Source organism: Gavia stellata, chromosome 14, assembly GCF_030936135.1.
Source record: "Gavia stellata isolate bGavSte3 chromosome 14, bGavSte3.hap2, whole genome shotgun sequence".
Taxonomy (NCBI): domain Eukaryota; kingdom Metazoa; phylum Chordata; class Aves; order Gaviiformes; family Gaviidae; genus Gavia; species Gavia stellata.
Window position 1 is genome coordinate 2,417,082 of NC_082607.1, and position 141,955 is coordinate 2,559,036.

Here is a 141,955-nt window from a genome sequence, read left to right on the forward strand (position 1 = left end):
GCTCCTCGAAAGCCACGCAGCGGCAGGGCCCGAGGGGTGTTCTCGGCTCTCTGGAGCCCGTCCAGGGCGTCAGGTTTCAGAGCAGGGGCTGCCACGCCAGCTGCATGGGGAAGGAACATCACCACTGGGACAATTAGAAAGAAGAGCCATCCGTTTCTATTCAGGGGATTCAATTTTCTTTCTGCTTCATCAGATTAACACCAATGTAACTCCATTAACTACCAGGGAGTTGCTCTTGATCAGAAAATCAGACCCGTCGGATTTTCTGGCTTTTGCAGGCAGTCACTTCATTCAAGGGAGCGAAGGTGGATGTAGGATGTACCACAAAAGCCCTCCTTGTATGTGGTTTGGGGGGGGTTGTGGTTTCTTTTCTTTACCCCATTTCAAACACATAATTTACTCTTTTTTTTTTTTTAAATGCCAAGGACCTCACTCTGATTTTCATTTTCTGCGTGCTGACGGCAGCCATGCTTTTTCTCTCCCGTTCCTCCCCCTGTGCTGCTCCAGCACACTGCTGATGCTGGACACCAGAAGTCTAGAGGTGCTCCCCTCCATTTCAAACCACACTTTCCAGGACAGTGAGCAGTGTTTTTCTAAGCCTTTCATCGTTCTGACAAAGCAATAAGCAAACACTTGCCCGAGTTCTGTTGAAGATCCTGTAAGAACATGCATTATTGCGAGGAAGGGGAAGTCTTGATACTTTCTCTTAAACTTTAAAGGCATCCTGAAGTTACCTCAGCCCCGTGCTGCACTAGGAGCCTGCGCCAGAAATTGCATCATGAGTCATATTAATGCACCAAGCCTGGAAAGAATGATAAAACAAAAATCCTAGCGCAGAGCCTTGCTTTGTCCAATGATTGCTACTAAATAAAATCATTACAACGAACCTCCTTAGCAGTAAGACAAGTCTGAAACATTAACATGACCTCTCCAGTGCTGCACTAAAATTGGGTCATTGTTCACTGTCATCTCACTACATCAGCCCTGACTCTATAGCTGTACACTCCCAGTGTTTCTATTTGGGCAGGATAACGTGGCCCTAGACACCGATACCCACCCAAACTCTGGACACCACACCACCTTCCAGGCCTGGCACTGGTCACGTGAATGTCCAACAGTACTTAGCACAGAGGGACAAACCCCCGGACTGCGCTCACCTTGACACACAGGCTTTCTCTGCACGTGAGATTCAGGGATTTGTAGGGTTCCTGCTTAGCGGGTAACAGCATCGGTAGTGCTCACAGTCTGCTTGCTGAACAGGACATAAGGTTTGTCAAACTACCTCAAACGACAATGACTATCTAAAACATTATAACCAGCAGTATCGCCTCCTTTCACCAGCTTTCACCGCAAAATCAGAGTCAACAGTTGTACATGTATCTTGTTGAATAACTGATAAGCTATACGGGCATCTCACCATTGCAAGCTGTTGCCAACCCCACTTGAAATCATAGAACGGTTTGGGTTGGAAGGGACCTTCAAGATCATCTAGTCCAACCCCCTGCCACGGGCAGGGACCCCTTCCACCAGACCAGGTTGCTCAAAGCCCCGTCCAGCCTGGCCTTGAACACCTCCAGGGTTGGAAGTGTTGGATATGCCATCCACAACTTCTCTGGGCAACCTGTTCCAGTGCCTCACCACCCTCATGGTGAAGAATTTCTTCCTAGTATCTGATCCTAATCTACCGTCTTTCAGTTTAAAGCCATCACCCCTTGGCCTATCACTACCGGCCCTTGTAAAAAGTCCCTTCCCCTAGCTAAAGAAGTAGAAAGTCCCCTTCCCCAAAATCTCTTCCCCTAGCTAAAAAAATCATTATGCCACCTCAGAACCATCACTATCCTTAGACTCAGGAATCTGTTTGCCACGTTGCATCTTCTAAGGTCCATAATTGTTATGATTAATAATGATAATCAAACTCCTGCAGCCGATTTCGCCTGCCCAGCAATTCTACGAACCTTTCATAACCAGCAACAGAATAGGCAAACGTGTACGGCTCGGCCCAGAGCACTGCTGAACAGCCAGCCGAGGCTCTCGGTGAAGGTAGTTTCTCCACATACTCCCGCTGAACCTGAAAGCAGGTACACCCAACTGACCGGTCTCCAAAAAGGTTTTCTCCCTTTAAAACCTCTGCTTTTCGGTCAACCATAAACTAAGCAAAGCTTGCCGGCTGACATGGAGCTAGCCTTTGATTCAGCATCAGGACCAACAGATGAGGAGGGTTTGGCAGAAGGCAGGCAATCTATTTAGTTGTGCAACTCGCTCAATACCCCATTGCTCAGAAAAGTTATTAATTTGGGCAAGGAGGTTTGTCTGAAAAGTTCTTAAGCAATTTTCTGTACTTATTTGAAACAGGAATCTGATTATAACAATAGTTATAGAATTAAGAACAACTCTTGCCCTGGCACTAGAAGAGGAAGAAATAAACAAAACCAAACACTCAATTGTATGTTTCTGTATAACAACCTCCGCATTAAAATGGCGAAACATGACTTGACATACAGAATGACCTCAATTAATGTATGACAGGCTGATTATACTTGGCATATGGATGAGCCCTTTGCTAAGAAGAAAGTATCAACCATATTCATAGTGTCTGCTGTTACATAAATAACAATGCTCGAAACGCACAGTGACTAGAGGCTAAAGCCAAGAAGAAATGGTTCGATGGTACCAAGATTTGGAGAAGGAGCTCACCTTCCTTGCAGAACTGGATTTGCTATTTTAAGCCTTTTTAGAGAAACCACTGGGGGCAGGGGGAATATGCAAGCATAAAACATTTCATTCCAATATGCATTTTCTCCCTGAAGCAGTTCAGGCCCATTGGTATTTCTCATCCACTTCAAGCAGCGTTCAGTCAGACCCTCAAAATGATTTGTACCATGTGTCCAAAGCACGCTGCTGTGCTTGTCAGTGATCCTTCATTATCCAAAAGCAGGCTAAATTCAGTAAACAATATGTACGTGTACAAGTGTCAGGATGACATTTGAACTATTGTTGGATCGTCTTCAAACCGGGACATTCAGAATCTCCCTGGTTTTCCCCACATCTCACCACAGTTCCTCCAGGCAGGGGATTCCTCTCCTTCTCTCCATTGGTTTTCACGGCAGGAGAGACTAGTGAGTACACCCGAAAGTTACTGTGTCGGGCTGCGTTGGATTAAGGGAATATACTGCAAAGGAAAAGGCCCCTAAATACTCTCTCACCTTTACTGCTGAGGAAGATCTGGCTCAGTTAACCCCGATGCTTTTATAGAGTAGCTCTACAGGCTGAAAGGTGGTGCAGCAGGAATAAAAATCCCCGGTGCTTTAGGCCTTGAAAATTAAATCCACATTAAACATCATCTAGTAGCCAGCGCCCTGGGGTACTGATCCTGAAACACACATTTAATACAAGACAGTATGCGTTGAGATGCTGAGTTAAGAGTTTGGATACGAGATAAAATATGCAAGCTCTTGAAATGTCACATTTCTGGGCTGCAAAACAATTTAATGCAAAAGATAAGGTTTCTGCATTGCAGACATTTTTGTTCTTGTTAAATATATAATGTATGTGGTCATCAATGTGAAGAGACTTTATGTAAAAGGAGGCTTTCAGAGGAAAATTTGAAGCGTCCTTGATAAAAGTTGCATAGAATAGCTGTAGCAACGAAAATAAGGCTAGATAAAACCAATACCGAACCCCCATTTAACTACCGTCTAGTCTAGCTGTCATCTCCCAAAATAATGAAGCTTGGATTAACGGAAAGGACTTCTGTACACGTACATGTTATCATGCTAGGAGAAGCTAAGTGAGCCCAAGAAAACATTTTGTGAGTAATACACATTTAAAGAAGAAAACTATAAACAACAGTTACGGAAGTATGCGCTTTAACCAGGACCATGAGCGTTCCTACATGAACGGAAAACCATTTTGTACTACTAAGGGCTCGATGCAAACGTGGTAGCCTCTTAGCTTATTCAGTATTTCTAGGAGGAAGGAACCCCCTCTAAATCACAATCGGTTAACAGGCACATAAAAGGAAACCAGACGATACCCTTCAGAATTTATAATAACATCTATAATGCTGAAGGCGTATTGGACAACACCAAGTATCCCACCTTTCCTTGAGTAAGCACCAGCGTGGACGAGGCCAGCCTTCACCTGACGGCGCTGGCTGAAGTCCCCAGCTGGTGTAAGCCTGCACTGAAATCATCTACTCCCAGTTCAGCTGCTGGGGGGCTGGCCCATAAAGTCCCTTCTGTTTACACAGCTGAAGAAGACAGGGGCCCAAGCCCTCATCGTGCCACAGCCCAAAGCTTTCTAGCTGCACCGGTTCTCTCAGCCTGAAGCCCTGTGCTACTGCGAGTCTTCTGGAATTTGGTGCCTTTACAGTAGTACATTTGCAGCACAAGCAACAAACCACAATCAGCTTTTGAGGAGTCTTTTTTATTAAGATAAATCCAGCAAAATTCCTAACAGTGGGTACATACAACCAACCTGCCCTTTTAAAAGAAATGTTTGTATTTCATTTAAAAACATGATTACACTTTTATTTATTTCTTTTTTCAAAACTGACAAAATAAAATTACATTTGGGAAACAACAGATTTCCAGCTCTTAGGTTTTTCATGAAAATAGCTCACCTTCTTTATAAAAGCAACCCACAGAACCACTGGAATGTTTAACACGGTTATTTGTTTTGAGACCTCCCCACTTTAAGAAACCATACAACACATACAAGGGAAAAATTAAAATCTGAAGTCTGTAAGCATGACTTACACAAAAAGGGACACACTGACAGAAGTCAAAAGCTACCACCACTTATTCTTTCCATGTACCATACAAACTATTACAATCACAAAATTTAAAAACAATGATTTTTTTTCTTTGTTTTGTTTTGTTTGTTAGGGATTTAATTCCCAAGTAACCGAGATGAAGATGTTCCATAATTAAATTCATGCTAAAAAAACCTGCATTTATAAAATAGTTGATAAAAATATTCCTCTCTGTTAACAATACAGCATGGAGGTACGGATACCAAATGATGGAGATATAGGGCAGGGTTAACATTACTCGGACTTGGCTTCCTTATCATCAGATGCTTCAGCAGCTGGTGCCTATAAAAGTGTTTGGGAAGAACAGAAATATTATTCGTAATGCTAATCGGATTCCATTCTAACAAGCATCAAAGAGAGACCAGTTTGTTAGCGCAGACATGGACAACATTTTGTGTAGACAAGAATGCACAGCTACCGACAGAAAATATCAACACAACAACATGTCGGCTGATAATTCTAAAAATTAAGACACAAGTGAGTACTAATTGATGATCGAGTTAATTTTGGAATATTAAGTGCCTCCAAAGAGGCAGAAGTTTAGAACGTATTTCAGATTAGGATCAATCATATGCTAGGGAAAGTTCAAGTCCTCATCTCCATAAGTCACAGGGAAGCGTATGGATTACGCGTAAAACTGCGATACTTGTCTATTGTCCAGACTTCGGGGAAATTGGTTCTCACCTGTTTCCTGTAACAGTGTCTGCTATTACTTTTTAGGTCAACACACGAAAATTGCAAAGCTCCTATCAAAGATTCTTTGAAGTACATTAGCCCTGTATTAATTTTTAGGAAAGAAGCTCCTGAATTAGTTTTAAAAATGGAAGAATAAACGACCCATTAACTGGATAATGATACTCAAGACATGAAGAGAGATCACTGTAAATCAAAAGCAACAGAGAACACAACAGGCTAGTCTGTGCCTACAGGGGCAAAGGGAGCCCGTAGCAAACGTTGCGCTGCTACTATCAGCAAGCGACCTGCTAGGACAAGGCCATCAGGAGCTGACTGAAGCTTGCACCTAGTCCTAGCAAATGGCAGCTCTTAGGTAAGTAGCTGATATGGTAAGAACCTGTAAGAAAGAGGCTTGCAGATCAAGAAACAAGACCAAGTTTATTTTGCAGATCTCTCGTTGAATTGTTCTGAGGCGAAGAATTGTTTTAAAGAATTGTGTAAAACTTAAAACCAGATTTCTGGCACAGCACCAACCCGTGCTGAGCAGAAGAGGCAATCCAGCAGTTCAGAGAGGATACGCAAAGTCAGCTCAGGGTTGGATAGCAATCTTACTGAGCTCTATTGCTCCCCAAATATTCTGCGCTGTGCTTGTGACAACCCTGAGAGGGACACTACGATAGCACAGACCACCTGTGGAAGGGCTCTACCACACAGCAGGAATGAGTTTGAAGGAGAATGCTATTCTTTCAGGCTCTCCCTGGGAGCTGCCCTGTGCAGACACTGCGGCTGGTCTGTCTTTACAGGACGGCAGCGAAACACACCCCCTTCTGACAAGGAGGCCCAACCGTTAGCTCCTGCGGATGTATTACCAATACCTCTGTGTTTATTCCCACGTTTACTGTAGCTAAAGTACCTCATTAGTTTTGGTATCTCCGTTTTCAGAGTGGTTTTCCTCTTTAGCATCCTCTTGTTTAGTTTCATCTTTGCCTTTGGCTCCTTTCTTCCCTTTTGTTGCTGCCTTTTTGTCCTCCTTTTTATCATTTGCTGCCTTTTCTTTCTGTTAAGAAAACAGACGGTGATACGGTAAACGCCGATTTCCACCTCGTACATCTGTATACGCACAATTCTCAACTCTAAAACCGTCCACACAACCTGCGTCTACACACTGAACTTCCCATTGACAAAGATGAGATGAAAGTTTCTCAGGAGAAGTGTTTTCTTTCTATTCTGTCCTGAATGTGCTACTGGGAAGTGCGTAATATAAAAGCAGCCATGGCTGGGGTTAAAAGAATTCCTACTTTAAATAGGCATTCAATTAAATTAGCTAAAAAATGTTGGAGTTGAACTGGCCTGTACTTCTGCTGGGCTGCTGAAAGGCATACCACAGAACAAAAGGAACATGTACAACTAGTGGAAATACCAGAATACTTCAGATGTGCTATTAATGCCTATTTAGAAAACTGTAACAAAGCTGTAGTCAAAGGACTTTCCCCCTTCCCTGCCAGAAATATTCCTTACTATAATAAACCATTTGTGTGATTAACAAGCTGGGGGCTTAACAACATCACTTCAATAACAACGAGAACTTTGCATTTATTATTTAAGCGCTGTTTCTTATATGTGGATCAAGCTAAATCAAAACAAAACTTGATGCTACAACTTCTGTAGTAATAGTTTTCTATATGGCAAGGTCAGATCCCGACCCCGATACAGTAAAAAGCACGACTCTCATTAGTTTCACTTCGGAGGATCTGCCTCTCGCTGCCAATAAGTAACCGCACTAAGCAAACTAGCTTAGTTCCTTGCTTGATTAATCTAGTTCCAACAAAGGAACCATAAATATCTGCAAAACCACTACTCACAGGTAAGTGAAGATAAACAGATAATTACCAAATATATATATATCTCTAGTCAGAAGATAGAGTTGTCTCAGTGACTAGAAGTTACAAAAAGTGTACTTTCTTATTTCAACACCTCGCTTATTAGTGTACAAAATTAATTCACGTTAAAAATGAGCTGCTTGCTAAGGGTAAACTCAGATACAGAGTATAAGGGTCAAAGTCACTTGATGCTTCAATGATACTGATCGTTAAAAATTCACCAAAATTAACACCAAATCCTATAATAATGCAGAAAATATAAGTCAGGAGGTTAGTAGCACTTGAATGGGTGAGGGTCTCTTTCCTCTCTAAGCTCCCACTCCCCAGTCTGACCTTGCTGAGGGATTTCAGCCAACCTGGGAAACTCTACTACAATATGGTGTTAGCAGCCTCCTTCTCCCGGGGGGAGGGGGGGAGTGCGCCCACTCTCAAAAAGCCTCTCCTCCTCCCTGGGGGCTGACTTATCAGACACACGTAGCGGCTCTTTCCGAGAGAAGGAAGAGAGTCGCCAGAGGAGGAGAGAGAAAAGTATGCCTCCACTCACTCTTTTTCCCCCCCGTTGGCTGAACAGTCCTCCAACATTCAAGAGAGGCAGAAGAAAGATAAATATCACAGCAGTATCAGCACCCAAGTGTTCTGATACTGTTTGGCAGTAAGATTTAGAATTGCACTACTGCTATGGCACTGGTTTGTTCTCTGTCACTGGACCAGACCTCATCAGACCTTTGAAGCACATATAAGTAGTCCACTGTGAGGGGTTCCTCCAGCAGCACCAGTAAGCTCCAAACTCACGAGCACAGGCGTGTTAGTCACTTGCTCTTCCAATAAAAGCCGTAACGGATTTTTAGACTTGGGGTTGTTTGAAGAAGGGTAGCTTTTCCCTTACCCCATGAAAAAAAGACAACAAAGTATTAACTTCTGTTGTTACAAAAACCGTAAGTCTCCATGGCCCACTCTTTGCTGGTAAAGCCCCTCTTAAGAAAGCATTTGAGGAGAATCCACAAAAACTGGCTTCTATGGCCGGACTGACCAACCGGAGAGAAAGTGTCTCGCAGCACATAGCTGAGTGAGGATCCCAAGGTCTCTGCTCTGTTCTGCAAGATCTGTGGCTTCTGGGGACAAGCTAACGACTAACGACTCCACGACCCAGCGAGTCCAGGAAAAAAAATACCCAAGGAGATACTGTTATTTTTCCATTTCCAAGTTTCTTCCATGCTCTCAGCTAGTTCTGAGCTAATGCCACTGTATCAATTTTCCCAAATAATTTTTCTATACAGATGGCAACATCAGTTCAGCAATAAGGTCACGTGTTTTATAAAGTGTTTCACTTTTTTTCCCCAGCTGTATGTTTTTCAATACAGGTAAGTTCAAAAGGTGAAATCTATTCTGACACACAAAAAAACATTCAAAAGAACCGGATGGCTGCAAAGTTAAGCATTTGGGGGAAACAAGAATTAAAGATGCCTGCACAATTCTTATTACATCGCCCTTTGCACAGACATTGATCCAGCATTAGGAGCTCTAGAGAGCCAAAAATGCAACTCAAGTATCCTGGCTTCAAACCAGCACCTTAGAAGCAAGAGGACAAACGCTTTCCCAGTCTAACTGGGGGCAATGACCAGGGCACCACTCCCAGCAGAACTGCATGATCCCAGAAGGAGACCGCACTATACAGCTTGTGCAGTAAGGGACCAAACTAAGTTTTGACAGTCCTTAAGTCTTGAACGCTTATTTTCGCAACTTTTAGGATTCGGATAACGCAGCTTTTGTGTATAAACCCTGAGATGTTTCCATAAAAATAAAAATACCCACAACGTGCGTCATATGCGACTGCACTGACCTCTGCATGGGTCATCAGCAGAGGCTGAGCCCGGGACTTCTAGATCCCCCAGCCAGCTCTCTGCTGGTTGGGCTGGAAGAGCCACCACCAGCAGTAGGCTCTCCTCTTCCCGGGGGGAAGAGCCACGAGAGGGAAATGCAATCTGGAGCGTGCCAGCCGCTCGCACCACAGGAATGCAGAGCAGCAGGGTTCCTAGGTTCCCCTGCCGCTCCGGAATGGGATCTAGAAATCCAGCTGCACGACCAAGATGCAGATGTAAAAAACTTGCTCTTGTTTTTTTCCTCAAGCTGCAAAATCCTAATAGAATCTGTATATTTACAAATAGATCTAAAAAAAAAAAAGCACTGCAAACTGTGACCGCTGGGGAAGTTCGTGATAGGAAGGGGGTATCAAGAAATACCTCATGGATTGCAGAACTGTCCCCTTTTAAATTTCAAACTGTTGCTCCAAAGCACAAAGGAGCTTTAAATAGTTTCTTTTTTAACTACGCTGTCAGATATGCCAATATTTTTGACATTTCCAAAAATAACCAGCTTAAGGAAGCGGGTATGTAGAACTTTATCTCCAGCGATTAAAATTTGATAAACTGATAACTAACTGAAAAGAGTGCCTTTGAAGGTAAACACAGTAAAAAACTGTAATTAAAAGCATGATTTTCAATGCCTTCTCTAATTGAGTCTCTGATCTCTATTCAAAGCGTCGTTTTCCCAACAATGCATTATATGAAACTTCAGAACGGCCTTGCAAGGCAAGCAGTAAAGCTTCACCACAAATGATTTAAAAATCTGATCAGTTTACCACGTTCCTTCACTAGGAACTGGATAAAATTATCTTTACATCTTTCACGTTCTTTTAACTCACATAATTCAACTTAAATCTTTGAAGAAAATTGCTAAAAACCAAAATGGTTAGTTGTGGATGTTTTTTTTCCCCTTTTAAACACCTTAAGAAAGAAAAGTGTAACTTCAGTTCAAGAGATCTCGAACACTTACCTTAGGTGCTGCCTTTTTGGGCTTTGGCTCCGGTTTAGGCGGAGCAGGTTTCTGTACAAAACATACATAAGAATCAGAGTCAGATGAATGCTATAAATGTTTTAGCAATGTGTTGGTAACTTTTGAAAACTGTCTGCTTCATTCTGTACATTTACTTCATTATCCAAACCCGCATTTCCTCATCTATGTTACAGTGGTTATGGTACAGACGCTGACAGTAGTAGTAAGTGGCACATTACTGTGTCTGGGTGTTACCGTCTGCTGTGAAGGCAAGCGGCTGGCAAAAATGAAAGGTATTAACACTCGGACATAACTCTATGTATGAATACACATCTTAGCTTTCACTAAAATTAAGTACTTTCTTTTTTAAATAGCAACCGTTATCCACTTGGCATTTCCAAGATGGCTTAAAAAAGGGCTGGGTGCACAAAGTGTCGGTAGAAAAGGATGCCAAGAGCCTGTCTAAGGCTGTGACTTTGGGCTGAACCCTACCGCACGACCTAGATTTACACCCTCTAGGTCTCGGTTTACCCAACAGTTGGGCCCGCGAAATCAATGGGCAAAGTATAAGGAGAGAGCAGGTAATTTACGGAGCTGTGAGCAGGTATTTGTATGGAAAAGATCTACAGAGAACAAATGCATCTTGAAATCAGTATTCCTTGACTCTGGATACTCATGCGTCTAGGCTGAATGTTAACTAACACAGATGTTGTATCTCACGTGAAATGTCTGAAAGTAAGCCTGTAATGTGTTGATACTCAAGGGTTGGAAACATAGAATAGGATTTTTACCTTTAAATATTGCCATACTCTAACCATGCTTTTCCCAATACCGGTGGAAAAAACCCCAGTTACAGTTTCTCTGTAACTGTCCCCCAGAACTTAGCATCCCACGTGATGTAATATTAAAAGAGTAAATAAAGATACTTACAGCGGATAATCTAGCTGACCGTCTCTTTGGCTGCGTAAAGAAAGACATGTGACTAAAATTCAGAGAGCATATAAAGCAGTGCTTTCTCAGAACTGCAACCCAGAGTAACACGGCACATACGCCGCGTCATGAAGCCCGATACAAATTCTAGGATTTATGAAATTACGGGCACGATGGCGATGACTTCCCAGAAGCGCAGCTTTGTTCAATAGTTCTCACTCTATGCCGCCGCCCTTTTACCCCACTGAGGCAGTAAGTGATAAAGTTTCTTTACTTCCAGGAGTTGTGCCGTTAAGGCTCTGCCATCGAGCCCTTGTCTGCAAGGCTAAAGGGAACACGTTCCCATTGGAACCGACGGTCTCTGGCCTCAGCCCGGGACGCCTGGCGCCCACCTCAGGCGACAGGCCAAGGTATGGGCCTGGGCACCCCGAACCCAGGCGCAGGGCCCGAGCCTGCACCCACCCCCGGGGGCCTCGTAATTGACGTGGAGCACCACAGAAGTTCTTAGAGGAGTGGGGAATGGCACCGAAGAAGCAGCTCCTACCTCCTCCTTTGCCTCGCCTTCAGCTGGAGCCTGCAAGGAAAGCGAGAGACCGAGGTGAGAAGGCGGCGCCATCCCCGGCGCTCGGCTCGGAGCCCTGAGGGGAGCCCGGGGGCGGGCGGGGAACCCCCCCAACGCCACCCTCCAGAGCCCGCGGGGGTGAGCCGCATTCCCGGCTCCCTTCCCCGCTCCCCGGGCCGGGAGAGGGAGGGGAGGATCGATGGCGGACCCCCCCCCCCCCCGCCTTTCTCCCGCCGCCTCACGGACTACAACTCCCACAATGCCTCGGGGCGGCCGAGGCGACGTCACCGCGCCGAGGCGTCCCCGCGTTTAAAAAGTTCCCGCCAAATTACCTGCCACAACAAGGTCGTCGCCGGCTCCGCGCAAGGACAATGCCGGACACCCGGCCCCGCCGCGCCCGCGGGGCTTCGGCCCGGCCCCGACGCCCCCGGCCCCGCCGTCGGCGGGGCCGGGGGCGTCGGGGCCGGGCCGAAGCCCCGCGGGCGCGCCCAGCGGGTGTGGGGGGGCCCGGGGCGGGGGGGGGGTGGGGGGGGGCGGCCGCCTCCTCAGCCGCGGGGCAGCGCGGCCGCGCCGATCCCTGAGGGCCGAGCCGGCCCCCTGCCCCGGCGAGCGGCGGCGGGAGCCCCGGGCCGGCCTCGGTGCCGGCGGGTGGGGGCTGGCGGAGGAGGAGTTGGGGGGGGGGGGAGGCGGCGTGAGGAGGGGGGGGGGCCCCACCGAGCTAAAAGTTACTAATTATGGTGGTGGATCCCTTCCCCGCTTTCCTTCAAGGACAGTTTCAAATTCTGCGCCGCCTAATGGCTCCAAATTACCATTGCACAACCATCTGGTATGACAAGAAGTGGGAGAGGAGGAGGGAAAAAAAAAAAAAAAAAAAAAAAAAAAAGGAGAACAAAGGCAAACGCAGGAGAAAGAGGCACCGTTTAGCCCCAAATCCCCTCAGGGAATGGCCCCATCCGCCCCAAAACGCGCCCGCAGGGCCGGGGCCGCTCGGCCCCGGGGTTTTGGGCGCTGGGCGAGCGGCGGAGCCCGCCGTGCCTGGCGCTGCCTGCCTGCGTTCTCCACAGGGGCAGCAGCAGCACTATGGCTGTTTGTAATCCAGCATGGAGACACTGCTCAGCCTTCTCCTCGCAAACAAAACAGCCCGAAGTGAACTCGCAGGCTCCCCTGCCCGCCCCCAGCAGCCCCCCGCACACGCCCCAGCCCTCTCCCTCCGGTCGCGGCTCCGCTTTAGGACACAGACAAAAAATTAAAAACGCGAAAAACTCCACATAGACACACACGCGCGCGCGCAAAAATTTACGGGTAATCCTGCAAACGCCGCTTTAATCTCTCCCCTTCGCTCCCCATCTGTCTCCCCCTTTTTTGTTGTTTTTTTTTTTTGTACTTACCTTTCTTTTGGGCATAGTTGCACCTTAATAGTTGATTGCAAAATATATAGAGAGATATAAAAAATAAATGTAACCAGCAAAAAACTGTTTCAACCGTCCTGCAAAATTGCAAAAAAAAAAAAAAAAAGAAAAAAAAGAAAGATGTATAAGGGACCAAGAGTTAATTGCAGCAGAAACTGAACAAAAAAAAATCCCCCCCTCTTTATTGCAAACAGTAAAATACACCAACACGCAACCAAACTGCATGAATGGGGAGCGCGAGATGGGCCCAGCCGCCGAGTGACGGCCGCGGCGGCCAATGGGAGCGCGGGCAGCGGCGCGGGAGGCGGGGCGCGGGCGCGGGAGGCGGGGCGGCGGCCGTAGCGCGAGAGACGCTCGCAGACGGAGGGACGGCGGCTCTCTACGCTGTCTGCGCAGCGGAGCCGGCCTAAAGCGCGCGGTGAATACGGCGCCGCCGCCGCGGCGGGGAGGGCGCCGCCGGCAGCCCGAGCGCGGCCCGCGGCGGGCGGGGAGGTGAGGCGGAGCGGGGGCAGCCCGCGGCCCGCCGCCTCTCCCAGCGCCTCCGCGCACGCCGCCTCCTGCCCCGGCGACCGCAGATTCCACGCACACCCCCCCCCCCCTCCCCCGCCGCTGCTTCCCCGCGTTCCCCCCAGAGGCCGGGAAAGAAACTTCCCCGAAAGTTACCACAGGCCGCAGGACGACAACATGGCCGCCTCGGCGGCGGCTCCGCGCCTCCCGCCGCGCGGGGCTGCGGGGGCCGCCATGCCGCGGGGCGCTGCGGCCTGGCAGCCGAGGGCGGTCGGCGACAGAGGCCGGGGGGGGGGGGAGCTGGGCCGGCCGGCGGCGGCCGCCATCTCCCGCCTTTGTGGTACCTGTTGGAAGGGGCCGCCAAACCCCCCGGGTTACCTCAGCCAGCCGAGGGGGCTGCGGCCTTTGTGCGCCCCGGCCCCGCGGGGTAAAAATGGGGTGACCATAGGGTGTATCTGCCTCTGGGGCTGGGCGACAGCTGGGCAGGGGTTTTCGGGACCAGTTTTGGCTCTAAGTTGCCTTTTGGTCTGTTATGTCTCGGCTAAAGCACGTGAGATCTTTCCTGGAGCTGGGCCTATGAGTTTGAGGTAGGCCGTAAGGTAAAGTGTCAGACTTCTGCACGCATTAAGGGAAATTTGCTCTTGTTGCCATCATAACCACAATTTCCATCAGGGTTTCTGCCATCTATTTTGTACATTTCTTCGGGGAAAGCACAAGGCGTGTATTAATACCACCTTTAAAACCAAAGGGCTTTGCAACTAAGACTTAAAGCAGGAGCTGCTGCTCTGAGGTGTGGCTATTCCTGCCAAAAGCCGCTCTAATCTCTTTCTAAAAACCTACAATAAAGGAGATTCTGCAGTCTTCCTAGATAGCCTGTCTCAGCGCTCAACTGTCCTTAAAACCACAAAGTTCTCCCCAGCATCTAAACTGTACTTTGGTGGTGAATTTAAGTTTCTTTGCCCAGTGTCTTAGCAGATACAAAGAACAATTAATTAATAAGCATCAATCGACACTTAACATTTTAGATACTGTATCATTGCACATAACATTACTGTAGTCTCCCTTAAACTTCATTTTTCTAGACTAAACAAATTCTCGTAGGTCTCGTGATCTCATAGGCCGTATTTTCTAAACCTTTTATCATTCTTGGGCTGCTCCAGACTCTTCTCAACTTCGCATTCTTCCTTACATCTACACCCAACACTCAGGTCGATTAAGTAACCTATCTCAGCGTGGCACTTGCCGACTTTGCAACAGCATCACCATGTTGGTTCAGATTTCTTTTTCTGATCCCCCGTAATCCCCGGATCCCTTTCAGTGCTGCTGTCTGAACAGCTGTTCCCCCATTTCTCGACAAATTCACGGTGACTTTTTGATTTGTCGCTTTTTACGTTGCCTCATTCTCAAAGTGCTCGTACGTCGGTAGTTTTTAAATCTTCCCAGACTTGGGAGTTAAGCTGAGCAGTTTTCCATCCACGGGTCCACCTTTCTCGCCCTTCCTCCAGTCAATGTAGAACCATCAAACGCCATGATTTTTTTGTTGATACACACAAATTATTCAAACATGTCTGTGCCTGGCCTTCTAAATGCTGGGAGCGCGTTTTCCAGGCACTGCCGACCTCAGCGTAACCGCATAACCAAATGCAATTTAGTCTGTTCTTTCCTGCTGCTACCTGTTGCTGTCATCTTCCTCAAAGGGTCGGGTTTAGTAACTGGTGGCAATTCACTTTATTTGAAGGCTGAAGCAAAGAAGGCACAGCTCTTTTTGTGCCTGCCTTTATTTGTTCTCCTCTTCTGTCAGTAATAAGATTTTCTTTTGTTTTGCTCTTACTTCCAATCTGTATAAATAGAACGTTCCTGTATCAATGGGTTTCTTTCTTTCTCTCTCATTACCTGTTAACCATGCCACCTTCAAGTTCTCCTGTATTAATCAAGATTTTAAATAGCGTTTCCAATAGTTTTCTCCATCTTCTGGACTAAAAATTGTCAAAAACACATTTCAAGAGCTCTTGGTCTTCTTTCAAGGGTCTGTGTCCAATAGCAGCAGTTCTCCATTACCAGCAAGGTTTGTGCTTCAGTTGCCTTTGTCAGTTGCCTTGAAAGGTTTCGCCTGTCTCCCTGCAGTTATTGTTTCACTCTTTCTATATTCTGTGAGAAGTCTTTGTACATTTGTGGAAAAGAAACAGGAATTTGTTGAAGAGTCTGTCAACATCTTCTCCTGAACAACTTGCATTACAAGCAATTTGGTTGAAAGTTTGGATCAGAATGTGCACTGCAAATTAAGCACAGATTTAAAATTCACTACTAATTTTTGCATTATATTTGCTAGGCTGCCTTTTTCACCTTTGCATTTTTTCAAACATTTTGACTTTTTGAAGAATGTTCATTAAAACACTTAATAATCATTAGTTAGAAGATCACTTCCCTCTGAAGAGATAGGATAAACTGCTGTGAGATACTGTTATGCTGAAAGTATAAATGGCTGCTATGATGCAGACTTACAGAAAATTAGGTTGTAGCCTATGGACATTCTAAACACCCTTCCTTCAGGCCAAGTGGAAGGAGCAATTAAATATTCCTTTATGCAATAATAACTGGAAAGAACAGGAAGCCACCTAGCAATTCAACAGGGAGGTGGCCATGGCTGGTTGAATTTTCTTCTAAACCACAAAAGTAGCTGCGTGTTTATTCGTGACCAAACCCAAGCAGCAGGTAAAAGAAGTGTTGACGTGCATGGCCATGTGTCCTTGCTGTTCATCCTCGGTGTAAAAGCAAAGGAGGCCGTGGTTCCACCATCGTTAAAGCAGCAGCACGAATCCGATCCAGCCAGGGAGCAGACTCACTACGACATTAGCCACCCCACACATATGGAGCTCACAGTGGCTTTATGTCTGTACAGTAACTTTACATTGAGCGTGGAAAGACAAAACGGATTTGATGACACGTTAGAATGGCACGGACTGGTACACCTAATCTGGCACATAGGCTGCCGGTACAAAACTAACCAGTTACACCTTTTTGACGAATTAGGCCTAGGAGAATAAGTTTCTTCTGGAGCATTGGTTTGTAGCAACAAACCAGAAATTAATCTTTTTTGTGCTACTGTTTGCATGAGAAAACTTCATGCTAAAATTTGAATTCTGCTTCTATAAGCATAGGTATTCGAACCGGGTTATTGACTCCAGAGGTAAAAAACATCCAGTCTACAAACAGAAAGACAGGACTGTGTCAAAACAAAACTAACCAACACAGCCAGCATCTGAATAGTCAGTCTGAACACCCCACACTAAACTTAGAGCAATGCTCAAATGTTGAGTAATATTTAGAAAATTGGGAACTTACAAACAACCTAAGTGCCTGAAAATACTTTCAGACTGAAACTATCACAACTCAGTCCAGTTTTTGACCTTTAATCTATGCAAAATCAGGCAAGACTCAGTCAACTCGATTTTGATACCCCAGCGGTCTGACTCCTGGTTGCTCTGTGTCTATTGACCACTCGTCTCAGGGATCTACATCTCTCCAACATCCTCCAAGGTGCTGTTAACCACATCTTGCATGTTGGATGGTTTTCAAGATGTTTGCTGGTTGACAGTATCTCATGTAGATATTCCTGCTGTTGCCCAAGGCAAGAATGTCCTGCAGAGGAGGAGAGCCTGTTCCGGATGTCAGAGATCTGTCGTACTCAATGAATGTTCTCCTAGATCACCTTCTTGAACTGAAGCAGATCAAGATATTCCTGAATAAAGGCATAATACACCAAAGTCACTCTTGGGTAACTGACTTCTAGCCTTCCCCAAATAGGCGGTTAGATATATGTTGCTTTCTCATTCCTTTGTGCTGAAAATCATGTGAGTTTTGAACATTAGGAGATTTCTTTCCACCATGGGATCTCAGTAGTCTTGCAGCTCTCGCTGTCATGCTGTTCAGACCCAAGGCATTTTATTCCCCAATTCGTCTCTAATGCGTAAAGACTTGGTCTTACTGAAGGTACAGTGATTACGCCGTTCTTCAACACCACTATCTCTGGAATCAGAAGGGTGGATGAGACGCATCCGTGGGTGCTGACAGCGTGGCTGATGGCATGGCGAGGCTGCCCTCACTACCTTGCTGACGTCTGCCGTGACATCTTCTGTTAAACCAGAAGCAAGCATGATGTGGGCTCTGGTCACATTCGGCTCTCAACCTGGTTCATCTAACTATGCAACCGCCCCGTAATCACGAGTTCAGAGGCAAGGGAAATTAGGATTCTGTATGTGCTCTTAGTCGTGGCACATATGGCAAGTAATCGATGGTAATACGTATGTTGTTTTGTGGCAAAATATCACAAAGCACATTTTCATGTTATGTACCTGGCATTTAAGGTGTCCGTTGGCCTTATTTTAAATAGCTTTTGAGATGAGTGGATTATCGATTTATAGAAGATGTTTGTGATTGGTTAATTTATGGTTTGTCCTGGGTGGTTTTATGGTTTGTCCTGGGTAAAAATTGATTTATGTGTCAAACTCAGTACTGATTGCAATGAAACATTTAGTGCTTATTAACTTGGGAACATGAAGGTGTAAGTCTGTTGGTTGGTTTAGGATTCACATTGGGTCTATTTGTTCATCTTTACTTCAGTAAAACCTTTTGGCTTGGCTACAGCTTCCTACCTAGTCCCCGATAGTAAAGGGGATGACTGCAGGAACCAAAGTAAACACAGACTTTTATTAAACACGAAATACAGATAAGGAGAAATTTCAGTCCATTGCACTCAGACAAGCAGACTGTCAGCAGCAAGTTTTGTCTTTCAGTTATTTCTTCCAGTTTGGGTTCCTTAAAAGAAGATGTAATTTGGAAAAGCAGTCAAAACTAAGACTACTACTGAAATGAAGCCAGAAAAAGCACAAAAGAAAAACAAGTAGTTTCATCAGCTGATCAGTTGCCAGCACTGTCTTTTATTTGCCTTTTCCTCCACAATTCTCGCATGGCATGCGCCGCTGTACAGGTCTGAAACGCGTGATGACTGCCATTACAGTAACAATTGTCTCTCTTCAAAAATATGAAGTTATGTTAGTGCACGGGAGAAGAGAGAAGCAAGTTTGAAGAGCGGCCGGAGTCACGTGTGTGGGTGAAGTGTTGCCAGTTCCTGGCCTTGCATGAAGCATTGGACGGAGCCCTGTCCCCAAAACTGGGATACACCTTTATTGCGAGGTCGCATGGTGGCAAAAAATGCAAATGCCCTACTGGGGTGCGTAAATAATATAATCTGCAAACCAAGAAGAACTTCCAGGGAGCTACAGGCAGGGTTCATCTATCCAAAAGCAGATGTTTACATTTGAGTGAGTCGTCTGAACTCCCTCCACAGTTGGCAGAGGAAAGCAGGCACCTTTGGGGTCTGGTGCACTCCATTCTAGGAGAGATGTGCAATCTGGCATTATAAACCAGAAAATATGTTTCCTTACCTAACACAAGGCAGATTATTAACAGGTTTGGTGACTTCTCAACATAGAAATCAGTGGCAATGTCTACTGCCATTGTAACATTGGATTGATTCCATCGGCTGACTTAAGTAAGAGGTGATGAAAACAAGGGAGGCAGCAAGGGCAGAAAACACAACTGCAATGGGAAACATCCAATGTCTCGGTGTAGACCACGTAGGTGTTACGTCTGAGTGCCAATGGTTAGATGTTATTAATGACTTTTCATGGAGTAACTGGTCAGGGAAGCCAAGAAAGGAGAAGGAACTCTTGATTTGGTTGAGGGCAGAGAACAGGATCTAACTAATCAGTCTTTGAACCAGTGACCATTATGTACTTAAGAGTCACCGCTCTGATCAGAGCAACAAAAGCCAAAGAAATCCCCTGTTGTTCTTCATTTTGGAAAGGGGAACTCTGTAACAGCGAGAAGGCTTCTTGAAAAAAGCTGAAAGGGCTGGCTAAAAGAATAAACAGGTTTTATGCAGCATGGAGACTACGGAAAGACTTCACATTGGAAGCTCTGACCAAATGCCTATCACCTGTTGAAAAGGTGCATAGGAGGATCAAGCACAGGTAAAAATTCGACTAAAAAATCAAACACTGCTACAAGGCAGGTCATGGGAGGCTATCAGAAACAAGAAGGCATCCTTCAGAAAGTTTGATTTGTGTTTTAATGAGGAAAACAGAAAAGATTATAAAGAAGCAAAATGTAAAAATGGTTGTGTAAAAAACAGAGTTTGACACACAACTAGCCAAAAGACTTACAAAGCATAACAAGTCAATTTTTCAGTTTCGTCAGGAGCAGGAAGCCTGAAAGACGTTTTCTAGAACAAATCAGCTATTGAGATATAAAAGGAATATGTAGAAAAGACAGTATTGGAGCAGAAAACCCAAATGAGTTTTTTTGCATCTGCGTTTATTGTGGAGGAGGCTGGGGAAGTTCCCAGACAGGAACTCACAAGCTCGTCTGAGGATCTGTCTCGTGCTGAAGCCTCCGTAAGGGTTAGAAGAAATTGAGAAAGCAAATAATAACAAACTAACCATTGCCAGATGGTCCTCACCGCACCCACAGAAGTGTGTAAGCCTTCCTTTAAAACTGCTTCCACAAGCAGCCTTAGGAGAGGGCTGATGCCACCAGCTTTTAAAATCCATTCCCGGGGAGACTCGGCACTCGGGTTGTGACCAAGTAAGCAGGGCAAAGTTTTACAAAGCCATGCTACCTTCAGCGCTCTTTTTTTTAACAAGTCTTTCCAACAGCCATTTGAAGATGCCCAGAACACGAGGAGAGGGAAAGGAGAGAGCAAGCCTGGGAGTGGACCCTTTGACCAAAACCGTCTCGGTCCTAGGAAACCCCAAGCCCTCTTCAACTGTGAATGTACTGATGATCTCCAAGTATGGAAAATCTTCTCATCAAACAATGGCACGGCAGGCATCATGTACTGATTTGCAGCTCCACTTCCCCTTCTTTCAGCTTGCTCTGAGCTTACAGCAAGCACGAACTGCAGGTTTCTCGCTGGATGGGCTCCGGGAAGGCAGGATTTAGCATTCAGAGCAGAAAAATGTGTTCTGTGCAGCCCGGATCCTGAGTCGGCAGGAGCCAGGGACCAGGCAAGGGTGTTGGCAGGCTTCTGGATTGTATCTCCTGCCTTTCAGGGCAGCAGTCCTTTGTGAATGCCCAGTTGAACAAACTGGCCTAAAAAGGCATTACAAGTGAGTATTCCTGTTATTCTGGCTGAAATCCTGCTACCTGTAGCATTCCCTTCCATGCATTTCCCTCGAGTACTTCAGGGTAACTAAGGGCACTTCAGGAAGGTGCACAGGGCTTGTCAGAGCCAGGGATGGGCGGTGGCTCGGAGCCGGTAGGCCGGCCAGCCGGTCCGGAGCGCAAGGGAAAGGAGAGATTAAACGCTGAGTGTGAAGTTGGGCATGGCCAGCCCCTTTCTGGATGGAAGTTAGCAGAGGGACGTGGGAAGGTGTCAGGGGCAGGGAACGGTGACAATCCCCACTCCGGCTGCTGTACTGAGCCCTGTAACGCTGCTGTCAACAATCGTGTTGCAGCCTGGCCGGCTGTGCAGGCAGCAGCGGGGACCTGGAGCAGGATCTGGGCTCTGGCTGCTGATACCCAGCGCTGGCCGAGCAGGTGATCCTGGCAAGAGTGTAGCTTCTGCTGCGGTCTTGCTGCCAGTGCAAACGCATTGCCGGAGCAGAAATGCAGAACCTCCAGCCCTTGGGCCAGTTGGCACCTCTGGCTTCAGTTTAGTTGGTTTTTTTTTTATGCATAAGATGTACTCTGCCAAAAATATCTGAAAGGGCTGTCCGGTCTTTGTCTTGGATCAGGCTTGGTGGCAAACCTGCCCCGATCGGTTCTGGCAGATAGTGGGGTGCAAGAGGAGCAAACCCGTAAAGCAAAACAGTCGGTGCAGAGGACCCACACGACATAACGTTTCGCAGTTGCTGCAGTGCATGTGCGTGTAGTACCTGGAGTCATCCTCCAGCTTGATTTCATCCAAATGCCATCAAACGAGCCCGCCGCAAGGCTGCTGCACGCCGCCAGCACGTCACAGCACGGTACCTACCGCTGGGAGATTGACTTTGAGAGCGCGCTGCGGATCCCAACCACAGCACAAATGCGGAGGCAGCCCAGGAGTTACTTCAGGCAGCTTTAGCTCCATAAACGCTGAACTGTCAGAACAATATCACGTTATTAACAACATTAAAGTCACCCATTCTGCCTTTCTTTGCAAGGCAAGAATCAAACTGAAGGTTACATCTGCATCCCCTGCACACAGGCTGCTCCTCCAGCACCAGCCCTGCTCTTTCGCCCCAGGCCGAATCCAGCCTTGACAAAGGGGTCGGCAGACGCAGTGGGCACCGTTCGATGCCCCCGTAACCTGCAGTTCACCGCAGGCTTCCCAGCTGACCGACGGCCCCCCGCCCAGCCCTCCTCCTCCTCCTCCTCCTCCTGCTCCCCCCCAGGGGCCGGGGCCCCGCGCCGGCGGCGGCACCGCCGCCGCGCTCCAGCAGGGGGCGCGCCCCAGCAGCCCGCGGCGGGGCCGGGCGGGTGGTGCCGCCGCTTCCCTCCGGCGGCGGCCGAACGGGCGGGTTTCGAACTGCCCCCAGAGCTATGCGAGGCGGCTTTGGTGCCAGGGACGGTGCTTTCAGCCTTGCTGTGATCCTCCTCTTTCCCTTAAATAGTCTTAGCCATGATTCCGAGGGATGCGTTTGGTATGGCGCACACCCTGCACAAAGTGGCACCCGTTCATCCAGGAGTGGATGCTGGTTCATGTTGTGTTGTATGTCACACAGGTACACACCTGTATATCCCGAGGGATGTTAGCAGAACTCCGCTAGTTCCGTCGCAGAGGTAATCAACAGACGAAAAGCAGTAACGCCCGGTGCCCTGTTACGGGCAGCGTGGTTCACTTCCTCATGCACCAGCTGCCAGGTGTCTTGCACAATGATACACGAAAACAAGGAAACACGGCCTTGCTCCGTTTCCAAACGAGAAGGAGGAGGAGAAGCAGATCTCCCGGACTTCCCCACCCTCTCCCACGAGCATGTTGGAGCAGGGGAGTTTCCACCCACCATAGATCAGCAGTGCCCTGGCACAGGCTGTAGCAGGACATGGCTCTTGCAGAGCACGGGTGAAGGTAGAAGACATGCTCTGAGTCACCGTTTGCCTTCTAGCTTCAGTTATTGGCAAGCTCGGTAGGCCGGGATTGGAAATGAAGCATAGATTTCTTATTTCCTATCAAGAGCACTGAGCTGACGTCTTACCGATCACACGTTCCTCCATTTCAGGAGTTCAGACAGATCCGGATCATCTCTAGCAATACTGCAAGCACAGTCAGAGAATGAAACCTGGCACATTCTCATGTTACTTGCCAAATATTTGCAGCTGAATTCTGGATGTATTTCTCTCCGTGGTTATGAAGAAGCCGTGGAGCATGTGGAGCACATGTGCTTCCTGACCTTTTGTACCAGAGGGATTTTGCAGTTGATTAGTGTAATATCTTTCATTGTGAGATTTGTAAAATAGCTTAATTTGCCAGTACTCAGAAGCCCCCATCCTTGTCTGTGGTTTAAGAAAAAAGCGAGTAGATCTTTGCCACTACTGGCAACGTCTTTATCCGAAATCCCTGGATGACTCCGGGGTGGGCAAACCATTGGGCTCCCCATCGGGAGCACTCGCACTGCTGCCACTGAAGTCAGTGCCAGTGCTGCCACTGACTTAGTATGGCTGCTTCAAAACATACAAAATAATCTAAACCAAAATTCAACTGTTTAGCTTTCCTTCTAGCGAAAGAGGCAGTAATAAAAGATGCAGCCTGAAAAGATGGCCTTGTACAAACACACGCTACAGCAAGTGCACAAAGGAATCAAGGAGACAACAATCATCGCTAAATATTACACACATATTGTTTTGTTGGCTGCACCGGAACAGGAGGTTTTCCTCTTAGAGGCATAATATCAATTAGTTCATTTTGTTTGAGGTTTTGATCTACCTTGAGAAGGATAATTAAACACTTCACAACTGTTTAATAGTGAAAACAAAAATAATAGCATGGATTTTACATGAGTAGCCTGGGAATAGAAAACACTGCGCTTTTCTGCCAACAGAGTAGAAAATTTACTATTATGAGTCAAGAAAACCTAGTCGTTTCAATAATACCCAATTCATGTATTGCTCTTAACTTAATAAATCTTCTTTCATGAAGATAAAATGCCTTCTAAAGTGCACTTTTGAGGGTAATGATTATACCAGTTTTTTTAGTAGGCAGAAAGACAAGGTGCAGCCCACTCCGGAAGAATTTCAACTCCGAGGAGCTGAAGTGCATTACGAGGAGAGGAGAGCGGGCCAGAGAGCCAGCGGCCAGCCAGCAGAATGACAAGTGAGCCCAAAGTTCAAATAAAGCTATCTATCCCCTTCTCCACCTGCATTTTTTCATTCTTTCTGATAAGCTGTGGTTGCTACCTCTAGGGTTGCTTGCCATGGATCAGATTGCAGACTGGCAGATAGCGTGGTGCTTCGGAGGAAACGGGAATTATCAGCGCATTTCTCAAGCAGACGTGAAGGGGCTGTACAAACACATCTGAAGAAACATTCCCTGAAGAATTTTAATCTCCTGGACTTAACTCGGTTTGTTTTAAAGAGATTAAAAAGTACACCATTTATTTTTATTAAATTTTGAAATCCCCTGAACCAGGGAATTTTTGTTGTGTACCAATATCCTAAATAAATTTGGTTTACTGCTTTTGCAAAACATACATACATCTCATGACAGTCTCAAAGATTCAGATAAGTATCGTAAGTAATAGCAAAATTAGGCATGTCATCCTCAAAAGAGTTCTTTCCTTTACTATTGGCAACTTAATAAAACAAGTATATGTCACTTAATTAGATAAACGTTTTAATTCAACAGGTTTTTTAAAAAGTCATGTCTGTGGTTAGAAAAAACACATGGTCATTTGAAACAGGCAGGCTTATTTTGTTTGGAAAAATCATTTCAGAAATACCTCCCCCCCTTTTTGCCAAGAGCAGAACAAACATCTTTCTTTCATCTTAGCTTGTAGGTGGTGAAATTTCAGCTTGCTATGTTTACCACCGTAAGGATTTTCCATTTTCTGTGAAGCCGCTATCAGAATGTGTAATAAAATATGTATTTGGAGTAGGAGAGGCAAGTGGAGGACAGGTGCCGAATATAAATTTCCCTACGTAGCGTGTCACCATGACTATAATAATTAAGAACTCTTCGAGGTCTCATCCGGTGGTCCTAATTAATACAGATGATGAAATAGCATGCCGTGAATTGCAGTACGTGATGGCTGGCAGCGTCCCTTTGGGCCTCTTGCACAGCCCGCCCCAGTACCCTGCATTAACGGAGACGCGCAGGCGGTCCCTGGCCGTGGCACGGGCAAGAGCAGGCGAGGAAGGGAGGCAGAGGGGCCAGCTCAGGAGCGGGCAGACCCACGGTAGCGGGGCTGATAGGTGCTTCTTCGACGATTTATTTGTGTGGAAGAGACATTACAGTAACCACGGGAAGGCGAGGAACTCGGCCGGATGCCCAAGCAGTCCGTCTTTTGGCATGGGCCGACACGTCGCTCGGACAGTAATTTTGAGGCTGGAATAAATTTTAAAAGGAAATGCTTAATCCTCAGTATCATTGCCCAGTAACATCGACCCATCCCAAAGGTCTTCCGTCACCCCAAGTGACAAGCTAGGGTAACGGGAGGAAGCCGCAGGCTGGCTCCAGCCTCGCTGGGGTAGCGAGGTGCCCGCACGACGGGCCGGGCAGGGAATGGGGCAGCCCCTGCCCGAGCGAAGGGGTGGCGAGCTTCCCGCGTCCAGGGGAAGCTGCTGAAGGGCGGGGAGCGGCAACAGCGGAGCCGAGGGACGGCTCTGTCCTTCCCGGCCCGGCGGCCGTGAGGGGAGGCGGCCGTGAGGGGAGGGGACCGCTGCCACGGCGCTGCCGCCCGCCCCGGGCCCCGCCGCTCCTCACGCCCTTCCCTGAGGCGGCGGCCCCGCCCGCGCCCCCGCGCCGCCTCAGCGGGGCTTCCCCCCGCCATGGCGCGGGCGCCCCCTCCCCCGCACGTCTCGCGTGGTTCGTCGAGAACTCGCCTCGCCCCTTTCTTTCTTCCTTTTTTTTTTTTTTTTTTTTTAACCGTTTTTCCCTCTTCCGGGCCGGGCGGCGGTGACTGCTGGGCCGGCAGCCCAGTGAGCGCGGCGAGGCGGGGCGAGGCCTCCCGCCGCCTCCCTCCCGCCCTCCCGCCGCCGCCTCAGCCCCAGCCCGCGCCTCGCCGTGCTGCCCGCACACACCCACCCGGCCCGGCTCCGCGTCCCGCCGCCTCCGCTGCCAGCATGGTCATCAAGGTCTACATCGCCTCCTCCTCCGGCTCCACGGCGGTGAGCGGCGCTCCGGGAAAGTTGTACCGGGCGGGAGGGCGGGGGGCCGGGGCGGGTGCGGGCTCCCCTCGGGTCCCCTCGCCCGGCGGGCGGCGTGAGGAGAGGCTGGGGCAGCCGGGCTTCGCCGCCCTCTGCGGACCGAGAGAAGCGTCCGGCGCTTGCAGGGAGATCCGAGTGCTGCAGAGAAGAAAATGTCACTTCCTTCGCGGTTTCGCGGCTTGGTCGAGTTGTGCGTGCCGCTCCCGCAGCCGCGGCCGGGCCGGCTTTAGGTCCGAGTGGGGGGCACGCTTTCGCACCTCTCCTCCTGCGCTGGGAAGGCAAAGCCAACGATGTTTGGGGGTTTTTCTGCTGTTGTTCTTGAAGTTCATTTCTAAATGGTGTCACCCGTCATGTCAGTATTCGCTTGGGATGGGTTTGTTCCTCTTACATGGAATGATTAACGGTGGCAGGCGTGTGTGGCTACTGCCCGAGCAGCTGTGGTTTCTTGCCGTGTGGGAATACGGGGCTTCGCTTCTCATGGCCCCAGTGCGCTGTAAGGCAGAGCTCGGTCAGAAGACTATTTTTTCAAAAGGAAAATAAACGAACAAAAATACTGGGGGTTTGTGCTGAGGTTCAGATGTAGCTCAGAGCGGTAGTGTCCTCAAGATGGTCTGATTTCTGTTTGATCTGTGTGAAAGATGCGCAGAGCCTAAAATCCAGGGGATTTTGTCAGACTTAGTGTGAATGTGCTGGAGACTTAGAAAACGCCAGCTATTGCGGTTAATGATCAGTGACTTCTACTGCAAGTAGATAAAGAGACTGAGCTGTGGTTCTGTGATGACCTTTCTTGTCGCTGTTAGGCTGTGTACTTCAGGTGCAGGGTCCCAGACTTTCAGAGGACAGTGATGTACAGAAGATAAAAACCAAACCCTCACTGAATTCTTCTTCTCCGGTTCACTGATCTACAGCCTTCAGCAGATAAAATACCACGTTGGTAAGCTTTGCCGTTGATGGCTGTGATGCTGTAACCCCTCGCTTAGCTCTAATGAGAGAGGCTGAGCCCTGTAGTGACGGAGTGCAGATGGCACAGGAGCTTGGACCTTGGGTGTCCCTGCCGTCGCTCTCTTCCCGTGTCATTTTTGTTGATCTTGATATCGATGCTGACATGGACGTGCTGATGCTGATTGTGAAAAGCAGATGATTATCTGATGCCGATCTGGAGAGTGTCTTGAAATCCTGAGTAGTTCGTTCATAAGGGGGGTCCAAAGGGATTTCTGCTGGGTTTATACAAAATGATCATCTGGAAGGAAAGAAGCGGTCATTAGCAAATTGAAAAAGTAATTCTTTCTTTCTAATACAGCTGTTAATAGGTTTCAAGTTGACTGATTCAGTTGCTATAGATTTTTATCAGTGGCCTCTTAATGGCAGTTATTGATTTCTGTCTGTGTGGTGATACTAAGCTCCAGGGGTGCAACCCCTGATCTCAATCCTGACTATATTTTCCTGTTTTTAAATTAGGTTTTTAATTATTAGCTTGGTGGTTTCTGCAATGCTGTCTCGTGCTTGTGTGGATCGTACACATTACAAGGCTCAATTCTGACTTACCGCTGCCTTTTAGGTTCCTTTGTGCATCCTTGACTGTGGAATTTGAATATAGCGTTGGTGTAGTCTGTTTTTCTGGAATTTGAGCATAACACGCACATAATTGCCAGTTTTATGACGTGTGTGTGTATATATATATATGCCTGTGTCTAAAGCTAGTGCAGCTCAAGTAATCGTGTGGTAATGAGCAGGACTAGCACGTTCTCCGTTTACTGAGTACACCAAGGGTGTTTCTATTGGCAGGGATCAGCGAGTACCTCACTGGGTGGCTGTTTTCTTTCTAGTATAAGAATTTTAATCTATGTTTCAACCTAAAGTAAGATGGAGGGGCACCTATCTGGGGGGAAATGTGCTCGATGGGAATGAGTCGTTTTTGTGGGTCTTAAGCCGTTGGTGAGACAGTCTTTGCTTGGAGGACCAGAGAAGCCTTTCTGGGTGCTGAATTTGAAATAACCCACTCCGGGAATGGAAAATCCACATCAGAGGAGGTTGCTACAGAGAGATGGAACAGAGTCAAAGCTGTTTCCAGCAGAGTAATTGAACCGGCTAACATCAGCCCTGTAAGGGCTCTCACTCCGGCTAAGTTGGCTTTGTACTGTCAGTGACGCCTGGCACTGTGTTATTTCAGTTTTTAAAAGGCTAATTTGCTTGAGTAGAAATAAAACAGGAATAAACATAAAATATCCTCCTTCCTAGAAAATGACTGCCGCGATTTTGTAAGTTGGTGAAGCTTTTGTGAGGATCCAGAAAGCATCGTCTCCCACTGAAGGGAAAAGGGGTTGAGATTGCTTCACACCTCACAGCCTGGGGCTGTAAGTCTTGGAGGGTGCCCAAATTTTGTGGTCTTTTATTGGCAAAGACACACTTTGTTATGCAGTGTAATTTGCCACATCATAGTGTATAAAATGTTTCCCCAAGGCACTGTTCTCCATAAAGTTTATATTCAGTAGTATGTATCTGTGAGGAATAAATATCGTATGAAGCTCATGTCTAAGCAAAGGCATTTTACAAGTATGTTTCAAGGGATTTCTGGTGAAGTTCACTTAATTCCCGTGTATGTGTGTCATTCAGAGTCCGGGCATGGGCGTTACAGTGGAAAGTGTGGCTGCCGAGCTTCCCTTTGATGGGTTTTGCAGCATGAGGAGTTAGTGCTCAGTGTTATCTTTGGTGTGTTTCATTGGTTGCAAAGTCATTTGTACTCAGTCGTGGGGTTTGCTTTATGCTCTGTATGGTAAAGGTAAAGGTGACTTTGGTTTGGGGTGGTTCATTGCCGTGGTTCTCATAAGCAGAGATAACTGAATATACTGGAAGTTTATAATTAAGGACTCTGCCAAAATATGATGATTGCAGTCTTGGTCTGGCCTCCTATTTTAATTTCACCCCAGAAATCATAATGTAATAGTTACAGCACCAGTTTCCTGCTGTATTTGGAAGTTTTGTACGGAAAGATGCCCTTTCTCTTTAATCTTTCTCTGTGTGAATGTTGTACTGGTGAGTCGTGGGCTGGGGCAAGGACGCACGGGCGATTGTAATTATGAAGATGAGCTGTAGACACCAAACAAGGGAATATGTATGTGCAGCTTCTGTCCAGGAGCCTTTCTGCGTGACGTACAGTTGAAGTGAACAGTGTTACTTGGTATGAGACGGGGTTGGAGGCTGCGAACGTAAAATGACAGGCGCAAAAGCCCCATTCAGAACCACCCAAGCGTTGACTCGAGCAGGAACTGTGCAGGCTGTGAGAGTGATTTAACTGTAGACTTCTATTCAAATCCTTCAAGAGACGAAAGGAAGAGAGGCCAAAGAGTAATTAGACTTTTGCTCCTGGAAGAAAAAGGATACAAGGATGGTAGAAGCTGAAGTGTACAAGTCCAGTCTGTGATTTTCTCCATCAGTGTTTAGGTATTTTGTTGTTTTTTGGGCAAGAGATTGCCCCAGCTTTCCTACGGCACTAGAAGCACTTGTGTGCGTCTTCCTGAAGGCAGTTGGATTACCAGTTTTATTGATCTCATGTGGAAAGGAACCAGCTGCTTAAATTCTTCTCAGTCTTACCAGTGTGCATTTGTTGCCAACAACTGCACCGGTCTTGACGACGGACTTTGTCCGAGAAAATTGTGTTCATTCATCCGACTTCGCCTTGGAAGCTCCAGGAATATGGATGAAACCTGGAGGCTGTGGCTATGGAAGTGAAGTGCCAGCACTAGAGACGGGGGGGCTGAGCTCTCCCGCATGCTGCTGCCAGTGCCATGGGCTGTGGAAACTGCTTCATCGAATTCCTGGTGTCCAGACCGCTCCTCGGAGCCAGGCACTTCATGTCTGTGGTCTACAGCCCATGCTTCCATTTCTCCAGGCTCTTCCCCCTCGCTTGTTTTGATGGCTGCGTGGGTGGTTTTCCTTCCTTGCCTCCTACAGCGACTGCAGACAAGGCAAAAATAAGAGATGATCTCCAGAATTGGTTTCAGAGTCCCATGTTACATGCCAGACTCGCTGCTGTTTAGGGGTGGTTTTAGAGAGGAAAGGAAATTTTAGTTTATTTTTTCATACACAAAGTTAGGGATGGGGGCGGGTTTCATGTTTTTCTTGTATTGTTTTCTTGCTCGGGAAAGGATCTAAGTCTTCTCCTCCCCACCCACCAGGAAATGAAGAAGAAAGTGGCCCGTGGTCTGGAGAGCGAACATTTGCTCACTATCACTCTTTTCTTTTCCGCCACATAACCCACAGGAGCACTTTCTGGTGCTGCTGGGGATAAATAGCCAGTGGCAAGTGCTTTTTAGAGCATTACGGGTTGCTACTGAGGGAGGACAGCTTTGGAGAAGAGCGACTGGAAACCAGCAGTGTTGTGCGCAGCCACTGACTCAACAACTCAGGGCTTTGGGAGGGCTGGTGAAGCCGCTTCATCCTTCTGAAGCAGTCCCAGTGAAGTAATACATGGAGAGATGAAGGCTGTGCGAAAAAAAATTTGTATTTTGCATTTAAATCCCTCTAGGGCCTTTTTCCTCTGCTTATCGCAATAAATGCAGATCTTGCCATCCTAAGATAGAACAAGTAAAGTCTGCGTGCTGTTTCTGTGGTGCTTGGCTGCTTTGAGGCTTCTGAGCGGCTGGCTGCGCGAACACGCCGGCGGTGCAGGGCCGTAGCAGGAGGTGGCTCTGTGCTGCGCCTTGCTGAGGGCAAATGCAGCTACAGCAGGGTGGTTCTTTGCATCCAGCTTTTTTATCAGTGTGGCTAGTAAGCGTGCTTTGTTCTGCAGTTGCGCTCAAGGTTGCAAATGCGTTGTCAAAGCCCGGATGCATGTGGTCACGTTTGTCTTCCCGGAAGCCCCGAGCAGCGGTAGCAGACGTTCTGGAGCTGCTGATGAACTTCCTTCGGTCCGAATGGCGCCGCATATAACTGCAGTTAATATGAGAAGAAAATAATGATGCGAATCTTCTATAAATAGTCTTGTAGTACCATGCAAGTTTAGATAAAACCACCTATTATGGGGAAAATAAGCTGCATCTGTAGTTTTAAAAACAACCTCGCAAATGTATATATATTTTTGTGATACTTGGCTCCCGCAGTTTATATACTGTGGGTGAGAACTGACTTGTTAGTAGGCTTGGTATTGATTTTTAAACCCATCTCTTGTGTAAACATACTACGCATGAAGTACTTTTTTGGATACCCAGCATTAACCAAAACTTAATCTCGCTCAATCAGATGGTATGAATTGTTCTGAATCGGAGCTCTCAGGGTGGAAGACAAAATATGTAACGGGAATCTAGCGAGGCAGTTAGCTAGGATGCGTTCCATCTGCCTCATGGGTTGTTTTTTTTAAAGCCATTGTTCCAAACTCTAGATAAGTCAAATATTTTTCTTAAAGTATTACATTCAAATTTTTAATAGAGCCAGAGATTAAATTGACTGCAGTTGTTGCAATAGTTTTAATACATCAAAATAAAAAACAGTCTACTGTGCTTAAATAAAAACAGTTTTCCGACAGCATCAGAAAGATGGGAAATAATACTCCCCAGTTAAGGCTGGGAAGGGCTTTTTGCTGAGAATATCTGAATATTGTATACGCAGGTATGACAGTGTTTATTTTGAGATAGACATAATCCTCATGCACCATCTCATGCACTGCTTGGGAAGAAGAGGCTGACTTTGGGAGAAGCGGAATGCTGTCAGCTTGCGCCGGCTTTGCTTGAACCCTGAACCACAGCACTTCTCGAGATACGATCCGTACAGTGTCATGTCAGTGCTAAGCACTTGTGCTTTTTTAATGAATTTTTGTAAAGTTGAGCAAGGAACTTTTCTTGTCCTGAGGCATTAAAGTTACACTCAGAAAATTCCTGTAGAAGTCAGTGAATTGGCACGTGTGTAACGAGCAGAGGATGCCAAAAACAAGAGTCTCTGCAAGGTTATTCTTATTCCTCCCGGAAGAGGAGGAATTGGGGAGAGAGGAGACAAATGGAAGTAAACAAACATTGATAGATTTTGTCTGTTCAAGCTCAAAACAGAACTAAAATATTCCCCTATATGATAAAAAGAAGAGCTAAGGATGCGTCATTGTTGTAGCCAGAGATAGATGAGCTCTGCCTCACGTAGCTGTTCTTCGTGCTCCCCAGCCCTTGAGCTGCTGCCCTGGAACCACTGACCTTAGCTCCTGGCACTGATCAGTGATCTGGAAACCTGAACCAAATCCACAACTTCTGTCAACATTATGCTTTTCAGGAATGTTTCTACTCAAACATGAAAATACAGAGGTAACGACATTTGTTTAACTCCAGCCATATTCAGGGGAGACCTTCAGTTTATAATTAAAGTGCTTTTGTTTGTCAGATATTTAATCAAGCCTGTGAGAGTTTTATTTGTAACGCTTATCTACTGTTGTTTGTCCCAGAAAAAAGCCTCCGTCCAGGAGCACGTCCTTTGCGGGACAGCACCTCCAGCTGACTGTTAAGGCCTCTTTTCTGAAATTCGGAAGATAGTAAAGTGAGACCGAGGTTGAAGTCACCAGAAGAAAATGTGAAGGGCGAATATCAAACTGCAGACTGACTAAAGTTAATGCTGTCTGAGTACAGCTGATGTAGTCTTCGCATCCTGACTTACAACTTCTTCCTGTTGGATTTAGTTTCCCCTGTGAGAAGTGAATGTGGTGATTTGATTTCTTTAATTAGCTATCTGAAGTTTAGTTTTATTGGGGCTTTTTTTCCATGTGTCAATACTGCCTTGCTTTAAATTCTAAAGGCGCTTGAGCGTAAAATTTTAACTATTGCCTGTTGAGGGACTTACTGTTTGAACTGCTGTGGTGTCCGAGTGAGGAAAGGAGCCAAAGGCAGCAGTGGTTTAAAAAAGGATCTCAGGGAAATCTGGAAGCTACAAGCTATCTTCGTGTGCTGGACAAATTGATGTTGTTCTTTGTTAGACTCTTTCCCAGTGGACACGTGGACAGAGACGGGGCGGGGGGAAGAATCAAAACGCTGTCGGAGAAGAAAGCCATGCCTCACAGCTGAGTTACCTGCAGCAGCCACTGAACATACGAATAAGGGTAATCCCCTAATACTGAACCCCTGGACTTCCAGAATGTTTTGGACAAGCTTTGGCCAGGTTAAAAATCTTTTTTTCATAAAGAAACGAAGCTGCTGTGGGATAAGAGGAAAGGACTATTTTTTTGTCTTTTTGGCTTGTATAATTGATTACATATCAGTTATATAAAACGGATAACAATGAAGACTTTGGAATGTATAGGCAGCGTTTGCAATATGCAGAAGTTACGAGGAGAACCTACAGAGATCTGAGCTGTACACTGAGCAATCTGGAGAAAGCGGGAGGTGACGAGGCTGTTGGTGAAGTGAGGTTGCCCAGTGCGAGAGCAGCCTGCTGTACTTGTCTCGGGTGGGAAAGCGGGAAGAAACAATCGTCCTGTGCAAGAGAGAGATTTAAACTAACCACTACTGTTTAGCGAAGAGGTCTTGGAGCTGTAGTGGGTAATACTACAAAAATATCATATTAGTGGTCATAAAAAGCAAACAAAATGTCAGGAATTTTTAGGATGGGAGGGGGCAAAGGAAAAGAAAAACAATACTACTGTATAAATCTGAGGTGAGTCTTTACTCACTACCTTTACTAGACTGGAATTGTTGTCTTTAAATGATACAAAAAAGTGAGAAACGATACTAAGTAGGGTGAGGTGATCACTGTAGGAGGAACAACCAAACACCAAATAAGGTCGAATTCTGCAGCTGAGAAGGAAAGAGCTGAAGAAGTACGAAAAGCGATAAAATCGTGTCAGGCATGGGAGAACAAATAGGAGGTGATTATTCATAACTTTTCCTAGTGCAACAACTGGAGGAGAGCAAGTGAGACTAGCAGGTGCAGGTTCAGAATAAATGAAGTACTTTGTTGGACAGCATGTAGTTTAATGGAGAGATTCACTGCTAGAGAACATTGTGTATGGCAAAAATTGCATGGGCTCGGGAAGCAGTGAGACAAATTAAGAGGGAAAGTCTATTAAGGACTATTAAACATAATTACTACACCTCTGACTCAAAACTGCGGACTATTGCAGTCTGGGAAAGTATAATATGGTGTAGCCCTCTGCGCTCAATCTGTTGGCATGCTCTTCCCTGGGATCTGTGGCCAGTGGAGACAGGATATTGGGATAGAGAAGTGTGGGATGCAACCTGATAAAGCTGCTGTTGGATGAAGTTGGCTCTGCTCCCAAAATTATTTTAACAGTTTGCATTTAAAAATTTAAGAACATGTTGTCCAGGAAAAATTTTTGATGGAAGAGAATGTAAGTGTGTGTTTGGGACATGTTGGTTTGTTTTTAATTTGGTGGTTATTACAAACGCCTGCAATTGTAAAAGTATTAGAAGGCCCTGGATATTTAGGTGTAACTAGAAATTTCCTCTGAAATGTAAATGGATTCTGTATCTGTTTTATATTCAGACATACTAATGCGACTGAAATCTTACCTCTCTCTGCTTTGCAAACTCTGAGATGCTGTGAGAGACTGTAGATACGAGAGGAACTTTTAACTATATTTGTCCCCTGTATCTTAGAAACCAGAGGGGGAAAAAAAAAAGCCGAAGTTAATAATAATTCTTCTCTTGGTTTCCTTCTGAACAACTGCAGTTCAGCTCAGGAGCTGAGGACAAGGCTGTAAGAAATGTTGTATGAAGCTATTTGTTACGCAATAGCTGCTGGCAGGCTCAAAACTTTCTGTTGAGAGATAAACACTGAAATCTCAAGGTTTGGACATTGAGTAAGAATTTGCATAGGGAAGACTTGCCATTAGATCTTCTATTTTATATATAATGAAATGCACCGTGGGATCCAGATCAGGATTGGGGTGTTATTAAGTGGGGGAGCCAGCATGAAGCAAGCTCTGCCAGGTGAATTGCAGCCTCTCTGGCCAGCGTTTGAGTGGATGTTGTGCTCTGGTGTGGCTGGGGAAAGGTTTCCATTAATCAAAGCTGAAATGTCACTCTGTTTTCCTGGGCTCTTGGGCAGACAGGGAGATGTGAATGAGAGCTTGCAGGAGCGAACACGGCTGTTCTTCAGGCGTCTCATCGCCAGTCACAATCTCAGCATTTCTTATGTACGAAACGTCAGCATTGGTGATACGGACAGCAGGTGCTTCCAAAACCAACATGATTTTGCAGCGTGAACAGCAGATGCTGACATACATCATGTTTAGACCCAGGCAAGAAGATAGGTATATCAGAAGTCCCTCCTGCCTTAGGCATAGGTCAAAATAAACTCGCAAAGCCCAATGTGAACAGAAAACAGGCAGCCTCTGGGGAAAATAATAATAGTTTTCACATAAAACTACATTTTTATGACAGTAGTAGTTTCTAGGCAGGTTTAAACAGCACATCTGTATTCACCTCATGGGATCAACCTTTGGCTGTGCTAATGTCGCTGGGAGTTTTGCCATGGACTACAGCAGGACAAGATTTTACTTCTTAGGAAATACTTAACGCTGCTTATCCAGGATCATTCCTGTGCACATGTTGCAAATGTACTTGGCCAGAGCAGCAGCTGCAGAGCAACTGGCAGAATGGGAGAGCAGCAGAATAGCTCAGTGAATGAATTAAAACTATGTCCCAAAATTTTCTCAGTGGACATGGATAGAAATGAAGTTTGAGTGAAGCTGATTTATAGATAAAAGATGTAGGATTTTTTTTCCCCATGGCAGGAAATACAATATATGTGAGCAGAAATAAAAAGATAAAAAGGGGCAGGTTTGCAAACTTACTTGTTGGTGACCTGATAATCCTGATTAAGAACTGGAAATTCCTTTCCACCCTGTAATGCAGATAAGCAAGTCTCATGGTTCTGGTGGCTAAGTCCATGAAACCTTTGTACTTGAACAATCTTTTTCTAAATTTCTGTTTCCTTTCATCACATTGAAATGGACCAGGAGGTAGCTGTGAGAGCCTGTTTCACCCGCAGAAGCCTGTGGTTTGAGTTGTACATGCTGTGAAAAGATCAAAGTAGGTCCGTAAAGCTATATCAGGGAATGTTCCTTCCAGGAATTTACACCTGTATAAACTGAGGAGCAGCCGGACAGACAGCTATGTCTTCCACATAATGATTTGGGACCAAAATTAGCAGCTTGGAAGGCGTTAGGATAGCCATCACCTCACGCTGCCAGCCGTCGAGCATTAGGCTGAGACTGAAGAACATCAGGGGAATGAAGCTATTTTGGCTGCTCGCCCAGGCCTGGAGAACTCCATCCTACAGCAAGTAAACCGCTGGGGGACTTAATCTTTTAAAAAATAAAATGCAGTGTGTATTTGTCTTACTTTCTGATCGTGGTATGCAGATGCTAGCTTGCACGGAGGCAGAAGGAAGCTTTTGGTTTAATTAAAAAAAAAAAAAAAGGCAGATACCATGGTGACAAGAGTGATCTGAAAAACTTGGAAAAGACAGTGGAGGGTTGCAAAGTGGCCTCCAGGTCGTGGCTCTGTCAGTGGCCATGCTCTGTCGTGTCGAGGCGTGGGCAGCATCTGGATTAGTGCCCTTGGTCCGGGGTGGAAAGTGGCACTTCTCTTTGGGCTGCAGTGATGCAGTGGGTGAGAATAGCTTGTTGACGTGAAGGACCTTACTGTGTTGGAAAATGCTCCATTTTTTAAAATTCCTGTAAAGAGTGACTTCAGGACATCTCCTGAGAAGTCCTCTTGAGAGCAAACCCCCAGGCGTTGACCTTCCTGCCTACAGCAAGCAGAAGTTTCCAACTCCTATATTGCTTCAGCTACCAAAAGTATTAGAAACTGCGATGTGGCCAATTCTTGTGAGCTTTCTCTCCCCCTCTTAAAGACACAGTTTCTGAAGTTACAGTAGTTTGTCCAAGTCTGCACTAAAATAAAGAGGCAATCTGGGCTCCCCAGGATGATATGCACTTGAAATGTTACCCAGGCAAATTAACCGGTCAGAAAGCTGGTGCCGATACAGACTGTTGTGTGCGAAATCTTTCATCTCCGGGATGCTTTGGTGTGGCTGTACTGAACTGCTGTTCTATCTCAGTATAGCCTGACTCTTTTTGGAAAGAGGAGGAAAACTTGTATTTAATCCATAGTTTTTCTTTTAATCCCCTCTTCCTTTGTGTTGTGATATTTACGTATTTTAGTTCAGGAAAAAAATGCTTTCTTCTTTTGAAAAATTAATTTGCTTTAGTTTTAGAATAGCTGTCATTAAAAAGACTCTTTTGCTAAATAATGTCTGTGTTATACGAGTTCTTTGACAAATAGAAAGTAATACAGAACAGAAGCACCTGGATTTAGCATAGTATCCCTGAGGTCATATTATATTTCTTCTTAAAGTAGTTTTTTATTTAAATGCCTGGCAGTATAAAGGCAGTGAAACAACAATTAATGCTGTAAACTTTTAGTCTTGTCAGTTAATTTAGTCTCTCTGTGTGCTAAACCATACAGGAAATAAACCACCTTTTTATTGCAAACCACAGGAGCCTCGTGCAATACTTGTCTGTTCTTTTAACTCCTTTCCTAAGCAGAGTACATCTCTCGTCAGACAAAGAAAACAAAAAATGTTTTTCCCCTCTACTGTCTTTGCCATGCAGTGCTCCTCATCACCAGCATAAATACACAGAGTCTGAAAAATAATTACATTAGCAGCTGTTTCAATAAACCCCCCAAACTGTAGCCTTCTGCTGTCTGTAGTGTGTGTTGATCCAAGGCTATCTTCTCAGGCTGCTTCCCCAGAAAATATTAGCCAGGTGCTGTGCAGACCGTGGAGACACGAGTTTCAGGGTGGAACGAGGTGGGACCTGTGCTGTTTTAACTGACGTAACATGACAGCCGCCAGTTTTTGTAGGGTGTAGTTGCTGCCAACGTTGCATGGCCTACTACGACCTGACCTGGAGCCCTCTATGAAAATGAAGATAAAGGAGGAATAATTCTTCTCGCTTTCAGAGAGAGACTGGCTGAAAAAACCAGTCTCGGAACCTGACAACAGTGGTGAGGTCCAGACTTTCAGGACTAAAGACCCTTTTAAAGCTTCTAGAGCAACTACTCAGGTTTTCAGTGGCACCCTTAGTGGCTTTTCCCCCTGCTTTTCTCAGCCACATTGAGAACATTTGAATATCTAGGACTATGTCATGTTCCAGAGAATTTTCTGCGTCTCATATGATACTGAGCCTGATTATCTTGTTGGAGATAAATGCTGTGTGTTAAATTGTGTTACAGTCAGCGCGTAAAGCCTGTTTGTAAGACTGGCTGTGGTGTATTTGATAGTGTTTGTAGAAACAGCCAGAAATGATCCCTAACCCAAATAACAAAGTAAATAAGCAGTGATTTGAAAAAATAATTATTCTTGCCGACTAACAGCTTAGGAAAGGAAGCTCTGAGAGGTGAAGGGTGCACTTAGAATTATTAAAGGAGTCTGTGACAGAGCTGGCTTAGACTTAAGAACTTTTTCCTTCTACATAGCAAAAGCTCCCATTTTCCGAGACTGTTTTGTGCCTCAGATAAGAGAGTACAGCGAGATGCTGAGGCTGTAGAGACAGTGGCAGTACACTGAACAGTCGTGCTGGGAGAATAGGCTGTTGCTGGAGGCTGCCCTCTGCTCAGGTCCTCTCCAAGGTTGCCCATTGAGCATCCCAGGGCTGAAGGAGGCGGTGAGCAGAAACAACTTCGCCTTCAGTCATGGCTGGCACTGCCTGGAAAAGGGTACATGAAGTGGTGACAGAGAGCCCGTGTGCTGGCTGATGGGCGGGGAGCGGGTGGCTGTAAGGCTGCTCCCAGGTCCCGTGGCGGCGGGATGGCATCTCCTCCCTGCGCGGATGGACCAAATGCAGGACTTGGTACTGGCACTAACCCTCACGGCTTTGTTGGTGTACAAGTGGGAACGTTACACAAGGTTTCTTGAAGCTTGCAGTTCTCTACTGTTCTGCCTGAGTTGTGCCAGACAACTAACTCTGTGAACATCAGTGATGATTAATGAGGGAAAATTCAGAAGCTGTGACAACAGGGTTGTTGATAAATTTCTGCTTTCCTGCAACCATAAACCTTGCTCCGATAAGTGGAGTGGCTGGAGATGCTCTGGCCGATACACCACAAGTCCATTCCAGACCCTGGGGCAGTTTTTGTTAAGCAGGCGCTGGGGTTTGCGCTTCCTTCTCCCGGGTAGTCTTGGAAGCCTGGTGACCGCTGCAGGATAATGCAATGTGCGTTTGGTTCCTTTGTCTGCTTTTCCTGTCGCTCTCATGTTCATGATGTTCAGGAGTTATGTTAGTTTTGTACTGGTTTTTGGGAGGAGTGCATCTGTTTGTTTTTATTTAACCCTGTGCAGAGTTTGGATGCTGTGACTAGGTGCACGTTAGATGTCCAGGGAAATACAGCCTGCCAAGCTTCAAGTCTGCTGCAGAGAACAACTGTGCGTAATAAATGAGGAGTTCATATTCTGCTGCTGCTTATGCTTTGTTAACGGATAACTGAGATAATGGAGCCTGTATTCCTGCAGTAGGAAGCTGTCTCTCTGTTGGTTTTGGACCAGACGAGCAGTTTTCAGGCTTATGAAAGTCAAATGCCACAAAATTGACTTAGAAAATTGCCAAAGGTCAATTGTTTTGTGTTGTAATGGTGGTATTTTCCTTTTGATTATGACAGTTCTGGGTGCTGCAGTGGTTTGTGGATGGTGTCAGTGCACGTGGTTAAAGCTATGGCTTCGCAATACATCAACGTTTCTTTACATTCTCATCTAAAGCAAGATAAGGGGAGGCTTAGATCTGGAAGCTTGCTTTTGCACGATACATTTATTTTGGCTAACTTCAGTCATCTAGTCACAAAAGAAACTAGAAAAAATCCTGATATGTGAATATTTGCACTTGCAAATCCTTTCTGTTGCCGAATGAAGCAAAGGCCTGAGACAGGAATGGCCTGAGGCCGTGGTTTGATAATATGCTTTCAGTCGGTATTGCTGCTGGAAGAGGCAGTCCTGCATCCCCTGGCTCGTTTCCTTCCCTGCCCCATGCCTTTCCTTGTGATGGCAGAAGTACCCGCCTGTCAGCAGGGAGAGCTGGGTGGAGGCCCTCCAGAACCATACTGCTGTGCAACTGGAAGAGTTTCTCCGACTCAGACCTCCACGTAGCCACGCCACGGCATAGGCTGGTGCAAGAAGGGGCGAGTACATGCTCAGAGACAAGCCTTTGAAGTTCAAGGAGACAGTCTTCTTCTGTAACCCTCATCTACGCAGGCTGAATGTATACGGTCCCAGCAACGAGCCGTGCTTCCCCGACGGTCCCCCCTGGATAACCATCCCCAGACCTGGCGCTGGAGGAGGTGAGATCTGGGAGCAGCCTGGGCAGAGCCCCTGCGCAAGGACAGGCAGGCTTTTGATGCCTCAGGGGTCTGGGAGTCTGAGTTTCAAGCTGCTGCCAGCCAGTACCCAGAGACACCAGGCTGCTTCAAGTGCAAAGTTCATTTCTAATCAGAGCTGCTGGTGGGGCTGTTTGCAGAAATCACGTGAAGGGAGGGGAGGATCGTGCTGCTCTCACTCCTCCCGGGGCCACAGGGGCCTGAAGCCCAGCCTGAGCAGAGTTAAGCAGCAGTCAGGCATCCCCCTGTTTTAAATCAAGTGCAGATCCTTCCTTTTGAGAGAGGACAAGTGTCAGTCTGACACCTCCCCAGATCTGAAACACCTCGCCCAGCGTTCAGCAGTTGGAAGCTTCCTTTGCATTCACTGTTTTTCTGTGTTCAGGATGTTAGGTTGTCTACAAAAAGCACGCACTTACGGAGGTTTGGTGCCTCTTCTAGTAACAGCTCTGGTGCTGCCAGCACCTTCTTGCGACTTATTGGGTTTTAACTCCTCCCTTGCCCAACTGCTGGGGATCTTGTGTTTCATGTGCATGGGAATACAGAGTGTAAAAAGGCTTGCTGCCATCCCGTGAGCAAAAGTCTCTATTTTTTGGCTGATGAGGGAAAGAGATTTTAAATGTTAAAATCTTGCATTTAAATCCCTGAAAATGGAAGTTTTGGCTGTGTGGGGGTTGTTTTTGAAATCCAGACAAATAATCCTGTTGGGCATTGCTGTTGCTTTTCACATAACTTTAAAACAAAAACAAAAACAAAAAAAGGGAAAACCCCAAACAAAGAGCTAATCTCTTGATGTACAGAAGGGATCAGTGTTTGGAGAGGTGGACTATACAGAGATCCCTATTTTTTCCCCTTGGATTTAGAAACAGATCGCTTTTGAGTCGTGTAATGTATAGTGGTTCTTTTTCCCACAACAATTAATAATGTGATTTTCAGTGTAAGTCAGTGTGGTGAGCACAGTGCTTATAAGCAAAAAGCAAAGATGAGCACGTATGGAGTGAGTACCTTTGGTTATTTGAACCAGATCACAACTTTGGTTATTTGAACCAGATCACAATAGTAAATTAACTTTGTATCGGAGTTCTCAGTTTTAACCGTGTAGCTCCTTCCTCCAGGATGAACTCTGGATGTGTTTCCAGCTGAGGAACCACAGGTAACTAGGGAAAACCTTTCCTTAAGAAACGCCAAACACATGAGAGAAAGGCATGTTTACTGTAGGACAATGAGTTAATCCCTATTTGTGATAAAACCTTGAAATAATGTTTTGTATTACTTCTATGCTTCTAAACTTTTAATGGGCAATGGCTGCTATGGAGAAAAGCGTTGGCATCCTGACTTCTGCATAACTCTGATTTGGCAATAGTGACTCTTTTTAAACACTTTACAGAATTAATAAAGGCATCTAAAGCAGACAGTAGAGGGATGTTTAATTTTTTTTTTTTGGTGAGGAAACAGCTATCCAGACTAAAGGCATGTTGCATCTGATCTGCACAGCCATCCAGAACACTCTTGTGAGTTCTGTGCATACGGCTAGTAGGCTTGTGGCTGAGCTGGACTCTGGAGCAAAACAAGTAGGGTGCTGCCAATACGGTACATGAGCCTTGGCGGGCCAGGAAATGCTAAATGAGTGACTGAAAAAAAATTTTGGGGAGCAGCCAGTAAGGAGGAGAGTTAAAGGAGAATGTACAATGTCACCCTCCTTTTCCTTGCAGCCAAAGGAGAGGAAGATTTGCTTCTGAATTTGGTGGCTTCAGTAGGAAAAGAGGTGGGTTTTCAGCTGACAGAGAACCATTTTCATGCACTGGAACAAAATCTGAAGTTTATTAAATGGTACTTTTACACATTGTCTTCAGGTGTTGCTGATGATAAGATGTTCTGCATTAGAAACCTGGTAGCACCACAATAGTCCTTGACAAGCAGGTATAAAAGGATGAATGGATTCACCCCCCTACTCCCCCAGTGCTTGGATATTATTTGTTAAGAGCAGAATTTGACTTAAGCTGTTATAATACATTGATTCTTAAGGTGCCTTCATAGAAAGTAAACTTAAAACACATTAAAAAGTAATCAAGCCGTCATTAGGCAGTGCTGCTACTGCTGTTTGCCAGAAGCTGAGAAGATATAAATAAGGAAGTGTTGTTTGTCCTCATACTTGACTAATGGGTAAAGGAACCTGCTTTTGGCCAGTGCTGGAGGAAAGTAGCTAAACAGACATTCGATGCGATGCAGCAAGCAATTTCTAACCTATTTACGGCCTTTTAGCATCTTTTTAGAATTGGACTGTAGTAGTGCTTTGGTGGAATTGGCTGTATTGCATGTCTGACACAAAACTAGTGACATTCAGAAATCCTGTTGCAACCTTAAATTTGAATCCTGTGTACATTTAAATGACAGAATCAATGCCATTTGAGTCCAAATATTTTTGACTGTTGATATCATACAACACTAACAAAGGTGAACTTCTTACAGATTTGCTTCTGTCAGCTGCTCATGTGATTACACCCACAACATGTTTAAGGGGTTGCTTAACGTACTTCAGCCTCGAGTTTTGCTGCAGATGTCTACTTTTGTAGGTACCTAGTGACAAATACCCCAAATCACCACGTAGTGCCACTGTAAAGAGGCTTTGGAATCCTATTTCCGAGCGGCTGCTTTCCACAGCCATTGCACATGTGTTGCATTGTATTTACACCTCCGCCTGAAGTGGTGTGACACTGAGTACTCACCTGGATCTCCCCTGGGTGGGAAGCAGCGCTGTCCTGTGTGCATCCAGTGGTGATGGAAACCAGGCAGTAGTGGTATTCACCATTACCTTTCCTAAATGTGTGATCATACGTTACGTGGCACAAAAGTCCTTGCCTTGAGCACATGCAGTGTGTGCTGTCCCACCGTTCAGGGGTATACACACGTGCACAGTGCATGTACACACATACACAGTGCAAAGGCACCATCCAGACGGGTGCTGAGCACTGACCAAGACGAGGAAGGTGCAGGCAGCTTAACAGCCTTTCAGAAAGAATGAACCCACGTGGGTTACTTCAACTCTTGATGCTTTTTCACAGCATAAGCGAATGCATGAGATCCTGCATTTAGTGTTCTCCTGTGCTTCTGAACAGAATTAGGCTGAGATTAGTTTTCTAAATTAGTATCTTCCAAATGATGATTATATTACTTTATTCTTTCCTATGGAGCAACAGAGAAAAGGCTTCTTATTTTTTCTTAAGTAATTCCTTGAACTTCAATAGCAAGTCAGTGACATAGCGATCAGGAACCTGCTCAGCAGGCTGCTCTACTGGGCTGTACCAAACAGAGGAGCCAGGCCTGTGTTACTGACTGAACTTTCCAAAGCCGGCTGCGGGGACTAAAAGCCGAACTCCCACTGGGGATTTTATTCTCTTTGCAGTCTGTGACAAAGAGTAAATAAAAGTGAGTGGGAGCTGGGTCCATAAGGGCCTTGAGCTCCATTAAGAATCCTTATCCCCAGGACTTTAGTACATGGAGGTGACATTAACTTTTCATGTTTGGTTCTTCTGGTAGGAAAAAAACTTACTGAATGCACTAGGATCTTTTGACTTGGGTTTTGCTGGTGTGGGATTTAAGAAATTTTTAGGCCTTGGCTTATTGAATGAGTGCACTTACAATGGCATTATAATCCATAAGAGAAGCTTTTATTTTTGTTCTCATGAATCAGCTTTTCCATTTATGTAACTTTCTACAGTTTCTGGAGCAAGTTGTGGTCTTGTTTTGGGAAGTACAGACTTTGTCCTTTGTTCTAGCTATATTCTTGGCTTGTGCTGCAAAATTTGATCTGTGGTGTGGTACCTTATGCCTGGGTAATGCCCCATTGCGGGCAGGGCACGTGCTTCCAGATGTGATGCAACCTGCAGGTTAGGTTGCAAAAAGCTTTTGCTAGCCTGGCTTTTTCCCCCAACCCTGCTCTGAGCGGTGGTTTTGCGTCCTTTCACCCCAGAACTTCTTCCTTTTAAAAAGTGTCTTCCAGAACCACACATGAGGAATGGGAATGGGGTTGCTGCTCTCGCTGCGAGCTGCAGCCCATTCCCTCCTGCCCCGGGTCGCAGGCTGGCACGTGGTTCTAGTGCAGCCCCGAGTCGGTGTGTGCCTGGCGGTGAGAACCATGTCCACATAAACGACTTCTGAGCTATTGGAGGCAAACCACATCAAGAGGGGGCTGCTGTAGCAGCTCTGCAGGATACATGATGGTATGCCATGGGCTTTCCCAAAGGGCCCTGGAGGGAGAGAGTAAGTACATATGGAGCCCATCTGGACACTGCCTGATATCTGGGGGGGGGGGGGGAAAAGGCAGCACAAATACAGTGTGAGCTTTTCCAGCCTCCTGTGTTTGATTTAGGTCGCGTAAGTTCATGGTGGTTTTGCTGTGTTTGTCCTCAATCTCATTCCTTACAGGCCAGAAACCAAGCATTGGGAGAGAGAATGATGACATTACTACGTGTTGTGCTTGGCTTAAAATAGCCAGAACAAAGAAGTGGTTTGAGTTCTGTAATGGTAATTGCCCAGACCTAAAAATAGGTAGATGTTCTACCAGGCGGAGACAAGTAAGAGTGAGACACGAATCGCTGGGAGATGACACCTCAGAGACAGCCTGTAAAGCTCTGACCAAGCAGGTCGTTGCTGTAGGTGCCTTCAAGTTTCCCACCCTTTGACCACCATTTACAGCGGATGGTGGCCACCAGCACCACCGGAACTGGCACCTCTGAATTTTAAGCTAATATGGGGGAAAAAGAATCTGGTTTGTTCATAGGAATAAAAACAACAAAAACACTTCATACAAAAAACTGGCTCCTTGACTATTACAGTAAAAACAGAGAAAGCTCTGATGGAGGCCAGGACCAAGCCTGCTCGGAGGTGTTTTGTCTCTGAAGGGAGTCCTGCTGTAGTGTCCTGGGGGTGGAGAACAAGCTTAGGGGGCCGTCAGGAATCCGTGACATTTAAATGCATAGCCGAGCTGCTGTGCTGTTTAACTCTTACAAATTATGTTGTATGGGGAGACAAAATTATAAGCGTTTTGCAGCTAGTTTGCAAGTATTAGCTTCTGCATTAGCAACTCGCATGAGGAAGGCATTATCATTTTAGAAATTAGATGAGAAATGTAAAAAAACCCAAACCCACAAAACACCCAACTTCTTTTTTTTTAATTCTGTAAAGTGGCTGTGAATAGCCATAGTGTTAGCCAGCCACAGCAGCAGAGGTGGTCAAGTCCTAAAGTCACGGAGCGCAGCTCAGCCTGCAAGACGCCTTGCAGCAAGTTGATTTGTCTTGGCAGCAGCACAGCATTCCTTGTGCTGCCCAGCTCCCTCCAAAGAAAACCACTTTCTGGGTATTTTCACCTCAGCTGCAGTGAGTGAAAGGACAGCGCTGCTGGCTGCCACCGGCATTCGCTGAAGATTGCTTCTGCTGCACTTTTCCCATTCGCTGTTTAAATTTGAGCTTATCAATCATCATTTGAAGAACTGACGGTTACAAGTCTGGCTACAAACAGTAGCATCATCTGGGGATTTGAACTTTTTCACCTTTCTGCACAAAGCAGATATCCTCTGTGATTTAAAGAATTGCCCACCTAAAGATGAAACAGCTTCTTTAAAATCATCAGTGGCTTAAAACGCAACTGCTTTAAAGATGTAGCTGCTTTTCCTTATCTAGAACCCAGAAGGCTGGAATTGGAAATGGTAAAAAAAACCTTTTAAAGCTGGTTTTGCCTTTAAACTGAATTGAGAAGTGTGCAAGATCTAGATCCGCCATAAGGTGTTGCTTCTCTGTTGTCCTGGTGCTGGCTCTCGGCTGTGAGGTTGGGAGAGGCAGCTCAGGCCACGTGTTCAGCAGGAGCTGGATGCTATAAGCAATGATATAACCATGGCTGGGAACCTTATAGGAAATCTCTTTAAAGTTCTTTTAAATCCTCACATTTAATCACATCTTGGGGGGGGGGGGGGGGGGAGCTGTGTTTTTTCCCTGCATGGAGGTCAGGACTCGGGACCCACAGAAATGGTGGAGAATGCCCTATGCCGAGTGCCAGAACGGCAGAGCTACAACCACATTATTGGCATGGGGAAGTTTGTTGGGTGATCAAAACAGCAGCACTCAAACTGTAAACTTACTAAGAGTTCCAGTGGTCCATAAATAGATTTCCAAAACATGTCTATTGTCCAACAAAGGATTTATTTATAAACTGAAAAAATAACAAGACTTAAAAAAAAAAAAAAACAAAACCCCTCTTAGGCAGCAGTGCAAACTAGACTATTCTTTTGTATGTGTATGCCTGTGTATACCAAATAAGATAGGAACTTCTTTGAAGTACATTTCAATAAAGTATTTAAAACAACTGATCCTTGCAGCGAGGTAGTGCTAAGCGAGGCTGGCTGTAGGACAGCCAGTTTACAGCCCTGGCTGGAGCTCGGGATGGACTATCGCCTGCTTGCCGGACCAAGGTCCTGCAGCATCACCCCTGCCTCCTTTCTGTTTGTTGATTTCTTCCCCCCCCCCCCAAAGAGTAAAGGTTTGGAGGAGAAAAAAAATACTGAGTCTGACATGCTGCAGCATTTTCTGGAAAGTTTTCTGCCTGCTTTGGGGTTAAAGCTCCATTTTTGATGGGCTGTGATTTGTTGGAAAATGCCACCCACCTCGACTCTTGGCAGCTTTGACATGGTTTCTCTTCCATTCCTGATGTCATCCACTGATGTGAGTTAGAACTTAGAACAGTAAATTTAACTTCTGGTGTGTATTCAAGTGAGGGACAATACTTCCTCATAATTCTAAACTACTCATTTTCATAATGTTATTCTGTGCATGTGCTCTGTTGAAAGCTTAATACTTCATGACTGGCTTGTAACTGGAAAGGAAGGGAATCTTGATGCACAAGGGTATCTTAAAAAAAGAAAATCTGCTGGAAGCATCAGCCTCTAATGTTGCTTGTGCGGATTTTGTATGCAGAAGATTACAGTTTGGTGGTGAGACTTCACTTAACCACCAATAACTTGCCATAAAGCTATTCCTGTCTCTGGAACAGAGGCAGGGGGGTAAAGCCATCTGTGAGCAAAACTGGCTTTCACGAGGGCATTCTTGTTTCCCCAAGCAGGGCAGCAGTGAGCTCCAGCAGGATGCGGCCCTTCCTCTCAGCAGTACTGACTCCCCACCCCAACCCTTCTCCTTCTGTCCCTCTGTCTCCATCCCACCTCCACCCCTGGGATTTTGCCCCGTCTTCTTCCATCCGTTTTGCTCATTCCCATCTGCTCCTGCCTGCAGCCTCATTTCTTCCTTGCAGTTGTCTGTGCATCCCTGTCCGTGATTTCTCTGTCGTTCTTTTGTGTCTATCCACGAGTCCTTCTGCCCCACAAGTGCTGGTCCCCCAGCCTCGGGACCCAGCCGTAGCGGCATTGCTCTCGGCTCCCCGGCTCCTGCACTGACTGTACGCACGTTCCCAGCTCTCCGCTGGCGCTCTCTGCCCTGCAAAGTGTGTCAGGAGCACTCAGAATAAACAAGGATTTTTGTGTTTGCAAACTGCGGTTAGCTGCAGCTAACAGGCCAAAATAGCTTTAGACATGACAGTTGTTTGCGTAGGATGAGGTGCAGTATCTGGAAAGGCGCTGGCTGGTGTCCATGCCCGGTTAGGCAACTGGGAGAGGTTTTTCTGGGAAGCGACTGCTGCGTGTTGACAGGCGCATCCTGAAGAAAGGCTCCTCGCTCCTTCCCAAACATGGGCAGCAGGAACCATCTTCCAGGCTCTTGTCCTGAGGAGAGCATATGCCCTTTCGAGTAAGACAAAATACCCTGAAGCTGCAGCAGGCGTCTCTTGCTCTATTTAGGCACTTCCCTCCCAGTTGTGTTCCAGTGCCTGAGATTAATAGAAGTTTTCTAAATAAAATCCCATAAAACAATGTGATCTGGCAGCTCAGTGTCTGTTCTGCCCAGTGGTTGGTGCCATGTTTCTCCGGAGCATTTAATGCTCTTGTGTAAGTGTTTGTCACCATGGTTGGAAGACTTGTCTGAGGAGCTGGGAGGAAGACGTCGCCTCTTAATCTTCTAACTTGTTTTTTTTTCTTTGGCCAGAAAACTAGGGTTTCAGACTAATATTACTCATGCATCAACACCAGCTCCTGGCTTTTCTTTACAGTTCTTTAGAGAATTACGTCCTTTGACCACAGACTGAGAGCAGCGCAGAGACCAGACTGCTGTACTTGCCTTCCACATGGTGCCATTTCTAGCAGAAAAAATACATGTCCAGCTTTGCTAGCAGAGAGGGTTATCTGCTGCGATAGCCCTCCAGAGCTGCAGTCATGAACTTGGGATCCGGTTTTGCTACCTGTAGCTGAAAAGACAACCCAGAGACTGTCCTTGCTCCAGTAAGCTGGGAGAATGAGCAAAAATAGAGCAAAACAGGCAATGTGGCAGCATACAGCAAGGTGTTTTGCATACGTGTGTCTGAGAGGAAAACTGTATTTAAGTTCATCGTATGAAATAAGGGCAACATAGGGTAGCCAGAGGCATTTTCTTCATGTTGAAGAAGCGTCTTAATGGCTGAGATAGTCCAGCCCCGGCCGACTGGGTGCTGCATGAAAGGACTGCATATGCAGAGTCTGCCTGTGAAGGGGTTGCAGTGAGACTGAGCTGAGATGCTGTGAGGATGTGTGCATGGCTAGGAGGCAATCTGATAGTAAAAATGATTTAAAAAATAAAGAGACTTCTCAGGAGATCAAAATGCTGATTACTGTCAAACTTACAGCTCTTGTTTTACATGGCAGAGAGTACAGTTTAATAGTAGATTGGGAAAAAACTTGGTTTTCTTTTTTTTTTTTTCCTTAAAACTTCTGGGACACCTCAAAGTGTGTTCTTACTAAGCAGCAGATTTTGGACAAGTTAAGGACATGAGACTAATGAAAACTAGCTGGATCTGTAGATTACAAATGGTGGGAAATGGTAATTAAAATATAACTAGTTTGGGGAAAAAAATTTCCACTTATTCCCAGGTCAGTATGTTGCCTTAGATACTGACCACAGGCAGAGGAGTTTACAATTACAAAGACCTTTCCCTTATTTTAGTCCTACAGAATAGTTCATGAAGGAAGTGCTCGCTTTTTTTTTTTTTCCCCTCCAAGCTGTATGGCACAATGGAGAAAAACTTCTCCTGACTGCTCCCTCTTGGTGTGACCCCCGTTATTAAAGGCAAGCGAAGAAATCTCTTACCAGTAGATTCGAGTCTGCTGAGAAATGTTTTACTGTACAGCCTGTAACATGAATTATTTCCTCAGGGTGGTATTAACTTGTCCATTTTTATTTATTTTGAGCCGTGATGAAAATTGGGTAATGCCTAGCAATAGTGTTCTGTTTAAGGGTACAAAGGTACTTGCTAATCAAGTTCAGCAGCTCCACTGCTGCCATGTTAGGAGGAATTACGCTGGCTCTTGGAGCCCTGGGCAGGCGGCTTCCCTGCTGAAGGTGGGAGCACGTTTTTCCTCCGTCGGGAGAGCAGGGTTGGTCCCTTTGCACTACACCGCGCTAGGTGCCGAGGGAGATCTATCTATCCAGGTTTTTTAAAAACAAACCACCCCACCCAAGACCTAGTATAATCTGGACCGGTTCCCTGTCACGGGTTGTCGCGCAACCAGCAGCCATGGCTCCAAAGGAGCTGCTAAAGAACGAGCCAGCGGATGCTTTAAGACTGCCAGGGCATGGCAGTCTCCTCTTTGGAGACGCCAGGCTCTCCTCTCCCAAACCGCACCCTTCCAGGGCAGCACTTTTCCTAGAACACTAAAACCTGGCACCCTCCCTCCCGCTCCAGCTCCGTGCCCGGTGGGTGCGGGGCTGTGCGAGCCGGGGGCGCAGGCACCATATTTGGCTCTCGGCTGGCTGTGCCCTGACCTCGGCGCTGCTCGCCGGGAGCTGAGCTGCCTGTTTTCCCTTCGCCGTATATGGAGAGGCTGCTTGGGAAAGCTGTTGGCTGACCTGAATTAGAAGCAGTGCAACATCTGTATGAAGCGCTGCTTTTGTTGCACTGAGCTAATTAGGTTAAAGCCAGGCCTTGGACTGGTTTTGTAGTGAAGAGAATAATTTGAAGAGAACAAAATTCCCATTAAATCCCGTTCTTTATTGCTTGCCAGGATGCGCATGGTTGTAATTTCCTTTATGGTGGTAAAGTCATGCAGAAGAAGAATAGAGCATGAGCAGAAGATCTCTGTATTAGGAAGTCAATAATTCGTATATGACAGTAATAAAAACCACCTTTCCTGTGAAAAGCCAGCACAGTCTTTGATGCACAGATCCTGCTTTTCGCTTGGGTGCTGTGTGAGTATGTGGAGGACGGGCTGCATCAGGTGTGGGATCTCATCCAGCCTGTGCAGTCAGCCCCCCGAGACTTCTTGAGATGAGCAAGGACAGGGAATGCAGGGTTGCAGCTCTCCAGAGACCGTACCTGCTGCTGCTGAAACCCGCAGCAGAACAGAAGAGGGTTTTTTTTGTCCAAAGAAACACGAGCCAAAATTGCTTTGAGATCTTACTGTTAATGATGACTTTATGAGAGCTCTGTTGGGAAGTCCCCGCAGCGAGGTGCATAGATTGCGTGAGGATCTGTGCTTCCAGGGGCACGAAGGAAGTAGGTGGTACCTCAAATGTCCCTCCAGCAAACTTCACGGCACCTGAAAAAACAACATTCCCCCAAATTAATTGTAAGGCCTGGTCAACACAGCATCTGCAAGGGGACTGCTCGCACCTTTGCTTTTGATTGGAGACCCTTAAGGTTCACAGGACTCGCATGTGTATAGGGACAGTGAATTTAGACTTCAGCCTGTTCAGTTATATAGGAGCCAAGTCAAGGCTCAGGTATGACTCTTTAGGAGATATTTTTTTATTCTAAGAATTTTCTTACTGCTTCCATTTGCAACCTATTTTGCACCCCCTTGTTTCTGCATTGAACCCTGGAATTGCATAATGGGCAGCAGAAAAAATGGTTTGACTGATTTTGTTTGCTTTCTCTCCCCCTGCCCCCCCCCTTTTATGACAGATTAAAAAGCAGCAACAAGATGTGTTAGGTTTCTTGGAAGCCAACAAAATTGAATTTGAGGAAAAGGATATCGCCGCCAATGAGGAGAATCGGAAATGGATGCGCGAGAACGTCCCCGAAGACAGCCGGCCAGCAAGCGGGAACCCCCTGCCGCCCCGGCTCTTCAACGACAGCCGGTACCTCGGGGTAAGGGACAGCTCCAGGTCTCCATCTCTTCTCATCCCAGTCCTCTTACTCACTGCCATAGTCTGTGTGTGCTTTGCTGTTGTGATCAGCAAGGAAGGACATGGCCAGCTGTACGTTCAAGCGTGCAAACTGTGAAGGGCTTGGAAGGTGTTAAACATTTACCCCTCCCCTTGGGCTTTTAATAATAATTGATTCCTGAATATTCCTGTTCCGCCATAGAGGAGAGATTAAAATTTGGACCTCCTGATTCTCAGATCGTTGTGCCACTTACTGGAATGAGCCTGCCACCACCTTGCAGTGTATATGGTTTTCTTCCCTATGGGTTTTTTTCCCCTCTTACGGCTTTGAAAGTTTACGGGGTTTTTTTAATTCTCATGTTCACCACGATTGTGAACTAACACTTCACAGAAATCTGGCACTGTTGCACCAACCTTATGTTCTGTAGCAAGTTCAGAGATCTGTTCTGTCTATGTGTGGATCCCAGATCGCTCTGTGGTCTGTTCATCTTCCAAAATAAATGTTCATATGCAGTGACGTCTGCCATGATCATAGATCAGTTTTCTGATCCTTCTTGGGGTCAGTTCTTGTGTATTGCTTGCAAAATAAAGGCTGTTGTGGTCCACTTACTCCAATGCTTTGAACAGATTAAAACTCACGTTGCAAATACAATTCCTACTTGTAATTATATTAATGCTTGATCAAAAGTAAGTTGCCCTGCAGCATTTCTACTCAGCAGGCCATGCTTGAACGATTATTAGATTAACTGTTAATTTTATTTTTAAAACTTAGTATCTTCTGAAAAGAGCTCACGGTATGCATTCCTCTGGTGCTGTGTGTTGGTTTCTAAGTCATTTTGCAGTCTGGTTCTGACCTGCACAGTCTGTAAGCCTGAACGTGCCAGTTCTGGACCTTTATGAAGCAATTCTGTGGCTACCGAAAGAAATTATTCTCAGTGTGCCAGGAATTTTTCTTGTTTGTAATAAAAGCAGAACTTGAAACAATATCCACAGAGAGCTAATGTACCGCTTGGCTCTCAAAGTTTTACTGACTCTGGTTGTGGCATGGAAAAAAGTTGGTTTGGAGCGATGGATGTACTGATCGATAGTTGTCTGCAGCTGGAAGCTGGGAAAGGGCCAGTCACAGAAAGCTGAAAATCTCTGTTCAGTTATCCCTCTTCAAAAACAAACAAACAAACGAGGCAAATATTTTTGTACCAGTAGGAAGTCCAGTTGCAACAGTACCACCTTTCTCCCTTGGCATACCAGAGCTTTAGGGATGCAAGCAGATCACTGCACAGTTGTCCTTTGTTGGTGAAATGTTGCCAAACTTCTGCTGCATTGCTGCAGCTGTGCAGCAGAACAGGGCTTTACTACGCAGTGGTGTGGGACAGGAAGAGGAAAAGCTGTATGCACCTAGATCTGGATGCTTGCTTATCAGAGATGCTTCTCATGTAACCCCAACTGCAACCCATGACAGTTCTCTATACAGTAATTTTGGGGAGAGGGATATAGGTGCTTCAGACCAGTTCTTGCTATGGGCTTATTTCATCCCCAAAATTTTGGTTGATGTCACTTTGAACTTTTGAAGTTCGGTCAGTTTGTGTAGCTGGATTCAAGTTACTGCAATTTAGCTTTCAGGAAGGTAAAAGTTAGTTCAATGCCCACACGCTTGAACCTCTTTATGTCTTTATCTGATCCATCTCAAGCATGAACTTCCCTGTTTGTTTCATCTGATGCAGCATAACAGGCAGAGGAATGAGCAAATTCGCTTTTATTGGCCTGTGCATAGCAGAAAGGCTGTAACTGTAGGTGCTGTGCAAGTTGGCGTGAACCCTGCTCCTTAGTCACAGGCATTCCTTTCCTGGTAGATGCTACGAAGCAGACTGCCGGCCTACGCACTAGCAAGATAAACAACCCCTTTGTTATCAAGCAGCCCCAGTACTGTCAACAGAAGGGCTTCAGGGAGGATTTAACATAATCATACACATTTTTATCAAACTAGCACCCGAATGCTACATGTACAAATCGAACAATAATTTGACATCCCTGATCTCTAGGCAGCTTGAATCCTCTCTTCCCTGTACTTTCTTCTGTTCCAGCTGCAACAGCCTCGTCTTAGAGCTGCCCCTGCTCTGAACACGCTGCTATTTTCAAGCAGCATTTGCTATTTCTTAGGCTTTTGCCTACCAGAGAGACAAGCAAGCGAAGCAGTGTGCCCTTAATGGCAGCTCTCTCCCTGACTTCAGCCCGAGACTGAGCCTGCTCTGAGCTGCTGCCTTGCCTTGGGTTTCTCAGCCAGGACTCTTGCCTCAAAACATTCCCCAGTAAAGCTGGAGAAAGCTGGTACTGCTGCTTCAGTTAAAAAGGGAGAAAAGGGAAGTCGTAGGACACATACGTGCTGAGTTTGGAAATCAGAGTGAGGGAAGTATGTGGTAACTCGGACAACGGTGGACTTGCACAAACCTGGGTTCGTTTGGTCGGTGTTTGGCAACTGCTGTTGCTGAGCCACACTGTGGGCTTTTTGCTCGCTCCTTCCTAGCTTAGCAGACAACTGCATTCTGCCTCAAATATAAAAAAGGGCAGAGAAGGAAGCATTGATATTTCTTTTATTATTTCATTGGGTTTACCTTAATTTTCCTGGGAAGTGGTTGTGTGCATATTTAGAGCAATGGTAGTGCACTATGAGTACAATGAACGGTGCCACCCGATTTCCTTCGTTTGCGTAGACTAATCATTAATGGGAAACATGATGGGAAAGGATGTACTCTCAGTTTACAAGTTTAAATTTAACTTTTAACAGGTTTAAGAGTTATGTCCATGGTTGCAGTTACCATTACTAATCGGTAATTAGCAATGACATCTGGGGACATCAGCATTTCTGATGACAAGGTACGGGCTCAGCCCACTCCTGCAGGAGGGACATCCCCACCCGACCAGTGACAACAACCTTTCTTTGGAGGCTGTCCCTCTGGGAAAGGTGGAAGCACCTCGCGGCAGCAGCTTGTTGCTACAGATACTGAAATTACCAGCTTGTCACTTTGCAGGCAGTACAATTTCTATTATATCAGTGCTAACGATAAATATCTGAGGTGATGCTCTGAATTTTGCATTCGGATAGAGGAGACAGTTTACTCAGCGTGGGTTGGGTAACGCACCAGACTGAGCTGCAATTATTTCTGACGATTCATACTTCTGTTTTTTGTTTCCACGCCGCTCCCTGACTCCCATGGTGAAGGACTACGAAGCTTTCTTTGAAGCTCGAGAGAACAACGCGGTATATGCGTTTTTAGGCTTGACTGCGCCACCAGGTTCAAAGGTAGGTGTGTACATTTCTCACAGTAAACAACCTGTATTTTACTCCTTGTTTTTCTCTGCTTGTAGTAGGATCTTTTAGGTGTTCTATGGTTGCCCCAATCAACCTACCAGCTGTTCTGATACTCAGTCTCCAGAGACTAACTTTCAGGCTTCAACATCACAGCAACACGCTGTTGTTATGTGCTGGTTTATTTGGAGGATGCTGTGTTCACTGGAGGCATCTTCCTCCCCCTCCTTCTGCCAGAAAAACTCAGTGTTATGCTCTTTTGGTATCCTCACTGCAGAGCCACCCTGCTCTTTTTTAAGGTAATGGAAAAGTTTTTGTTGCTTTGGAAAGAGCTGGGTCAAGTTCTTCACTAGTAGTAATTGTCTCTTACCATTGGATGGTTTGGTTTTTTTTTTAATTGTACATGCTGGGAACAAGTAAAAGAGTAGTCAATATTTGCACTGAAAAATGCACAAGAAATCTAGATGAAAAAAATCATCACAAAACCAAATAATTCTTTCAATTCAATGAGAAAACTTAATTCATGGGAAGTTTGGATGATATTTTTGTACTAGAAAATACCTTGAAGCCAGAGTCACTGTTTTTGAAATAATGTGCTCTTGCTTCAGAGTAATTTTTTCCTCCAGCTTGTTATCTGAAGCCTTGTTTTCCTTTGCCAATTACAAACTGGGTTGCTGCTTTGCAGATGCAATGGGCTGGAATTCTCCTTTTGATTTTGATAGGATAGGACAAGCCTGCTTTATACGTTTCACTTGACAGCAGCAGGATCCTCCAGGTCACTTCCATCTTTCTTGTTCCAATGGATAAACATGCCGTTTCCTTTCAACTTTATTCATGTAAGAGTTGAAGGTCATGCTGTGCACATCACTAAGAGACCTAATTTTAAAGGTGGATGATGATCCATCAGTATTAAGCACAACCACAAGTTGTGGGTCAGATTGAAACAGTTTTGGGAGCCAAACTAATTTCTAGCGGTAGCTCCACTAATGTGAATGGTGTAGTGAGGAAAAACTGTCTTGTACAGAGAGTTGCAGAGAGCAAAACCTGTGGTATGTGCCCCAGCGTCATGCGTCGGCGGCGTCAGGAGGCCAGCTGTGTGCAGTGCGATAGTCATGTCAATCTTATTTAAGTTTCTTGGAACATCTGCACAGCACTGCACAAAGGAGTATGCAGGATGGAGCCAAGGAGCGAGAAGGCAGCCTTGAGACCACGGGACGTGGGAAGGCCTGTGCGTTTCCCCTCACGGCCGAGATCTGGGAAGTGCAGTGGTACTGGAGAGCAGTTGCTGCCATAATGAATCAGGTCATCTGTCTCTGTAACGTTTATGAACATCGCTGCTTACTTAACCTGCCAGATTGCAGAAGCAGTCTGCATGGCTATTAGTTGCTCTGATTCTGTCCTCACCTAAGGAAAAGGTGAGTTTTAAAAAGGAGAAACATAATGCAGTTGTACTCTGCTGAATTTTCACATTGCTTGCTGCAGCTTGGAGAGGTGTGTTTGAGCTGAGGAAGATAACCTTTGCATAAGTGACCTTGTACCCAGGGCATTCTGCTGTCGGTCTGACTTTCAGTATCCGTCCCACAATTACATGATGTCAAATCAAGCTGATGTGCCTGCTGCTGAGGAGGAGAAACTGATTTGTAGATGCTGGAATTGGCATTTACAGCATAGCTGCATGCAGCTTGGATATGATACTGTAGTTAATGACATTGTGTCTGCGTATGTTGCTACATAAAATGGACGGAGTGTGGGATCAACCTGTGTGCTGTTGCAAGAGAGGACCTTGACAGCAAACCTCCACTTTCCTGGGGCTGAGGGAAATACTAGGAATCCTCTCCAGCTTAGCACTGCATGTTTTGAAGAGAAGTACTTTGTCCTCCATTTTCTGGGAAAGAAGAAAAAAGAAACAAAAAAAGAGCTAGATGTCATCCTGTAGTGCCCACGACTGGTTAATGGAGTTGTTACAGAGCCAAGGGAACCATCTCCTCTTTGTTACCATTCAGAGAATCACTTGTCTTTTAGAGAATACCTAACATCCTTTCTTTTCCCCAGGCTTTGTAGACGTTATTAATCTTTCCTTCGTTCTTCACCTGCCTTTTCTGCCGTGAACTGATAGGGTGCCCTCGCATGAGCAGCGTGGCTGTGCTCTGACATCCCAGCTCCGCTCTTTGACCCATGACGTGTGGCCAGAGGAGCAGAGCGCAGTCCGGGAGTGCAGCAGACCTGAGCCAGCGGTCTGAGCAAGGCTGTTCCCACGCCCCTGAGTTAAAAGGCAGGACGGTGCAAGGCACTTGGGCAGAGAGCCAGGAAAACCAGAGTGATCTACCACGTCTAAGATAAGGCAGATATGCGTGGTACTTCCTGCCCTGCGGGCTGGGGTCACCCACGGTGTCCCCTCTCTTACAAGTCTTACAGGCTTCTTGGAAATTCCCTTCTTAGTCCTTTCTCCTGTTGTTTTTTTATCTGTTTGGCGTACTGGCTAATGTTAACAATGATATCGTTGAGTCTGTTATCTTCAGTATTTCTGCGCAGTCACCAAAGCAAACAAGTTTGTTACATGAAAGTTGAGTTTAGTAGAACTTTTTCCTTTAAAATAAACCACGCTGTCCACCCTGAAGTGCTGCAGTGAGAGCACTGTGACTGTTCATCTTTTTGTAGGCCGTGTTGCTGCTAACAGGTAATTAAATTAATCTTCAGTCAAAAGTATGCTTGCAGAAACCATCTTCAGAAAAGAATTCCTTTTGCATTTCTTCTATTGTCGTTCTGTTCCCATTTGTGACCACCTTACGATGGCTGAAAGAAGACTGAAAAATGCAGGCTGTTGTTTTTTAACGTTCCTTCTGAAGCATACTGAGGATTGTTAGAGGTTAGCTGGTATGTCTGCTGAAATGCTTCAGCTGTTCCTTCACCTCAGAAACTTCACAGGGATGTTTTCATGTAGCCGCAGGCTCCTCGAAGAGATGTGGGTTGGGAGCCCTGGGCATGGAGAGCCGGTGGTAGGCAGGAGCGGTTCCCAAGGAGCACGTCCCCGCTGACTCGCTTCCCCCTGCAGCGGGAGCTGGGATTACTCAGCAGTGCCAATGCCAGGATGGACCTGCTGCCAGCCCCGGGACGGAGCTCCCGTCTGGGTCTTCTGCTGGAGCAGCTCCGAGCTGCGTCTGACTAAGGACTCGCAGGCTGCTCCAATCACACTTCTAGCAGGCAAAAGCTAAATTAATTAAGAATTCTTTTTCCATTTAACCATAGTTCTACAAATAATTTTTGATCTCTAAATAGTTCTTGTGTCCTAACGTGAAATGAGGGATAACTCGTTATATCTGATATTCTTTTGTTTTAAACTTTTACAGTCAAAAGTGGCTGTGGGCACAGGTTGGAATATTCCTGCAGGTCCTACTTGAGCTAGCTCAGATTGGAGTTAAAGCCAGCACCGTACGGGACTTGGTTTATAATGTCATCGTAGGCAGTGGGGACTCTTCATGAGGTGGTTGAGCGCTGCTCAATTCTTAATCATGTATTGCTGCAATTTTTGTGATGTCGTATGTTGGTGCCTAACACAGGCATGTGTAAGTTGTCGCTTTTCATAACGTACTAATATGTGTAATTCTGTTCTGCTGTTTCAGGAAGCTGAAGCACTGGCAAAGCAGCAAGCATGAATTTCAACTGCCTTAAATGTTCTGTAAAGGGAATTTCCACAGCTTTTTATAAAATAGTACAATTGTCTCTGCTTCAAGAAATGTAGATGTGATTTCTAACCTTTGATTGGTGCTTGCAGCATTCACCGTACATAATACAAATTTGACCACAAGATGAAAATATGAACGTAAAGGTAGAGAGCACGGAGTGTGTTATTTCAAAGTTGGAAGCATAGGAAACCGAAGCAATTAGACATGAATGATTTTTCACGTAGTTCAAACTGTCTTAGCAATTCGTCCATTTTGTGTAAACTTCAAGAACCTGTTTTAGTACTAATAATACAGATGGGGTTATACCTAGAGATCCAACTATTTAACATAAGGAAAACAAGCAACAGCATCTAAAACCTTGTCAGATACTAACTGTAGTGCCTGAGTTGTCTCAAAAATGTTCCTGAATTACACAGTAATTTTTTTCAGTGTCTTTTCTGGTTTCAGATAAAATTGTAGGTGGAATTGTGTAGTATAGCCATTGTAGTCACTTTTGAAAGTTATGTTTGTTCTTTTGTAGAATGGATATTTAAGATTTGTATTGTAACACACTGTACAGATGATAAAAAAAAAATAATGCCATGTATTTCTCATTTAAGTGATCCGTGTGGGCTCTTTTGACAAAGAAAAAGGGATTTTGGGCAATGGACAGCCCTTCCATTGGCAAGTTTATCACACAGCTGCCCAAGCATGACTTGATTACACGTCTGTGTGCAAGATTCAGTGCACCGCAGTGAAGTATGCACTAGTTCCCAGGCAATGTTGCAAATAAGCCAAAACGGCCAGAAATGGCATTTCCTTACCTGTGTAAGGGTGAAAGCCTTTATATATTTCTCTACAAAAATACCAATTCACACTGCTTATAGCATTAGGCATCTTACTGCATGTTCAAGTAGTCATTAGATTCATACAGTATTTTTTCAAATGAGGAAATAAATGTTTGAATAGCAAGAACTATTGTAATTAAGCAAGACTTTTTTTTTTAAGGTTTAAAATTTTTCCCACTGTTACTGCCATATCATGAAGCTATTACAGGAATTTTCAATCTATTAAAGTGTCTTCTATTGGTGAATTTACCATGTGCAATATTAATCTGTCTGTTCTCCCACTGCTTATGAGATAGTCTGTATTTCTTGGCCATATTCTGCAAAAATACAAATAATTAAAAGTGCCCTGAAAGGTAAGAAACAGGTTTAAAAAGTGTGTGGGTAATTTAAAATGCGTTTTGCACCACATAATGTACTTATTCCCCAAAAGCATCCAAAGACAGTAAGAAAGAGAATTTGTCCTTGCCATAGTTAGAGGATTGTTCTAATAGCTCTGCATGCACACATCTTCATTTTCTTCAGGTTATGAGGACAGAGGAACGGGTGGCACAGATCAGCAAAAGGCTGCAGCGTATCATCGCCATGCGTTTATTTTACACCAATGCTGTAAAATGTGCGCAGTGCTTTTTCAGTACTTTCTGGAACAGCTTACAGTTCATAATTTTGAAGTCTGAAATTCGGAACAGGATGAAAGTAAAAACTTAGGTTTACAAAGATGTTCTGAAGTGCAGTCATTAAATACTTCCCTCACCAACGATTCTTTGGGGCTTTTGTTCCGTTTGCTACAACCGATGATTTTGTCAACATCTGTTGAAAGGGAATTGCAGCTACTTGCTTTGCTTGGAGAGCAGCTCTGCTTTTCAAGAGCTCATGGTGAAACTTCCACAGACATCCAGGCGAGCAGGATCTAGCATGGAGCCAAGTTAGTTATAATGACATTTCATTCGTGTTTTATCTTTTCTGATTTGGGAGCCTGGGCATCAGTCTGAAGCTTGTCCTTACAAAAGCAAGCGCAGTGTCAGCAGGCGTAGGGATAGATTAATGTTGCGTTACCTTCAAGATTAACACATGCATTTGTGCTTTGTCGTTAGCGGGCTTTATCAGTAATTACTGAACTTTGGTGACATTTATTTTTAAGATCTTTTGAGGATGGAAGTTAGGTTATGTTTTAAATCCAGTGTCCGATTTTTGTTGTTCACTATGATTTCCTCTTTCTGAACCAAGGTGATTTTTCTTTCTTAATACTGGCATCATCTTCCTCTGTGTCTGAACTAGTGCTCAGGTTTTTGAGAAAGCCTGTAAGAATACAGGAAGTCTTGTGAAGAAAGCGGAATTTGACACACAAGCCACTCTACTCATGCCAATTTGCTGTGTTTCCTGTGTAAGGAAAGTCTGGTGTTAAGTTTTGTGAATTACAGTCATTATTTTGGGGAAGCTGTAATTGAAAGTCGATGCCAAATTCTGTCAGTTCAGTGACCCAAAACATTCTGAAACGAGGTCAGTCTCTGACAGTCAAGAAAATTGCCAAGTTTAAGAACGCAAAGTCACTTCCCTCGCCCGGTCCCCCACCCTTGCCATATGGTAGCGTTCAAACTGTATCAGCATTCCGGAGAGCGCTCTGGGGAGACAGACTCAATTATTTCTTTGTCCGGGGAACAAGGCACCAACACAAACTGAAAAATACCGAAAATCTCTTTGTTGTGGGACTGCCTGTAGAACTTGCCTTCATTTTGATGCAGATACCTTGCGTGGATTTAGGAGTGCTAGGAATCTATTGCCTGTATGCTATTTTTCTGTTTCCCATACCTGTGTTAGATTAATGATGGGCGCAAGAACTGAATTTGTTAATGTCTTTATTTTTTTTTTTCCGCTGTAGAAGGCAGGCATTGAGGATTTAACCTGTATTTTAACCATTCCTGTATCATTCCAATAAAATTGTTTTAGAATCCTTTCTCACACAATGGACCTGTTTGCATGTTTTGTTCGTGGTTTGAAGCAGTCCCGTAAGTTGAAAGGAGGGGAGGTTCCAAATGAAAATACTGCTTTATTTTAAAAGTAGAGGATCTGTACAACAAAGTGAACATAATGCATCCGCTGCTGCCGTGCGTCAAGTCCGTTGGGTTGGATCTCTCACCTGTTACAGCTAATGGGTTTTAATTACTTAGGATACACCTACACAAAACAGTCTTTGGAGGTTTGGGGAGAGCACTGAATATGCTTCCTAATTAACCTGCTTTCCCACTCTTTCCCCAAGGCAGTTACAAATGGGAAGCGGACAGGGCGAATCAGCTTCACCCCGTGCCTGCAGAGCTTGCCAAACAGTCTCAGTTGCTTTTTTTGCAGTGCGTAATTAATTAGCTTTATGCTGCTCACAGCAGGGGAACTATGTTATTTAATATTTGTGTTGCCAGAGGGCGGTGTAGGATAAATTTTTCAACTGAAACTATTCATTTTTACCTTCTCTATTTGCCTGGTAGATCCAGCAGGTACATTCCTTTAAGCTTTACGTGCCGAAGTTTTGCGCCACCTAGAAGATCTTCTGTAGAGCTACAGAAGATGCGTTCTCAGCCCCAAAAACTGCCCTAAGATTTGCCCAAATCCTAGACTTCAGTTCACATGCTGTAAAGGAAACCAATAACTTAATCCTTTAGAGTGGTTTGCGAGAAGGCTGCTTGCTTGCTGTTTATAGGATCAACATTTTCTGTCTGAATGACTAAAGCACAACCGAGAGCCGTCAGTTACATTGCTGTCTTTTAATGGTGTTTATTGCTTGTCTCTCACACTTCCTCGCCCTTCTTTAGTGTCTTAAAAAATGGTCCATAATGTAAGATAAAAGGGCTTCTGATGCCATTTTGAATTATAATGAATCCCACTTCGTTTCCCTGTATATACGATTCACTTGTATAATCCAGAAAAATCTCTGGTTTTCTTGTTTGTTTATAAAAAGTCTTAAAAACCCAAATTGTTACTCATTAATGTAAAGCTCAATACAAATTGTTTTCAAAAATCTGCTTAAAAAGCAAACTGCACATGTGTGTATAGTGTCTACTTGCTGTTTCAGGTTACAACAGTGCACACTGTAATAATAAACTTTTCTACAATTAATGTGGGGTTTTATTAATGTCTCATTTAATAATCTGTACGTCATGGAAAATCCTGTAAAGCCTGGTTATATCATTCAGCTCATGTTGCACGTATTTCAAATACCAGAACTGTCTTGGAATACAAATTTGAGGTGTGCACAGTGGAGCTAGGCGCCTGCTAGTCCCTTACTGAAGAGACTTCATTGAGAGCCAGGTCAGGTTAACCTCACAGCGACAAAGTCCAGAGCGGGTTAACTTGAGGTACAGCAGCAGCCAGCAGAATTCAGGGAGTAAATGAGCGGCTCCTGAGCAGCTCCATTACTGGTAAGAGACTGTATATGCATATATGTACACTGTATACAAGATCTGTTCTGTGTCTTGGTTTTAATATGAGAAAAAGGCATTAGCTAGTCGTGTGCACTCAGGCCCACAAATTGAGAAACACAAGAAATAAGACTGACCAAGAGCAACGTAATTAAGTTTTTTTTCAAAGGACTAATTTAAATCCGTTAACGTAATAGGTTCAGACTGATCAGTAACCTGTGTTAAGAACTTTATTAGACCTCATCTCTCCTGTGTTTTCCCCATTATGGCAAGAGAATTTTAATAGCCAATTTGAAAAAACTGAGACAACTCATTACCTGGGAACAAGCCATTAAGGTTTCCTGAGTTTGTCTTTTCCTGACTCAGTGTTTTCCTCTTTTGCCAGTCTTGCTTTTTCAGGGTTTTTTTGTGATGTAAATACAAGAGTGGGAAAGCGTGTACGATAGTGCCTAGAGAGAGGCATTCTGTGACCACACCTCCCCAGCCTCTGATGTTGAGCTGATTCGAGGTGTAAGGGGAAAACAAAGGCATTTACTCATCGCTCATACCCACCTAGCCCATTCCAGATCTGAGTACTGGCACTGCGTTTCTTCCACGTTATTTTTTTTCCCCCTTTCTCACAGAGACCATGACAGCATCCTCACTTGTTCTGGACATGGATTACACTAGAAAAAAGCTGATGCGTGAAGCCCATAGATCAGGTAGCGCTACCAACACAAAATAACCCCACTGTACAAATAAATAATTACTAAATAATTATCTTTTAGTGAGTGTCCCACAGAAGTATTCTGTGATTTGTCCATATTATGTGATCTTGGTAGAATGTTGTAGATGAAAAGCTCATTATTAACGATTTTGAGAAGTTTTATTATTAACAATTTTGAACTGTATTGGGAAACTTTTGGGAAGTGCAAAAGGATTCTAAAAGTCAACGTAAGGTGATGAAGTAGATAATCGCTGTCTTACTACAGGAGGTGAGCGCTGTGTCATACCGAGTGTTCTGAGTATGCAAAATACATGTATTTAGTATGTTGCATTCAGGTAGTACCAAATTGGTCCTATATGCAGTAATTCCTCTCACAGGTCTGTCTGGTGAAGACATCTTCAGGAACTTGGAGACTTCTTCGTTTTCAGTTGTTTGGTATAACATCTCAAAATCCTTAAAAAAAAAGGAAACGAGCAACATCTGTAATATCCTGTCAGCTGCAGTGTAATTCCCAGCTGACTTCGATTCCTTTCCGAGACCTTTCCCAGCACGTAGGGCAAGTCATTTTCCGTTTATGCAAACAGAACCTGATCAGATCCACGGTTCCTAACCACGAACGTGGCATTAAATCCACATTAACTTTCGCGACGCCCTAACGCCAAGCCCAGGGCTGGGAAATCCCAGCCACGGCACGCGCGCTGCCCCCGGGCGCCGTTCAGTCCCGCTGCCCCCCGCTGAGGGCCGGTGTCGGGACCAGGCCGGGCCGGGAGGGGCCCGGCCCTTCCTCCGCCGAACCCACCGCCGCCGGGGCGGCATCGCGCGGGGGCCGCCCGCCCCCTCCGGCCCTCACTGACCGACACGCCCAGCAGCTCGTCCCAAGCGCGTTAACGGCCAACCCCCGGCGCCTGCGGCCTGCCTCGGCCCCGCCTGCCGTGCGGGCGGGCGGGAAGCAGCCGAGGGGCCGCCGCCCGGGCCGGGGGCTCGCCCCGACCCCCGCTTACCTGTCCGCGCCCGCTCACGCCGCTGTAACACACTAATGGCGCCCGCCGCCCCTCACCGGCCGCCGCCTCGTGCCGTTGCTGCGGCAACCAACCGCCACACAGCGACCGAGGCGAGCCTGACTCGCCTTCCCCATTGGCCGTTCCTCTTGTCAGTCACCGTGAAGGCCCGCCCCCTCTGGTGCTTGGGCCCGGCCGGCGGAGGCGGCTCTCGGGCTGCCCCGCTCTGCCTGAGGCGGCTCGGTGGCCGCGCACCCCGTCTAGCGCAGCCCTCCGGGTCCCTTCCTCCGCCTCCTCCCGGGGAGGGCCCGGCCGAGCCCAGGCCGCCCCCCTCCCCTCCCCTCCCCTCAGCGCTGGGGCTCGTCTCCGGGCGCCTGGGCCGGCTGCGCCGGTCCCGCCCGGCAGCTCCGGGCGCGGGGGGCTGCTGCGGGCGGCCGTTCTGGGCTGCGGGGTGGGCGCCGCTCCCACCCGGCCTCCGCGGCTGCCTTTGCTCCCCCGTGCCCTCCCCACCCCTCCTGGCCGCCGCTGGGCAGTGCAACGCGGCTCCGTTGTCTTTAAAAAGTACTTGGGCATCCCAGGCGGGCGAGAAAGCCGCAGAGGCCCGCAGCGGAGCGTGCCCCGGGGCCGGCGCGGGCCCTTCTCGGCAGCGGGGGGGGCGCGGGGCCGCCGGCGGGGAGCGGCTTTGGGCTCGAATGTCCCCGGGTCGCTCGGGAGGGAACGGGTGTTGGGGTGGGCGAGGAGCGGCTGTGTGAGGAGGTACTAGAAAAAGGCCAAGACGTTGGGGCTGTTAAAACGGTACTGATGGTTCAAGCGGAAAACGACAGTCTTGCGAGGTGTGTGCCAGAAAAAAGCCAGTTAACGCGGGCGGCTGCTCTTCCACCTGTGTAGGCACAGAAAACACACTCCGGGCTGAAACAAGGGACCTGGTCTACCTGTGCTGTAGTTCATGTAATGCGATAACTGCCTGTGGTAATACGCAGCGCTGGATTATGGATTTTTTCCCATATGTGAATGATACAGTCAAATTTGGTTTTCTTTATTAAACATTCTGCTTCAAGTTTAGCCTCGGGATTCAGACATACTTGCCTTGCTGACCGTTTCTCCTAACTGCAGGCTGTTTCCAGCTTCTGAAATAACTTTGGTTCTGTCTTGTTCTCACCTAATTTTTGTAAATATAAGGGGTTTTTCAGTAAGCTCTTCTTGATAGAAATATATTAACTTCCATGGCTATTGATGCATTTGACACCTGAGTACAGCTGAAATGAACGGTGACTTGTTTTTAATCACTCAAGACTAATTCCCTAACTTGATTTCTTCCCCTCTCTCTCTCCGTGTTACTGTTGTGTTTTGGTGGAACTGCTGCACAAACCCCCAGCTGCAGCTCCGTGAAGGAGGCGAGGTTTCCAACTACACGGAATTCGAGCCACCCTGTTTCCTCTGAGGTTTGGTCCCCTCCAAGGCTGGGGGCAGGAGTACTCTGCTGAAGTCACAGCCACGTCTACCGTGGCAGAAATTACTCGTGTAAGATGATTAAAAATAAGTTGCTTTAAACAGCCTTTAAATAGGACATGAGTTTTATAAGTTCAGTGGGAATAAAACCAGCTTTCGTTCTGCCTCCCTAAAAATGAAGTCTTGTGAAATAGGTGATGAGGAGGAAAGAGGTATAATTTTAAAGAGACTCTATTGGACCTATGTGGTCATAGTTACTTCAAACCTTACCTTAATTCATTTCTAAGGCACATCACTATTTTACTGCCAAAACATGTTGAATGATGGGTTGCAATCGATATGTTGCTGTAATGTTATCTTTACGCTCTAGTTTTATTTTACATTTGTGTCTCGCTCCTGTCATTACACTAAACGGTGTCTATTTAAGAGCTTTTGTCTAGTACTTGGATGAGATTTGGCTTCTGACTTTTTGTATTTTTTTTATCTTATGAGAAAAAGGAAACTTAGAAAAGTCGTCAACAGGAAACTCTCTTCAAACCGTCTATGGATAGGATCTAGCGCTGGGGGAGCGGTGCAGCTCAGCGCGTGAGCTCTCCTTCAACCTCTGTGAGAAGGAGATGCTAAAAACACTGTGGGGGCACCTCTGACATGCCATTGAGACAGAGGTAGTTTTTGAGCCCCGAGAAAGTGTCTTTGATCAGTGACAAACAAGGTGCTCCACAGCTGTCTGATGGCTGCTGCTTTCAAAGAGACAGCTTCTCATATTTGCGCTTTATAGACAAATGATATGTCGTCAAAATCTTGGTGAAATGAAGGCGTCAACTTCTTCCCCTCCAGGAGAAGGCCACAAGACTACAAATTTAGCTATTTGTTTCAAAAGGGGAAATGGTGTAAATAACATCGCCTCTGTAAGTCAGGTGGGTGATGGTAAAAAACTGAATTTCTGTCGATGGAAGTGTTTGGTGGAATTCAGTTTCAGTTTTGAACAGCCTGGTGAAGTACAGGCACCCTGATCCTTTAGTAGTCTTTGTTGGTTTTAAACGACATACTATGGCAGTTAGCAACTCATCAGCATTGCACTACGGTCACAAACATCTCAATTCATTTTTTTTAACATCCTCTTTTAGATCTGCTGTCACTTCGTATTCAAAAACCGCACACTTTTCCAGTGGGATCACTTCTGTTTTAAAAGGGAAAAAATGAGGAACTAAATCATGTGTATGTTGGGTTTTTTTCCACACAGACAGCAGTGGAGAAAGAGTATGTAAGAACCTATTCTCTTACAGCAGCTGTAGTAGAAGAGTTCTGGGCTATGTGATTATCCGCCCCTCTTACCCTACTACGACTGGTAAGTCTCGGCTTTTTGTGCTTTTTTTTTTGTTGTTCTCTTATGCTTCGTTCCAAAATGCAGGCACCATTTACTTTAGTTGAAAGAGCAATTTTGCCAAGATTACCATATTTTAGCTCTTACGTTAGCACTGTGAGCGTTTTCAAAGCAATACAGTAGCAGCATGTAAGGATCTGGGTACCTGCCTCCTGTTTTTCAGAAGCAAATGGGGCGGGCAGTACTCCAAATTCCATTGACGATCAGCAAGATTTAGGTTGCCGAGTACTCTTGTCTCTTTCGAAAATGACACTTGGTTTCCTAAGTCCCTTAAGTGCTTAAGAAAATGTTGTCCTGCTTTTTGCATGTGTAAATGATTCTGCAGATAAACAGTTATGCTGATGTAACCAGGAGAAGGCATGGTGTACTGCCGTTCTCTTCTGCTTTGCTCTCACTTGCAGGCACATTGCAATTCCAGTGTTACCTCCAGCTTCAGGGAGGGAACAGCGTGATTTAAGCTAAAATAAAGAATCCCGACAAAGAAAAAAGCAAATGGTTGTACTGTGGCGATGTGTAAATTTAGAAGGGAAGTCAAAATTTTCCGTCTCTCAAGTAATTAGAGTTTTAGAATAGCTTTCTGGAAGGAGTACTGGCGTTAAAAAAAGTGACCCAGCGTATCAGGTTTCATTGCAGAACGAGTAAGCCGGAGTATGTGGTTTGGTTGCTGAGCGTTAGAAGCAAATGAGCAGAGTGAGGAGGATCTTCTGGTTATATATCAACTATCATATTAAATTTGCAGAGGTTTCATTTGTGCAGAGAGCTATCTAGTGACTCGCATGGTGTTACTACTGATGTAAATTGGCAGCGCTGTGGAAAGTATTGAGCCTTAATTGTCCATGATAGAAGTAGAGTTTTTGCTGTATTTCAAACAGCATGCCAGGATGTCACGTTCTTGGAGAGATTTACTCTGTCCTCTTCAGTAAAACTGCCTCATCCCTTGCCTCTCCCCACTATTCCAAGCCATGAGTGTGCTGGAGGTCTGTGAAGGTACTTGAAATACGCAGAGATTAAAAAGTCATTTGAAGAACAGAGGGACTTTCTTGTGTTCATCTTTCCCATTCCTCCATAAGATGAGTGGCAATAATCTTTTCTTTAGTAAGTTTAGGTCAGACTTGGCTCTAAATGGAAAGATTCCCTTTGATTTTTAACAGTAGGTGAATTGAAAAGGAATGATAAGGAATCATTAAACGTAGTAGATTATTTTGAGGTGTATTGGCTAGCTTTTAATTATTCGTGTGCATTTAGTAACACTGTGGAGCCTATAGATGCACAAATATACTACTCACCACTTCACTCCTGGGGAAGACAAATTAACTATTTATATCTTTTAAAATCATCATTACCAGGGATTCTAAAAGCCTTTGTATATGTGAACTGCATTTTGGATGCGGTCCTGAAGAACTGTCAGCATCTTTTGAAGCTCCTTGGCACCTCACAGGAGGGCTCAGACCCATTCAAAATCAACCTCTAAGTCTGAATTTGATCTTAATTTCCTTCTTGTGTCACCCTTTTAGCTCTTAGAAATTGTTGTCTTTCAATGGAAAAAGTTGTTTTGCAGCTGATAGTAGTGATATAGGCAAGTAAAATAATTTTGCTGATATTTACAGCTCATAAGTATGATTTATCTCAACTAGCCACAAGAGATACCTAGGAACAGAAGAGATATTACACTGAAGAACACAGTTGATGCCCTTCCTGTATCTTCAGAATGATTTTTGTTGATATGGCATAAAGGTTAATATTGTAGAAAAGCACGCAGTTTACTAAAAGTAAATATTCTGGAGGAAAAAGACTGTCTGTGATTTTTCTTTATGAAAAGCGCATTGTTCATTTTTTATTATCAGTCCTCTTTGTCCAAATAAGTTTGAGGTACTTTGCCTGTCTTTCTTTCACTCACAGGACTACATGGGACTCTGGTGATTAGACTGTTACTCACTCTTGTCGTCATGTTGGCAGAAGGCATCTTAACTAGACTCATGTATAAGGAAAGCTGTCATCAAGATAAGCCTCGCAAATCTCATGCATCCAAAAAGGATAAAGAGGGAATCTGGAGACAGAAACTTGTAGACAACCCAAAAATCAAAAGCTTTGCTGATGGACATGAGAAGCAGGAGGAGGTTTCTGCCAAAAGCAGCAAAATGGAACAGAGGAGCAGTCCTCAGTGGAGATCCATAGAAGAGGTACCTGCAAAAGATCAGAAAACGCTTGTTAAAGGAACCGTATCACCGGCTTTACATATCCCCAAGAGAGAATGCAATACCGAACAGGTGGATTTGTATAGATCCTGGTCATGCAACAGCATTTATCAAAACTATCCTGACTTACACATTGGGGGAGACCGCGTGGGGGACCATGCGTGTGATTCAGGTTGTGTTTTGGACCATGTGTGGGATGACCTTCCCGATGGCCCTGTTTTACTGTCCATAGATATTCCTCTAGGTCAGTCCCCTCTCTGTGAGCATCCCAAAAAGCCAAGTATAAAGTCCCTGTCTGGAGATGAAGCTGGAGAAAGGAGTATCATGCTCTGTGAGGAGCCTCTTTCAAACTCCATGCTCAACAAGTACATGGAAACAAAAGTGGCAGAGCTCTATAAACAGTTTTTTGAAGAGAACTTGACCAGGTGTGGTTCCGTAACAAACCTCCTCACTTGCAGCTTGATAAGGAATAACCTGAATCAGATTAGCTTTCAGATATCCCAGGAGCAGAATATAGAAGCATCAAAAGCCAGAGAAGTGCTCTTGCACTCTTTAGCTTTGTTTAGTTTGCGCAGTGCTACCAACAGAAATAGCTCTGAATTTAGTACTCCAAACTTGCAAATCTCAAACCCAGCATGCCTGAAAAGGAGCTGCAGGATGCAGTTTACATCATGACTGATCTATTTAGCTGAAGAGATGAATATGATTCGGATATGAGTATTTCACTCTAAGGATTAGGTTGGGAAATGAAAATATTTACACACTACAGACTTTTTCAAATAAATATTTTAACACTTAAACCATACTTTGTCTTTGTTAGTAGAGGAAGTCAAGGTCACTGTTTTCTTTTTTTCTAGCACAGAATTTGAAATGAATTTCTCTCTAAAATGCTAGTCAACCATATTTTTATAACGTCTATGTCCTCCTCCTGAGACTCTGGCGGTATGAGTAATTGTACTCGTGTACCGTCAGATTAAGTCCTGCAAGAAGAATCAGTCAAGGCGTGTGCTGGTAAAACTTTGGTCTAGGAGTCTGATCCAGCCAGTAAGTAAAAGAGTCAACTTGTCTTCGCTGGACTTGTGGGTTAGGCCACATGGTTGAAGCCCAAGTTTTGGACATTCAGGTTCAGATTTTGCTCCTGCGAAGCTTGATCACAGTGGCTGAGAAAATATTTCTGTGGTTTGAAAATCTTGTCAGCAGATGGAGGTGTTCAGGACTCTGGATTATTTTGTATATATTATCATACACGGGGAAATATATCGACATGAATCAAGACACTGATAGTATTGCATATATATGTTTGTACTGCATAGATGGAATATGCTACAATGAAAATGTAGGTGACATAGTTGATCGAGATTGTAAAAGTATTTCATTTCTGTAAAAAATGTCTTCCATTTAAATAAACCCTTATCGCCTCAATGAAATCTGCTCATCTTTCTGTCAGTATGTTATTATTTTATGTTCCATTTGCGTTTTTAGTAAGTGGACACTGCCTTTATTTCCCTGGAAGTGATGCACCTGCAACCTCGGCAAGCTAAGACGACTGCAGCATTCCTGAACAGGTAGTGCAAGCTTTCTTCATCTTCGTTTGGAAATTTAAATGCAGATTTTGATAGGGAAATTTTGTTACTTAGCTTTCAAACCCATTTTCTTCCTTTTCTATCACTTCTTCTCAGTAGGTATTTCAACTGGAAATTAATCACTCTGTCACCACTGTAAAATGATAAATGAATTAGACTCTTGTCTGGTCTGCAGAAGTTTTCTTCTAGTAAGGAAACCTCTTTACTTGCACTATGACTGAGTACGGTTTGACACACCTGCAATTCTGGTTTGCAATCATGAAATCCAAAATCTAGCAACAAACTGTATTTATACAGTTGTAAGCTTCCAAAATGCACACTGATGTGCTGGTTAAATAATTTTATCCAGTTCCTGATGCCACTCAATGCATAGGGGTGGGATGAGTTATAATGCAGAGCCTCTCTTTGAAACTTGCTATGAAACAACTAACGTAAACCAAAACCTTCTTTGTCTTTGAGATGCGTCTTTTAAACTCTGATGCATAATGTGCTTTTCTAAAAATCTTTGTCAACCCTCTAAGAGAATACAAAGGATCTTGTGATCTCTAGGTAAAAATACATCAAATACAAATGTATTTGCATTTGTAAATCAAGGCCCTTGACATCTGATCAGTCCTTTGAAGAGATCAAAGTTATTTGTTGGGTTTTTTGCCCCCCCCCCCCTTTTAAAAAAAAATCCAGCATCTTTAGTTGTTGGGCTTTTTTTAAAATAATTTCTGAGCTGGCATTTATAACGAAATATCAGTAGGCTTGAATGAATGCCTCGGAACATTGAGAAGATCTGAGTTCACAAGGGATTCACCTTGAAGCTCTTAATTCAACTAATATAGCTTATTCATTCGTTGCACTTCCTGCAATAGAAACTATATGATGGGGCTTAGAGTTAAAATTGTGCCTGTTTTGGCCTGTACAGAGAAAGAAATTGGAAGAAAAAAGGTGTACTGGACCCTTAATAAGCTGGGTGTATGTAAAGGCTGCACCTTCATGGCATGGGGCTTCTTTCGGAGGAGGAGGAGGGGGATGAACTGCCGCTGTGTGTGTCCTTGTATGTGGTGTCAAACAGTCTGCTAAATATAGCAGTGTGCGTAATGGAAAGGGAACTGCAAAACTTCCCTGTATCTTAAGATTTTTAACCTTTTCAGATGCCTTGCAGTGTCTTGTAGGATTGGTGGAACTTAACTAAAGTGCATGGCTCAATGAATCTATGTACTTAATATCTAACAGGCATTCAGATGCCAGCAGGTGGGTTTAATACGGTATGTATATTGAAATTTGAGGTCAAAGCTCCAAAATAAAGCACAAAACAGATAGTTGGCTGACAAGGCCACTCAGTCTGATAGATGGTCTGAATGAGCCTGTCTAAGCATCGAGCCAATTCAGCATCCGAGCAGAGTGAATACCCCTGGTTTTGAGGTGTTTCCCAGCTTTTTACACACTTTGATCTTGGAGCTGTAGGAAGAACGGCACTCTGCTGCTCTTGAATTGCCTCAAAAGCTGGGCATTCGTTTCCCTCAGCTGCCCTTGAAAATCCTATTCCTGCTCTTTGTTTCTCATCCTGTATGCCCAACTTCCAATCTTCGATTTTTTGCAGGCAGTCTTCAATCTGAGGTAGACTCTTCCATGACTGCGTTGCGGTAGGATGGGTATTTTCAGATGGATGAAAGAAAAGAGAGATTGCTGGAGCTGGGTGACTGGCAGGATTGAGGAGAACCTGCTCCTGTGGGAAAAGTGATCTGGGTGGCCAAAGTAAGAACCTCTCTCTCCCTTGATTAAAATGACGGGCAAAGACAATTCCTGATGAGTATGTAGCAAACGGTTAAAAAAAATCACTCATAATGTCCAAGACCGAAGTGAACATCCTTGCCTGATCAAAAATTCCATTGACCTTAGTGGTGCAAGGAGTATAGGTCGTACTGAAACTAGTCCTTGTTTTCTAAGAGGAGGACAGGAAAGGAAGCTTTGCTTTTACTATGCATTGCCCTAATGCCACGTGTCTCTCATTAATCCCCTTCTCAGCATTCAAAATCAAGTCAGGAGTCCTTTGGAAGAAGCCAAATGACTTCATTAAATTCTGGAGGAGGCCAGAGTGGGCAGCACTCTAAAGTCTTCCTTGGTGCAGAGAATAAGTTAACTGAGGGTGAGAGGAAAAATATTCCGAAGGGCATCAGTAACCAAAGGGTTTGCCATTAACAGTGGAAAAAAAAAAGTGCTCTGCGGCATTTGTGCTGCCTTGCCCTAGCCTTTGATTTCCCCTGGGATGTATTTATAGTTCAAACCAAAGTTTTGAAAGAAGTTAATTGCACAAGGTTCTTCCTCAGGAAATGGGGGAGTCAGAGTTTAAAGCTGAGGTCCAGACTCTGGTCGTTTTTCTGTCCTTCCCAGCCCTGAGAAATGCATTAGAGGAGACCCGTTCTTCTCTCCTGCTAACCTCAGAGCCCCAGGTATTCAAGTCCGCTGCGGTTTCAACAGTGATGTTAGCAGAAGCTGCTGAGCATCAGCAGCTGCTGCAGTGGGAGAAGCCTGATGGACCTGCTTCTCCCATCACCATTAAAGAAATGGAGTGGCAGAAGAGAATATGGACGTTAATATTCTGTGTTTGGCAGAATCTGAGGTGACTGTGATGCCGTGTCCATCCCTTTTCAGGACTGGTTGCAGAGCCCATTTTTGAATTGTTTTTATCAAATATGTGGACAATTTTAGCTAGAATGAAAAGAAAACACAACAAGCAGCGTTATGAGAAAAGCTTCTTACCTGCAGCCTTTATTGTAACTAGAGCCTGCATTGCAACCTGATGGAGGCGAGGAGCGTGTTGCACGATTCACGATAGCAGCTATACTGAAACCAGCCGTGTTATGGATGCAGGATATGTCTAGCACCTGTAAGGGTAATGCATGACTTCATTGCAGACATGCTTTGGGGGGTTGTTTTTCTAATAGAAAAACATAAGACGACTTTGTTTTTTAGAATCTTAATAAACGAACAGTTTGGAGGAGGGAAAGGGAAAATGCATTTGCGGCTAATTTACGTAGCTGCTTAGCACAACCATGCATGTTTTAGCAGTGCAAATGAAGATGTAGATAAATGCACACTGTTGATGTAAAGCACCACAGACTATATTTTGTTACTGATGCTATGCAGTTTTGCCCATGGAGAAGTATCGCCTATGTACTTTTTTCCATCCAGCATTTGTTACTCTGGTTTAATCCAAAATTTAAATAACTTTTCAAAATTCAGTTCTCTTTGTAAGAAGAAAGATATCTGCGGTGTTGCTGCAGGATACATTTTAGGAGCAAAATCTGGTTATTTCTGGAAAGATGAGACAATTTATTCACTTAGATACTGGGTTTTAGTTCAGTTTTATTTTAATTGACATGTTTCAATCCATGACATGCTTTGGATTTATTTCTATCTGAAAGATACCAAGTCCCATTCTGAATTTAAGTAAGTAAAACTCCATCAACTGTGCTGGGCTGTGCCCATTTTCACTAGCAGGAAAAATAGCTCAGTGAACTCATATTGCATGGGGAAAATCACTTAAAAGGTGTGCTGCTTTTCCAGGCCACTGAAGGACAGCAGATGTATTTTCTTACAAACGAAAGCAGTGACATATTTTACAGGTCAGACACATCAGGCCAAATTCTGGCTGGCAGTTATGTTTGTCCATGTGCCAGAAAATCTGAAACTGAAGGAGAAATACTGTCAGGGGATTTTTGCTTTCATTTCCAGTTCTCATTCCGTGTTCCTACAGAGAAACGTTCCTTGGGTACTGGGGTAAGCTGGGCTCTCTTGTTAAATCTGCCCGATTAACTGAGACCTGTAGTTGGGATGGCACTCCCCAGCCCGCTCTCTGTTGTGGGTAATGGGAAATAAGCCCTTCTAGAAGGTGACTTCATTTTTCTGGTATCCATCAAGTGATGATATCTAGTAGTGGTTTCCTTAGTACTTTTTAGTTCAGGATTTCCAGAGGTTTGCAACCATTTTGCAAATAAATCTCGAAGTCCACCTCTCTTTGGAGGGAGGATTATTTCCCACAAAAAGGATGCCCAGGTGTGCAGCTTCCATCCGTTGATGGTCTTATATCGTGCAGGTTAAAATCTAGAAAGATGGTAATCCAGCTTTCTCTCCACTAGTTTATACACGAAATTGCAATTCTCTTTTTTTTTTTTTTGCTTCTGTTTTGGTCCTGTTTTACATATACGTTTCCAAAATGTAGCTCTTTGATTTTCATTAACCTCATTTCCTTTTTCTTTACCAGAAGAACCTCACCACTTAATTCCTGCCTGCATCTCCTTGGAGTTAATTTATTTGTGATAACCCCATCAATCTATTGGGAATATAAATTGCCTGTGCGGGTCAGCAGCCGCTCGGTAAATGAGTGCTCAGCTGCTAACAAGCTCTACCACCGCCACATACTACGTCCTGGCTGCCTGCGGGCTTCGAAGGGGAAATAAAAGTGTTTAGTATTGACCTGCGAATCCCAAGGGGCCAAAGACCTTCCTTCTCCTTCTGTCCTGTCCCAGGTAGGGAGGGCAGATGTTCCCCCTTCACCTGGTTGCTGTGCTCTGGGGAAGGCAGGATAATAGGAGGAATGTCGGATGCAGTGGAGCACGCCGCGGGGGGGGATTTGCGCATCAGTCAGCAGCTGGGCTGTCCGGAGCTGCATTACTGAAACGTGCCCAAAATATGCTGGGGCTCTTTCTGTGTCTACCAGGACTTCGTTTTGCTTGGGGTGCTTGTTTGGGGCTCTCCTTCAGGGGGAAAATACGGTACTGCTGTTACGGTCTCGTTAAATTGCCATTTCTTGGAAACTATCCGGCATCTTGTCACTTTTCCTGGGGCTTTTTTTGTTGATGTTTAAGTGCTGAAAGACGGGGGAGCAGGGGGCTGAGGGACCTCACCTGGTGCATGACGACTGCAGGAGACCAGGAGAGCTGTGTCTTTAAGTCCAACCGCAGAAGAAGCACTAAGACTCACAGGCGTTCTCTGCGTCTCAGTAACGCTGCTTCTCCTTGAGGGTAAGTGGAAACAGCATCTTTCCTAAATATAGCTCCAGTTATGTGAAATTGAAGTATGCGGCTCTGAACTCCTCTGTGAAACTCTGTTTGCTCCGTCCGTCAGCGGTGCTGGCAAGTTAGCCGACGCTGGCTTACGTGTTTATTTTGGCAGCGTCACTGCAGTTGAATCAACCCCGAAGAGTGCTGCTAGCTCTAATTTCTGCTAGTTACGTGGGACTGGAAACCCCAGCTTTGCTGCCAATGTGGAGTTTTATTCATCGAAGCTGAAGTTCTTCACTTTACATTAAGACACGTGGCACAGCTCTAACTCGCTTCTCGTGCTTTCGTGTTAGGCTTTTCTGCAAACTCTCGGGTCCTACCGTGCCCGGCTGTAGGAAGCCCCGCATCCGTTTCCCAAGTTCCAAGGCACAGCATATGCTTAGAGTTCCCTGGCATAGAAATGCAGCCACAGAATATTGCCGATGTGTAAGCTCTGACTGACTATTTAGGAGTCGTTGCCGCTCCTCAAAAAATTTCTCATTTTGTGCAAGAATATAATTTCTTAATATGCTGTGTTGCTGCTTTTTGTTCTCATTCCCCATCTGTAGTGACTACACACTTCTGCTTTCCAGTGCCAGATTTGTAAGATGTGGTGACCATTTACTTGCTCTGTCTGTCGCTCAACCCTATAAAGCTGGTGTTTCAATAATTAATTACTACCCTGAGGTGTAACCAAGTTAACAAAGAAGAGTGAGAGAAAACCCAGACTCATGCCTGCTCTCACTCTTTTTGTGTACAAAAACTATATTACTGCTTTGTTTCAAAAACTATATTACTGCTTTGTTTCAAAAACTATATTACTGCTTTGTTTCAAATGAATAACATTTGTGAACTTAATGGAACAGGGAACATAACTGCAAACTAATTTCCAAAAGATCTTGGCCTGAAGTTTTAAATTAACAGATTCTGTTCATTCTTATTCCTCTTTCCTGTGAGTTGAATTACAAAAAACTTTTCCTGGAACAGAAAACAAAAAATTTAATGTTGCATATGCAAAAATCGTGCCAGTTAGGCTGTAAAATAATATACCTGGATATTTGCACTGGTGGTGTTTGAATGCTCAGAAGGGAAGCCGACACAGCTCCATTTCCCTTTGCTGACTGTTCACCGCTCGAGCTCAGCTATTAAACACGAAGTACAGGTCGCTGGTCACAGACAACGCCATTGCATTGACATGGCTTTCGGAGAGGTTTGTCGAATATTTTTATCAAATATAACCTAGGAAGTAGCCACCTGCTTATGTTTATTGCACAAAAAGAAACCAAAGGCTGCCTTCAGCAGATAAAGGACTTCAGAGAAGGTAGACGTCTCCTAACGCTGCACCTCCAGCCTACCTTGGAGTACATTGCAGCGCGTGGGACCAGCGTGTGGGTGTCCCCAGAGAGCAGCGTGGTGCTCAGTAAGCCAAAGATGGGGACTGGTCACACTGAGTTGAAGTCCCTGAGTTAAAATATCCACAATATCACTAGTAAATACACAGTCTTCAGGAGGCAGGACGTGCTCACACCTCTGCCTGAGGTGAAGAAATACTGTGCTCATGCGCATCGGATCTACTACAACTTTATTACAAGACATTTACAGTCATAAGTTTTCACGCAGTTTGCCTGCTGTAATCGCTTATGCCGATTCCCAGGGTTCGTTTTTCCTCTTTGGCACTTGCTTTATTTTGGTATTACAGAACTATCACGGCCATGCACCAGGACAACAGTAATATTCAGCGTTTGGTTTGTCCAGGCTTGTGTGTTTTCCCAGTGGGTGGTTAGCAGTTTGGTCAGGGGACAGGAAGAGTTGAGTAAACTGACAGAAAATGGTGAATGAGAAGAATTTCTTCCATCCTCCCCCGCAGCTGAGGCTGCGTGTGAGCGTGAGGGAAAGCCCCGAGAGCTGCAATGGGGAGGAAGCAGCTGATATCCCTCGCCCTTCCCAGCAGACAGACCACAGCTGAGGAAAGGATGGAGCTTTGAAAAAACGTTGACGTGACCCATGGGCAGGACCCAGGCTCATCCTCCCCGGACAGGTTCCTGCAGGAGTTTCTTTCTTGCTCTGTGAAATAACTTCTAGTCCTGTTACGTGTAACGCTGAAGGCCAGAGCAGGAAAAATCTTCGGCTGTGCTCTCATGAGGAGGGCTTGAAGGGTCCTTGGAAGGCCTGTTGGCTTGGGCTCCTCATTAATGAGAAACAACTTCCATGTCATGGTTGACTCCTCCGGTTGGACTCAGCCTCTGGGTCTCTCAGACTGACCCACTGTACGGCACCGTGACCTGGAGATGTTCTGCACAGATTTAAGGACCTTGCTTTTTAGGTGATCAGATTAGTGATGAGTATTACAAGTATTATTTAATGGAAGAAATCTCATACCACCACTTGAATATGAATGTGTTTGCAATTGTGTGAATTCTGGATGTGTCTCTGGGAATGAAAAGTTTCAAGTTTAAATTGGAAAGATGGTTTTTAGATTACCAAAAAGGATGAGTATTGGTTCTTTTATTTGAGGCCACAGTTACAGGCTTCTCCAACTATAACGATGAAGAAAAATATTAAAGATAATTTATTTTATAATTATGTATATAAATATATTTACAATATATTTACTTAGCAATTGCTCCAAGTGCTGAAGCTGTTATTGACAGAAGCGGAATCTAGACAGAAGTCAGCACCAAAATGATTAAAGTGGTACTCAGCCTGGAATTGCCCTATAGGAATTCTTTAAGACCCTGTTAATTAGGCGGTTGTTAAATGTAAAGCTGTAGTGCCGTCAGTTTGCAAGTCTGCTGCCTGAATGCTGCCTGGCGGGGGGAATAACCAGGTCGCCGTGTCTGCAATGAGAGCGGTATGGAAACTATATGGAAGCCGTACGGAAAAAGAGTAGGTGCAAGGCAAGGAGAATATGGATCTTTTGGGTCTTCCTGATATTGATATGGGAGGGACTATTTTTGAACTCTCTCCATTTCGGCAAGGGATCAGTGACAAATCTGTGATTTTCGGGTTGGCGAAACGTTAAGCAACGAACCACAAAATTTGCATGAAGCGTTGTATACGTTCTCTGTGGCTTCCTGATGATGAGAGAGTGTGGGTACAGAGAATGTCTTTTGATTTATTCTTCTTTACTCATTTCTTATTGATACTGCATTTGCTCAGTGTAATTTTGTTCAAATTCTCATTAAAACCAGATTTTTGAATTAAGTCCCTGATGTTAAATTAAATATACATTCTTGCCTGGGCTCTGTGGGGTGCACGTGAGTTAAGCAGCACATCAATTCATCCAGCTCACTGCAACGCAGAGTTAGTTTCTCAATATATTCCGCCTGCGATACACTGAGAAAAACCCATGCTATGGCTTTGGATTTTATGGGGTTTTCCATTCCTGCTGTCCAGAATAGCTGCGAGCGCGACCCTTCCCAGCAAGGGAAGTGTGATGAGGGCCTTGGTCTTAATTTCAGTTCCGATTAAATCTTCTTGCTAAACTGCCTGTCTGCTTTACGTGTCTTCTGTGTTTCCTCGCAGGCTTGCATACGGATGGAAATATGTACTCTTCTGTCCCAGCTTCTTCAGAAAGAAGATTTTATGCGTAGTTTTCACTGGGCGTATGAATATGTAATGGAAAACACAGGCAATGAGGAGGAGAAGCTGAAAAATAAGGTGATTATGTGTGAAAATATGAGCAGTTTCCATTCTGATGGGGGGAAAAAGAGATTTTGCACATTCACAAATGAGAATGGCTTTCTCCTTCAAACTTTAGACAATGCATGCACACGAATGGCTGTTCTTCCCACTTTAGTGGGAGAAATCATATTTACATACCAAATGTAGATATCATTAACACTTATATTTTATTTTTTCGCAACGAGCTGATTAGATGGAGTGTACGGGCAACTTTTTAGGAGCTTTTCTATGTGTGTCCCACAGCTTTTGTCGGAGAGCTGTATCTGTTACAGCACAGAACCGGCTCAAATGGGGATGTATATCTAAATTTTTGCTTGGTGTGAGGGGTGGAGAGGGAACCAAACTGCCATCCTGGTTTAGCTTTTTTGGAGAGGCTCCTGGATATTAATTTGCTTGTGGAGTGGGATGCTTTTAACAAAATCTGTTGGCTGCTTTGTGCACAAAGGGAAGTTTTTTTAGGATAAGCAGAGAAAGGTTACACTTGGAAAAGGGGTGTGGGGGGGAAGGTGATAACACTAAAGCATCATCTGTGTGATCCCAATCATCAACTGGGTGATCTCTAAACAAAATTCATAGAATTCGGTGTGGCACGCTGGAGGGTTTCCCCAGAGGAAGCCAAGAGCTCCCGCAGGGATAATCCACCGCATTACTTCTGGGACGGCTGTGGTCAGAAGGTGAGTGTTCCCTGGGGGGAAAGAGGCAGAAATCATTTGTCTTCTGAGCACTATAGGAGGTGAAAAATTGATTGCTATGTCATGCCTATAGTATCAGGGTCAAAAAGTCTTGGAAGCGGGCGTAGGGTAGGTAAGGGGTTAGGATCTACTCTTGTTTTTGAAGAGAGGGGGATTTACAGAACTAGACTTGTCCCAGGTCTAGCAGAGGTGGTAACACAGTCGGAGTCAAAATAATTCTTGGAAAGAAGGTGCATTATGTTTGAAGGATGACTAGCGTAGGGGAAAGCATCCCCGCTGTGCTGCCGGGAGCCGTGGCTCGGTGGCCGCGGTGTTGGCTGGTGTTTGGGCGATGGGCGAATAGCTAGGAGGAACACGGAGGAGCGTTCGCAGTGCCTCCAGAGGTCCTGCGGAGTCTGCAAAGTTTGAAAGTTAACAGAGACAACCGTGGGCTATTTTCCAAAATCAAGTTAGCTATTTAGGGTGCTTGGACAATCAAAAGGCATTATCCTGTAAGAGAAAACGAAAAAACGTCCTGAGAATGGACACAACGTCTCTGCGTTTAAGTAATTTCTGGAAATATTGAACTTTCATAGTATAGAAATAGAAAAAGAAGCCTTAGCCTTTCTGAGGTCAGAAAGCACCACAAGTATTCATTTGAAAATCTCTTTATTCTTGCCATAGGTCACGAAACCGCAGGTAGAACTGCTGTGGCCAAAGGTAGCCCTGTCCCTGCCGGCAGCGGCTGGCCCGGGGGTTCGCACTCCCCTGGGGTGCTGTGGGCCTGGCATTTTCTTCTGTGAGATAAGAAGTATTTTCTTCCATGAAAGAAGAAATAATTCCCCCAGGGTTACCTGAATTGCACTGAAGAGTGGAAATCAGTGGGAGTCCCAGGGGTGGGAAATCCTGCAATCCCTTTGCAGTGAGAGGAAGACGGCTGATGAGTTTTGAGCCTGGCAAATTTTTTGAGAGGATTATACAGTGTGATTCTTTGCGCTGGGTATTTCTGGGAGGCCCCAGTCCAACATAAGATTTTCACGTGTTATTAACCATAAACTGTGACATTTTGAGTACTTATAGTTGAGTAAATACTTAAATGATTTCCTGATTTGAGACCCAAATAATATGGAAAGTCTTTGCGGTACTAAAAGGTGCATCACAATTTTTTTTTCTTTCCCCCTATATAAGGCATGAGCTTTTTCAAAGTTTTCTGTTATATCAGTGGTTGATAAATGAATTTCAGGAGGTGATGGAAATTGAGATTTATTTTTTCGTGAAATGATACATGCTTTCATAGCAAAAAAGAGGAGGCATAAGCTAGAGTATACTTGGAGGTAATTACGAATCAGGAAGGTAAGAGAAAAGATTTCACATCTTTCCTCTTGCTCTCAAAGTGAGTAAAGAACAATAATTTGTAACCATTGATTAAGGAGTTAAAACAATTTAACATAACATTTTCATTGCCGGAACCTGAATTCTGGTCACTGTTACCGTACCACACAATACTCTGGTCTTCTCATAGTCCTCTTCATTCCAGCAGGAGCAAGGTACCTGTCGATACAATTATGGGGATCAGAATCTAGCCCGGAAACAATGTGGGGAAGCACATTACAGTAGAAAAAAATGAAAGCATGTCAATAAACATATGGTCAAATGGTACTCGCATTAAGAAGCAGTTCAATAATATCAATAGCCATTGCAAGAGGAACAACACATATTCTGTTATCATAGAACTTTGGGAAAATGTTTTTTCTTTGGCTTTTAGTTCATTTATAACTACTGTGTAATGAACAGTGATACATATAAGAATTTAAGGGAAGGAGAAAGCTTATTGATATAGAACTTCAGGGTAAAACAATTCAAAACAGAAAAATGAGGTGTTTCAAAATCCTGAAAGCAAACTTGAAGGTTCTCACTGCAATGGCATACAATGTCCAAAATATCTGCAAAGAGCCTTTCGTTGTCCTTGCACAGGTCTAGGTGCAGCGAACCAGTAATCGGAGTGAGAAGGAAGACGGAGCTTTTAAGGAGCTGCTCGAAGCTTTGCAGGGTGAAAGCCAGTTTGCAGAGAGAGGCTGCGCTGACCCACCTGCATGGAGCTTGTTGCAGGGTTGCAACCATCATTACGGAAAGGAGCAGAGAAGAAAGCAAGCGAAACAGGCTCATTAAAAACTCTGCCCAGGGTACTGCCTCAGGCTTTTTCCCTCTCTGTTAACACTTTATATCTTTTTCTTAAGAACCACGGTGTGTTTTGCTCTGTTCAGACAGAGAGGTTTGGAGAGCAGTTAAGGTAGATAAGTATGATGCATGTCTTTCCACTTCAGCTGTTAACTGTTGCTTGCTCCTTAAGGCCCTGACTTTATAAGTTAACTTTATTTGAAAAATGGAGCATATTTTAATGTTGTCCTCTCTGTTGACCTTCCTCAATACTGTCCCAACTCGGCTGGGTTTTTTTTCTGGTTCCATTATCAAATAGATATTGATTCTATGCACAAAACCATTTTCCAGATAGTGCTATTGAACTCCACGCTGCAGGTCTTTTTTCTGCCCGAGAAGCAAACATTTCATTTTTGGCTTAAGGTAAATGTAAGGGAATATTAACTTTCTTGCCTTTTTCCTGAGAATAGCAAAAATCAAGATGGATTGTTTGGGGCGGGGGGGATGGCCATGCCACCAAACTGGAACAAGTCTTCAAACTCCCAAGTTCAGCACCAAATATTTCAGCAGAAGGAGGAAATATCACAGAATCATTAAGGTTGGGAAAGACCTGTAAGATCATCAAGTCCAACCATCAACTAACCCCACCATGCCCATTCAACCATGTCCCACAATGCCTCATCCACACGTTCCCTGAACACCTCCAGTGATGGTGACTGCACCACTTCCCTGGGCAGCTTATTCCAGTGTCTCACCACTCTCAGCGTGCCAAGCCATATGATGGCTTGGCACATGAGCCCGGCCTTGGAACTGCTTCCAAGGCTCTTAGCTCTGGCTGAGTAATTTCTTAATTACTTCTTAACTGCTGTTAAGAGCACTGTATTCTCCCTCCTTCAGAGTAACAAGGGATCCCCTCTCCGTGCCTCTTCCGTCCCTCCGCATCCCAGACCCAATGGAATTGAACTGTGGAACAAAGATGGAGGAAAAACTCGTGGGATTTCTCTCTTCCCAGTGTCTGTCCTGCAGTTCTGTTTATTTTTTTAAATATACAAAGGGAGAAGTGGCACCAAGTTTAAAAAGCTTAGTTTGCTGGAAGACTGCTCTAATGAGAGGAGTGTTGCTTTGCTTTAAAGTCAGCAAGCATGGTAAAGGCACACTATAAATTTAAATTAACCATGGTAAAGTAGAAAGAAGTCACTCCTAGAGTGTATCGCTGCATCTCTCCTGTCTCCCAAAGTTTATCTTCTTCCTGCTTTACAAATCAGATCAGAAACAGGGAGCTCACGTGGTACCGAGAAACCCAGGATCTCTGTCTGCGTGACGCTGGGTTCTGACTTTACAGCAGAAAAGTGGGACACCAGCTTGTTACTGGCAGCTCAATTTTGGTGTCATTTAGGCAGCTGAAGAGAAACAAATAGGCCATCGATCAGTCTAGCAACAGCCCAGGGCCTCCGTGTTTTAATTACACGTGTTCTTTGGACCAAATTCATCCCTGTTGAAACATCACCAACTTAAATAAAACTCCACCATGGAGGAATTTGGCCCAATATGGTTTTTTCATCTGTATTATTAATACATTTAACACTGTTTCAAGTAACTTTTTTTATTCTTCTGTCTCTTCAACTTTTCTAAGCAGGCTCACGCAGTTTTCGATGCCGTTTTCACGTAGTAAAGAGAGATGAAGACAACTTTTCCTGTTAGCCTTGTTATAGGAAGAAGCTTTAAGCAATGGTTGAAACTTACCCTTCCAGTACAGGTGACCTCCGCCCAGCACAACGCTGCAGCTCGGTATTTAGCGTAAGAAAGCTGAGTGCTTTGCTTGATTTACCAAATAGAAACTGTGATTATCAGCACTGTTGCTGCCATGTGTTCTCTCTGTGGGTACGGGAGAAATCTGGTGAAGTCCACTCTAAGATGGGGCCGTTTCGGGTAGGACCTGTTCCATCACAGGCTGGCTGCTCTAGCAGCAGTGAAGATTATTTTTTTTTTTTTCCCCCTCCAAGGAGGGTTTCTGAGACACTGGAAGCCAAAACATGTCAAGAGTTAGGACTAAAATGCAGCTTGCCTCTTTCTCAAGTGTGCATAGATGCGCAGTTGGTCTAAGGGCACAGGACGCGTTTCTTCAAGGAAGCATTTGCAAGAGGATCCTCCGCCTGTTTGGGCACGTGGTGCCAAAGGGTGCGATTCTCCCGCAGGGTCTCCCAGCTGGAAACTAATGGACCAGGGAGGAGAGTCGGTGTGAGGCGGAGCGGTTGCTCCTCTCTTTGCAGCAACCCATGCAACGAGGGCGAGCCGAGCTCCGCTGTCTCCAGCAGCGCTCCCAACCACTCGCCTGCCGCAGCAGGAGCCACCAGCCGGGAGCAGCCAGCAGCCAAATCCCAGCGGCAGACAGCTTCCAAGGCAAATGAAGGGGCAGAGGCCAGGGGGCAAAGCTGCAGCTGCTGTCCTAGCGGGGTCCTTGTTCTCCTCCATCCTCCAAGCCACCATGGTCAGAGCCCTGCAGGGCTCCCCGCCAATGCCGCTGCCGGAGGACGTGATCCCGGAGAACATCAGCTGGGCTGCTGAGGAAGCCCAGGGCAACAAATCATCAGAGCACACGTTTTTCTCTCTGGATTATCAGCATGTTCAGGTCCCCTTTGAAATCACACTCTGGATCATGCTTGCATCCTTGGCCAAAATAGGTAAGGCATCTTGAGAGGGTGAGGAAGGACGGGGCTCTCCATGGGGATGGTGCGGGCAGGGGTGGCCTTTGCTTCACCTCTTCTCCAATCTTGGAGCCCGAGATAACGTGCCAAGTCCTAAGGATTGCACATATTGTGTGCCAGACATACTGCGCGCGCACGGAAAATAACTACCCAGTTGCATTTCAGGTTGGAAATGATGGTTTTCCACCTAGAAGTTAACACCTGTGCGTGGTGTTGCTATTAGTAGGAAAACTGTATCAGGGTTTCCAGGAGTTTTATTTAACTGCAGTACACACCAAGGTGTGCATTCATCTCGACTGGCTTGCCAGCGACACTACGTGCAGGTTGTCTACTGCATTTTCGTCTTAAAATGAAGACTCCTTGGTCTTAAAAAAGGGTGCTGCGTCTGGCCGGCAGCAAGGAATAATTCAGTCCATGCGCAGGGTGTTATACGGCCTAAAATAAAATCTCTCTGCATCGAGGAGGTTATCTCTGTAATGACACCTAAGAAATTATATTTTGCATAACTTGGACCTATCTTTTATTTCCCCTGCAAAACTGGGCATAGAAAAGTGGAAATTATATATTCTTTTTTTTCTTCAGGAATTGTGATCACTTCTGTTAAATTACTGCTATAAAATTTGTTTTATAGCATTTTTTTCTTTTATTTTTTTCCTCAGAAGGGAGAAGTCTCAGATTCATTTGGATCAGAATTTCTTTCAGATGAAAATGGTCTTTTCGTTTTGCTATTCAGCATATTATATGATGAGATTGGAACTCTATTAACATGCATGAAGAAATAATAATGATCACAAATTTTTTTCTTATTATTCCTATTCCAGTTTGGTTTGTTTCAATTACTTTCTTTTTATAACTTACCTTGAGTACTTGTGGTGGTTGTCAGCATTTCTCTCCAACATTGGGCATTGCACAAGGCTGGCTTGACTGGACTTTTTTCGATGTTGCTTTTAGCTTTACATGTTAATGATTAAATAACATTAGAAGTGGCACCATTTATAATTAATGAGAATGTGGGGTTTTTTTTGATGTATGGAATCTGTATTGTGTTTAAAATTAGCAGTTGCTATTTACATTAGTGCTGAAGATGGATGCTAACTAGATTACATTGTAAATAATTCTAAATACTTTTTTATTTATGCAGATTATTTAGTTTTTCTATTTGCGTATTACCTAAAAATATGTCTTTAACTTTATGCTCTGATGAAGTGCAGTCTGAAACAACAGTAATTTTAGAAAGTTTGGTATTTTCAGTAATCTTTCAGATTTTCTAGCCCATCTCTGATTGAGCGACTTCACCTTAATTGTGTGCATTTATTACTACTACTCCAAAGTGCAGCCTGCTGAAGGTGGGATCACGGGGGGCTTCCTCACCCCAACGAGGAGCTGGTTGGTGCTTTTCAGCCAGTTTGGGCTGGTGAGATAATACATATTTATTTTTTTTAATCCATCCCTTTCCAGGGTTTCACCTATACAACAAGCTGCCTTCTGTCGTTCCCGAAAGCTGTTTATTGATATTTGTAGGACTCATCATGGGGGGAATCATCTACGGCTTAAATGACAAGTCACCACCTGTTATGGACAGCGACATCTTTTTCCTCTACCTGCTGCCACCCATCGTCCTTGACGCAGGGTACTTCATGCCCAGCCGTCCCTTTTTTGAGAACATCGGCACTATCCTCCTCTACGCAGTAGTGGGGACGATATGGAACGTGTTTGGGATCGGCTTTTCCCTGTACGGGATCTGCCAGGTGAAATCCTTTCACCTGCAGGACGTGTCGTTGCTCCACAACCTCCTGTTCGGCAGCCTGATCGCCGCCGTGGATCCCGTGGCGGTGTTAGCGGTCTTTGAAGAGATACACGTCAATGAAAAGCTACACATTTTGGTCTTCGGTGAATCGCTCCTGAATGACGCGGTGACGGTGGTAAGGACTAGCCTTTATTTTGAGTATTTAATGTTCAGAGGACAGATGGGCTGGTGCTGAGAGGTGGGATCTGCAGAGGGAAAAGGCATCAACAGCCTCTTCTAGCAGAGGACTCCTGGTCCGCTTCTCTGGCCTGAGGTCCTGAGACATGTTCAGGTGAACATCTCTTCGACTGTTAGGTCTGAAGACAGAAATGCACATGCCTGCCACAACACTCCCATGGTGGGAGCCGGACCTCCAGAGAAGGATGCTGATGCTGCACTGGCAGAAGTCCCAGCAGCATATTTTAATGTCATTGCTACGTATGGCCATGTCTGGTGAATATCTTGGTAACGGCTGTTTTTCCTCTTTCATTTTTCATCCAGGTGCTCTACAAGCTATTTCGATCTTTCTGTGAAATGCCAACCATCAAAAGTGTGGACGTTTTTGCTGGAATAGGAAAATTCTTTGTGGTTGGGCTAGGAGGAGTTTTAGTAGGTCTTACTTTTGGGATGACCGCTGCCTTTACCACGCGATTCACCAAGGATATCCGTGTCATCGAACCGCTCTTTGTCTTCCTGTACAGCTATCTTTCCTACCTCACCGCTGAAATGTTTCACCTTTCGGGGATTGTGGCGTAAGTATGTCCCAGCATCTCACCTGTCCAGGAAAGCTTTTTGGCTATATTTACTGAAAAGTATCAGAACAGTAAAAACCAAAAGTTTAAAAGTAAGTTCCAACTACTTTCCAAGTAGTTGGAAATCTCTCTATGGCAGCGAACAGCAAGTATAAAAGCTTGTAGAAGAGCTGAGAGGTGTAACCCTGTTCCACGCGTTACACAATTGCACATCAATGGTAAGAGCTGCAAGTCGCAAGTAATCCAGATGACTACTGCTGGGCAAGCTTCAGACGGTGATCGGTTTATGTAGGTTATTGAGGAATGTTTATTTGAGCTCCATATTTTTCATTTGGAAACCCTGAACGTGCAAGCAGTGAGATGTCTAGTGGGTTTGGCAGAGCCAGAACAGGCTTTCTTGGCATATTTTGTTATTTTCCATGTGTGGGCCAGTCAAAACCAACATTTGAAAAGCTGCGAGGAGTATTTAAGTAGCTCCTCGGAAAAGTTTGGTCTCAGGTTACAGCACATCTGTTCCAGCACCCTCCTAATCTGCACGCCCTACCTACCAGCTAGCTTTGGGTGATGGCCCCAAAGGCGTGCTGGGGCAGACCTTACGGTGACAGAGCAAAGCGAGTGATGGGGTGGGAGTCGTGTCCCTCAGAGCCGAAGCCTGGAAATATTCCTCCTGTTTGTGAGCGGAGGGCTCTAATGGAAACCTCTGCTTTGGAGATTCAGACTTACTGCTGGAACGAGTAAGCTCATGAGTTTGTCTGGCCTCCTGAGCGAGGGTATCATCCATCATCTCTCCATCTCCGGTAACGTTGGAAATCTGCTGACCAGTTTCAGCCAAAGTTGTCAGAGATCAAGGTTTCAAAGGTACTAAACCCAATCTGCTTGTGATTTACTACAGTGCAGTCAGTTCTACACGCTCTTCAACCTAAAAACCCCTTTTAGAGCACTGAAGGGTTTTCTCTGCGAAGCTCTTGTGCAACGAGGGTATAGCAGCATGGGGCAGACAAGGGCTGCCCGTCCTGCAGCTGAGTCCCACGCCGTATCGCGTACCACTTCGCATATTCCCGTGCAACTTACTGGATCAGCAAAGAGAAGCTGTTTGTTTCTGTAAATTCAGTCTTTCACAAATTGTAGTTTATAGATAATACATCTAGATATAGATATCTAGATATAGATAATACATAATATATTTCTTTTTACTGGGTAGGTCTTTCAATAAAATGAATAATTTTTGGCCAGATCCTTCAGTTTTGGGCTTACCTCGTTGTGCATTTCACTTGCAGAGCAGGTGCTGAGGGAAAAAAAAAAAAATAGATCTAATAATGGTGAAAGAAAGCTCACCTTGGAAAGCAGAGACAGATGAAAAACAGAGTGATTCAGCCCCTCTGGTTTCTGTGGGCTGGTATCTGTTACATTTGGTTCTCCTACCTAAACGAAGTCAGCTAGTGCTGAGGATCAAACCCAACTATTTAATATTTCCCTAAAGACTATAAAGTGCACTTAGACCACATTGATAGCTACAGTGTAAACAATGGTAAATCTGATAATAATGAAGATAAAAGGAAGAAAAAAAATAGTCAGGTACCAGCTAGACACAGGAGTATCTGGGAGATCTAATTTAAAACTAATGATACTCTTTTGGATATAAACCATTCCTATATCTTGCAGATTTTGTTTCCTCGAATGGTTAATAGGAGCAATATTCTAGCATTACTGAAAACAATTCTAGCTCTGGGAGTAGGTAAGAGAAAGCCTATTTATAGGAGCATAAGACAGAACAGTGAAATAAATATGCTGCATAATCATCATGGAGCAGAAAACATTCAATCCTAATGGTGTCTCCTTCTATCAATCACAATCTACTGTACCCATTATGGAACCCATTTTCTATTCTTTTGAATAATGCATTGCTTCTAAAGCAAAACAATTGCAAAGGCAGCTGATTCCTGCACTGCTGGTCTAATAATTGCTAAATTAGAAATGCCTCTTTTATATATCTTGATTTCAAACAATTCATTCATTTGTGACCAGGGAATACTGTATTATAAGAAGCAGACCTTGGCAGTTTGTTTCTTTGAAAAATAATTTGATTGCCAAAAATATCAATCCTCCATAGTCCAAAAAAAAAAAAAAATCTGTGAATGCAACCCAATCTGCTACACAGTTCTGCAAATGTTTTTTAGTTTGTTTTCTCTTTTTTCGGTTTTTTCCCCTTGCCCTAGTGGCAGTGTCCACCTTTGAAGCTGTGACGGAACAGGTCAAGTTTACTCCTTGTCTGTGAGTCTGGTGTGAATCCATATCCTTTTCCCAAGAGGTGTTCCCAAACCACGGCTCTGGAAGTCACTTGCCCATAAATACTTGTTGGATTTCTTGGTTCCTAGCTGGAACTATTTTATTCACTGTTTATTGAGGCAGAGACAGAAATAGAAGAATTTTTTTTTTTTTAGCTTGTGGTTCAATCCCTGTTACTCTTTCTGGCTCAGTGCTTTATGCAAAGTGGGTCAGTCTACAAAGGATAAATCAAAAAAGACCAGTTTCAGGATATTTTAAAGTATTGTTACATTTTCTTAGGAGATGGAAGATGTGAACTCAAACAGCATTAGATGAGAAAGGGATTTGATCTTGGTCTCATGCTGCTGGATAAAACGGGATCTCTTTCCACAGTAAGAGCATTGTGGCTTTTCTGAGTCTGACCTTTCATATCCTGTGCTTTTGCTACAAGTCCTCTCCCTGAAGTCCAGTTTTAATTTCAGACAAAACCAAATGTTTATTTCTCCTTGAAAAAAAGCATGGGGTTTTTTTTATGGCAACGAGGAAAAACAGTAACTTTTTTTTTTTAATGAAAGAGATAGAAATGTGTGTGTGTGTTGGGGTTTGTTTTTTTTTTTTTGTTGGAATGCAAAGCTCAGTAATCGGTAACTCACAGTGGGTGGAAACGCATATTTATTTGAAAAAGTATTTTTTTTTCTTCTGATTACTTATTTGTTGTCCCAACCAAATACCTGGTAAGTATTTTCCCATAATAGTGTTGCTGATTTTCTTAGTGCTTTAAGAAGAGCAGAAACGAATACAGCTGTTGTCCATTCCTTTGTCTTGTTCCAAGAGTAGGTGCAGAGTTGTGGCAGTGCAGAAGTGTTAGTGAGTCACTGATGAGCCAGAAGGAAAGTGGCCCTTACTCTGCTCTTGTTGGCAGCGGTGCAGATGAGGAGCAGCGACACAGTGGCTGACAGCGTCTTCCTGAAATAAAGAAATAGCTGTGGAGGAGAGAATCGGGGTCTTTGGTTTCACACAGGCTATAAAACCGCAGCTGGAGCACAGTCAGCTTTGCCCATCTGCAAACTGTCCTGTTGGCTGGGGCCAGGGGGCAACCCTGGGTGTTTTCCATCAAAGCCCAAGTAATGCAAAGAATCTCCCTTGTGAAATTCTGGGGTTAAATGGGATGGTTTTCACTGCAAAGCAGTAGTTGCATGGCTGTTTTCTGAATAGCTCTTAGCTGAGAGGTTACATTATGGTAATGTGCTGCGGAGGCCACCACCTATCTTAATGCCTATTTGCATCTATACGGGTCACTTCCCTGTCCTGGTCTCAGCTGGTGTTTAAAGTCAGTCTGCCAGGCCCAGGTGCACTTCTGCAAGCTGAGGATCTACTTCTCTGTGGGCCTGTCTGTGTGTGATATAATGTGAAGAGAGTTGCCGTGATGTCCCCTGTGAAAGGAATTTTTAATGCAATAAAACTCCATGTGGATGGCCTTACGAAATGCCAGTGGAAATCAGATCTTGGAAACGTAAAGCCGTTTTGCTATTGCCGGTACAATATTTAGAACACAATGTTTCTGTCCAGGTTAAAATATAAAAAAAGGAGCTTAGACTCTTTGAGCGCTCACTTGTTTTGACCTTCTAAGATTGCTGGCCTGAAAATGTATTGATCTGAAAAACTGATGAATTGGGCTAACCACGTGTACCCTGTAACTTGAAGAACCAATTATCCATGAAAAATTGCAAGGCAGAAGTTTTAATTGGTGCCGCACACTTCTGAAGTGACCTTGGATATGCGATACCTGAGGAGTTCAGATGCTCCGCCGATAGCAACAGCGTTTCTTGGCTCATTGTGCAGCCTTATGAGTGTGCCTGAGCATTTTATTGTCCCTTGGTTGCATGGAGCTGATGGCTTCAGCTGTGCCCAAATAACATACAGTGCAAGCCTGGTCAGGCTTAGAAATATACAGCATGAGGTACGTCCTACGCTTGAGTTTCTCCAGCTTCAGATTAGCTTTGGTCCCTTGGGTGAAGGAGTACAGCATTCGGGCTGCTCTTAAACTAGACTTATTCTGAGTCCTACAAGAATCTGCTGTGGTGACCAGGTATCAGCCAAGCTCACAGGAGTCCTATTTACATGTTTCTCATGCTGAGAAACAAGTCTCCCATTCTCTCAAATGTCTTTCTCTCATCTGGGCAAAATAGGTAACGGGGGCTCCTAAGCAAGGAACTCTTCAGCCCAGATGGTTAGAGTTTGGCAAAGTCAAAGAACTGAAAACAGTGTATTGTGACGGGAAGAGTTGGGTGTAGTTAATCGTAGGTTTTGCTGTGTGGCTATGATAAATGCAATAGATGGTGAGTTGTTTATCTGTTAAAAAACAGATTCAGGCAGTCTGGTCAACCTGTATAGTATCTTATTGTCCTGGTGGTCCTGCTGATGTAGGAAGCGAATCACTACCCAGTGAGATATCTGCAAACATCTAAGACTTGATGAAGCCTATTTTTTTATAAATGACAATGTGTCAATATTGTGTGCTGAAGTAGAAAACTTCCTGTTTCGTTTTCATTTTCTCAGCATCATCGCTTGTGCCATGGGCATGAAACGTTACGTGGAGGCCAACATTTCTCTGAAGTCTCACACCACAGTCAAATACTTCATGAAGATGTGGAGCAGTGTGAGTGATACCCTCATCTTCATCTTTCTTGGAGTTTCCACCATTGGAGAAAATCACGAGTGGAACTGGCCGTACATTTGCTTCACTGTCATTTTCTGTCTCGTTTGGAGAGCACTAGGTATGGTGCAATTATTATTTTTTTGTATTTATTATTTATCGGAGTGAAAAATGTGATTCCATTAAAGGAGAGAATGCTCCTGCCCCCACCATCATCCTTTCCTGCTCACTCCGTATGTGTCGTTATCCCAGATGGGAATGCAAGGACTGGAGTGGGACACCCCAGCCAGTGCTTCCCTCCTCCTCCATCACTCGCTCAATAGCAAGTTTTCCATTTCATTGCAATTTCCTAGTCTGTGCACTCACCATAGACAGCACTGGTGCTAAATAGAAACTCTCATGACATCTATTTTATCGATACCTCTGTCTTAGACCCTCCTTTGATTGCCATGATACCCTCTTCCATTTCTGTGTGTCTTGGTCCCTTGGTATCTTCACAGTAGGAGGAAGACTGTAAGTAGGTAGCTCGGGATCAGAGAGCCGTGCAAAACCATGGGGTCTCTGACTGCATATTCTGAATTGCAGAGATTTAAGGGATTTAATTCGTAACAAGTTTGTGTACAGCAGCATCCTTAAATGGGAAACTGGAGGAACCTTTGAACAGCTGTCCCTGGAGACGCTGTTCTACTTTACAGAAGACCATCTACGCAGCTTACTGCTGGGTAGATGAGAACTGGGACCTAAAATGTGAGGATGCTTCTGCTCCTACTCAAGAACTTCAGATAAGGACTGAGAATGACAGAATTGCACAGAATTAGGGAATTGCTGAGGTTGGCAGGGACCTCTCGAGATCATCTGGTCCAACACCCTGCGTAAGCAGGGTCAGCTGGGCAGGACTGTGTCCAGACGGCTTTTGATTATCTGCATGGACGGAGACTCTACGACCTCCCTGGGAAACCTATTGCAGCATTTGACCAACCTTGCAGTAAAAAAGTGACCAAGACTTAGTGATAACAAGAGGAAGAGAGCTATGCATGAAAATACTCTCCTGGTAACTGTGGCTAAAGATAATCTTCTTGAGATCAGTTACAACGAAAACCTGAGTCCTGGTCCCAGGATACTCTGGGCTCTCATTTTCATGCATTGTAAATGACCAGAAAAATAGATGCACTGTTTTACCATTGTCCCCAGTTGTATCTTGCGCTGATTTGGTGTTCAGAGAGGCCGATTCTCCATTGCCTCTTAGAGTGTGCTGTTACTGTCGCCTAAGTGAGTGCAGAGTGCCTACGTTCTCATTTATGGATGTCTTAATATATTAACTATATCTGCAAATATAGCAGAGCACCCATTTTGGCAAAGAATTTGAGAGCTAAAAAACATTCAACAGGATTTATGTTTGCAAACCACCGAGTCAAACAGAGTGAACTCAAATTTGATAGACACTTCAAGAAATTGCTTAAATAGGATAGGCCATGATTAGCAAGACATAGCAGAATGGGTTTTATTAGCTGTTAATACATGCCAAGTTTTGTTTTAATAACTGTGTGCCATAAATGCATTTGGAAACATGCTTATTAGTCGTGTGTACATTCAAATGTGTTATTATGATTAAGTGGTTTTCTCTTAAATTATTTGCTCAAATGAGAAGAAGTTCTGAGTTTGACTTTTTTTTAGTTCAAAAATTCTTCACTGCAAGATGTAAGGAACATAGTAACATTACAAAAGCACACCAAAAATCCTCTGGCTCTCTAAATACAGCTTTTCTGATTGCATTCTCAAATTATGCAGCACATTATTAGAGAAGGGCTCAGCGCTGCAGCCAGGGAAGAAAACCCTCTTTATAGTCAAAAATCCCCCTTGAATTAAATAAGAACACACAAACCAGGGCTGAAAATCATCTTGCATATCTGATCCTGAATAGAGTGTCCCTTTTCTGCAGCACCTTGCTGGAGAGCCGTAGGTGTGCCGGGGGGACGCGAGCCGGGCAGGGTGCTGCACGCAGGCGGGCTGGGAAACTGCTGCTGCGGAGGTGGTGGCTGAGAGGAGACCCTGACCAGCTCAGACCCATCCAGCAGCTCTGGACGTGCTCGAGGCACTGATCCAGAAATGGGAGGCACCCATGGAGTTTGCTCGCAGGAATCGGGGACTTTTGGGTCGACGGTGCTGGGGTTAGCGTGTAAGCTGTCCTCTAGTCCTTTATTGGACCCTCCCAGTGCTCTTCAATGAGGAGTGATTCTGCTGAAGTCTGGGGACTGGATTTACTTTGATATGAGAGACATCAACTAAAAAGTAAAATACATTAATTGCATGACAGCACTAGTGTTCTTCTGTTGCCCAAGCACTGGGGAGATTTCCTTCTGCTCTTTCTCAAGGTGTATCTCCAGAAGAAAACATATTCGGCTCAAAATGATTAATTGTATGTCATCTTTTAGAGCAAACTGGCCTTGAATTAGTTTAGGGAATGCTAATAATAATTTCTGAGGAAGGATTAAATTAAGACAAAGGCCAGGATATCAGCTCACGTAAATTTTGTTCCTGTGAGTCATTGGCACTGCCTGAGCTTTACAGTAGCTGCAGATGTGATCTGAGGTACGCTTTATTTTATTTTTAAGTTACAAAGAATCTTGAAACCGAAGCACAGCAGCAGCTCCACGGAGCTCCAGAGATGGGGAAGGTGTCGGAGGGTTCAGTTAATCGAGTTCCCCATTCCTGAACATCCCCAGCTTTTTGTTTTTCCTCAAACCAGTCTGATGTGCAATCAAAGTTCAGATATTTTTAGCTGTACGTGTGTGGGAAGATGTTCGATACGTATATTACACGTGCACTATCTTTGAAGTTGATTTCTTTTACAAACACCCTTTAGAAAAGCAATACTGATGTGGATCCAGCTAATTCCTAGCAAAAGTCAATGACAGTTTGTGCCATCAGTTCTCAAAACGGCCATTAATCTTCAGGAAATAAGACGTTTATCATATCCGTTGGTATTAAGATCACGGTGTACTGATTTAAGGCCTGACTTTTTGTACGTTTCTCCATCTGTTTATGTTTTTGCAAATGACTGTAAATTACATCAATTGCTGCATCACCTTACATAGTCTTAAATTCATACAGTATAATTCTTTGCGTGAAAGATTCGTGAAGAAACAGTATTAACGCAGAATATAGCTACTTATCCAAGCTGCTGCTTGGAAACTTTTGGAAATTGGAGAGTAACTTGTGGCTCAATTGTTGCCGATAGTTTGCCTCGAAAGCAGTTATAATCCAAGCAATTCAATCACCATTGTTATCACCAATTAGAATAAATCAATTAATATTTCAAATTTCGGAATCTGGCTCCATAACATACGAGTAAAGTTTCGTCTGGCACATGTCCATAGAATTGCCCTAAAAACTTCATTAACTATCATCAAAAGAAATGTGCTAATACATCCTATGCTGCCAGTAGTCACCGTTTGCTCAGTATTTAGCTGATGCTTAACACCGAGTCACCAGGTGAACGGTATGTTCTGGGGATCCGTGGTCATGGGAGCGGGATGACACGAAAACTCCCCTGTAGAGTTCAGAGTCCTTCTGAAGGAAACTTGGGTTTCCCAGCTGGACTGTGATAAGCACAAGGCTGAGTTAAAAAACAAAAGAATTTGCTACAAGATGAGCTACCTAAAATTTTATAGTCGTACAAACCCCCAGAACTGTGGCCAGTCAATGGTGTTCGTAATCCCCCAAATCAGAAATGTGTTGGGATTAATTTTTATCGGGACAAATCAAATGTGAACCTGTTGGACCAGACTGGAAGAAAAGCCCTTCTCCAGTGGCATGTTGGGAATACACCACCTTGGGCCCTGGCCAGTTCCTCGTGGTTGGTGTTTACCAGTTCAGTGATGTTTTACTGTAAAATATAGCATAAGATTATGAGTTTTATCTAATTGCCCTTTTTGTTTGATGTGCTCCCATCTTCTTTCCTGCTTTTCAGGGGTTCTTGTGCTGACTTTCTTTGTGAACAGATTTCACGTGAACACCATCACCAGCAAAGACCAATTCATTATAGCGTACGGGGGTCTCCGAGGAGCCATTTGTTTCTCTTTGGTTTTCTTGCTTCCTGACTTTCACAGAAAGAAGCTCTTCATTGCAGCAACAACTGTTGTCATCCTCTTCACCGTGTTCATACAGGTAAAAACAATCTCGGTGTCACCAGCAGATGTAAAGAATAAGCATGTTGGGGTTTTTTTCCAGACAAATAACCAGTACTAAACCATTACATGGACACAAGGATTTACCGGTCATTAAAACTTTCCCTCCATCGAGTGGTTAGGCTTATAAAAAATTTAAAATTATTACTGAAAGAGGCAGAAGGTGTGAGAATACGCCACACGTTTGTGAGGTCCACTAGCAGTTGTTGACTTGCAACATGTGCTGTAGCATTTTCCATGATAACACGTCCCATTTTCGATCTGGTCGATCCGTATTGGGGTAGCAGTGGAGAAAATTGTGAGGAATGATGCTGGCACAGGGCTCCTCTCTGAAGTAGAGCTTTTACGTGTTTTATGTGAGAGCAAAGCCAACGCAAATCAACCTCTACAACTAGTTTGCTGTTTGAGCAAGGTAAGCACCACTTGCTATTGTAGGCCTTGTCATGAAATGAAATGCTACCTGAGCCATGTGGTAATGAAGGTCAGTTTTCCTGATCCCACAGGTGAGAAGATGGAAGATACTGGAGACACTCCAAACCCTCTGAACATGGGCAGCAAGAATTTTAAGAGGTTTATGGTTTGGTCGTCTTGGTTTTGGTAGTTCACAAGTGGGACCATTTAAAGGGACCTAATTTTGAAGGAGTGACTTAACGTTTTCTGAGAGTGAGTTCTGTTTTATTGGGGCATCCAACAGCTGAAGCAACAACAGCCATTAGTTGTTTATCAAAATATTTTGTAAATACGTCCAAGATGTTTTCACACTCACGCAGCAAAGCAGCTGCAGTTATTTTATGATGATGCAGCAGGAAGGTGGTTGCTTTAACTCTTCCACTGGAAAAAAAAATTTGGGTGTGTTACTTGTTGTAAAAGCAAGGAACATCAGAAGTGAATAAAAAAGTCGCAGCACATTTGATTTATTTGCCTCTAATTTTTCTTTTATGACTGATCCCTAAGCCCTGTTGCTCCTGCTTTCTCTTTCTGCCCTAGCGATTCTTGGGTTGTTTCCTACCCGGTGGGAAAGCTTCCGCAAGTGAGCGCAACCTGCCCACATCGCGGGGTGGCTGTGGACATGTTGACCCCTGCTGCCAGGGTAGGAGAGGGAGGCAGGCCCTCACAGCACTGGTTGCTCTGAGGTACTTGGTTTATTGTTAAAAATGTACTATTTTTTTTTCTTTTTGAAGACTGATTTCTGCTGTGGGTGTTTTTGCAAAGCCCGATCCCATAGAAAAGCTGTAGGAGCATCTGCAGCTGGACCTCTCCTTACTAATACGCTTTTATTTTTCACGGATTCTTGACGAGCACCCCTCCAGGTGTTTGATGGCGAAAGGTTTTTCTCTCCCTTAGGCGCAGGCTGAGGTTGTAAGGAGTTATTGTGCTTCAGGGCGCAGCGAAGCCCTGCTCGGAGGAGCAGGCAGCAGCAGCAGCTCCTGGCTTTGCCGTGACATCTAGTGGTAAAAGCATTCCTGCAGCCTTCTGTGGAAGATTTTGGATGTGTCTCGCTCTTCTTCTCTGCCCAGCAGCAAGCCTGTAAGGGCGAGGCTCCTTTCCGGTTTTCTCTGAAACGCACCTTTTGGTTCACCTGGTAAATGCGGTCACGTTTGAAGGAGGATGTGGTGGGAAAATTGGGGTCGTCTGGTCCCAGTGTGAGCAAGGCTGATGTCTACCTGGTGTGCTCTGTCCCAAAAAGTTGAGACTGCGTCTCCATAGGGCTGAAGCGAGCGGGGTGGGGGTCTGGGAATGATGCTGCGCAGAAAAGCTCCCTGGGAGCGCCTCCGCTCAAGCGCGTGAGGTCCACGCAGAGCTGCTGACTCAGGGCTGCCCTCCTCCTGCCCTCGCGTGGAGGGTGCAGAGCAGCTGCTGGGGCTTTGGGAAACGGTGGGTCACGGTGGCAGCTGCCCCATGGCTGAGCATCACCCCACAAAAGCGAATTCCTTCCGCTTGGCCTCCCTGAACCCCTCAGGTGTGGGTGTTGGGCACGTCGGCAATGCGGAGGGTTGGGGTTGACTGTGCTTCCCCACCACCACCTAATCCACACCATGAGCTGAAAAAATGGCCAACAAGTGTGACGTGCCGATGGGCTTGGAGCGGAGTGCCGCAGGGCAGCTGGACCGGGAGCAGTTTTCAGGCTGAAAGGAGGGAGCAGGGGCCAGGGGTGGGGGGAGCATAGTTAGGTGGAGGTTGACAAGTTTTAAGATGCAAATGTGGGTCAGAAATTGAAAAGATGTGGTCACTAGGCACGTCCGCTCATGCAGAGACGCTCTTGAGTCTCAGACAAAGGTTGTTCTAAGGCAGCAGCTCCATTCTGCCAAGGCTTCGGAAAATCCTTCCCAGGACCGGGAAAAGGCCTTTTGTGTAACCTCAAAGCTCAACTGGTGATGTCATCTCCATGCGAAAGGGTGAGAGTTAAACAGGGTCCCCCATGGGTATGTGTCGGCGGGGTGACCCCTTGACCTTCAGCCATTCAGTGGGAACTTAGCATCTATAAAGACAGACTTTGCTCAGGCTCCAGATACCTGCAGTATTGTGTGGCTGAGGCCACCACCAGAATGGGGTTGGGGGGGGTAAACTTGCTTAAAAGCTGAACCAGAAGGATATTGCTGTAGCTCAGTACAGAAAACATAGGTAAAAATAACAGAAGCTGGTATTAGGGTGAACCTTCAGAAAGCTGGGTTTGCAAACATGTCCTGCAGCTTCTGAAGTCCGTGGCACTGCTAGCAGCCACATCGATGGAGGCAGGATTGGGGAGTGAATATCTTTCATATCCCAGCATCTTTCATGGTCCATGTCTCTTTGGGTGGAAAGAACAAGTGAAATGTAGGCTACAGAACAACTTCTGTGGATAGTGGACTGTTTTTTTGCTGTTGTTCTTCTTTTGTGCAGTAAGTTTTCTTTATATTCGCAGTGATTTCGATACAGACTTGGGGGGGTTCTGTGTGAAGATAGGACAAAAGCTAGGGGAGAGATGATTTGGGCCCTTTCAGGCTGGTGAAGGCCAGCAAGGCATCTTGTCGGAGCACAAACCCACTTCATTTTCTTGGAAATCCTGACCACGCTGTCTGAAAAGCCTTGTGCTACACAGACTAGCGACCAACATGTGAGCGGTTGGGCTTGTCCATACATGGGTCTATCAATGCATTACACAACCCAGGAAACTCGTCTGTTTTGGCCTTTTTAACTCAGTTGCATAAGGCTCTTCCCACAACAAGCCTGGTTAATAATTTTGAGAAGGTTGACTGAGCAATTGTCAAGTCCTCAGTGCTTCCAGGCAGGCCTGGATATGTGCCACATAGACCAGAAAGTCCTCCAAGGAGCTGTGGGCTTGTCTGGAATGTCACAAAAAGCCCTTATTGTTCTGCCTTTCAGTGTGGTTTAAGAATGAAATACCACGTTCTCCGTTTGAAGTTCACCCTCGCAGCCTATTGGCCTCTGACCTCTTCCATGAAATTGTTAGCAAATATAATAATTGTAATAATTGTGGAGAGTTTTTTTGTTTGTTTCTTTGCTGCCTACACTGACCCATTAGCTACTGGATTGCTGGCAGTAGAAAATCTTTGTGTGAGCCATGATAGAGCTATCAGCAGCGGGTGATGCACTTCGGATGGGTTATCGCCGGTGGGTGGAGGAGCATCACGGATGACCTACAGGTGTGTTGTGAAATGACACGTGGCCTGAAATGACACGTGGGATTCCCATAATGCTCCCAAGGTCAGGAAGGGCCAAAAGAATTCAGGTGTTTCTAAATTTGGGAGTCCTGGTCACAAAACTCAAAAATCCCACTTTAAAATGAAACCAGATGCAGCTGATTATCCAGTGAAGGCAAGAGACCAAATTATATAGTCTCTACTTAATTTTTGTAGTATCTGTTATTTCTGAATTTGTGAGTTTTATGTTGTTTATTCTGAATAGCGATGCTTTTTTTTATTGCTATTAGCTATTAAAATGACACATTAATTGTTTCTGCAATTAAAAATGTGTTCAAGTCTTCTCCGTGCCAGCATTTGTGACATTCAGAAGTCATAAACATCAACCACTCCATCATTTTTGCTGTAAACATGTCCTAGAAAAGTCATTTCATACCGAAGCCAGGCTAAGAAACGCACCACAGCAGCATTTTAGAAGTTCTCTCACGAGGCTTAAAGGACATTAAAACTCTTCCCTTGACCCTTCCCACCAGGTGGATACTTTGATTAGTAAACTTAGCCACTGGCTAGCCATCAAAGATGATTGGAGTAATGATCTGTGACACATAGTACGCAAAAAGTTAGCAGACAAATGCTGGCAGAGGCGGCGCGCTGTGAAGTCTCAGGGACTATCATCGTTTCAGGCATTTGAACTTTGAACGTTTCAAGCTCCTTTCCATCTGGTAGGCTACAAGCAATAACAAACCACAGGCTTGACCTTGAAGTTCTTGGATGACTTTCTGTGGTCTTTGAGATGCCAGATGAGGAAAGCAGAGCGTTTCTCCTCTCTGCCTACCCCCATCCTGAAGCCTGTATGTGAGCTCCTGTTGACACTAAGAACATGTGATGTGAAGAAAAGCTGATTTTTGTGTTTGTGGTTGTGCTGCAGGGAATGACCATCCGTCCTCTCGTTGACTTGTTGGCTGTCAAGAGGAAAAGAGAGAGTGCTCCCACAGTGGGAGAGCAGATCCATATTCGGGTAAGTGATGCATCCATCAACACACGGCCAGAGCTTTCCAGTGTGCTTTGCTGATAGCAATATGGTCCTTCTGAAATGTGGTGTGCCTCTAGGGGCCCTACAGAACTGCAGTTTTACCTGAATCCTCTGCAGATCAGTCCCTTTCCAGGTTTGAAGTCCTATGCAGCTTCCTAACCATGGGCTATTACTTGCATTGGAATAGCAGCCACCGACTCAGTTGGGCTGGTGTTGCATTAGGTGGGGCCCAAACACGACAGGAAAAGATAATCACTCGCCCAAAAGTTTATACTCAAACCTAACGCCAACTTTTCTGCTTCTCTGAAAAGAGTGAAAGAAAGAAAATGAGACTTGGTTGCTTTCAGGGTTGGGATCTTCCATGTGTTCACCAGTCACTTCACCGCCATCAGTTTGGATATTTTTGAAAACAAATTTGGAAGAGGGAGGGTAAGGAGAACACTGTAGTGGAAGGAACCGCTAAAGTCACCATAACCCAAAGGTGGAATTTGGCTCACCTTGCTCTTGCTGTCCAAACGCTGGCCTTTCTAGTTACGGAGGACTTCTCCAGAGAGTGGGTCAACTCCATGAGAACGCAAGGTACTCTGCACACCTAGCTGAGCCTTCGCATTGCTGGAGGGAAGCTTGGCTGGCTCCCACCGCGATGCTGCCGGTGCAGGGAGGAACAAATCAGAGAGGCTTTGCACCAGGTCTCCTTCAGTCCGAGGCTTGCAACCGGATAGGGAGCTGTGGCCTGGGATTTTTAATGCGGTGATACCGTGCATCCAGTGAAAAATAATGTTTCTGAATCTGATTGTTTATGCCCAGTTACATTTCTGTAGGTATGGCTCCTTCAGGAATATTTTTGTCTTCTTTTTGGGTAGCTAGAAATAAAGACACTAGGTCTGCGGACACTTACAAAAACTGTTTGCCATCCTCACAATTAGGTTGTATTACAGGGCTTTGTCTGAGGTTAACAGAACAGCTCAATAGGCTGAAGAGGCTTTTCCTGTCATGAACAGAGAATACTTTCTTCTTTTGTTAGCATGTGAATAGAAAATCATCTCTGGAAATGTGTTTATTAGGAAACGTGAGCTGAAAATGGCTGTGTACCAATTAAGTTAAGTAGCGAAGGTAACAATGCAGATAGTTGGAAACCAGGCACGCAGAAGCAGCTTTCCTCAGATTTATTTCTCCGTCCGGATAGTCGGGACACCCTTGCTCTCAAGAGTGATGATCAGAGGGGGGGTCATTTGTTGGTCCTCAGACCATACAGCAGCTAACAGCAATGTGAGGACTTGAAACCTGTACGAGGCTGCAGGGCTGAGCGAAGCGCTCTGAAACTTTTCTGTTTCTGACCCCACAAAAAATATATATTTTTTTGAAATTAGAGCTGGAGGGAGCTCCAGGGACATCGGTACCTGAGTGTGGAGGGGCATTGACCGTGGTAGAGCAGAGACCTCTCCCAGTTTAGAGATGCCAGTAGGAGGGAAAACAATTTGGGAAATTGCAGAGATTTAATTTCTATGTGGAAAAATCAACCTGTCCAGGATTTTTAATATAAATTTAAACAATAATAATGTTTTTGTATAAGGCACGATATGGCCAATGATTTCATTTAGCGGGAAGTGGGAAGGCAGTATTTATTATTCAAGTCGAAGCATCATTTGTATGTTATCTACATCTATATCCTGAAGATATTGATCTCCTGAGTCAAATTATCCTTAGAAACCTCAATATGAGCATTTCCTGCTTATCAAGGCCCAATAGGCAGGTCATGCAAGCCATCAGCCATCCTGTACGTAGCATAAAGAGCAGATCCATGTCCCTCAGCGATTATTCTTTGCTCGCACAGACCTGAAAGCAAGCAGCCAAACCGCTTATTGTACTCCAGAACCGAGGGATACGCGTGGATGCCCGGATGGGGAATTAGCCCGACATCCCCTCTTCTTGTTTACTGGCGCTGTGTACCGAGCTGAAAGCATCCCCCGTTTTGTCTGCTGGCTTTTGATGTTTGCTGAGTGAGTTCATCACGTATGCAATACATGCAACCGGTGTATAGCAAAATCCTCTCTTCTCTTTAGTTCTTGGATCATTTGCTGGCTGGCATTGAAGATATATCTGGACACTGGGGACAGTATTACTGGAAAGACAAGTAAGGATTTGCCAAAATACAACTGTGTACATGTGTAGAAAAAAATGAGGCTGGTTTCTATTCCCTAAGTTTCCGCTGTGGGCAGCTGAGCCTTGTTCATCCTTGTGGCACAAGGCAGGTGACAGAGGGGCAGCTTTTTCATGTCCAAGGTGAGCCCAGGCTCTCGGGGCGCTTCCCTGCTTGCAGGTCATGTATTGTACTTCACCCTAAAAAGACTCCTTTCTCCTCTCCTATTGTGTTTGTCCCTCCTTGTCCAAAGAAATCTGCTGGAAATGGAAGGGTGGTGCCAGCACAACACACAGCTCGTGTGGCTTCAGCCTGTCTCTGCCTGCAGCGGCGCTGCCCGTGCCCTCCTGCCTGTCCGGCCATGCGGGAGCTGAGGACCCCAACCCACTGTGCGCACAATTAACAGTACACAAACGAGCTTGCAGCACTTGGAGGGGCAACTGCTTGTTGTGACAAATTATAGAGGATCTCTACGGATTTCTGTAGCAAAGTGCTCAACTTTCATTAAGTTCTGGTAGATTGTACACATAGGAGATTTTTTTTTTTTAAATACAAATAACATAAAATATACTAATTGCAGTCTACCAGGTTTAATTCCTTGACTGCTCAGACACAGATACAGCTAACTTCATGGTAGGTGATAAATGCAGCTGGCAGGGATTTTCTTAGGAATGCCAGTGCTTGGAAGTGCCACTAGAGGGTATGGGAATTGCTGCTGCTGAGGAGTGGCCGGGCTCCTCGCTAACAGCCAAACTTGAGCGTAAGTATTTGATACCAGCTAGATCTTTCCCAAACGTTGTGCTGTGCTTGAGCAGAAAGCGAGAGGAAATGGCTCAAGAGGGAACCTGGAAGCCTTTAAATCTGTTGCATCCCTTGGGGCTAATGCATGTACTGGTAGCACGTACAGTAGAGTTCATGATAAATCTGTCACTTTGGGGAGTTTTTATTGTATTTGGGAAAGTTTTACTATTTTAGCTCATGCACTGTGGTGCAGAAATAATTAGGGACTGACCTCTTGGACCATTGATTTCTGGAAGGAAGGTAATGGAATATAGTGGAATATGGGGCAGTCATGAACCTGCTGGCTTGCTGAGGTCCACTGTGGTGCTGGGGGGTCGTGAGAGGAGGCTAAGCTTGTCTTGTTTTGTTCTCAAACAGATTAGAATATTTCAACAGCAAATACCTGCAGAAGATCTTACTTCGAGAATACGACCAGCCAAAATCGAGTATCGTGCTTCTCTATGAAAAGCTGGAGCGGAAACATGCCATTGAGCTGGCAGAAGCAGGACAGCTGGGACATACCCCATCTCACCCGTCCTTGCTGTAAGTGCTCCCCTGCAGTCATCCCCTCTCCGTCACTCCTCCCAAACCTCCCACCGGAGGCAACAGTTATGAAAAGCGTTTGCAAACTTCTCTGCCTCCTCTGCTCTTCCCTGCTGGGCTATCCTATGGGAAGGAGCAACATAGCTTGGATAAATGCAAAGTAAACACTATTTAAAGATCAGTAGGTGGGTATTGAAAATGATGGGGTGGATGAGCAATCTTCTGGTACTGATGAACACAGTTTCTGATCTTGTACGTGGAGGCTCACCTGTATCCCCCCCAGAGTTACACAGAAATGGTGCTCGGAGGAAGAGGCTCTTGCACCATTTTTTGACAGCTTTGCACTGTTACACGTACAAAAGGAACCAACGTCGAGAATGAGCGTTGGCTGAGACAGCAGAGTCAAATGTTTGCATGTCATCTCTCACAGGCGGTTCTGCTCTGCCACAGCTCCCCACAGCTCTTTTAGCTACCAGGGAGCACACGGATGGCACAGCTGGGATGCGAATACCAAATGCCCCTTCTGCAGTGAGCTCCGTCTGCGAGGGTTAGCTGTGGGTCGGGTCCGCTGGTGGTGGGCTCCGAAAGGGCTGCTGTGAATGCTGGGCTTTGGGGATGCACTGGTTGTGCATCTTCTGAAATAAGGTGTTCTGGTTTTCTTTGCAGCAACGATGACAGGACTGTCATAACAGACAAAAAATGGGAGGAGACTCTGAATCCGGATGTCCTGGAAAATATACAGGAAATATTGGCAAGGAACCTGTACCGAATAAGGAGAATGGTATAACTCTTCCCTCAATCTGTATTTTAGATGTCCAATAACAAAAGTTATCTCAGTTATCCTAACAGCCTGAGCAGATGTTATGAATATTTACATAATTACTAATGATGTCTCTTTGTGAGCAGAGAATAGTTGGCTGTGTGAAGCCAGATCCAGTTTCCAAGTCAGTGGCACATTTCTGTTTGCAGCGTGACAGCTTTTGAAAGGTTCACCCAGTCAGCCTATAATTTCATGAAGTATTTTAGGCATCAGTACCCAGAACCAGAAAGGAGAAAGGAGGAGCACATGGATCTTCAGGCATCAGGTTAGCAGATCCAGCAGCTGCAACAGCTCCTGGTTACCTGCAGGGCAGAGCAGAGATGGGGTTCTCCTCACGTTGCATTTTTTTCCCATAGAAGAGAGCACAGGCAGTGAGCTGCAAGTGAGAATTAATCTGCAGAGGTTTTCATGCCGCTCGGCAGTTTTGCCATGAAACTGGTACAACTGGTTAAAAGCCTAGAAACCAACTGCTGTTTACAGAATAACTCATGAATAATCTGTCTGAGGTTTTACACAGCACCTAGGACTGTGCCTTGTAATTGCTGTTCACATGGTGATATGTGGAGCCTTATCCTTAAAATCCACCTAAGCCTTTGTTTTATGGATTACGCACGAAATACTGAGTCCTTGGGGATGAGGCTGGTGTGGGCAGCTCAGCACAGAGGGATCAACCACCCCCTCCTGTCCCCTTGCTGAGCTGAGACAAGCAACGAGATAAGGCTGGGAGGAAACCTATAGAAATGGTGAAGGGGATGAAGATGAAGGCATACCTCCTGTTTGCACTTACTTCTGCCTAAATCCAGCCTCACCCCTTGTAGCAACAGAGTTATCCCAGCTCCCGCTGACGTTAGTGGGAGATTTAACTTGGGTTGGTTTACGGCTTTTGAAGCAGGATTTATGGTTCCTGTTGACTGCATGATTTATATGTGGAGGTGGGGGGCTGATTTAAAATATTGGAGGGCTGGGCAGAGGCACTGGAGTTGAAGACAACTCCAACAGTTGGTGTGTCACCTGGACTAATAGAGATGCATCTCAGTCTTGTCATTCAGTAATCACTTGGGCAATTTTGCATAAAGAAGCAGAGTTTGGAGTCCCATCTTCCTTCTTTGGCTCTTCCCCTCCATCCCCACCTCTCATGCTTGGGTGGAACAGTTTATTCCCATACCCAGGCAGGATGGTTACGGGGGGGGTGAAGGACCCTGGAAGACGCAGGCGCTAACGGAGGGATGCTGCTGCGGAGGGAGGGATGGTCCCACCTCCAGCAACGTCTCTCTGGTGCAACGTGCAGGGGCCAGCGTACAACAGGCACACCCTTCCCGGGGAGACCGAGCCCGTGGAGCATGCCAAGGAGATCCTGATCCTCCGGCACAAGAGCCTGCGGGTGGAAGTGAGCGGAGGCGACACGGACAGCTCCAGGAAGGAGGTGAGAGGGAGCGAGGAAGGCTTGGACCCGCAGAGGCCATGCACGGGACGCTTTCCCTGTGCGGGTATAACAAGCGCTAGGAGCAGTGCTGTTTATTGCTGGTGGTATTTCCTTTTAAAGGCAAATCCTGTTGTCTTTAAAAAAAAAAAAAAGCGTCTCTCAATCCTAAATTGCATTCCAAAGCATAGGAAATACCGAGGGAAAGAAAAACCCAACCCAACTCCTGACAAACAAATGAGCCATCTTGGGTGCAGCGCCGTTCAGTGCTTTGTGAACACAGGCTTCCATCCCTGCTAGGGAAGTTATTTACTGAGCAAATGTTATTAATTTGGCTTTGGTCTGTAAATTCAGAGGTCTGTTTTTTTCCATGTTTTCTTTTCTGGGAGATTTCATCCAAGGCGGGAATTTGGTACACCCATTGTCAGTGCTCCAGATGGACTGTAAATATTTGAAACTCTTTGGTGTCGTGTCCCCCCCCCCCTCCAATTCTTTTGAAAGGACAGAAGCATTATTGTGAGCTTTCCTATTTATTCTGGAGGTGAGTTTTTTGGTTTTAAAAGCAGCTACGGTTCTGGGCAAACTTGAAGATGGTAAAATAGAAGGAAGTGTTGCATACTGGGTTCCTAGGACAACCACTTTAAGTCCAAATTTACTGCTGGCACAGCTTCACATCGGTTCATGTCCTGAATTAGAGGAGGAACAAGGTAAATACAGTGTCTGTGGCTGGTGAAGACTTCTGTTGACGTCTTTGGAAATCAGTGGGAGAAGCTGGGCAAACGTTTCCCCGTGGGAAGACGAAATGGTCCAGGAATGGTGTGCAAGGAGCAGGCTTGGTCTTTTCAGTTCCTCCCATCTTCTGTAACTCTTACTCTAGAAGAAAAGCAATTAAGCCCCCCCCCCCCCATATTTTGCTCCCAAACCCCCACCTGTTTCTCCGAATCTTAGGTTTCGAGGGCTTGAGCTAGAGCGCTGTCCAAGTGCAGACTGTGGTCTCTAATCTGGGCAGCAGGACTCCATCACTGAAGAGAACAGAATGACCTTTTAAAAAGAAATAAATGATCTTTCTTTATTTAGATAGTAATTTTCCACGACAGCACAAGTCGTCGGGACCGCCGCACAATTTCTTCCACTCTGATTTCTTTGTTCAAATGCCAGTCATTGAAGAGCCCGCGGAGAATGGCAGTAATGCACCAAATGCTGCTGCTTCTCAGCCCTCCATTCACAGGAAGGTGTTCCGGCTCTTGCAAACAACTTAAAAGATTTAATTTGATCATTTACATGCTGATTGGTACTTACAATTCAAAATAGATAGGCAAGAACGTGGCATGTTCCTGTAGAACATTTGGTATAATTAAACTTCAAAAGAACAACATCAAACTAGGGCTGATTTTGAGCACGACTTACATACTTTAAGGCCACTTGATTGTTAACCCTTGTGCTCCTGCTTTCCCCTTCTCTGCTGCTCCCATTAGGTTCTGCAGTGCATTTGGTAGGAAGTGTAGCACCTTTGGGAAGACCGTTTCTCCTGTTGCTTTGAATGCTTACAGCTGGCCTTTCAGCAGACAGAATATTTTGGGGGGAATTGCAAAAGCAGTAGAATTCACTCTGTCCCTATACTGACTCATGGATAGTGGCTAATGCCCTATGGGGTTGGCGAATGCTCCGATGGATTATGCCAAATGCCATTTTGATGCTTAATACTGCTGTCTCATAGGAGTCATTTGTTGGTGCTAATTACACCTCTTTACAGCAGCTACCTTCGCTCTGTGCCAGTCTAAGTGAAGCAGATGTAAATACCGTGAGCTGATTCCAATGACATCTGTAAGGGTGACTCTAAGCCCAAGAAGCCTCCCTCTGCACCCAAAAGGAAAAATCAGGTGTGCTTGGTGTGATCAGCAGCTTACCTGCTAATGTTTTAGAATAGCTGCCTCATTTTACTGCAAATAGAAATAAGGCAGTACCCCAAAGTGATGGAGTAATGTTCTACAAGAGCCCTGGAATATTAACACGAGGTGGGAGGGTGGGTGAACGCTGTTACTTCATGCTGTAGGAGGACAGATTGCAGAATTTGTCAGCAGAAAGAAGGAACACTGTGTTAAAAAATAGATTTCAGCCCATTAAAAGCAGCTCAATATTTTAAATTTTGGGGAAAAAAATTAAGCCACTCAGATTTAGCTTCATGCCAAGTTGCCAAGCAAATGGCATTTTCCTGTTTAAAAAAAGATGAATGAAAAATATAGCTAGTTAGTGTTTGAGAGTTTCTAATTGTTGCGTACTCCATCTTTTGTAGTCCCAAAGGGAAGGGTTTGGCCTTCCAGGTTTTGAGTCAGCAAGAAAAAACTAGAGACGCTCATGCCACACGTTTTTCTATTCTGCATTTCACCACGAGATGGAAGCATTACAACTGTGTTTGCAAAGCCAACTGGAAATCAAGGAACTGTGAAACAAACTTCAAGCAAAGGGCCGCTGGAAACCCTCCGGTGCTGGTGAAACACCTGCACGTCTTCCATTGCCAGTCTATTTGCAACAAGTTTTGGCGATACATTCAATCAGTTAGGTGTTATGAGCTGAGTGAGTAATTAAAAAATCCCTTTGGTTCAGGAGAAACACTGCTTTTGCTGCTCGCTGGCTGTCTGCATATATATTTATTTTTTTTTTAGTGAAGTTGTTTAGTTCTTTGCTATTAACATATGAAGCTGTTGTAGCTCAGTTAGATTAATCTCATAATTTATTAGGTGCTGGTTGGTCTTTTCCCCCCGCGTCAGTCACCACAAAAATAAGGGGTGTATGGAAGAGCACTTTTCTATAGGTCTGTGGCTCCACCAGGCTGGGGAGGACCCAAGAGTGAAGTTCATCTCGCCTGATTGACAATCCATCTTCTTCTGCAGTCAGTGCGGGGAAACCGGTGCCCTCGCCAGGACAGGCACCGGTCCATGGCCAACACCCGGCTTCAGCCAGGATGGATCACCCCTTCTCTAACCTGGGTGGCTCTAGGTGCCTTAGGGGTCTGCTGCACTTTAGGGGTCTACTATTTGCTTTTGCAGTAGTGAGAGATGCCTCTTAGGCTGTGTTAGAGGCCCCTGCCAAGGAGAGGTTGGAGAGTGAATAGCGAAGGCAGAGAGAAGAAGTAAGAAAAGAACGATCCTCATCCCTCCCGAGCCAACAGTGCAGGCTAAATGATTTACACCAGGCAGAAGAACCTTGGCAAGACTATGAGATGACTTCAGATCTGAATCGTAGCCCAGAGGATTAACTCCAAGACTATCTATTTCCAGCAGAAAGTTTGCCTTCCTCTGCCTAAGGACAAAATTCCTGCCGAAGGCTGCTGCTTCCTGGAGCTGTGCATCACGCTGGCTCTGAACGCTGTCCGGATTTTGGGCTTGCCTTATTTTAGGCAAGGATCCAAGGCAGAGTACCTTGGCAGGGCGGTTTCTGAGACCCAGGGTAGCTTTTATTTACCACTGAGCACCCAGAAAATCCTTGCACCTGTAGCCGGGCAACTTCATCCTCTTTTCTTCTGCCAAAACACAAGTACACTCCCCCAGAAGGAGCTTATGTGGAGCTGCCTGTAAGCCATGTGCGTAAATGACATACTGCCTTTGGTAATTATGTCGGAGCCCTTTCATGGAGCATGCTCTGAGAATCGTTAAATGCCCCTGGGAATGGCTTTCCAGGGAGCCGGGCGCTGCTGCTGGAGCCGGAAAGGCATTGTTATTAAAATGGTCAATAAAAGTGCGAACAAGGGATGGAGGGCATCGGTCCTCGTTAGGGGAGGGAGGAGAACGAACAGAAACAAAACAGAAAACCGGGCTGGGAGGTATCCAGAGTTATTTTGGCAGTCTGGGTTTCTGGACCGAGGTGCCAAATCGCAGCTGTGTAAGACACTTATTCCCAGTTTACAGAAGCACTGAACAATTCAGGCAGCATTGTGCTACCTGATTTTTTTATTTTTTTTTTTCCTGAAGGGTGGAGATTAGCGCTGGAGTGAAAGGACAGGGAGCTCGTTAGTGCGAGCTCGTTACCTGCCTCCTTGGCCTGCAGCCAGGCTGGGGAACAGCCAAGGTGAGAAACATCCGTGTCCTGGGGATGGGCTTTGCCTCCCGCACTCACCTGCCCCATCCGACCCGCTCCAGGGCTGCTCCTTCCCATCCTGTCTGCCGAATCACTCCTGGAGAGCTCAGACCTCTTCCACCAACTCAAAACAAACCAGCGTCTGTAAATATTTCCTGCCATCTATTCGGTCTATTTTTAGCAATAGTTCTTTTTGTTTTTCTTGGCAAAAGTAAAACAAATGGAAACGGAGTCCTTGGGGATTGCAAATGCCGTGTTTATGAAGCAGGAGTGTCATTAACAGACTTGCTAGCAATCTCCATAAATGCATTAAAGTACTTTTCTTCCTTAATCACAGAAGGATGACTCCTACTCAGCGCAGGGTGACTCCAGCACACGGCCCAAGCTGTGCCGCTCCTTGACCGGTAAGCTGGGGACCTAGCGGGTGCCGGCGGTGATGTCCTACCCCCCCTGCTCCCCCTGCCCCGTCCCCGTGGGGTGGCCCAGCAGGTGACAGGGAGGGTATGCTGAGGTCTGTGGCATGTCTGTTGCTGGGCTGGGATTTGGGAGACAGCCAAGGCAAAGCCTCCTGCCCTCCCTACGTCACTGCAGGCAGGGTGGCCGGGGCATTGCTCCAGCCCCGGGGACGAAGTGGGGCTCCTTAGATGAGCATCATGAGTGAGCAAGCAGAGCCGAGAGCCGTCCCAGCCCCAGCGCCCCATCTCAGCCCGACCTGAGACACGACTTGGCGTGCGCTGCCGGCGGTGAAGGTGCTCCAGGCAGCTCCTTGCGGGCAGGCAGTGGTACTGGGAACCACAGCAGTGAGAAGCGTCTCCCGGTCCAGGCATTTGACCTCCTTATTATTTACATAGAGTTTTCTTGTCTCCCATGTCTCCAGCCAGGCAAGCATTTGAAACTGGTACCGTTCTTCATATTCCACCAAGCGCTAAGATGTTTGGCGGTAATTGCCGATCATTCTGCCTACGGTGATGCTAATGCATAAACTAAAACCTTATAAAAATGAATGCTACTTCAAAACATGAAGTTTGTGCCCAAATGCTTTCCAAAAACGAAGATCTATTTCTTTTTTTTTGCTTGCTAAGTGTTATTAAAATGCATTTCGAGTGCCCCATTAGCAGCACTGTCTGTTTTGAACATCTGTTGCAGAAAGATCAGTGGCTCAAGACCTCACGTTTTCGTAAGCCCAAGCTCAGTTTTTAGATAACTGAAAGCTTAGTTTTCACACTGAAAAAAAAGAAGAAAGGTTTAATATCACTGAAGCCTCACACAAAATGTAGCTGGTCAAAACTGTAGACAGAGTCATTTTAGCCTCTGAACTACAATGAGCTGTTCAGTGGGAAACTGAGCACCGAATTTTTACAGTACTTGGCACAACACCTTTCAGGACAATCACATCTGTAAAAGTGATGATTGAAAAGATTCGGTGTTTGTTGAAAATAGCAAAAAAATATAATGTTGCCTCCCAATATGGGCTGAGGTAGGTTAAGGAGCTGGGTCTAACATTAACGTACAGAATATTTCTTTATGACGTATGTACTGGAAACATATTTAAGAAGCAAGAAAGTTTCCTTTCAATCTTTTGTGTCCTCCTATTCCTAATGTTTTCTTCCTTTGTGATTTTCTTTAAACGATTAACTCACAACTTGCTAAACAAAGAGCCATGGAATAGCTGGCACTTTCTCTGCACAAAGGTATCTTACCACAAGTTTGCAAGAGCAGATGGAAGGAACACAGTTGTGTGGCATTTGCATGTTCATAACGTGGGCATCTGCTGGGGATGTAGCTGTTTTAATCCACAGTTTATTATGAATGTTTAAACTATGTTCTTCCTGAAGAAAAAACATGAGCGTAAGCAGAGCAAAGTGATAAAAAGCAGTGTTTCTGGGTGGGCTTTATTTTTGCCCTGGGGAAAATGTGAGCACAACGGCCTCCAACATACCCTGGCCACAGAGCTGAAGGAGACTGTAACCCTTCCATCGTGATTGCGTGTACATTTCCCCCCAAAAAATCACTTAATGTGGCAACGTGCAATTATAGGTGCTCCAGCAGGACACCTGCATCTTGAAAAGCTATTTTAAGTTAGTCACTGATAGGAATTTTTGTTCTGCAAAGTTGCTGGTGGGGACTGACAAAAGAATGGTGATATTGAACCAGATATGCAACATATTTCAAAGTATAAAACATGGTTTAAATTATTTTTTCTATTTTTTTTCCATTGAAACATTGATCTTTGTCTTCTGTTTTATAATTGAAAAGTGAGCCTCGCAGTGGAATAGCTCATCCCCAATGAGCAAATGGCCACCTCCGTAGCTCTCGGTATTTCTTCATTCCTGTTGACCCACAAAGGAGAACGTTTCTCACACAAGCTGGTGTTTTTCTCTTCCCGCAGTGGGGAATGCGGAAAAGGTTCGGGAAGTGAAATGGAACCGGTCAAAGTCGGTGTGTGTCATCCCACCGCCGCAGCCCAGCGGTACGGCATGGGGTGAGAAGCAAACAATGGAGAAAGAGCTGACTTTGAAGATGTAAAAGCACGAGTGATGCTGCTGGCTTCCCACGAGGGATCTGACTCTGTTTCATGGATGGCTACTATACATGTAGATAATGTAAATAAGATGCATATTGAAAAGGACAGCATGGACAGGGCAAAATATCCTGAGTGGTTTGCGTCGAAACACGTGCTCTTACTGCACAGCGTTGGGTTTTCAACAGGAGCCAAGGGAGAAGATGCACAGCTGAGCACTGGCAATGCAAGGTAATGTCTGAGAGAGAATGTCTAAGAAATATCTAGGAAAAATGAGTCTGTTCAGTCCGGGAAAATAGCTGAAACTGTCTATGGCTGTGAGAAAGGATGTTTTAATAAGGTGGGATATCAGATCTCCTCATTAGCCAGCAGGGATGGACTAAACAGGAGGGAGCAGTTGGATTATATGGTAGGAAAAGCTTTATAATCTCAAGGAGGGTTTTATTAGGCGATGGAGCATGCCACCAGGAAAGACAGCAGAAACAGCGAAAGATCTCTTCTGCTCCTCAGGAACTGATGGGTCCTGACTACGAACATTAATCACGTGAAGTCCAGAGTTAAATCATACAGTTAAATCAGGCATTACGTCTTACTTAGAGGGACTGTCCCACACCTAGACACAGTTCCTTTAATAAAAACTTATTACAGCTGTGTTAAAAGGGGAAAATGTATTCTTACTGATTTTTAAAAATTTATCCGAAGAACAGTTCACCTCAAAAATAAAACGGAGTAGCTCCAAATCCAGTGGCGATACCAGGAGATGAGCGTGCCAGCCCTTAAATAGATGGGCAAGCCTTGTGCTGTGGCTGGCGGTTTGCAGCAAGCCTGCAAAGGCTCTCCAAGATGATCTCTGCTGCCATAGCTGAGAGCTGCAGGGTCAGAGGAGGTTTGAATGCGTCTCCTTAGAAGACACGGCAGAGAGAGCGACCCAAAACCTCGCTGCTGTGGAGCACTTCTGCCAGGAAAGGTGCCATCCCCTTCGCAGAGCAGATGCAGGTAAATTCCAGGGATAGTACCTGAGGAAGCCAGAGATCTCCTCATTTGGGTAGTTTTCTCTGAAACTCCAGGTACGTGTTCGAGCCTTCCAATTCTTGTCCTTAGTTGAACCTGATAAGGGTAAGTTTTAGCATTGCAAACATCGACATTTTTCTTTCTCTTCCCTTTTCTCTGCATTGAAGCATCCAAGAGTATTTAATCCGAACAAGTGTCTCTTTCTGAATTAAAAATAAAGGAAACTGAAGGAATTCACATACTCCCCTCCATGATATTTTTGGACTTCCAGAGCCAATCTCCTCTGTGCAGAAATACTCCATTAGGAGATCACTGCCTGGTACACCGGGGCTTTCATTTTAAATTAAAGACACAAAATTGTGTGTATTAGCTTTGCAATGACGCAGAGGTCTCATTTTCACTTTACAGTGTTCTGACATAAGCTGATGTAGTTCATTTTGACTTGAAGGCTGCTCTTCACTGCCCCATCACTGGAAATTCACCTCATTGCAAATGAAAAGTGGACCTTTTAACCTTACGTGTATATGCATATATGTACGTATTTATTGATTTTAGTATAAGTCCATTGTCATCTTCAGTTACTTTATTAAAATTTTGGTTTGTTTCTTAGTTTAATCCGTCTTGCATAGGAGTCATGTGGATTTGTATACACTTTGTTTAGAAAATGGCCCATCTTTGAAGATGTTCTAATATACATGTACTACGTTTCTATCACAATTAAATATGCTGTGTTATGAGGTCATCTAAGAGTTACTATCCCTTTGCATCCGCAACACGCTCGCGATGACGTCAGCGGTAGCTGGCGACACGGGGGAGTGTCTCTCCGGCTGTCATCGGTCCGACAGAGCAAGGCCGGCAGATCCACTTTGACCAGCGGCACGTTCGGCTCTGCCCGCTGCAACTCTTGGTCAGTGATCACGAGATCAGGAGCGAGGCAAGTGATTGGAATGAGAAAAATGGTCTGTTTATTGGCGTAAGCAGTTGCATACAAGTGAGAGGAAAAAGAAAATACTGAATTTGAAGGTCCTCAGCTATCTGGGGTTGAAATATCTGCTGTTTACCTGCAGTTCAAAGTCTACAGCGTTTAAAATTTCTCCTTAAGTTCTGCACAGTAAATAGCTATAGAAAGATTTACTAAGATGGGTCCTTTTTATTCTGTAGCTGGAGAGCAAAAAGGGAAATATAAATCAAGTTGCTTGCCAAGGAGTTTTTAATCAAAATTTTTTTTTAATCAAGGATAGAAACTTTGTGAATCCCTTTGCCAATTTTTGCTTTTTTCTTTTTTTTTCCTTTTTTTTTTTTTTTTTACTTTTGGCTTCTGAACTGTCTTGCTTTTGTCCAAAATATCTGGATCTCTGCACCATCTTTATCTTGCACAGCATCCGTCATGCTTCTGGGCATTGGGTACTTAAAAAAAAAAAAGTGTTTGAGTTTCCCACCATGTAAAATGAGTTCTCTGCAATATTGTTATGGGTTACCAAGGACCTTATCAAATGGTGGCTGCTTTGGGACGTGTAGATTTCTTTGTAATGCTGTAGTAGGCAGCAGAAATGGTTGGAAAAATCAGGACACTTCCAGAAAATGGTACTGAAATTTTATCTGATGTGGAAAAAAGGAAAAAAACATTTTTCTTGCATTTTTTTGAAATTGTACATTTTCATCTCACTTTAGCACAAGAAGAGACATTTTGACGCCAGGATCTCCCAGCTTCCAGCAGTTCCAGATGCTGCTTGGCTCCAGGTGTGCGGCTCGGCGGCTCGTGGCAGAGCGGAGGCTGTGGCAGGTTCCTGCCACGCTGGCGGCTCCAGCCAGCCCCGCATCCCTGTGCACGTGCACTGGCCTGATCCTGCGCCGATCCCGTATCCATTAATCCCTTTCAACCCTGCTTTGCAGTGCTGGCACCATAAAATACCTCTCTGCTGTATTAACAATTTGCTTGATCTGCAGAGAAGACAATATTCTGTGCAGTACGTGCTTTCCCAATGAGTCACTCTGCCCCAAATTTAACCTTCTAGATACTATGTATTTTTTTTTTTAAACTTTCTTTACAAAATATAATAGCACAGCTAAAGCTTCCATGAAGTATTTTCCAGTTACTTAGTGGCCAAGCCCTCTGACTAGTATGTATTTCAGCGCAGAATACCTTTGATAATCTTTGCCAGTATCTAGTGTTGGTGGTCTTAAAATTCTACAACCGAGTGGAAAACTGTTAAATGCTCAGGCTTCAGAGCATGCCTAATTAATTCTTTGCAGGGTTTTAGTCCTTTAAAAAGTGTTAAAAACACGGATTCAGTGTGTCATTGAATATTGCATGGTTCTGTGGAAATAAATTGCATCAGTTTGATTCCTTTAGTAGTTCAGAGAGTTACTGCTCTGTGCTTACTCTGGAAGTTTACAGGAGTCTTTTGAAAGTTAAGGTTAAAATAGGCAAAAGTTACTAATGATGGGGAGTAGCTCAATTGCAGAGTAAGAGCCCAAAAATTACATCAGAAAAATCTGGGCACACAGATCAAGCAGCCGCATTTACAAATCGGACTATAAATCTCCTTTGCACTCACAACTCCAAAAAGCATTTGTGTTCAGCACGTGGACCTTTTTTAATTTTTATTTTCATCAGAAAACCACACTTGTGTCTATTTTATTTCACAACTGCTTAAGGAGATTATAATGGCTTAATCCTGGAAAGTACTGGCAACGCTTTAGAAGCAGGCGAGGCAAATTTGAGCTTCTTTCTTGCCTGACATCAAGTACGGGGGTTATTCAACCTCATAAGAAACATGAAGGATCTTTCAACATCCCGGCTTATGTGCTTCTTCCAAGAGACACGTAGACGGGAGAGATGAAAAAGGAGCATGTGATGGAGATGAACCAGTGATTATAATTTTAATGCAGAATTAAAGGGGCAAATGTCAACGTGGCTATCTAGTCCTCTCCCTCCATGTATAGTTCATGCTGCGGGGTTTCCTCCTTACAAACCCGCCTGGGGATGTTGGTGGCATTTCCAAGGCAAAGTTGATAGCACTTGGGTAGCACTTGGTGTGGTCTGGATGGCTTTGCTCTCCTTCTTGGTTTCTTCTCATTCTGAGGTTTGTGGAGACAACAGTAAAGGCAGAGACCCACGAGACATATTCACCCCATCTACCTAAGGAAACACTGCGTGGAACATCTTTCAGAGCATGAGAGATCGTCAGGGTAAGCTCCAGTGCAAAAAGGTATGCAGATCTCCAAAGGGACTCAGGGAAGTGGCTGAAGGCAGCCCTGAAATCACATCTGTTTATAAAATTGCAAGAAATCCTCTGCTTTCAGCATGAGAGTGTGAAAATATGTTGATCTATCTACATAACATATAAATTTTCTGTGAGTGGAACGTGTGGATGAGGCATTGTGGGACATGGTTTAATGGTCATGGTGGTGCTAGTTGATGGTTGGATTTGATGATCTTACAGGTCTTTTCCAACCTTAATGATTCTGAGTGTGGATCAAAACACAAAAAATAATGGTAATTCAGACTGTGCTGGTGAAGTCTTTGATCAATCAAAAGGTAAAACACTGATTCTGTAAAAAATCTGAGCTGACTTGCCCCAGCTCCTTGCTAGACTATGTATGTTTTGGAGATTCACAATTTCAGTTTAAAAGCTTAAGGGGAAAAAAATATCATCAGGGTCAATTAGGAAATAAAGGTCCCTAAAATGCCCAGGATATGACTTCCCTTTCCTTCCACCTAGGTCCTAGTGGTGTTGGTGGTGGCACCCTCGTTTGACCTCCCTGGAGAAGAGGACCCTGAAGGCAGCTCCCCGCTGGCACCAGAAGAGGTAAGGGGGGGAAAGGGAGGGTCGTTTTCCTTGGTAATTAAACGGTATTTGTGTCTGACTTTTGCACGGATCATGGTGATGGTCAGTTAACACCTACCCAGCTTTGGTGTGGCACTCAGAGATCCCAACGCAAGCTACAAAGGACAACCAACATCATTACCAGCATCTACAGGCTTAGACAGTCTGGCAGGACGTTACTTTTTATCTTTTTTAGGATGGGGGTCCTAAGCCCGTAGCTACAGTGCTCCAGGGGCGTTATATTAACTCAGGCACCGGCTAGTGATGAGAGGAGGCTGTAGAGTAGGTTGGGATGATTGCTCCCCTCCATGCCTCCCCCATGCAAACACAAGCCTTCAGGCTGGGGCGGCAGGCAGAGGAGCTCCTGGTCTGCCCAGCACCCAGGTATGAGGTAGCCTGTTTGACGTGCAGATTGCTGCTTTGCAGGAGCAAACAAGTGGGGTCCTAACCGTCATTCAGGCCAACCAAAAGGTGCATCACCTTCTGGAGGTGCCTCTTGGACCTTGTACCGAGGGGTGGGATGGACCGGGCAGAGCATCTGCGGGACCTGGGGCGAGTGTCGGTACCAGGGCTTGCTGCTCCTGGCTGGGAAATCATTTCTTTCTGTCTCTAAATTAAAGATCATCTCTGCTGGAAGAGTAAAACCAGGGCTCCTTGAGCCCTTGGTGAGGCTGAGAGATGGCAAGTGAAATCCCGTTATGTTAGGGAAACTGAAAATCTAGTATCAATTTCAGGATTTATTCTACAGTATTTTTGTATAATAAAAACACTTTTATCCCTGTTTTCTGCCCCCCCATCCTACGACATGTTGCAAGCACACAAAGGGTGGTGGAGCTCAGGCTGGGCAGATACTGGGCCACCCTTAGGGCCCACTGTGCTTTCTTTGTGGCCTCCCAGTAACAAGTGCTGGATGTTGGGTGTTAGTGGTGTGGCCCCAGGTCTGCAGTCTGACCCCCAACACTCTACACATTTTCCACAGGGACAGCATTTCCATGCAGAGCTCAGATGCAAAGGCAACATCATAAAGCAGTCCAGGAAACGATAAGATGAAAAAAATATGGATGAGTTGATCATAATTTTAAAAAATATTTTATTACAAATTTTACATCAATTCACATATTTAATAATTGCTCTCTTTCTTTGATAGATATCAAAAGGTGTTTTGCACTCCAGAATGGAACTCTTTCTTTGAAAATGTTGAAATGAAACATTCAAAATTAAGAAACGCCTTAAAATTTTTCAAGAGGTACTCACTCACCCCAGCCCTTCCTGGCAAATGATTTGGTTTTTAAACCCCATGTTTGCTGATTAGTTCACCAGAAAATCCCCAGCCCTTTCTAACTGCGGAGGAAGAGAGAGGGGGGCTGGAATGATTTATTGGTGGCTTTCTTGCCATTTCTTTTTTCCCTTTTTTTTCCTTCTAGTATATGTATGTCCTGTCTATCAACATCTATATGAACAAAATAATTGCACAAAAGAAAACCAAAAAACTAATTTACACTTTGAAACCAGAATGGGTCTGAATCTTATAATTAACAAAGGTGTTTTTTCTGAAGAGTAAAGGAACTATTTTTTCTATTAGTCTTATGAAAAAACAGTCCTATTAGAAGAATTTTAATTTAATCTATTTTTTTCCCCAAGCACCAAGGAAATAGAGAAGCAAGGGGGGTGCAGAGTTTAGGTGAACCCTGTCCGAGCAGGGCTGAAGGAGTTTGCCCCTCTGGTAGCCCCCACAACCAGCTGGCCTGAGGAGCCGGCACCTTTTGGGGTGGCTGGACGCAATGGGGTTGATGCCTAATTAAAGAAGAATAATCAAGCTGAATGGAAAGAAACACAAAGGGGCTGTAGCCCCATCACATGCATTAGCCGTCCCCAGCAAGCCTGGGTGCTCCCACCACGTGCTGCTGGAGCAGCTGCCCCATCCCCGTCCCTGCAGCTGCCGGTGCCCCAGGCACGGACTTGTTGTCCATCATGTCTAGGAATTTTTCGGATCCTAATGGTGATGAGCACGTGCGTGGGGATGTGCCAAGGGGAAGGGTAAGCTCGTTGCATGGAGAGATGTTTTGACCTTGCAAACTCAATTCCTATTCCCCAGCCTAAGAATTTTGGAAAATGTTTGGCTGGGCACATAACAGCCTGTGAGGAGCCAAGGCTGGGCACCAGCACTGCTCTGCCGCAGCCACGCAGGGGTTTTTCTGCCAATGGGACCGAGAATTGCCGAGGACACCTTCCAAATGGCAAACAGCGCTAACTTGCGAATACACATTAGCATAAATACAGCAATGCCAAATACAGCTGACTAAAAAGCGTACCCGTAGATGTGGAAGTGTGCATTAATCTGTTTTTTAAAAATACACGGGTGCCCGCTTTGCATTTTAATTTTATGCAATTGCAGTGCAATCTGCAAAAGAAGTCCTCACTTCTGGTGTGCAAACCCTTGTCTCCACTGAGCTCCTTCAAGCATTGCCAAAGCTCCCCCGTCAGCCTTGTTCAGCTTTGAGATATAGATCATGAGAATAGACTGCAACTGCTTTTCCTTGTTGCTTCAGAAGGTTTAACTAGTATTACATGTTCGTTAAATGGCAACTGATTGACGTTACGCTCACTGAAGATTATTTAGGTGATAGATATATTGCACTTTGTATTTAGTCAACCATCTTATTTTCAATACAAAGAGGTCATCTCATTGCAGCAATTGTTGCCTGCGACGTAACCGGATGACTGCGAGGTGGGTATGTTATTGCAATTCAAAACTATGGAAAAAGAGTGGATATGCTGGGCTGCCCAGGGATGGGCTGGGAGAGGGTCAATACGTGTAGGAATGGGACAAGTGAAGGTGTTGGGAGGGTTGGCCAGAAGCACCTACTTGCAAACCCATCGCAGTAGGAGGGATAGCTTCCAGCAGAGACGAGGGCGAGTAAGTGGCCGGGGAGGGACAGTGCGTGTTTATTCATGCAGAATTACAGGGCTGGGGAGGGCTCGTTTCCCAGGCGGCACTGCCGAGAGAGTGCGGGAGGAGCGGAGCTGCTCGCTGATCCCCCTCGGGCACACCAAGGGTTTTCGGTGGGAGGCTGTATTATGTCATAATGATTTCTTCTCTCCCTTCGCTGACTAAATTGTTTGCTTGGAAGAAAAGGGATGGTTAAGCAAGCCGGAGACATGATGTATATTTTCACTTCTCCAAAAATGGCCTTTGTACTGCAGCTGTCCCGTCAGATGCACATCCGCTGCTCCGTGTCTGAAGGCCATGCAACGGTGTTTCTACCTGCCGAGAGCAACGTTCGGCCCTGCCGTGGGGACTTTCATCTCGTTATACTAACATCAGAAGGCGTTCTTCCATTTTAGCGACCAGCCAGGTTGTAAACCTAATCACAGAATCACAGAATCACAGAATCAGTACGGTTGGAAAAGACCTGTAAGATCATCGAGTCCAACCTGGGGGGGGGGGGGGGGGAAACACAAAAAAAAAAAAAACAACACCACAACACAACCACAAAACCCACGCCACACAACAACAATAACAAGCCACAACCCACCCAACACCACACAGCACCATGTCCATCAAGCTACATCCCACAATGCCACATCCACACGCTCCTTGAATACCTCCAGGGAGGGTGACTCCACCACCTCCCTGGGCAGCCTGTTCCAGTGTTTCACCACTCTCTCAGTGAAGAACTTTTTCCTAATGTCTAGCCTGAACCTCCCCTGTCGCAACTTGAGGCCATTTCCTCTAGTCCTGTCACTAGTCACTTGGGAGAAGAGACCAACACCCACCTCTCTGCAACCCCCTTTCAGGTAGTTGTAGAGAGCGATAAGGTCTCCCCTCAGCCTCCTCTTCTCCAGGCTAAACAACCCCAGCTCGCTCAGCCGCTCCTCATAAGACTTGTGCTCCAGACCCCTCACCAGCTTCGTCGCCCTTCTCTGGACACGCTCCAGCACCTCAATGTCCTTCTTGTAGTGAGGGGCCCAAAACTGAACACAGTATTCGAGGTGCGGCCTCACCAGAGCCGAGTACAGAGGCACGATCACCTCCCTACTCCTGCTGGCCACACCATTTCTGATGCAAGCCAGGATGCCGTTGGCCTTCTTGGCCACCTGGGCACACTGCTGGCTCATATTCAGCCGGGTGTCGATCAACACCCCCAGGTCCTTTTCTGCAGGGGAACTTTCCAGCCACTCATCCCCAAGCCTGTAGCGTTGCCTGGGGTTGTTGTGGCCGAAGTGTAGAACCCGGCACTTGGCCTTATTGAACTTCATCCGGTTGGCCTCAGCCCATCGATCCAGCCTGTCCAGATCCCTCTGCAGAGCCTTCCTACCCTCAAGCAGATCAACACTCCCTCCCAACTTGGTGTCATCTGCAAACTTGCTGAGGGAGCACTCTATCCCCTCATCCAGATCATCAATGAAGATATTAAACAAGACCGGTCCCAAAACCGAGCCCTGGGGGACTCCGCTTGTGACCGGCCGCCAGCTGGATTTCACCCCATTCACCACAACCCTCTGGGCTCGGCCATCCAGCCAGTTTTTTACCCAGCGAAGAGTGTACCTATCTAAACCACAGGCCGCCAGCTTCTCTAGGAGAATACTGTGGGGAACAGTGTCAAAGGCTTTGCTGAAGTCCAGGTAGACAACATCAACAGCCTTCCCCTCATCCACTAGGCGGGTCACCTGGTCATAGAAGGAGATCAAACCTTTGATCTAACCTTTGAGACAACCCACCGGCCCCGTCCTGCAGCTCCCTGCTGCCTTGCTCACCCACCATCTGCCCCACCACACCACCTGCAATGACATCTTCTTGCGCTCTTGCCCCTTGCAGTCCTGCTCTAGCTCTAACTAATGGGGCTGTGGGGACGGTGGCTGAGTTTCGACCTTGCATGACGGTAGGTCTGTGACCTGGCCCACCTTTCCTTTTTCCCTGTGTCAGGGTGGGGACTCCTCTGGGCAGGGACCTCTTTCCTGGATCCTATCGGATGCCTCACGCGCTTGGGGTCAGGTTAAAGAAGCAGCAGCTCTACCACTGTGACAGTGAGGAAGAGAGGTCTAATGTGTTATTTAAAAGCTATCCCTGCAATATTTAAGAAAGAACAATGCAGAGAATAGAATAAATTATTATAATTGAAAGTCTATTGTGCTCGTAGAATAAGAGGGAGCATATTTATCAGTCCATATGCCTCAACAGTTGGCTAGAAGTATAGTCGAAATTTTACCCAACCCTCTCCAGTTTCCCTAACCAGTGTGCAGTTTCTCCGAGATATCCATATGTTCACAGTTAACTTTAACTATTAAATTGATTTGGAAATTAATTTGGCAACACAAAATCCCATAGGATAAGGAAGTCAACACCTTCATCTATCCCCCTTTTTGAAGAACAGGTCATGACTTAGGATAAGGTTAGAAAATCAGAACTTGAATTTTCACTGTAATTTAAATTTCTTCTCCCAGCCTCCTGGCATGTCATGGGAATATAGTTATTGCCCTACAGAAACTGTAATTTTCCTAGTCTGGCATCCCGTTCCTGGCAGTGAGCTACAGCAGATGCTCCAGCAGAAGACAAAAACCTTAGGAACCAAATGGCAAAAAAATTCCCTGCAGGAATGTCCTTGTCCCCATGAGACACTTCTTCCACAGCAGGCTCGGGCAGTGGGAGGGGTATGGATGCTATATAGTCTGCTTTTCTGTGGCAGGAGTGAGAACGTCGTTCTACAACTGCATAGCAAGACGCTCTAGGTATATTGGTACGTACACCTGATTTTAGTGCTCCTTGTCTAGCTGGATGTGGACCTGCCTCATTTAAACACATTTGCATGGGTTGATTGCATCACTTCTGAGAGCACCAAAATATTTAAGGTATCACCAATGTTTTAATGTTATTGCTTGGATCTGTGGGGTTACCTTGTGTGAAAGCTGCATTAGTGTTTTGTTCAGAGGAAGCAGGAGCTGAAGGAGATGCATATTCTAGAAGTGCCACTTCTATACTGCACTTGGGAGGACATAGCTAAAGGTGTCTCACAGCAATGGCTATGGAAACTGCGGACTCCGTGACATGGTAAAGATCTTCAAGTTCAGATCTGCTCCAGCCATGCACAGCCTCTCTGATAATCTCACGCACAAACAGGGTTTTTAAAGCTCTCCGGTGTCCTGGGCAGTTCTGCATCGTTACCACTCGTGACCTACAGACGCTGCCTGACCGGCCGAGGCTAAGGGCTCTCTGCACTGCTCTTCTGAAATGAACAGCCGCATGTTTATTTGGCAATCTTCCTGCTCTGTCTCAATAGCTATTTGTCATGTTCCTTAACGCCACAGCTGTTTGGTTACGCCAGGTCATCTGCTTTTATTAGTCCTGTTCCCACCACCCACTGAAACTCACACCAGCCAGGAGAAGATTATTATCTGTCTCCAAGAATAGCACTTCTCTCGTCCCCCTCTTCCAGTGACCCTGGAAACTTCAGTGTTTCCTTCTTTTCTGATTCCCAATTGTGCTGCCTACCTGCTGCCCCATGAAGGCTGGAATAGCCGCCCTCGCAGCCGGGATCCTCGGCGGCACCGGCGTGTTGCTCTTTCTCATCGCTTTCGGGACGGATTACTGGCTTCTAGCTACGGAGACCTGCGGCGTCTTCGAGCCTGGGAATAGCACGCTGCGGACCGGGGAGGTAAACTCTGAAATTTTTCCTTATTTCGGAAGAATTGACTTTTTAAAATAATTTAAAATTTTACATTTTTAAAGTTTTAAGTCTGTGATAATATTTATGCTCATTGGCAGTGACCTGCTAACGTAAAATGTCAACCTGAGCTAACTTTAAAATCCAAACACGCATTTCCATAGTATCTAGCATTTTGACTGAAGTAAAGTGCGTCTAGGAAACGTTAAGACAGCACCCCTGTAATCTGGCAGATACAAACATTAGGGAATGAAAGGCAAAAATGTAAGAGCTTTACTTGTTGACAGCATTTGCCTCTAAAGACAAAAGATATCTCCTGATATTTGCTGTTAAAAGATTTCTCTCTCTGTAGTTTCTTCATTTAAAAATAGTTCATATTTTAAAGCGTAGGGCTTGGTAATCATTTACATCTGAAGTGATATGACTACAGCACAGACAGAAAACAAAAGCGAACATCAGACACAGAGCAGACAAGAATTCCTGCCCGTCTAACAAGAAAAGGCCTATATATTTCAAAATTAAGATTTATATAGGATTTTAGTTAGCAGGAAATGTAGTTTCAAAGGACAATTTGGAATTTTAGTACTAACTGCTGGTATCACTTGTTTATAGATCCTTTCCAAAGTTTGATTTTAGCTGCACTTGCTATTGTCTAACTCTTCAATGAAATAACAACCAGATCAGTCCCCTGAGCCACCCACTCTTCCAAAATGTTTTTGCCCTGATCAATGTGTGGTTTCACTTACAAAACGACAGGAAGATCCTTGTGTGCAGACTTTTTGTTACTTCAATGTTCAGTCCCGTTAGGTTTGATTTTTTTTCTGGTGTGGTGAGTCACGTTGGGTAAGCATCATGATGCCAGCAAGAAATATTTTCTTTCATTTCAGAATCACATAATCAAATGTAGGACACTGTTCGCTTGAGTCGTGTTTCCAAATTACTTTCTCTATTGAAAAAAAAAAAAGAAATGATAGAAAAACTGCCTGGCAGAAGACACTGTCTTTACTGTTTAAAGCAGTGCAGTAAAGCCCTGGAGACGGCAGAGCGTCACGGACGGAGGAGTGCTGCTCAGTTTTTGTGCACTTGGGAAATGACAATGTTAATTGTTTCAGATTTTTTGTTTGTGTTGTTGTCTTTTAAAGTGGAGAGATTAGAGATGTTGCACTGCACGACATGAATAAGCATCTCAAACATTTCAGATGTGCTCTTGGCCGAACGTTAGTGTGCCTGTCGCTAAGGCAGAGTGACTTCAAAAGCGCCAGGCAGAAATAGGAACTGCTCTTATTCTTTCCTCTGAGCTATTTTATTTCTATTTCAGACACTGTGTCTATTATTTCTATTTCAGTTACCAGTTGTGTACTATGGGCTGTGTTTTTACCTTCTCTGCCCTTTCTCAAACTGGCAAATCCTGTCCCTTACAGATAAGGATGGTCTCGAGTATCTGCCAAACCGCGATTAAATGTGCCGTAGATGCACTAAGTCAGCAGCCAGCTGAAGTTTGAGGGCTGCATGTTAACATCGTCATAGTTAGTATTTTATCCTGAAAGTAAAAGGAGAATCAGGTCAGAGCTCTGGAAGCGGTCATAACTCGATGCATAAAAACCTCGTGGTGAGGGAAGTATCTTCTAGCACCTCCCCGTTGAGTCCCGGTCTCCTTTCCACACTTCACAGGGTCCAATTCGGTGTAGAGTTTCTCCATCCTCCACAAAATGTAATTTTATAAGAGTCACGTATCCTTTACCAAATTGTATGTGATAAAGGCAAAATTGATTTTGGTTATAGTTTTAATAAGTTTTTTGGTAAATAGTCCATGACTCAACTTTGCAATATCCTTCCTTCTGGAAAGACCTAAACCTCGTGGTCGCAGGTCTGGCCTGGGGGTTGAAGTAGACTCACCAAACAAGGAAAAATTATCAACATCCCTGTCCTGGTCTATGAGAAGACTAGTGTGGGCAGAGTGATTTTTAAGAGTGGTTTAGCGTGACTTCTACTGGGCTCAGCAGAGGGAGAGAAAGAAGAAAACCTTTGGGCTGGTGATTGGAAGAGGCTCAATGGGAGTTGGGCTGTCTTCTGGGGTTAAGCTAGACCTTACATGAATCCTGCAGAGTAGCAAGGACATCTGAACTGCTGGACTGGGTCACCCCTAAAATTGCTTACCTGGTAATCAGCCTGCTTCCAACTGGTTACAACAGCAGTAAAATTTACTTAAGGAAAGTATTTAAGAAGTAGAATACACCCAGAATGCTCTGCTGCCTGGTGTACCCGTCCAGCTCTGGCAAGCAGCGGTTTAAAGATATTTGAGAAAGAAGAAACTGTTTTGTGAAGGTCTGCAGGATGATTTGTTATCAGAACATTTTGTAGCTTTGATACGGCAGAAAGTCAAGGACAGCAGCTGCCCCTGTGTTCCCCAAACCCTCCAAAACCAACTCAAACAACAACAAATGAAAACCCCAATAAAAAGTGAAAGCAACAACTGTCTAAGCAAGAAATACACACTTTCCACCTTTCCACTGTGATCATCCCCATATCAGCTTGGGCTTTCACTCCTCCACAGGCCGAAACACCGACGGAGGTCAGGAAGGAGATCCTCACTTTCCATCACGAGGGCTTCTTCTGGCGGTGCTGGTTCTTTGGCGAGGGCCACCCGGAGACCATCTGGACCTTCTGGTACAGTGAGTACAGTGCCGCTGCACCACTTTCACAGCATTTGCTCACAGTTTGAATTGCAAACAAGCACAACTAGAGCTCCCAGGGATAAGGAGACTGTTGTCTTTATTTTATTTCTTTTTTTTTTTTTAATTTAATTCCCATAGCCTCTCTGTCAAAACCAAACTTCACTCACCCTTTCTGTGCTCTGTTTTTGACTTGGATTTTGCTCTCAGAGGGTTGTTCACAGAAATGTAGGAACCTCTTGATGCCATTTAACATATCACCTACAAAGTCTTATGGAGTGGTGGCTTCCACCAGCAAGGACAGCTTTCCCCCATATCTCTTAATGTTTGTGTTCAGCTAAGGTCTGCTAAATTTGAGCCCGTGCCTTTCCTGGCCCTTGGCATTGCTCTTCTGTTAGCGTTTTCAGCCATCGGAGTGTTCCCACCTCCCACTGATTTCAGCACAGGGAAGGCTGGACGCACACACGTGTGGTCTCCCTGGGTGCTCAGGACCTCTAGCAGTGGGCAGTGGTGGGCCATGGAGAGCCGTAACCACATGCGTTTATGCTCTTAAGCACAGAAGACCTTTATTTTAAAAGATCTTGCCTGTTCTGCTTTTTAAGGTCATTGAAATTACACGTGTGAATAAACAGAGACGGATGCAAAAGCTTTTTTTTTCTGCAAGAGCATTCACTCTTAAAAAAAAAAATTGAAGGAGAAGGTGAAGCCTGTTCTGAGACACCAGTTGGTGCTGACTGGTGGCCCACGTGCAGTGAAGTGTGGGGTCTTGGCCCAGTGAACCGGGTGCTCCCACCAGAAAGAGCAAAGGAGTGAGACCCCCCCACAACACGCCTGGCACCCGCCCCGCCGGCGGCCGAGCCAGCAACCAGCTCGCCTGCATTAGTGCACAGTGGGTAATTAGAGGACAGCCTTTCCCTGGGATGCCACAACCCTAGAGAAGTATTGGGGATACAAAAAGAGATTTTAAATAAGTTCTGCAAAGGGTTTAAAAGCTGCAAAAACCTTGACCCTGGGCTCGCTGGTGCTTCGGTCCACCCAAAGATGCCTGTGGAGCAGCGCGATCGCCTCGTAGGGCGTTCGGCTGCAAATAATGCGGGTTCCCACAACAAATTTACTCCACTGTGATTAAATTTCAGATGACCTTGCTGTCCCCCCGTCTCTGACCTGTGTTTCCTGTAAAATCTTGCAGGAGCGGTTACTGCCACTGTTCAACATGAGATTTTTCACACGGAAATTTTTTGATAAAAACGGACAGGTTAGAGAGAGGGAGTTTGCTGTCTAATTACATTATATGGAAATACATGATATAATGTAATGTTACCTGAAGTAAAAAGACTCTTTCTGATAACTGGCAAATTTGTGTTACTTCTTTAGGTATTTATTATAATAGGATTGATCATGGCAAATTAATTTGCTGCTCTCACGGATGTAATAATTAATTCAATAGGTATTCCATAGTCAATTTAGCATGAACTAATGTCCACCTATTATAAAGTGTTCCTTTGAGCTGGGGAACATATTTAAATAAGTGGCCAACCATTAATTAATTCATTTAACATTCATTCTATTACCGTTAATCATGATAAGCCTCAGTGGTATTAATATTGATGGGGCACTTCCATTCTAATTGTGCTTTCTCTTCTCACAAACTGGAGGTCTTGTAAGGTAGCTGGTTCTGGTACCCAAATACCTTTGCCCCTTCCAGGCGTCGGACACGCTTTCTGGAGGAAAATAGCAATGGGAATATTTACAGTAATTTGAGTTACTCCATCTTTCATGATTTATGTCCACCTCAGACTCAGGTTATGAAGATGAGATGTATGGGTAGCAGTCTCAGATCCTGTTATGCCTCCCCTCTCTCATCACTCTTCTTTTTCTCTTTTCTTTCTAACCAGGATTTACTGTCCTTCTTTACTCCCCAGCCTCCTGCCTTCCGGGGGGGTTCTGTAGGTTTTGCAAACTAGGGCATTGCCCTCTGAATACTGTAACTGTGATCTTGCAGAAAATAAAAGCAAACCGGTTTTTCTTTGTTGCTGTTCTTTTTCAGCCAGCCAAGCACACCCCAAGTTCTGCATGCATGGCTACCTCTTTCCCATGCCCATTGCTCTCGGACCTTTCCCCCATCCTTCCTACGACACGACCGCAGGTGGGTTTTCTTTCCTGCTCCCCCAGCAGCTCCTTTCCCAAGCGACCGGGCAGAGATTTACGATGCGGGTCAGTGCTGCGGGTCTCCCATTGCAAATGCACGTAGCCAAGCAGGACCAAGACTTTTGGAAAGCTCCTTTACAAAATGGCCTCGCTTAGTTGACTGCCCCAAGCCGTGAGCACATCGGGATGTTCTCCCACGTCTTCTCTCCCCCAGAGCCAGCCATGCCTGGCCATAAGCCATGCACCCTCCCGCTGGGTGCTCGGTGCCTACGCCTATGAGCAAGGGAGGATGCTAAATCCATCCTCTCCCTTCTCCCACCTCCTCACTCGCCAGGAGGAGCTGGAGGCAAAGGGCTTCTGCCCCATGGCCGAATCCAGACCCTGCAGGCAAGCAACACAAATCATTTCTCCTGGGCTTGTGGCAGTCCAGCCCTGACTTGTTTCCAGAGCCTGGCTTCCTGGGAGAGCTCTAGTGTTGGTTTGTTGCAAGACAAAATAAACAAGCACTGAAAAATCAGTTAAAGACCGAAGTGTTAGAAGATCCACGTAAGTGACTGGCTTATTTTTAATACACAAAATATGACACAGTTGGAGAGCTCTCCTTTCAACTGGTTCCCTTTTTATTTATGTTTCTCTATATTTTCAGAGTTCTTTAATGAATCAGCTGCTGTTAGGAATTTTAATTTGCTAAATTGGTGGCAGCAGCTAGAATTAATTCAATGATCTTTTTTGAAATGGATTGATTTCTTTAAATAGTGTGCATCACTCTGCGTTGCCTCCGGGGATCCGGGGCAGGCACACTGCACAAACAAACATCTTGACCTTTTCCTTAGCCTTTAGCAGTACCTTTTTTATTTTTATATTTTTTTTATGAGGAATTAATTAAAAAAAAAAAAAAAACACCAGCATTTGTCACTAGGAGCATGTGAGGGAGAGCAGCTAGTTTCTTTTGCTGTGCTGTGCAGGATTCCTGCCTCGGGGAACCTGCCGCAGCGTAAAATGGATACGAGGGACCTGTCGACGGCAGGAGGAGGAGCCCGTCGCAGGCTGTGTGTGGCAAACATGCGGGTTAAGCAGTGGGATTTTTTCAGCTGAGGAGAGGCAGGCGTGACGTCTAGTTTCTGAATGATCTCACTGATAAATGCACTATTTTTTCCATACTAAATAAAGGGCCCTGGAGGCATCTGTCCCTGCCCGTCAGCCCTTGCCATGACACCTTCTCAGCTGCCTCCCTGAAATGCCCACTGGGACGGGTCCCAGGAAGGCGCTGGGGAGGGGCTCTGCGCGGGGGCTGCACCCCGGGGTGCTGCGGGGCTCTGCCTGGAGGTTCCCAGCACCCACCCCGCTATGATCCCTGGGGAGAAGAGGGTGTCTCAGCACCCACATTTCGGGCAGCGGGAGCATTGTCTCCTCTGCTGCACCAACCTGCAAAGCATTGGGACATCTGCAGAGAGCAGACGCTTCTGTCGTTGAGACTCATTTTATTTCAAACCAGTCCATCCTCATATGCAAATGATGACAAAACAGGAGACCGTCCAAGAAGAGGGGTCCTCCAGCTATTACCTGCTCCAGAGATAATTCTGCCTTATCTGCATCCTCTTAGGCTCCCTGAGAGAAACGGGTGACGGGAGGTTAAACATGAAAATGAATTCTGTGGTTTTGGAGAGTTCAAGATACTTATCTCTCCCTAAGTGCCTCTCCTGACAAAATGGTTTCAAATGAGTAAAACGCATCTTCTCTGTATCATTTTTCTTTCAAGTGTGAATCATTTCAGCATTACCCACTTGCTCGTGCTCGGCTTAAATCTCTCTAACTAGCGCTTCTGAAAAACAACAGGCAGAGCAAGACGCAGTGGTCCGAGGGGATCAGATAAATCAGGGGAACAGGGAGCAGGGCATCAGAGGGTCTCTGCCTGAAGACCACCACCCTTGGCCAAGGTTTATGGCAGGGACTGGAAGAGACTTGGCTACTGGGAAACTGAAATTAATGGGCTACGTCCCATCCCGTGGGATGTGATGGAGGCAAGCTTGCTCCGCTCTGGCTGGTGTGGTTGCATGAAGTCACGGCAAAACCCCCAAATTCCACGGATGAAGAGGCAGCTGTTCTCTTGCCCTCTTCTCTGACTTGGAGTCAAGCAAGGCCAGTAATGGGGGAGATCCTGAGCTCCTGTTTTCCCCGCAGTCCTGCTAACAAAAACCACCTTTATTTTAAACCAGGAACCTGGCACCTTCTGTAAGTGTTAATGAAAATGGAACAAAGATGTGGTCTGATTCCATCTCTCCAAGTTTTGCTGTTTTCTTTCCTTTCTTGCCAAGCTCTTCCATCCCCCACAGGCACAGCTAAGCACGGTGTCCTTTACTCTCACCCACTTTTGCGCCGTGCTTCCCTGGCAAACCCTTCCAACCCCTTGTACTCATTCCAATCCCATTATGTAGGGCATGACATTCAACCTGAACTTGCACCAGTTTCAGGCACGTTGCGCCCATGCCGCGGCAGGGAGTTAGCAAAGCAGGAGCTCCAGCTCTGCCTGACGCGAGCAGCGTTACAGGCTATTGCTTTTACTGTTGCTGAAGCAGGGGTTAAGCATGGACTTCTGAAAAACATTTTTCCTCTCCTTTCCCCTGACTTTACTCTTTTTGACTGTGCAGTGTACAGAGGCTTCTGGACGGCGTTCATCGTGCTGGCCATCGCTGCCGGGCTGGTGGGAGGGCTGCTGCTGGTGTGCGGCGTGCCCTTCGTCAGCCCCCGCTCCTACAAAGTCGGAGGTGGATTCCTCCTCGCCTCGGGTAAGCTGCCGAGCTGCGGTAACGGGATACGGCCGGGGCAGGAATGCCGCGGCCGTGCACTGCTTCACGCACACAGGGGAAGGGGAGGCAGCCGGGGATGAGGCGCTGCTGGGGGTAGATGGGCGCTTTGGTGGGAGCTGCACTGACTTGGAGTCAATGATTTCCCTCTTCCCCTGCTGGAATTAAAACTCTGTGCTCAGTCAAGCTTTAGCAAGATAGTCCTTAGCCCTAGGGAGGCTGCGGTTTGGGAAAAATAGACCTTTTTTTTTTTTTTTTTTTTACTCTTCTATGCAACACAGAGGAGCAGAGCCTTTTATTTTAGTAAAGTCCCTAGCTGCGTTCAACCTGGGCAGCAATCAGCCACGCTCTGTTCCCCTAAGTCAGTCTTTGCATTTGGGCCTCTCCTGGCTCTGCTGTTAACATCTGGTAGAGCTGGAAACCCGCTGAGCGATGAAAGGCATGCCCAGCGATTCAAAATGGGAGGGCTGGCTTAATAAGACCTGAAAAGATAAAGCGGTGGCACAGCAGGAAAATGAAGTAAAAATAGGCATTTATTCATTATTCCTACTACCGTTACAAATGATTCCACTGAATTATCACTCGGGCTTTTCCCTTTTCTGTATTTGAGAAGGAATAACTGGCTCAACTAGTAGAAATACTTGATTTATAACAGTGACTCAAACTCAGAAAAAAAAGCTTTTTTGTGACTCAAGCAGCTAAAGGCTGGGGCTCAGCTGAACCATGCCAGGTGAAGGACTTCAAAATGAAATCAGGCCTTTCTCTGAAAAACCACTGCTCAGCTATGGAACCTGCACCAGGTCCTGCTTCCTCAGACACGGCATGAATCAAACATGAGCCAGTGTCTTTGCTCCCAGTTTGAGCTTTGAGAGTGCCCAAGTTTTTCGGGGCTGAAAACATTCATGAAAATATTTACCAAGAAAGGTCCCAACATTGACCTTGGAGGAACTCCACCTAAACTCCTTCCAATCCCCATTATTTACTTCCCTATCCATTTTATAGCTCCTCTCCTAATTTCTGTCTTCTCCAGATGTGCTAATAATTAACCGTGTGACACCAGCTGAGCTGCTTGTTAAAATGAAGCTAGATGACATCTATCTATTTGTCTCAAAAATCTGGAAGGCACTAAATCAATGCGGCCCTACCTGCCTCTGCTAATTTGCTTTGTGTTTTGTCCGATTTTTCCATTTGCCTCCAGGTCTTCAGTTACTGAAGTGAGGCCAGCAAGCCTGGGGGTATCTGCTTATCTCGCTCTTATATAGTTTAATAAATGCTTGGTTGGGTTTAATTTTTCTAAAGGTAAATTTCATGTGGTTTTACACGCATGGATTTCATTTGGGAATACAAGACGTCTTGCTGTCAGATCTCCATCAGGTTCCAATGCCTTCTACTGAGTAGTGTTGGCCACTTGACATGTGCGTGCGTTGAGGTCATCTCTTCTTGTGAGACTAGGGCTGAATATTTGAATCCTCTCAGGCGTGACACTCTGACTACCTCAGTTAAAGCCCTACTTCTTCAAAACACTCAATTTTCAGCCCAAATGGAAGAACTGAGATCGATCACCTTCTGACACTGGCCAGGTAAAACCAAGTACCACACAGAAAAGGGTGTCGGGTAATATTGAATCACTGGATTCCATTTTTTTCATTGTTTTTGCACTTTATTTGACTACTTCTTGATTAAAAGGCTGGGGCATAGAATTTGACACTTTTTAGAAGAGCTGATTATGCATCACATAAACCTCTTGGCATTAGACAAAGATGCTGCTGTTTAAATTGAATTTTGTATTAATGCAGTTTCAATCTGAACGGCGATCATTGTTATTAACTGTCATTAGGAGGAATGAGTTCAGCTGGAAGAGAATTCCTGCTAAATTTCCAGTCTAAATGATAGCTAGGAGAATGCAATATTCTTTCAGCATTTTCAGCAAAGTTTGCTTAGAGTTTCAGCTGATCCTTTCTTTTTGGGGGGGAGTATGCTGAACTCAGGCCTCTCATCCTGCTTGGCACTGGCTTCCTGATGGATTCGGGATGCATCCCTCTGTGGTTATTTTCTCACTATCCCTTCTAAAAATATTTTGCATGATTGTGCTAAGCAGTAGGAACAATAGATTTAACACAGCTTCAACTCCCTAGCCATCCCTTTCCTTTGGCTAGTGGGATGTGGAGAGACGATGCAGGAGAAAGCGCGTCTTGTCTTCTAATCATGGCCTGCGGGTCAGTGTTAATTAACCTCCCTCGCAGAAATGATCTCTCCTTGAGGAAGTGTGAAAACGCTGGCAATTTGTAGAGTGGGAATGTGGACTGGCAGTCGGATGGTGAGATGGGGCACCATGGCTGCGAGATGCCCCGGCCTCTCAGGGCATCCTTTATATGCAACTTTATTCTGCCCATAAACTCCCTCTGCCCCTTTTGGCAGCAGCCCACGCTGAGGTCACGAAATCACAGCCGTGGTTAATCATTGCAAAATGATGCAACGTTTGCCACCGGAAGGCTCTAAAGATATTACTGGTGCAAATGCACTCCCAAGCGCATTTATGGATAACCAGCCTGACAGGATCTCGAGGAGTTACGTGTGCCCCTCCGTCGCCGGGGGGAATTCAGCGCGTTAGGGTGAAGAATGTTATCGCTCAATTAGATTCCTCTGGGTTTCCTCTCCGAGATGCCTTTTATTTACTGTACTTCCAAGAGGACAAATCTGACTGCCTGCCAGCTACCGTAACGAATGTAGTGCTCGGTGGGTGGTGTTTCTGAGAGCCCTTTCAAAGGACCGGAGCCATCCCCCTTGATTTCCTCTGCTGGGTGGCTCGGGAAATACAGCCGGAGCCCATCTGACATTTGCTGCTGCTTGCATTTGCACATCTACTGCCCCAGCTGAGCAGTTATCCTTGCCAGCCTGCTCCCAAAAGCGCCTGGATTGCATGAGCAAATAGCCGGCGTGCTGCTTTCCTTCTAACGTTTGCCATCTCAGACTTAGCTCCAGCGCTTGCAAGGGGGAGGCAGCTACTGCCTGGTGACTAATTGTCCCCTTGTTTCAACAGTCTGATGGCAATATGATTAATTATCACTACAGTGTCACCGAGAGGGCTGGGTGAACGCTGCACTGCAGCTTCTGGAAACTGTTTGAACTGCTGAGACAACTTTGCTTGTGCTCCTTGGTTTTCCGTGCCTGTGCTCCTGGGTTTTCATTTCCTCTGGGCGTTCTAGAGACCAAGCTTAGACGTGAGCACACGATTCATCCAGACCTAGGGCAATTACTGAGCTTGCAGCGCTGCCCTGATACGTCTGGACCGGCTGCGTAGCTGTAGGCTGTAGTGAAAAAATGACCTGAGCCCAACCTGGGGGCTTGCTCGGGGGTGAGGAGGCTGCTCTGGAGGGAGCGGACAGGCAAAGCGTCAGCGTGGGGTGAGTTTTCAAAGCAAGCAATAAGGATGCGTGTCCCAGGTAATGTTAGGCAACCTAACGAGGAGCTCGTTGCCAGCTCGCCTTACACTGGAAAGCACAGAAACATGATGAACCATGTACAGTCTACACTTCTTCCAGCTGCTGTGGTCCCGGTGCTGTCTCTCCAGCATCCCCACCTGCGTGGCATGCAGCGGTGCGCTCGCACCGTCCCGCAGCCGCAGGATCGTGTGGCCGGGGGCTGCTTCCAGCGGGCAAAGGCAGCACAAAGCCTCTCTTGCACTTCCAGAGCCGTGTCATGGTCCTGAGAGAGGAGCACGGCGTGCACTTAGACCAACCTGTTCTTCAGTGTGAGCCAACTGCATTAAAAAAAAGGCTGCTTTGCCAGTCCTATGACTAAAAGTGCTGAATTCTGTGCTCAGATTCCTCTTCCCAAATCAAGCATCTCCATTTTGGCAATCTCAGGCTCCCCACATGCGGTGAAGACTCACAGTTATGGAAGGGCAGCTGAAGATCACCCCTCCACTTCCTCAGTATTAACATCCTTAAGAGGCAACTGGTGAGAAAGGCAGAGGAGTCAAAGCTCATTTTTCTCGTAATTAGCAGATTACACGAAGGTTCAGTAGCTCCCACAGAATAAGAGTTAAAGATTGAGTTCACTCACCTGTCCCTACAATCAGCAGCTATAAAGGTGTCACAAGGATATAAAGTGAGAGAAAGAAAAAGCCCGACTCCGATTTACTCACAATGAAGGTGCAGCTCTCCTGGGAGGGGGAGATGGCACGCCGGGGTTCGTTGTCCTGCAGTCAGCAGCGTACGGAGGAGAAAGATTTAATACCCCACTTCAATTTTCTTGCCATTAGCCCCTCCCCAGAAGATGCCGTTGACCTCATCAGCATTGAGATGGAGTTTCGCAGTTAATTTTTCTTCCATACCATCCTAATGAACAGAGGCAAAGAGGGAAAGGGAGAGAAAGAAAGAGATCACTTGGCTCCTTTTCTGGTGGTGGAAACCACAGGGATGCTGAGAGGAGCGTGGGGATGGTCTCGTTTGATGAGGTCTTCACTTACACTCACCCAAACCCAGCACATGTCCTGCCTCTCAGGCATGTGTGCTGGTGCCGGGCTCGCTTCTGGGGCAGAAAACTAGATTTTTTTCAGTTTTTCATTTTGCTGCCCAAGGCAGGAAGAGCTCTGTCTCTGTACATGCGAAGCCACTTGGGGCTGGCAGGAATCGAAGATGTCTTTCTGCTGCGGCCGAGACTAAAAACCCCTGAAAGGAGGTGGTAAAGTGACACCTGTTCAAAAGAGGAAAATTCCAAAATAAAATAGCATTTCAAAACAAAACTTCCTTTGGTGATACGGGAGTGAAACATCCTGATATTCTCATTATGAAGAGTCTACTGATGCCTAAAAGCATGACAAATTTTTGGCAGTTTCATGAATACGTGTGATTGTTCCAAGTAAGCATTTTTTTGCTGAAGAGTTTTCAGTGAGCTGCCCTTTCTGCGCTTCCATCGTCCTTCTTTGGCTGCACCTGCCCTTTTGATTTTGTTTTCTCACTGAGGAGACGGTGCAAATCCCAGGGACTCCTCGCCACTCGGCTGTAATTATTCCAGGGAAGAAGGCTGCTTACTTTACATTTTCTTGTCATTTTCCCCGAGTGTGAAAACGTTCTTAATTTAGATGCCGTGGCTGTGCCATCACCTCCAGCACCTGTTTAATAATAAATCCTTCCACACCGAGACCTGGTGCTTCTCCTGGGGCGAGGGGAGGGACCGTTTCCCCATCCTTAGCTCCTGGCGAGCTCGGGGACTGTGCCACCCGCTCGCGGGGCTTCCCCGCACCCTCCTCAGTAAGAACTGGTAGGTTTTAATCTGATTTCTTCAATAAATGAGGCTTAGGCAATTTAAATTGTCCTGGGCTGATTCAATGCAAAACCCTGTGTTATTTAAAGATAAGTAAGAGAATTCTGGAAGAAAAAGCAGCCGTAGCCGTGTCCTCTGTCCCGCCGGGGCTACGTTTTTATTTGTGTCTCTTACGGTAGGTATTATAAGTTAATGAAATAGAAATTGATCTTTAAAAGAGCACTTTTCAAGGTTCACTTGCTATCTAATTAATTTAATTTTAAATTACATCAGTAATAAAGACTTAATTGCCTTCTTATCAATATATTGTATTTTGTAAAGGACATGTGACTATTTAAACATGCAATCGTTTTCTTAGAGTAGAATAGTTGGTATTTTAAGCACACAACTAGCACATTAAGTGTAAAATATTTATTTGTGCACTTAATTTCAAGTGGTATCAAAATCTCAATGAACATGCAAATGTTACAACAGCTGCTATTTAACTCCTAGCCTGCCTCTCCAGCAAATGTAAGGACTTTCCTATCTAAGGGAGAATGGTTTGAAGTAACAGCGTGTGGTGACGTAAAGTCTATTCATATGGTTACACCAATCTTTGGTTATTAAGATTCAATTTGGGGTCTTAGGGTATAGGAGGCAGTTTCATAGACGTGACACCTTAGGATGGGTAGCTTCAACTTCTCTATAAGACGCGGTGAGGACTTTGAACCCTCTGTACCTTCACATAAGTCTCATTTTTGGCTACACGAAGTGACACGGAGGTCTGTAGCAGCAGATGTGCTTATATCCATTATAAGCAGAAACGCAGTTAAACACTGATGTGTTGTCTCTGACGGAGGTTTCAGTAACCACCATTGCTAAGCAGATATATCAATGTCAAGCTTTACCCGCTTCCTTTGCTTAGCATGGGAGCTGGATTTTGTAGTGTATAAGCTGCCAGGAAGAATAATTAAATATAGTACAAGCTACCTTTGATTTAAAAATTGCAAGGGGAGAAATTAAATCCAGCAGAAGCCACAACACATCCACAGAACTGTGTGGTAACTTGTCAACTAAATTAATTTCGAACTGTTCACTTTTGCTATAAAAATATTCTAATCTGTGATGTATTTCTTTCATATATGCCTGTGTATGTGCGTATATCTATATGTTATATGGCACCATTTAAAAACAGCAAGCTTCTAGCTGTGAAGTAGGAAGATCAGATATTACTGAAGTGCTTTCAGGTCTGTCATCACACCGTCTCTATTTAGTTTTAAGATATGTTGACTTTAAAATGCACTGTATATATTCTTTGATGCAACGCAGTAAATAATATTGGGACACACTAGTTTTTGTCATCTGCTTCACACTGGGGAGCTAGACCCACAGACTCCGACCACCATCACTTAGTGCGTTATGGGGAAAGGAGGTCCCTGTTAAGGCACCGAAGCCCCCAAACCCACCGAGGGCTGCACCAGGTCCGGGAGGTGCCTGTTCGCCACGTGCTTTTCAGATGTGACCGAGATCTTCCTGCAAACGTTCACCTTCGACGGGTACGCATCTGGAAAAACGAGACCGCGAGGTCTCACGGGAGATCTGCTATTTGGGTCACAGGCATCCTGCAAGGCTTGGGAGGCTTGAGGGTGGCCTCAGCCCTCCTCCCGTCTGGCTCAGGGGAGGGCAAAGGGGGTCTCATTTGCCAAGAAAAAGACTTTTCTAGCCTCATGGTATAAGCTGTTTATTATTCTTTTTAATATTCTGTTATTTAGTAGCCCAATCTGAGATTAGTATCTCACAGCTATATGCCTTTTCCACCCTATTATGTGTTATTTCTCTGCAAAATAGGATCGTTGGTACTCCATGCCATGTGTTTTAATACTCGGTTGCAAAGCTCAGTTTAAGGAAGGGTAACACAAGACGTGAAGGGGAACTGCCATGAGCTGCAGCAGCCGCTCGGGCGTCTGCGTGGGCTCTGCTTGCGCCAGTGCTGGGGGTAGCAGGTTCAGTGCTGGATAACGCTTGCCATCAGCAGGACTGATCCCCGTATCTTTGCATTTCTGGTGGAAACTGGATCTGACACTACTTGGAAGGGTAGCTAGAAAAAGGAAAAAAAAAAAAAAAATCAGTCTTAGTCTCGCCTTCTCGCTCATCTCAGACAAAAATAAAAAAGGCAAAACAACCCACTGTTAAGACAGGAATGCAGAGTTAGCCTCATGCAGATCCCTGCTGTGAACGTCAGCCATGTTCCGGATGGTTTCTCCATGGCTGTATCCAGCTGTAACGGAGCCCTCACTGTGCCTGCGGCTGGCCGGGAGCTGGTCTGGGTGGTGTGGGTCTCTCCCACGGCAAGGGGGCTTGGCTTGCACAGGAACCTGCAGAGCAATGTCGTGAATAATAATTCTGCAACACTAAGCTTTGATGCAAAGGACCTGCAAGAATAAATGGAAATCTGTTGCGATCTTGTCTCAATTTTATTTCTGTGTTTCGTATGCTGGTTGTAAGCAGAGAATAACTCATCTTTGTCTCTCTTTCCAGGAGGCTTATTTCTCCTGCTCATATGTCTCTTTGTGATGTGGAAGGAGTTTGCCGCTGATTTTCAGAAGTACATCCTTCTGGAGAGAAGTGAGAAATGCATGGACGACGTACCCGTGCACGTGTATTATGGCTGGTCGTTCATGTTCGCTGCAGCGGGGGTGCCCCTGGTTTTACTTTCCGGACTCCTCTTCTACCTGGTCGGCAGAGACATTATGAAGTCCCTGGCGTAAGACAAATTTGGAGAAGGCCTTTGAGAAAACTGGTGATGTTCCTTGTAATGCAACATACACAAGTTTTGAGGACTAGATCGTTTTTGTAGCTATAATTGTCAGCATAGGTGCATGATTACACTCGCTCTTACGTGGAGGCAGGGATGGACCACTGAGCATCCAACCACTGTCAGTCCAAAACCAGCCCCAGCTGAAGGTCCACCTTCAGCATCTTTACACTTTGGAGAAATTTAGACGTTTCTATGGGTTTTGCATCAGTTTTCTCTGCAGCCCAAGAGCCTTTGCTGTGAGAAGCGGCTCCCCCGGCTCTCAGCAGAGCCCCACATCCATATTCAGCAGAGCTGGAGTTTTATGGCGTTCCCAGCATCCTTGTTTCTTGTAAAAGGTAATCGAATCCGGCTGCGATGGTGTACGCTATAATGTCTACTTCTGAAAAGCAATTAAGGATGATTTTTTTTTTTAGCTCGCTCTAATTGACGTCAAAGGACAACCATTTTAATGGGATGTCGGGAAACATAAACTTTTTTTTTGTTAGAAGCCCTGATTCTGAAGATACAAATGTACCTGGGCCTAACCTAACTTTCAGTAAGTGAATAAACCAATTTCTGTGGCATGAAACATAACATGAATTAATTAGTATTTCTCTACAGCACCACATTACTCTGCATTTAATATTTCCCCCAGACGCGGTGTTGTGGGGCTTCTCAACCCCAAAACTGAAAGATGGTCAGAGTTGGGGGAAAGGGAGTGGGAACAATAGCGCTATTATTTTTTATTTTGTTTGTTATGGTAGACCATGGGACCTTG

General features: G+C 45.3%; 5 protein-coding genes across 5 annotated transcripts; 4 read left to right on the forward strand and 1 right to left on the reverse strand.

The window, feature by feature from the left end:
* Positions 1 to 4,404: 4,404 nt before the first annotated feature.
* Positions 4,405 to 13,329, reverse strand: HMGN5 (high mobility group nucleosome binding domain 5). The gene is made up of 6 exons (XM_059824469.1): positions 13,081 to 13,329; positions 11,675 to 11,704; positions 11,131 to 11,160; positions 10,201 to 10,251; positions 6,402 to 6,545; positions 4,405 to 5,095 (listed from the first exon to the last, which is right to left on the reverse strand). The coding sequence occupies exons 1-6, from the start codon at positions 13,093 to 13,095 to the stop codon at positions 5,048 to 5,050; spliced, it is 318 nt and encodes a 105-aa protein (XP_059680452.1). The 5' UTR covers positions 13,096 to 13,329; the 3' UTR covers positions 4,405 to 5,047.
* Positions 13,330 to 25,867: 12,538 nt separating this feature from the next.
* Positions 25,868 to 61,377, forward strand: SH3BGRL (SH3 domain binding glutamate rich protein like). Its single transcript, XM_059824318.1, has 4 exons — positions 25,868 to 25,971; positions 51,400 to 51,585; positions 54,820 to 54,900; positions 58,527 to 61,377. The coding sequence occupies exons 1-4, from the start codon at positions 25,927 to 25,929 to the stop codon at positions 58,557 to 58,559; spliced, it is 345 nt and encodes a 114-aa protein (XP_059680301.1). The 5' UTR covers positions 25,868 to 25,926; the 3' UTR covers positions 58,560 to 61,377.
* Positions 61,378 to 67,245: 5,868 nt separating this feature from the next.
* LOC104251059 (TLR adapter interacting with SLC15A4 on the lysosome) lies at positions 67,246 to 70,385 on the forward strand. The gene is made up of 2 exons (XM_009820154.2): positions 67,246 to 67,324; positions 69,260 to 70,385. The coding sequence occupies exon 2, from the start codon at positions 69,307 to 69,309 to the stop codon at positions 70,228 to 70,230; it is 924 nt and encodes a 307-aa protein (XP_009818456.1). The 5' UTR covers positions 67,246 to 67,324; positions 69,260 to 69,306; the 3' UTR covers positions 70,231 to 70,385.
* Positions 70,386 to 85,168: 14,783 nt separating this feature from the next.
* LOC104257709 (sodium/hydrogen exchanger 2-like) lies at positions 85,169 to 114,011 on the forward strand. Its single transcript, XM_059824453.1, has 13 exons — positions 85,169 to 85,364; positions 86,847 to 87,310; positions 87,676 to 87,926; positions 92,751 to 92,968; positions 96,818 to 97,014; positions 101,604 to 101,693; positions 103,772 to 103,842; positions 105,007 to 105,171; positions 105,838 to 105,952; positions 107,280 to 107,414; positions 110,258 to 110,263; positions 111,823 to 111,889; positions 113,875 to 114,011. Exons 1-13 carry the CDS (start codon positions 85,169 to 85,171, stop codon positions 114,009 to 114,011), a joined length of 2,112 nt encoding a protein of 703 aa, XP_059680436.1.
* An 11,336-nt stretch (positions 114,012 to 125,347) lies between these two features.
* On the forward strand, positions 125,348 to 141,148 carry LOC104257708 (transmembrane protein 182-like). Its single transcript, XM_009812571.2, has 5 exons — positions 125,348 to 125,500; positions 128,064 to 128,181; positions 130,229 to 130,327; positions 132,978 to 133,115; positions 140,919 to 141,148. The coding sequence occupies exons 1-5, from the start codon at positions 125,348 to 125,350 to the stop codon at positions 141,146 to 141,148; spliced, it is 738 nt and encodes a 245-aa protein (XP_009810873.2).
* The last annotated feature ends 807 nt before the right edge of the window (positions 141,149 to 141,955 follow it).

What these genes read in the sequence shown, in the direction of transcription:
- LOC104251059 (XM_009820154.2), top strand. Translation starts at nt 69,307, where the DNA reads ATGTTGGCAGAAGGCATCTTAACTAGACTCATGTATAAGGAAAGCTGT.
- SH3BGRL (XM_059824318.1), top strand. Translation starts at nt 25,927, where the DNA reads ATGGTCATCAAGGTCTACATCGCCTCCTCCTCCGGCTCCACGGCG. An exon ending in ACGACAGCCGGTACCTCGGG is followed by an intron (nt 51,586 to 54,819) that starts GTAAGGGACAGC and finishes CCCATGGTGAAG; the next exon opens with GACTACGAAGCTTTCTTTGA. An exon ending in CTGCGCCACCAGGTTCAAAG is followed by an intron (nt 54,901 to 58,526) that starts GTAGGTGTGTAC and finishes CTGCTGTTTCAG; the next exon opens with GAAGCTGAAGCACTGGCAAA.
- LOC104257708 (XM_009812571.2), top strand. Translation starts at nt 125,348, where the DNA reads ATGAAGGCTGGAATAGCCGCCCTCGCAGCCGGGATCCTCGGCGGCACC. An exon ending in CATCTGGACCTTCTGGTACA is followed by an intron (nt 128,182 to 130,228) that starts GTGAGTACAGTG and finishes GTTCTTTTTCAG; the next exon opens with CCAGCCAAGCACACCCCAAG. An exon ending in TTCCTACGACACGACCGCAG is followed by an intron (nt 130,328 to 132,977) that starts GTGGGTTTTCTT and finishes TTGACTGTGCAG; the next exon opens with TGTACAGAGGCTTCTGGACG.
- LOC104257709 (XM_059824453.1), top strand. Translation starts at nt 85,169, where the DNA reads ATGGTCAGAGCCCTGCAGGGCTCCCCGCCAATGCCGCTGCCGGAGGAC. An exon ending in TGCATCCTTGGCCAAAATAG is followed by an intron (nt 85,365 to 86,846) that starts GTAAGGCATCTT and finishes ATCCCTTTCCAG; the next exon opens with GGTTTCACCTATACAACAAG. An exon ending in TGAATGACGCGGTGACGGTG is followed by an intron (nt 87,311 to 87,675) that starts GTAAGGACTAGC and finishes TTTTTCATCCAG; the next exon opens with GTGCTCTACAAGCTATTTCG.
- HMGN5 (XM_059824469.1), bottom strand. An exon ending in GGTCAGCTAGATTATCCGCT is followed by an intron (nt 10,252 to 11,130) that starts GTAAGTATCTTT and finishes TGTTTTGTACAG; the next exon opens with AAACCTGCTCCGCCTAAACC. An exon ending in GAGATACCAAAACTAATGAG is followed by an intron (nt 5,096 to 6,401) that starts GTACTTTAGCTA and finishes ACACTTTTATAG; the next exon opens with GCACCAGCTGCTGAAGCATC.